Source organism: Asterias amurensis, chromosome 21, assembly GCF_032118995.1.
Source record: "Asterias amurensis chromosome 21, ASM3211899v1".
NCBI lineage: Eukaryota > Metazoa > Echinodermata > Asteroidea > Forcipulatida > Asteriidae > Asterias > Asterias amurensis.
This window is the reverse complement of record NC_092668.1, coordinates 10,484,419-10,601,959: the sequence shown is the minus strand read 5'-3', so window position 1 is coordinate 10,601,959 and position 117,541 is coordinate 10,484,419. Positions and strand designations below refer to the sequence as shown.

Sequence of the window (117,541 nt, the reverse complement as noted above, 5' to 3'; positions counted from 1 at the left end):
CTTTTGCATACGCAATGGTACCTGTATCTGTTATGTTTGTTTCTTGTTTTCATCTGACATAGTATTTAGCTCTAGTTTGGTTTGATTAGACTTTACACTGGTATAACAATGTACAAAACGACACACTAAGATACAAAGAAGCATCACACTAAATATACCAAGCCAGTGAGTGGCAAGGAGGAACATGTGACAGGGGTGGATTTGACAAAGAGTCAAGACTCTAATCCTTGAGTTTAGGACGAGTAACTCCTAACTAAGGACTAGTATTACGTTTTTAATATCTCCTAAGACCAGTCCTAAGTTTACTCTTTGTAAAATCGACCCCGCACCTCTACAAAGCCGTTCTGCCACATAATATTCAAAAATCTCAACAACAGGGTTGCTCACCCCCACCCCACCCCACCTGAACCTTAACAGGACGGGGGAACAACGTGCCCCTATGTGTGCCCGTAATGTTTTTAAAGACACTGGACATTATCAGTAATTAAAGACACTGGACACTATTGGTAATTGTCAAAGACCAGTCGTCTCACTTGGTGTATCTCAATGTATGCACAAAATAGCAAACCTGTGAACATTTGAGCTCAATCGGTCATCGAAGTTGCGAGATTATAATGATAGAAAAAACACCCTTGTCACACGAATTTGTGTGCTTTCAGATGCCTGATTTCGAGACCTCAAATTCTAAATCTGAGGTCTCGAAATCAAATTCGTGGAAAAGTACTTCTTTATCGAAAACTGCTCCACTTCAGAGGGAGCCGTTTCTCACAATGTTTTATACTACCAACCTCTCCCCATTACTCGGTACCAAGTGAGGTTTTATGCTAATAATTATCATGAAATCTTTCTTGATTACGAGTAAATGGGAGAGGTTTATAGAAAACATTGTGAGAAGCAGCTCCCTCTGAAGTTACGTAGTTTTCGAGAAAGAAGTTCTTTTCCACAAATTTGATTTCGAGACCTCAGATTTATAATTTGAGTTCTCGAAACCAAGCATAAAGCGCACACAACTATGGTGACAATGGTGTGACAAGGGTGTTTTTTTCTTTCATTATAATCTCGCAACTTCGACGACCGATTGAGCTCAAATTTTCACAGGTTTGTTATTTTATGCAGATGTTGAGATACACCAACATATGAAGACTGGTCTTAAACAATTACCAATAGTGTACATTGTCTTTAAGGCTACACCCTTACTACACACCTTCACCACTTGTTGTTGTTGTCGTCATCGTTCAGTAGTATTGACTGGTTGGTTTCACATTCCCAAATAGAAGCTTCACAGCCTTAAAGGCAGTGGACACTATTGGTAATTACTCAAAATAATTATTAGCATAAAACCTTACTTTGTAACGAGTAATGGGGAGAGGTTGGTGGTACAAAACATTGTGGGAAACATCTCCCCCTGAAGTGGAGTAGTTTTCGAGAAAGAAGTTATTTTCCACGAATTTGATTTCGAGACCTCAAGTTTAGAATTTGAGGTCTCGAAATCAGGCGTCTGAAAGCACACAAATTCGTGTGACAAGGGTGATTTTTTTTCATAGTTATCTCGCAACTCCGACGACCAATCGAGCTCAAATTGTCACAGGTTTGTTATAGTAAAAAGACTGGTCTTTGACAATTACCAATAGTGTCCACTTGCTTTAAGGAGGCTGAGTTGAGTTTTATTTTTACATCGTTAAAAAAGTAAGTTATCTCGCAATCTCAACAAATATGCTTCCTCTTTCAGAGCTCCGTAGACATACTAAACCATATGTAGTCTTGGTGCAAGACGTTTCTCGTTTTCTTATATCACGCACACCGCGGCCAATTCACTGACACCGCTAGTCTTGGTCCCAAGACCATTGGTTTTGCGCAGTCACACACAACCAACGTTCCGATTATGCACGGCCAAAACTGTCCACGCTTGTAATGAACGAACGCTAGCGGGCGCTCTGTTTCTCTGATTTAGATCTCACCATGTCCTGTGCTCACCATGGTCTTGGATATTTGCAAATTGAAGGCGTGGCCAGACTATGTAAAATACTTTTTATGTATGCAATATTCATATCACGTGACGAATTGAAGATGACTATTCAAACTAGATCGAGTCAAAGGTCAATATGATCGGCGGTCTATTTTTAATAATCTTTGCTCAAAGAGTGATTTCGTGGTCATTATAGGCCTATTAAAAGGAAAACAGTGAAATTTTAAGTATAGGTACCTATTCAGATTATGGATACGTGACGATTTGAAATCGTAAATAATGGTCAAAAATCGAACGTAAAATTAGCATTCAGAGAGTCCGTGTATCGGACGCTGTATGGCCCCACGGCGTGGAGCAATCGGAACGTGAAATAAGCCTTGTGGAATATCACGTACCGCCCATGCCGTGTCTCGTGGGGGTTGGAGGTGTTAAATCCCAGGCGCTATGAACTCCCAGCTTGCGGGTGTCGAATCCGTTGTTTCTTGTGATCGCAACGTTCCAATATGCTCCATTTTAATTCATGGCCCCTAATTTCTTTTTGTTATGAGTTTTCAGGTAATTTTGATGATGTCAAAACGTAGGAATATCGCATATTGTTATATTGACAGTGTTATTGTGTGAGTAGCTTAAAAAAGTTATGAGAATTTTTTATAAAAGGTTTAAATAAAAATAATGCTAAAACAAAATTCCCTCAAAGCATAATTTTGTCAAACAAAGTACTATTTTTTTTAATTCTGTGAATGAAGAGTTATTTTTGAGGTAATGATTAAACTGGGCAACTAGTGGAATTTAATGACCCGACTATTCGCCTCAAATAACTGGGAGTTGAATAGCAGTAGTCGCCGCTGGACAAGCAATCAAAACTCGAAATTTCTCATGAGTTATTCCAAAAGATATTGTTACGACTACATTCCAAAAAAATGTTATGTGGTTACGTTCCAAGCTACGCAGCTACTCGGCTACGTTTACGCTCCAAGATACGCTTAGGTCTACGTTCCTTCAAGTTACACTATAATATCAAAAGGTATGTTTTCAAGCCCGAGTCAAGCTACGCTTACATTCCAAGATACGCAGCTACGTTTACGTTCCAAGATACGCTTAGGTCTACGTTCCTTCAAGTTACACTATAATATCAAAAAGTACGCTTCCAAGCCCGAGTCAAGCTATGCCTACGTTCAAAGATACGCAGCTGCGTTTATGTTCCAAGATGCTACGCTTCAGTCCAATGCTTACGTTCCAAAAGATGTCAACGTTCCAAGCTACACAGCTACTCAGCTGCGCTTACAGATCTGCTTACGTTCCTTCAAGTTACGCTATAATATCAAAAGGTACGCTTTCAATCCCATGTCAAGTTACGCTTACGTTCCAAGATACGCAGCTACGAATTACGTTCCAAGATATGCTTACGCTCCACCAAAAGATACTGTTACGTTCCAAGCTACGCAGCTACTCAGCTACGCTTATACACTCCAAGATACTAATAGGTTACGCTACAATATCAAAAAGTACGCTTTCAATCCCGAGTCAAGCTACGCTTACGTTCCAAGATATGCAGCTACAGTTACGTTTCAAAGTACGTTCTCACAAAGACGCTTTTGAATCCCTCAAGATTTCCTTCCCCCAAGATTAAAAAACTTTCACTGTGAATAACACTACAGGGCCCACCAGTTAATATCTGTTTGGCAGAAAATACTGTACAAAATTTCTTTACTATCCAAAAATTTACTTGGGCACTACAAAATTTCAAATTTAATTAAAAATTGGCTGGCAACCAGTTTCTGCTAAGCAATACTATTTTGTGCTAACTATAAGCAAATTGTTTAGCCATTACAGGCTTCATCAGTGTGGGCCCTGGCACGTCGGGAGCATAACGCCACGATCGCATTTCAAGCTGCATATCATGGCAATGCAGGTGTCTGGATCTGGACATTATACATAGAAATGTTTGTGCTGGTACCACAAACCTTTCGTTATCGCATTTCCACCCTGTGTCAAAGTTTCAAATCCTACTGATCTGGACATTATTATACTCCGATAAAAACATATATACCCACACACAGAGTAAAGCAAAAGTCATGCAACGGAATTACTGCATGCATTGTACACTATATGCACAACACTGATGAATTATTCATGAGCCAACCGCAACGCAGCCTCTGATTGGCTCCACCGGAAAGTCGGGGGAGATTTGCCGAAAAACAATAAAAAAGTTAAGACCCGTCGCTGCAAATATTCAAGACATGGTGAGATCTAAATCAGAGAAACATAGCGCCCGCTAGCGTTCGTTCATTACAAGCGTGGACAGTTTTTGCCGTGCATAATCGGAACGTTGGTTGTGTGTGACCGCGCAACACCAATGGTCTTGGGACCAAGACTACGACACCGCGCGCAACGACTCACCTGACTTATAAGTCCACTCACCCGTTTCTCCGGCGGTGAGTGGACTAAAAGTCAGGTGAGTCGTTGCGCGTGCTGTCGGTGAATTGGCCGCGGTGTGCGTGAAAAGGAAACGAGAAACGTCTTGCACCAAGACTAAACCATATGCGGTGTCATGACATGCTGGTCTTCCGCTCTAATCGCATCGCATGTTATTGGGTCAGTTGCATCACGTCATAGTAACCGCTGGTTGCTATATCAACAGTTTACTTGATATGAGGTCAACTTCGTTTGGGTCACTCCGTGTGGCATGTCTATGCCTCTAACTGTGATTCTATAACTACAGGTAGTTGATGTTTGCATTGTTATACTAAGCTCCAATAACTCACAACATTACATCAAGTACATGACCAATTATAAAAGTATTGGATACTTAATCTAAAGTTGCATATTAATTTGTTTAAAATGTAAGTTTTGCGGTGGCGATTTGCAGGTTGCTTGTATCTTTCTTGTTTGCTCAATTTCAAGTTTGATTGGCTCGTGTCAAAAGGGACTTATCATTTAGGTTCATCTTGCGGTAGATTACCAGTCCCGAACAGTACAAAAAGAGCGTCTGTGTATTGTCACCATTGGCCATCGCTAGCCCTATATAGGACTCTTTCTCTGTACACAGGAACGAAAGTGTAAGGCCGCCAGGGCTAGGTCATCGCCATCTCTAAACAGACAATGGAATTCCAAAGGGCATACTTGGACGTTGGTAGGCTACCGATTGAGTGCAAATCAAGAATTTTTTTTTGTAACAATATAACAAAATTTGTTAACTTTTTTAAAAACAAAACAACTAACTATGAGAGGTATTTTATTAATTGAAAATTTGCAGAAAATGTTGAATTTGGTTAAAACATCTCTTAATACGATTGAGTGTTTTACTAACATTCGGCCGACCATGCAAACCAAGGCAATTTGTTTATCAACAAAAGAAAGGTCCGTAGACCTCTCATTGTGTTACTATAACTACAGGTAGTTGATGTGATTCATCACCAGGCAGTGTCGTCTTGTTAGTAACCAGCTTGTGGCTGGACATCGAAACGTGAACTTTCACCCAGTTTCTACACGTGCAAAATCTTTAAAGGGCGCCTTCGTGATTATCGAACGCGAGTGTGTAGTAAACTAGGTGAGAGTTCAGAAAATGATCTCTTGCCACAGATTCCCTGTGATCTTTGCGACAGTGCCTCTTTAAGGCAACTCTTTTTGCGTTTACATATTAACCGCATCTGAATGGCAGTTCATGCGCAGACACTAGCCGGCAGCGTATGTGACGTCAGAGGACCGTTTGTGGGCGAAGCACTAGTGCGACCGCCACACAAAGTTCGTTACACTTAAGCCCCTTTCACACTTCAGAGTCAATGCCCGGGTTATAACTCCCGTGAAAATCCCGGAAGTTTTTGTTTACCTCATCGCTACCCAAGCAACCGTGCTCACCATTCCAATTTGGTAACTCTTGGGAATTCTACTTCACAGGGATATATGCACGTTTTACCCCGGGTCAACTTTCTTTACCCGTACCCCTGAGCAGGGTTATTTATTTCTTGGGAATTTTTCTAGGAACTTCCCGGGAAATAACTTAAGTGTTAAACGAGCTGTATTCTAGGTACATACTTCAATCTCACTTGGAAAATTTGTTTCTTCACTGATTAACACCAAAAAATGAAAAATCAAACTAAAACCTATGACGGCATGAGGGGTAACATTGGTAATCATTTAATTCTGAAAATAACTGGAATTAACTATTAATTTTGCTTTTACCCATGCACCGGTGTGTGTTGGCATTGTACTCTCAGTACTTTCCCGATCTCTGTGAACAAAATCACAGGCATGTTACTCGGGTGGGATTCGAACCTACGACCTTTGCGATTCAAGAGTAGTGTCTTACCAACCAGACATGACTAGATTTGGTTATTTCCCCCAAAATATAAATTATTGAATTTTTTTAGTTCTCGTAATAATATGGTTCCAAGGCAACAGACTTCAACAGACGGAAAATGCATTTTCTTTATTGATTAAAGACTTTGGACACTATTGGTAATTGTCAAACACCAGTCATCCTACTGTAGTGTATCTCAACGATATGCACAAAATAACAAACCTGTGAAAGTTTGAACTAAATTGGTCGTCGAAGTTGCGAGATAATAATGGAAGAAAAAAACACCCTTATCACACGAAGTTGTGTGCTTTCAGATGCTTGAATTCGAAACCTCAAAATCAAATTGTGAGGTCTCGATATCAAAATCCAATGTTTTACATAAAAAGTACTTCTTTCTCGAAAACTACGTTACTTCAGAGGGAGCCGTTCCTCACAGTGTTTGATACCATCAAAAGCTCTCCGTTGATCGTTAACAAGTAAGTTTTTATTCTGACAGTTATTACCAAGTGTCCAGTGTCTTTAAACATACCCGTAGTTTCAAAGTTTAAAATATCAATGTGTTTATACCCAGACGATTCCCCTCTGCCAACCCTCGCCAATTTTTTTCAAGTTTTTGTATCCCATAGGTTTAGCAACAGACAACCTTGTTACCCCGCATATAGAGATAGCTCCACAAAAGGGCAAGAGGTTATCATGCTTTTCATCTGTTAGGTCAATGGTTAACAAGCAAACTTACGGTGGGACATTTTATCTTCGTGTAATGCATCGATATCTCAGCCACATACTCCAACCACTTCATGTAATGTTGTCCAAAGTTTAATTAATGTGCAAACTGAAGAATAGTTTGAATGATCTTCAGTTCCCGAAATCATGTACGGACCTGTTGACAAACTGAGTTCCTTATTCACTGTTCACTTGGTACACTCTGGACAATGGTGAACCTATGAAACCTCCTGCTCCGTACAAACAGGTGATGTTTAGTTATAGACCTTATGCACATGACGTCATTTCAGTAGGGCGCCCTCACCTAGAGGTCAAAAGGAGGTTGTTCATGGGTCAATCCTCAACGTTTAATACATGACTTAAAGTAACGAATATAAAGATTTTGTTACTTATTTGAAGTCTGATTTATCGATGATACAATTTCCATTTGGTGTGAACAAATATTGTTAACGTCAGTGATAAAGCCATTGGACACTTTCGGTAAACAGTCCAAAGGCCCACACTTCGTGTATCACAACTTATATATAAAATAACAGACCTGTGAAAATTTAGGCTTAATCGGTCATCGGAGTCGGGAGAAAATAACGGGAAAACCCACCCTTGTTACCGCACGTTTCGCCGTGTCATGACATGTGTTTTAAACAAATCCGTAATTCTCGCTATCGAGAATTGATAATTGTTTTAATGTTTTCTCAAAAAGTAAAGCATTTCATGGAATAATATTTCAAGAGAAGACTTTCACCATTACCTTCTGTAAACCCTGTAAGTTATTTGTAAATCTGTTAACTTTTTTGTTTGTTTTCTGTTCCGAAAGTGTAAAATGGCTTTAAGGAAGTGCCACCAACTTAGTTTTGATTTGTTGATAATAGAATAATGGGCTCGGGAATAACCCCTGACGAAATAAAACCCAATGAACAAAATTACTCATTCACTTTATATATGAATGTAAAATATATTTGGAAGATTGTCTTCAATGTTTCCTGACTGGATACTTCAAACTTAATTTTGATAAGGCTGCATATAGTGTTGTTTTGACAATTTGCTATTTTTCACAGTGCTGCGGCTTAAAGGCAGTGGACACTCTTGGTAATTACTCAAAATAATTATTAGCATAAAACGACGAGTAATGGGGAGAGGTTGATGGTACAAAACATTGTGTAAAACAGCTCCCTCTGAAGTGTCATAGTTTCCGAGAAAGAAGTAATTTTCCACGAATTTGATTTCGAGACCTCAGATTTAGAACTTGAGGTCTCGAAATCAACCTTCTAAACGCACACAACTTCGTGTTGGAAGGGCTATTTTTCTTTCATTATTATTTCGCAAGTTCGATGACCGATTGAGCTCAAATTTTCACAGGTGCGTTATTTTATGCATATGTTGAGATACACCAACTGTGAAGGCTAGTCTTTGACAATTACCAATAGTGTCCACTGCCTTTAATTTTGATAGGGTTGCCTATATAGTGTTGTTTTGACAATTTGCTTTTTTTTCACAGTGCTGCGGCTTGAGAAAAAGCCCCAATTTTGAACCATTTCCGCCACCTTTTCTGCTTGTTTACAAAGTCATCTTTCAAACTTTAGATAAGCGTTGGAACCAATTGTGACAAGTCTTTTGTGTGTTTTATCGCTCCGCAATCTGAGTGAAGAGCCCACTTCGATATATTCTGAAAAATGGTGGCACTAGCTTTTACTTTGAGTGATAACTTTTGGACTTTTATACAACTCCTCCTGTTTGGAAATGCCCCCCCCCCAAAAAAAAAAAAAAAAAAAAAAAAAAAACCCATTGTGCCTCCTTTAAATGCAAATATGAAAGAAAGCAAATTATTTCCTTCGGTGTACTTGTTTGACTATAATGAATAAATATGAAAAGTACCGGTGGTTAAAATTGATTTGAGAACAAAACAACTTGAATGACATAATTTAGTCATAAACAAAATGTTTGGTTATAAATATAGTTCGTTGAAACAGTATTCTAAATAGAATATGCCTCTAGCTACCGGGCCACCTCGGTGGTTTAGTTGACCATGGACAATGCTCTAGTACGGCATGGGTCGTGGGTTTGAATCCCGTCGAGTAATATTTCTGTTATTTTGTTTTCAAAGAATTCTGAAAGGTACTGAGTAGTGCTAACAGACACATAAGTGTAAGGGTAAACTCTTAATTAATTCGTTATCCCAGGTGCAAATTTGACATATTTTATTGAGTATTGTTAATAGTTTACGATGTGTACAACGGTTTGGTAATGTTCATTAAACTCGTCACATGTGACGGAACTTTACTCCAAACTCCCTTCACCGAAATATGTCAGTAACGCATTGGGTGAATGGGAGAACTCAAAACTCATGTCAAATACAGTCTATTGATTCAATTTCAATTCAATTCAATTCATTAAGGTTTATTAAAAATATCACAGAATACACGACAGAGGTTAAAAAGACTTAAATTGGCGTGTTTACATTCATTATCGTTAAAAATTACAAAAAAAACAACAAACTCTGACCTAAAGGAAGAGAGGAAAAGCTCCAGGCATGAATGCACAAACAAATATAAAAATTTGATTAAATTTGAAAACAATTTGATAAAACTGATAATTCATTATTATTAAAAATTACAAAAGACAACAAACTCTGACTTAACAAGGAGAAGAAACTGTAGGCATGAATGCAAAAAAAAAAAAAAGAAATTGATCAAATTTGATAAAAATTTGATAAAACTTAACCCAACTGTTAGAGATACTTGTTGATGAAGCCACAAACTTGATAAACATTTGGTAAAACTTAACCCAACTGTTTAGAGATACTTGTTGATGAAATCACCGATTATTATACAGTCTCACTAATGCTGGAACACTAGACATTTTATATCTCTGGGTTCTCTTTAGGGGCAAGTGAATGTTGTGTGAGTTTCTCAGTCCAGTGCGGGAGAGTGTTTGGCGTTCAGGGGGGAACAAATCTCGGTGTCGTGTTGAGATTGTGATAGATTTGGCAAAGTCTGTAAGTTTTTCAGTTCTTCTTGATGCAAGGGAGGGAATACCAATATCTATCAGGAGATCCTCATAATGATGCCGGTCAGGAAACATGATGATTCAAAGAGCTCTTCGTTGTACCCTTTCAATACTAACAGACTGGTGACTTGTTAGATTACTGCTCCACACAGGAGCGCAAAACTCAAGTAGAGGACGGATGTACGCAGTATATATGTAGATAAGATCACTAAGAGGGGATACCATTCCGCTTCAATTTGCTTAAGATGCACAATCGGCGAGATGCACGCGCGATCACTTGTTGCACTTGAAGACCCCACTTAAGATCAGATTGGACTATAACACCAAGCAGCCGCAGTGAAGACACAGATTCTAAAACTTGATTATCCATTGTTATCACAGGAGTAGGGATGTCACTGTGTAAGAAGCTAACTTGAATGACTTTACATTTTTCAGCCTTGAGTTTCATAGAGTTAGTATGGCTCCACTCTGACACAGCATCCACATGGGTTTGTGAATCACTGGTACGTGACTTGTGGGTGATGTAGTCTGGGTCAACTGACAAGCAAACGGCCCGGTGTCCTTACACGTGGTCTGGATTGCTCAAAGTACACTTGTTTTCTAACTCCACCAGGTTTTCGTGCAGCGACATGACTGATGTTATTTTGGTGTGAACTTATCAACGAAATACAAACAATGGGTGGCAGTTATTCTTGGAACAATTTGGGCTTTTGATCGATGCCGAAGCCACTGAACTTGTGATAGATAGTTGTTGCGATGATGGCGTCCGGAACGACCGGAACGAAGCTGATCTGTGTCGCCGTGTGTTTGGGGTTGTGGTGTACTACCAGGCAGGTAGCTTCATCGTTGAGCGGAACGTCCGCTATTGTTGTCAATGAGAATGGATACGATAACGTAGCTGTAGCAATTAAGCCAGGAGTTACTCCAAACAATGAACTCATCGAAAAAATAAAGGTAATGTATATTTTGGTTGGTTCAAACTTTATTTCTCTGAAAAAAAAAAAAAAAACCTTAGGTAGGCTTTGTTAATTAAAGGCACTTCAGCCGATTTCACGAGACGCTAGGATTAACCCATCCTTACTTTTATAAAAGTTAGGATGAGTTACTCCTATAGGATGGGTTCAATGCATCCAAATGTATATGGTTACTGAACAACTTAATTAAGTCGTCCTAAGTCGTAAGATTAATCGTTAGGTAAAGTCGACGGCTGGACACCTTTTGTAATAGTCAAAGATGAGTATTCTCACTTGGTGTATCCCAACATATGTATTAAATAACAAATCGGTGAAAAATTTGGACCCAATTGGTCATCGAAGTTGCAAGAGAATAATGAAAGAAAAACGCACTGGTTGCACACATTTGTGTGATGTCAGATGCCCAAGAAAATGCTTCAGCTGAAGACTTTTAGAATTTGACTGAGAAGTTACCTCTTTCTAAAAAAAAAACATACGTCACTTCAAAGGGATCTGTTTCTCACAATGTTTTATATCAACAACAGCACCCCATTTGCTCATTCCAAAGTAAGTTTTTGTGCTAACAATATTTGGAGAAATTACCCGTAGTGTCTAGTGCCTTTAAGGAGAAAGTACAGAATGTTGCGAGGACAATTCTCTATGACCATAATATGGCATATTATTCGATGACAATTTGAGCCCAATTTTTCACAGATTTTTGTGTGTGTACATAGTGGGATACACCAGGTAGGAATACTGGTTTTTGACAATATTATCAAAGGTGTCCAGTGGTGGATTTCACAAAGAAATAGGACTAGTCTTATCTCGAGTTAGGACCAGTTACTCGTCCTAACTTAGGACTATCCATGCAATTTGTATATCTCCTAGGACTAGTCCTAAGTTAGGACTAGTCCTAACTCTTTGTGAAATCCACCCCAGTGCCTTTATTTTCGAAAACGTCTGAGTAATGGAGACAATTTTCAGGATATTGAATTTTAAATTATGTCAATTTAAAGTAATAATGTTCGCAATAAATTAAACCCAAGGTCACTGATAGTATTACTGACGGGAATGATGGCGTACACACGAATCTTTGCCGTTCGCGTGTGACTGCAATGCCATACTCCTCGTGGGGTAGGGCGACCTTGCATGCAATAAACTGTCATCACCCATCGGTCCATTAAAGACACTGGATACCATTGGTAATTGTCAAAGACCAGTATTCTCACTTGATGTATCTCAACATACGCATACAATAACAAACCTGTGAAAATTTGAACTCAATTGGTCGTCGAAGTTGCGAGGTAGAAATGGAAGAACACCCTTGTCACACGAAATTGTGTGTTTACAGATGCGTGAATTCGAGACCCCAAAATCAAATTATGAGGTCTCCAAATCAAATTCAAATGTATTAGTGAGAAATTACTTCTTTCTCAAAAGCTATACGTTACTTCATAGGGAGGCGTTTCTCACAATGTTTTATACTATCAACCTCTCCCCATTACTCGTAACCAAGAAAGTTTGTATGCTAACATTTTTTTTAAAGCATTTACCAATAATGTCCAGTGCCTTTAATTCACGTGTAGGTGGAGCAGGTCGTCAATTTGTAACTTCATATCCCTTGTGACTTTTATAATCTTCAAAACATGCGGCTTACATTAGATCAAGTTCGAATACACCGTAATTTATACATTTATGACACTATAATGTAGTTTTAAAGCTATAATTTGGGAAATGTTTATAAAATACCAGGGGATTGGTCCCGCAGAACTAGATGTTAGATTAACGTTATATAGTTCGACACGGCAATCGAATCAGCTGTTGCAGGCTGCTTACCAACCAAAAGGACATATGGTACAAATGCAACAAGTAGTTAATGGCCCGACATTTCGGCCCAAAGTCTTTTTTTGTGAGTAAACTTCGTTAGTTTTCTAGAAAGAACAGTGATTTATATATTCGCTTTGTCAGATACCATTAAAATCTGCTTTTCAATAAAACGGAAAAAAAAAAAATGTTTTTGAGAAAAGTAAACTGGTGTCCATCGTCTAAGAGATTTCACATGGTGTAAGGAAAAGAAGAGAGGGGGGGGGGGGGGCAACCTTGAGAAGATCTTTATACAAGGATGTGTTGCAGGTAGTCCCCGACGTGGTCGTCAAAAACTTCGTTGGACAGACGGAATCAAAGAACTCACGGGCTTATCAATAAACGTTGCTTATCGATCTGCACTGGATAGACAGAAGTGGAACTACATCATAAACAGGGTCACAAAGGGTTAGCCATGACTCATAGGACGACGACGACGACGAAGGAAAAGAGGGGCGCCATAAACTGTTATAATTATATTCTTTTGAGAATGTGTCTTGCTTTATACTCTACTATGTACCGCGGAGTAAATTTTCGAAATTCTAGAGACTGTTCAGTTCTGAGAACTACTACAGGGGCGGAACTTAGGAAATCGGCCGGTATATCATAGTGGATCGAGGGGGGGGGGACTTTATTACTCGTTATTAAAAAGCCAATAAAGGATGATCTCATTATTTCAACTATTACTTTTTTTTATGGCCAAATAGACATCGTAGATACTGGTTAATAACCATTGTACTCTCGAAATTTGCGTTTAGTAATAAATTACTCGAGTCAAAAATGCACCTGGCCGTGTGGCTTTTTCAGCCGAGAGTCAAAACGGCTTATCTATTATAATAACCCCTTGACGCCAATGACGATATTCCCCTTATTGAATTTGAACACAGTTCTTCAGCTTTGGCAAACTGTGGGCAATATTTTCCACATCAAATAGCCGCCACTGACGTCACGTTTCCTTTGTCGCGCGGGTTTGTTTGACCCTGCGTTTTTCAGAAATTTGGCTAGTAGCGTTCTGGAGAAAAACAGTTTTTACCATGTTTTAACGTGAGGTAAGAGATTCGTTATGTTTTTTTGTATGTTTCCTATGGACTCAAGCTACAAGAAAACTGTAATATCTATATATTTGAGATCATCCTTTATTGGCTGTTTAACATCACTGGTCTGTTTGTTTGCTTGGAAGCCATTATACCCAGCAGCACGTCGTTGGTCGTTCCTATATTATGGAAAGGGTTCTTGTCATTGTTTTGAAACGGCATTTATTGGTTCTCGTTTCATTGTACAAACGATAGAAAAGGGTATAATGTTCTATAATTGGTAACCTGTACACACTCTTATCAATAACGGTTTGCTGGAAATGAGCGTGTATTTACTTTATCGTGTCATTAAGGACATCATTATAATAAAAAAAACATGTTGACGAGATGAGATAAAGCATGATAAACAAAACTCTTCATATTTTAACTACAACTTGAAAAATGGTAAAAACTGAAGTAAACTCGTGCAAACTCGTGCAATACCGCAGAGTCAGTTCTTAAATTGGTATCAACGTTTCGACTAGCTTGCTGTAGTTATCGTCAGGAGACTAGTCATTGCGTTTCTTATTATCAACACCATTAAAAGTTTCAGGCTCCTGTCTCAATTACCCAAGCGTTTTCAAGTTAAAGGCACTCAACACTATTGGTTAATACTCACAATAACTGTTAGCGTAAGAAGGTACTTTGGTAACTAGCAACGGAGAGCTGTTGATAGTGTAACACATTGTGATATACATCTGTGATGTATCTCAACATATACATAAAATAACAAACCTGTGAAAATTTGAGCTCAATTGGTCGTTGAAGTTATGAGGTAATAATGAACGAAAAAACACCCTTGTCACACGAAGTTGTGTGCGTTTAGATAGTTGATTTCGAGACCTCAAGTTCTAAATCTGAGGTCTCGAAATCAAATTCGTGGAAAATTACTTCTTTCTCAAAACCTTTGTCACTTCAGAGGGAGCCGTGTCTCACAGTGTTTTATACTATCAACCTCTTCCCACTATTTGTCACCAATTAAGGTATTATGCTAATAATTAGTTTGAGTGATTACTTATAGGGTCCACTCCTTTAAAGACTTCAGGCCTGAAGCCTTTTATTAGGCATTATGCACACAAATATGTGTAATTATTAAAGGTGTCCAGTGCCTTTAAGCCCAGGTTGCATAGACCTTGACGAACTTCATGATTGCTCAAACAGTAGTGTTTGAACACCCTCAACTGGATGGGTTCAAACATCCACATTAATCAAAATTATAACAACAACCATTTTCATGAGGCGCCTGACACTATAAAGTATCAAAGTCGGCCCAGTTTCCTGGCAGACACATTTTGCTGATATTAACCCTAGTTTTTTCACTCAACAAAATGGCGTACCTTATATTCCACTCATTGTATTTCACTTAAGTCGCTATTCATTAACTACATAATTTCTTTTAAAATTCTATTGCATGAAAAGGTGTTTCAAAAGGATAAGTGGCAATTGAATAGAAACTGCCAAATTTTGCGATATTTGAAGCATAATAACTTACTTGGTAACAAGCGATGGAGATCTGTTGATAGTATAAAACATTGTGAGAAACGGCTCCCACTAAAGTAACTTTCCACTAAAATATTTGAGTTCAAGAACCTCAGATTTAGATTTTGAGGTCCCGATATCAAGCATCTGAAAGCAGAAAACTTCGTGTGACAAGGGTGGTTTTCTTCCATTATTATCTCGCAACTTCGACGACCAATTGAATTCAAATTTTCACATTTTTTTTTAGTGCGTATGCATTCAATCACCAATGGTGTCCAGTGTCTTCAACCAACCTGAGATCTGAACTGAAACAACTTTATATGAAAATATTTGTTTTTCATGCATCAGGTGATGTTTAGTGAGGCCTCCGTCCTTCTTTACCGAGCAACCCACCACCGTCTGTTCTTTCGCAGTGTCACCATCTTCGTACCCAAGACCTGGCCACACCACTCCAGCTACCATTCCCAAAGCAAGTTGGTCTACGCAAACTCAGACGTCGTCATCGAATCATCAAGCGGTCGCAGTGCATCGCCACCCTACACCAGGCAGCACAGAGGATGTGGCAAAGAGGGATCCAATGTAAACTTCATGGATTCGTTTCTACTGGATCCTAACCTCAGAAATAATTATGCATCGCTTGGTAACGATTTTATTTGATCACAGTGCTTTAATAAGTTCTATCGAAGTATGTTGTTGTTCCCTAAATATATTTAATAAGTTAACAAAATAGTGTTGGGTATAATTATTTCGTTTCCATGAAACAATAATATTTCGTCAACTTCAAACAATGTTTTGCTCCCAACCAAAAGGACATATGGTACAAATGCAACAAGTAGTTAATGGCCCGACATTTCGGCCCATCAAAGTCTTTTTTCGTAAGTAAACTTCGTTAGTTTTCTAGAAAGAACAGTGATTTATATATTCGCTTTGTCAGATACCATTAAAATCTGCTTTTCAATAAAACGGAAAAAAAAAATGTTTTTGAGAAAAGTAAACTGGTGTCCATCCTCTAAGAGATTTTACATGGTGTAAGGAAAAGAAGAGAGGGGGGGGGGGGGCAACCTTGATAACATCTTTATGCAAGGATGTGTTGCAGGTATCCCCGACGTGGCCGTCAAAAACTTCGTTGGACAGACGGAATCAAAGAACTCACGGGCTTATCAATAAACGTTGCTTATCGATCTGCACTGGATAGACAGAAGTGGAACTACATCATAAACAGGGTCACAAAGGGTCAGCCATGACTCATAGGACGACGACGACGACGAAGGAAAAGAGGGGCGCCATAAACTGTTATAATTATATTCTTTTGAGAATGTGTCTTGCTTTATACTCTACTATGTACCGCGGAGTAAATTTTCGAAATTCTAGAGACTGTTCAGTTCTGAGAACTACTACAGGGGCGGAACTTAGGAAATCGGCCGGTATATCATAGTGGATCGAGGGGGGGGGGGGGGGGGGGTCTTTATTACTCGTTATTAAAAAGCCAATAAAGGATGATCTCAATATTTCAACTATTACTTTTTTTATGGCCAAATAGACATCGTAGATACTGGTTAATAACCATTGTACTCTCAAAATTTGCGTTTAGTAATGAATTACTCGAGTCACCTGGCCGTGAGGCTTTTTCAGCCGAGAGTCAAAACGGCTTATCTATTATAATAACCCCTTGACGCCAGTGACGATATTCCCCTTATTGAATTTGAACACAGTTCTTCAGCTTTGGCAAACTGTGGGCGCTATTTTCCACATCAAATAGCCACCACTGACGTCACGATTCCTTTGTCGCGCGGGTTTGTTTGACCCTGCGTTTTTCAGAAATTTGGCTAGTAGCGTTCTGGAGAAAAACAATTTTTACCATGTTTTAACGTGAGGTAAGAGATTCGTTATGTTTTTTTGTATGTTTCCTATGGACTCAAGCTACAAGAAAACTGTAATATCTATATATTTGAGATCATCCTTTATTGGCTGTTTAACATCACTGGTCTGTTTGTTTGCTTGGAAGCCATTATACCCAGCAGCACGTCTTTGGTCGTTCCTATATTATGGAAAGGGTTCTTGTCATTGTTTTGAAACGGCATTTATTGGTTCTCGTTTCATTGTACAAACGATAGAAAAGGGTATAATGTTCTATAATTGGTAACCTGTACACACTCTTATCAATAACGGTTTGCTGGAAATGAGCGTGTATTTACTTTATCGTGTCATTAAGGACATCATTATAATAAAAAAAACATGTTGACGAGATGAGATAAAGCATGATAAACAAAACTCTTCATATTTTAACTACAACTTGAAAAATGGTAAAAACTGAAGTAAACTCGTGCAAACTCGTGCAATACCGCAGAGTCAGTTCTTAAATTGGTATTGTTTTTTTTTTTTTGTTTTTTTTTGTGTGTTTTGTTTGTTGTTGGTTTTACTGCGCCTTGAACACCCAGCAGGTTGGATACGTGCGCATTACAAGTCTTATTATTATTATTGAACAACATGATTTCCAGTAAATGAAATACCATTTTGGTAGATTTAGTTTTACCTTCTGTTAGTTCACTTTGCTGTTGGGTCTTCTATATTCATGGTGTCGTTTCTTCTGAAGGAAATGTCATTTGCCTCCGTTAGACATATCACGGAGTGTTCATTGTTTATTTTGGTTAGTTTGGGTGTTTTCTTTTGGCGGGTGGGGTTTAAAATTCAACAGTATAGTATTTCAAACATTGAAAACTTCTTGATTTTGTTAATAGGTCACATTTTGCTGCACGAATGGGGCCATTACCGATGGGGTCTATTCGACGAGATCCCAACAGATGTAAATGACCACTTCTTCTTCTCCAGTCTCACCAAGCAATTTGAAGGTTCAAGGTAACCAGCATCTTAGAAATAGTCAAAGCATTTAAAGGCAGTGAACACTATTGGTAATTACCCAAAACAATTATTAGCATACAACCTTACTTGGTAACGAGTAATGGGTAGAGGTTGATAGCATAAAACTATTTGAGAAACGGCTCCCTATGAAGTGAGGTAGTTTTCGAGAAGAAAAAAAAAGTAATTTTCGTCGAATTTAAATTTAGAGACCCCAGACTTTGGTCTCAAAATCAAGCATCTGAAAGCACACGACTTCGTGTGACAATGTTTTTCCTTCTTTCATTATTATCTCGCAACTTCGACGACCGATTGAGCTCAAATTTTCCCAGGTTTTATTTGTTATTTGATGCATATGTTGAGATACACCAAATGAGAAGACTGGGCTTTGAGAATTATCAATAGTGTTCAGCGTTTTTTATTGTACAACTTATAAGGCTGGTTGAAAGCAGAAATAAATTCAGTACAGTATCGTTATCTGCGGTGCAAAGCTCCAATAAGTTAATCAGATATAACCTATGAGTTATGCATAATGAATAATTGCATACAAACTAGAGGAACTATAGCATACCTTTGATTTCGAAAAAAACCGTTTCGAACGCTTAAATCCTCCACAAATGTATAGTACAAATAACATTTGGACATTTCACTTCAAAGTGGTTGCATTTGTTGAGATATCGCCGAAATCCATAGCGGTTAAAGCAATCGCACAACATCAATAAACATTACAGTCCAAGGCCCACACTTCGTGTATCACAACTTATATATAAAATAACAAACCTGTGAAAATTTAGGCTCAATCGGTCTTCGGAGTCGGGAGAAAATAACGGGAAAACCTACCCTTGTTTCAGCACGTTTCGCCGTGTCATGACATGTCTCTAAAAATAAATCTTTTATTCTCGATATCGAGAATTGATATTGTTGTAATGTTTTCTTAACAAGTAAAGCATTTCATGGAATAATTTTTTTCAAGGGTAGTCTTTTACCAATACCTTCTGTAAACCCTGTAAGTAAATCTGTGAGCTTTAAATTTGTGTTTTGTTCAGAAAGTGTCCAATGGCTTTAAGTCCACGCAGAAAGAAAAATCCTGCAGTAACGCGTCTCAGATTCAAATGTTGGGACATACAAACTTATATATATTTTAAATAATAACCAAATTACTTCGAAGTGAAATGTGTTATACTGGAAAGCTGATGTTAGCTTCCTATAACCAAATGTTTTTATTGCCATTTGTTTTAAGAGTGATTACACAACGTTTACTTTCTTCAGCAAGGAACTGGCCAAAAGCATGAACATGTTTTAAACAAATAGGATTTGAAACTTTGCATGCTGGAAAAACGATATGGAAAGGTTTGCGGTAACACCATGTATTGACTATCTCTCAACGAGTTCTGAAAAGAACCACTTCTATCAAGTGGTTCTGAAAAGAACCGTTGGTTTCAAGTCGTTCTGAAAAGAACCGTTTCAACTCGACGTTTAGATCAAAATGCTCTGATCCTCTCTTGGAGAAAGCTGTTTTGAATAAAAAGTGCACTCTTCAAATTCCGTGTTTATTATGGATTGTTTTGTTTTTGTCACGAACTTATCGTTTACCTATCCAGATGCTCTGCTAACATCACAGGCAAACCTATGAAGTTAGATGATGACGGAATATCACAACGGGAGTGTTACGGTAACTCTAGTGTTGGGTTCGAGGTTGACTGTCGCTTCGTCCCCACAGAAAGTCAGCACAAAGCCACGTCATCCGTCATGTACGGACTGGGAAAATATGACACTGTAAGTAAGGGAAGGGGCCTGCGATACATTTAGCTGAGAGGTAAAAGCACTGGACACTGTTGGTAATTACTCAAAATAATTGCTAGCAAAACAACTTACCTGGTAACGAGCAATGGGGAGATATGATTGTATAAAACATTGTGAGCTATAAACGCCTCCCTCTGAAGGAACGTAGTATTTGAGAAAGAAGTAATTTATCAGTAAAATTTTTGAATTGATTTCGAGACCTCACGCGTGAGGTCTCTAAATCAAGCATCTTAAAGCACACAACCTCGTGTGAAATGTCAATCATTTTTCTAAGCAATAATTATTGATACACATTTAATGATCATTTTATAATATCTTTTGTGAAATCGAGCCCATATTTTTGTCATTAAATAGGTCACAGATTTCTGCGATTCAGACCCGACAAATGTGTCAACATTACACAATCACGAGGCATCCAACCAGCATAATCGACTCTGCGACCGGCAAAGCAACTGGGATGTGATGAAGAAACACACCGATCTTAAGGGTAAAGTAAACTAAACAATTTGCGGTCATTTCGTAATGAGGTATTTCCATGGGTATTATACGGAATTTCAGAGGGTGAAAAAGATAATCGTTTTACTTTAAGACACTGGAAACTATTGGTAGTATTGTCAAAAACCAATCGTCTTGGTGTATCTCAACAAATGCATAAAATAACAAACAAAAATAAAATAACAAACCTGTGAAAATTTAACCATCGCTATTGGTAATTACCAATAGTGTCCACTGCCTATAATAGTCCGAGGGCCTTCTTCTGACGAAGTTCTCTATGGTAAAAAAAAGGAAAACAGAAACAAAAAACCGTTATATTTGTCACAGATGAAGTTATATTTCAAAAAAAAGTCTATACGAAGCTTAAAACAATGAATGGAAACATATCGAAACATACGAATTTCAGCTTTCAAATCAAATAACTGAAAATAAAACAATTTTTTGAGGACAAACTCACTGCAGTCATGTCTGTAAAATCTCCCGTTTTGTTATTGGTGTTGTAAAAAACTTTTCAAAAACTCACGTCTTTATATCGTTTATACTTACATACGATGCGAATATTGACGACATAACTTTGCAACGAATTATTCGTTGAGCTGTGTTTTTCTACTTTTTATTCATTTTAGATGGCAGCAACCCCCCGCGTGAGTTTAGAGATGAAAGTGAATTGCTGCCCATATTTAACATCGTACAGCAAAACGACAGCAAGTTGGTCCTCTTGTTGGAAACATCTCGGAAGATGCTGGTATAACTTTACTTTATTTAACCTTTAAAGACAATTGCAATATTGATTTGATTTGTGTCTTGGCCCAGCGTGTAACCGCACCGGATCCAAACTATGGTGTTTCTGATCAGCAGAGTATGGGGTTCGAATCTCCAAGTCTTGACATAATATGTGTTTTTCAGTAAGACACTTAACCATTACTTCATCTTTCGGATGGGATGTACAACCGTTGGTCAAGTGTGTTGTGTAACGCGTTGAAAAGAACAAAGTGCACACATCGAAAAGAGAACGGGATCGCCCCGGTGTTCCTGACTGTGGCTGCTGTATGCGCCATAGCAACTTGTAAACCCTTATAGACCTTATGCATTGACGTCATCCAGCGGCATCGCCAGCGGCAACGCCATCTTAGTGGAAAAACGGTGACGAAACAATCGAAACGCACAGATTTGTACGCGCGGCGCACAGGATTGGCCAATGAACAACCTCCTTTTGACCTCTAGGTGAGGGCGCCCTACTGAAATGACGTCATGTGCATAAGGGTTATTTAAGGTGTTACATAAAGTAGGTCTCAGAATTAATCACATCAATAACCCATTTTTCTGAAAGTTTGTATATACTCAGCGCCTTGAGTACTTTGTTTGGTAGATACGTGCGCTATATAAGACTTCAATATTACTATCTTTAGTATTGAAGGTGGTGTCACTAATTGGTAAATACTCCAAATACCGATTACCAAAAAAAAACTTACTTGGTGAGACGCCCTGCAGTTGCTGATAGTTTAAACTATTTTGAGTTGGGATTCCTTTCGAAGAAGTTTGCATGGATAATTTATTGCGGTATATGTTTGTTTAGTATCGAGTAATAAACGACAACTGAGCACAAGGAAAAAATGACTGGGTATTAGTTATTTGGGATTGAACGTAGACAGATTTGCTTAAGCGGGACTAGAACTAACGACCTCCGGATATTGCGTGTCGTGGTCGAGCGGATATGAGCACCGAACTCAGGTTCTGGTGTTTATGTTCAGCAGAGTGTATTATTCTTGGTGAATATTTTTTTTCAGGGAGAGCCATTGGAGAGAATGATGAGTGCAGTGACTGCTTTCATCTTGCAGGAGGCCCCTATCGGTGCCTCAATCGCTCTCATGCGCTACCACAACGTGGCTGATCGTCTTATTGATGGCTTCACAAAAATACAGTCCGACGAAGACCGTCAGACTCTAGTCAGTGTACTACCAACCAATCCGTATGGACACACGTCTGTAGGGGACGCGCTATACAAAGCAACTGTGGTAAGACTTGGTTCTTTTAGACTGGTGCCTTTCCTTATCCGCAAGACAGGGACTTGCTTTTCATAACCAGTGATTTCATTGGATACAGTGATGTCATTGGATAGACGAGCAGTGACGTAAAACTTTACGTATTATCTGTGTTTTGATTGGTCCGAGGTGATGTTGGTGCAGCTTACAAACATCACCTCGGACCAATCAAAACGCAGAAGCTTACTTTCGGTCGTCTGCATGCAGTGTCCACATGTGTATTATGTACAGTATACTTGCATTAAAATGGGTGCGTTCGATAAGCTTCCCTGGGTCGACCCCACAGTGCTCACTCGGGGGAGCCCCTGACAAGAGCTAATCGAACGATCACACGCGCCATCTCGTGGTGACGGCATGCACCTCGGGTCACCCCCAAGTGACCCACTCCACAAGCAGGGCACTGGGGGCTGACCCGGGTGAGTCCTGTCAAAGCTATTCGGACGTACCGGGGCAGACTGGGGTCGACCCAGGGAAGCTAAACGAACGCACCCAATGTTGTAATTTAGGATTCGGACTGGTTGTGCAATAAATGTAGGTGAAAGGTGATTATGGATGGGGATTGAACTAGGCTACAGGCCACTCTCGGGCGTTATACCCGAGCCTCGCAGTGTGACGTCAGATGTATAGGCTAAAGTTTTTATGCTGTGGTCAAAATCTGAGACAAATGTCATGTGGTGACGCACTTTGGCCTTTTGCTTCGTTTGGATCCGATTTTGATGTTATTTTGAAACTTATAGAAGGGATTCTTACAACAAATACCTAATTTTATAAAATGCGAATGTAACAGAACTTTATAGTTATTTTAACTATTATGGCGTCAAATGTACCACTTAGGACACAAATCGTGAAATTTTTGGTAATGTTCAAGCAATATAGCAAAGACTGTGTGGTCACAAATTTGGGAGACTTTGGAACGCTATAGGTGGCTGCAAGCTTACAAGGTAAACTTCCATTGTTTACGTATCGTAGGAGGTCCTGTTTTCGAGGTGTCCCTAATATCGTGGCAAATCTTTTACCTCTCTGTGCGTGATGTAAACAGTCCCAAGATAAAAATTGTGTGGTTTTATTCGCCAAGCAAAGAGTCTCCTCTTCTTTGACCAAAACTTAGAAACACGTAAGGCTCCACTGGTCATTTGCACTTGTAAATGGAAAAAGTTTGGTATTTTAGGCATTTCTACAAGGTACACAAATATGTCATAATGTTGGGGCCATATAAAAATATTTGCCCATTGAAAAAGTTTCATCAAACGCTATTTCAGTTCACAAGTTATGATGATCAAAATCATGTGACTGAATGTTTTGCTGAGCATTCTTGAAAAAAAATACCGAGGCTTAAAGAAGCCTGTGCCTTATATCATTTTCTAATATTTTTGGAGATTTTTATTTTGTAACCCTCGTTTCAATACTATTATTTATATTAAAATTTAAACATCAGCTTGTTGATTCAATTATCACTGTTTATTTATACGCTTTATTATAAATATTAAGAAAAAAAATAGAAAAAAAATAAATAGAAATCAGATTTTGAAGCCAGTAATTATTCACACTTTTATATTTTTTTATTTTTTTTTATTTTGTGCAAGTTACCATGGTAATTTTAAAAATTTAATAAAAAAATATTTTGAATAAAATGAAGGCAACTGCTGGCTATACAGTCATACACAGAGTCTCAAAGAACACTTGTAGTCACTGCAGATGTTTCTTCCATGTATGGCCTCACCGGGAAACCATACTTTCTCGTTTGCCGTGAAAACAGGAAAAACTCAAAACAAATGGGGCCAGTTGAAGTCATCCAAGATCGGTGTGTGGTGTGAACATTTCAATGTCCATCAAGTTTTAATACATGTTTGCATACTTCGTATTAACAAATGAAGATAATAAGGGCATCGGTTGATATATGGCATCATTATTTTTTTCCCAATTCAAAGAAAAAGGCATAATAGCATGATAACTGGTAAGCAGAGGAGGTCTGAGCATGTGCACATGACCGGGAACAATGGAATTTACCTTGTAATAAGTCTGCTGCCACCAATCGTCGTAAAAGTCGCCCATTGACGTAATTATTTAAGTTCAATTACCACTAAGGGCCACCATACTTTTAAATAAATATCTGAACTAAAATTTAAAATGTTGTCCATTATGTTTTATTTTACAGATGTTGGAAGATTATAGCGTCGATACGACCGGTGACCGCATTCTTATTATAAATGCTAACGCAGGGAATCAATTCCCGGATATTGATTATACCAAATCTCGTGTCTTGTCAGCCAATGTCATTGTGGACGCAGTGGTCATAACGCAGAACGCTGAACCTGAGCTGTTTACAATAACCGAACTAACAGGTGAGTTTCACAAATTAAAGGCAGTGGCAGTATTGGTAATTGTCAAAGACCAGTCTTCTCACTTGGTGGTTCTCAACATATGCATAACTTAACAAACCTGTGAAAATTTGAGCTCAATTGGTCGTTGGGGTTGCGAGATAACTATGAAAGAAAAAACACCCTTGTCACAAGAAGTTGTGTGCTTCTTATATGCTTGATTTCGAGACATCAAACTTTTAACTTGAGGTCTCGAAATCAAATTCGTGAAAAATTACTTCTTTCTCGAAAACTACATCACTTCAGAGGGAGCCGTTTCTCACAATGTTTTATACTACCAACCTCTCCCCATTACTCATTACCAAGTGAGGTTTTTTTGGATAAATATTTTGAGTAATTACCAATAGTGTCCACTGCCTTTAAGGATGGTCTACGGTGTAGTGACTCCTGTTTCTCATTGTGTTTGATGGCACTACCAGAGCTCCGTAGAAAACAAACATAATCGTGTTGATACAAGTTCTGATCACATTTTCGTGCATGACATGAATTCCTACTCATAGTGAATTAAGATGTATGTAGTATAACTTACATGTTAACGTTTCAGCTATATTAGTGGTCATGTTTTTAAGAAATAAGTTGAAATCACAGAGCAATGTTTTCAGGAGAGTTGCGTAAATCCATTTCTCATGCTTAAATAATTTGGGTGACATTGTTTCACTCAGTTATCACTATAAACTATAGCACCTCATCAAGTACTATTTGAAGAGAAGCGCTCTACCATTATTATATCCAAACCGTGTAAGCTTAAAGGCAGTGGACACTATTGGTAATTACTCAAAATAATTATTAGCATGAAACCTTACTTGGCAACGAGTGGGGAGAGGTTGGTGGTATAAACGATTGTGAGAAACGGCTTCCTCTGAAGTAACATAGTTTCGAAGAAGTAATTTCCACGAATTTGATTTCGAGACCTCAGAATTAGATTTTGAGGTCTCGAAATCAAGCATCTGAAAGCACACAAATTCGTGTGACAATGGTGTTTTTTTCTTTCAGTGTTATCTTGCAACTTCGACGACCAATATTGAGTTCAAATTATTACAGGTTTGTTATTTTATGCATTTGTTGAGATACACAAAGTGAGAACACTGGTCTTTGACAATTACCATTAGTGTCCAGTGTCTTTAACGTAAATCTCTAGTTGTTTGTAGTTTTTATCGTACAATACCTTTAAAACCTTTTACTATTTGGAAAGGAGGAACTGTTTACTACGACACACCTGACTCGGGCTCAGTCGGCTCCATGGTGGAGGCAATGAAAAGATCTCTCGACCGGTATGACGTCATTGACGACGAGAAACGGTTCCAGGTAAAGAGTTGCGTGTTTCATTTTTTTTTTTCTTGAAGAGGTTTAAAAACTTGCTGAGAACTCATTTATTTTAATCCTCATACACTAGCTTGTTACATGTCTTGACTTAGATTATTCATTGTTTAATTTTCTATTTGATTCTATATTTCTTTGTTGTTGTATCGGCCTATGTTTTGTTTTTGTTCTGCGCCTCGGAATGCGGTCTTGTTCACTAGATAGATGGCGCATTTTATAAATGCATTATTATTATTATAATAATTAAAAGGTTTCTCTTTAAATCACAAAGCAAATACAAACATGTGGGAAGGTCGTGAGTTACTTGCTCCTCGATAAGCAAAAAAAGGTTAATTGGCAGGGAGGGGTGTAGGAAGCCTTACAACCTGCCGGCAAACCACCCGGAAGCTACTACCATCTACAACGAACAGATGCCGCAGTGGCAGGAGATTCTGTCTCCCGGATAGTCTGTCCCCCATCATGGCGAACTGGGCGCAAACTTTTTCTGATAGCGCCCTCTTGTGAATTCTCCTCCTCCAGCCCATATTTTTTCTGATACGGGGGACAATAATTTTTTGTTTTGTACCACATGTGATGACCACGGGGTCAACAGTGAAGGGATCCGGGAAAGCGCCCATAATATGCGTGTCTGGAATGGCAAACGTGTAGTACGAAAAAAAATAAGTTCACACGGGGGGACAGAATCTCCGTTGGCATAATTTCCTGGGACACCGCCACTTTACTGAGAAGGGTTTACTGTATGTAACATTTTGTGCCTCAAGTAAATTTATATTAAAATATATGCCAGCACCTTAAAGACACTGGACACTATTGGTAATTGTCAAAGACTAGTCTTCTCACTTGGTGTATCTCAACATTATGCACATTCAAAATAACAAACCTGTGAAAATTTGAGCTCAATCGGTCGTCGAAGTTTCGAGATAATAATCAAATAAAAAAACACTCCTGTAACACGAAATTGTGTGTTTTGAGATGCTTGATTTCGAACTCATTTCAAACATTTATTTCGGTGAGAAATTATTTCTTTCTCAAAAACTACGTTACTTCAGAGGGAGCCGTTTCTCACGATGTTTTGTACTATTGACAGCTCTCCAATGCTCGGTACCAAGTTGTTATGCTAATAATTATTTTGAGTAATAACCAGTAGTTTCCACTGCCTTTAAAACATAATTAATACTCTGGGACACAACCCGTTCCCCTTCTTAGATAATTTGGACTGATCCAGTCTAGGATATCAATGTGAAATTGAAGAAATGACAAGAATGTGCCATGAATTGGTGTTACCAGCCGTCATTCAAGGGTTTTAAACATTAAACAATTCTGCAATTGTCGATTCTTAGGTTTTGGGAGCTTCTCTGAGGGTGCCACCTGAGGGGTCTGAAGAGAAACTTGTTTACATCGATTCTACGATTGGGAGAGACACACAGTTTGCAGTGTCATGGGTTCTTGATTCATCGGGTAAGCAGATCGCTATTGCCCCCGCAGAGTAGCAGGGGCCAACTTTCATAGAGCTGCTTAAGCACACAAGGAACCTAAGCACAACTAAATTCTGCTTACCAGAATAAGGTTACCAGTCAAACTGCTTTTTCACATGTACAATTTATGACTGGTATCCTGCTCATTTGTGCTTAGCAGAACATTCTTAAGCAATACCGTCTGCTTAAGCAGCTCTATGAAATTGGGCCCAGATGTTTTTCGTAAGAGTGTGTTAATTTGTTTTGACGGTTAAATGTACGCATTATAAACATTGCCACTTGAGGCTCAACAAAATAAATCACTGAAGAAGGAGTTTCGCCGCATTGAATGGTACTTTTAATTAAAGTGCAATTAAGTCTTTTTTTGTGGTTTCAAAGGTTAAACCCTTGCTAGAAAGACTTTGTAGTATAGCCTGATGGTAGATTAATAACATTATCTTGGCTGCAGACGTTATCTCTAAACAAAATTAAATTTTCAAATTGCATAGGCGAAAGACTTACTATGTAAATTTCCATTGTTCACGTAGTTCTGGGCATGCGCACGTTACCTCTAATAATGGATGTCTGCTGCCACCTTGCGTCCCAAAAGTCTCAAAATTGAAGACACAAACAAGGCTCGTCTTATGTCATCTCATTCAGTCGCTGTTTGATTCAAAAGAAGATTAAAACAATTCAGATGTCCTGCTTCTTAAAACAACTACTGTTTACTTTTTTTATGTCATAAACAGTCGTTGCTCCCGTCGTTACGTTGATCGACCCCAGTGGAAGTAGTTTGACCGACTCCTACCCAGGGCATTCTAATAATACCGAGCTAGGACTGTCTTCGTATCACGTTCAGGGACATGCATTGGTGAGATACAATTAAAAAATTATATGAATTAATGAAATATAATTGTAATTTTATGAATAATAATGAAGTACAAGTCGAAGAGGGTCCCGCCCGCTGCTGGGTTTTGAACCCTCCCAATACTGTTTGGTCAAAAAACTGTATGACCTCAGAAAAGATGGCTCAGGACTTGTGCCCGGGCCTTTATATACAGGCATCGCCCCATGGACTTATTTGAATAACAATACAACCTTTGAATGTATTGTGTGATCCGCATGCCATCACGTAGGAAGTAATGCAATCCCTCTGAAGACTTGTACGAATGTTATGAAATAGAATACACGTTTGCCATTATGATGTATAGACGATGTGACCTGTGGCTTACAAAGGAGCCACAGAACCTGGACTTTCTACAGGCACGATTTGTACACAGCCTAACGGAAGAAAACATAAACTCTTATATTTTATGGATATTGCACTGTCAAATTCTTATCAACTTTTGATATAGTGAAAGGGGGCACATCTCAAAACTTGTCCAGCTTTTACTTTCATAACTCTTGGATTTATGTGGAAAATATGACACAAAATTCAAACGTTCCCATATGACCAGTGCAGTATCTTGCCTGCCTGAAATGCCAAAGAGTGTACAAGGTCACACTTATTGTAAACAACGGTCACATGTTCTATAGCTTATAACGTTGTCGGTGCATTGAAAAGCAATCCGTAAATACTAACTTTAATGTCCTTGTTAAAAAATATTATTAGAGGCATTTTGCATGGTGAGGTATCAATATTGTGTTTGCGGTAACACCATGTGTATATCTACTTGCCAGGTAGAGTTTGTTCTTAAGAGAACTGTCTTTCTATATTATATATTGATAGGTATAGAAAACTGGCTTATAAGCTTGTAGGATCTTTACTGCAATACCACGGAGTGAGTTCTTAAATTGGTCTCAACGTTTCGACTAGCTTGCTCCAGTCATCGCCAGTAGACTGGAGAGATAGAGAGAAGAGGGCCTACTTATGCTTAAATAAATTAGTTCTGCTATTGGTTATCCTTCATACGGATGAGAAAATGGTCGCAAGGGAAACAAGTTTGTTTTCGCTTTTTGGTGGCGTTTGACCATAAGAATAGACACATACCTACACCATCGTACTGTTTCCAGCAGACCGTTTTGTTTTGTATTGTGTCATTGTTTGTTCACAATCACTTGACAACAGAGAAGTTTCGTGAATAGACTTTTGTGCAAGTAAGAAACTTGAAGTCTTAACCACTCACATACCCTTGTATTCCAATATCGAATACTATGGGTTCGTTCGATAGCTTTCCTGGGTCGGCCCCGGTCTGTTCCCGGTGCGTTCGAATAGCTTCGACGTCATTCCTTTTAACTTTTACTTCTCGTTTGTTTTCATCTCAAAGCGCATATAGGGACTTCTCTGTGATTGTGATATGCGCTCTACAAAAATGGTTCATTATTCCCTTACTCTATGATTATTCTAGGGGCTCACCTGGGTCAGCCCCCAGTGCCCTGTTTGTGGAGTGGGTCACTTGGGGTGACCCGAGGTGCATGACGTCACCACGAGAGGGCGAGTGTGATCGTTCGATTAACCCATTGCAAGGGGCTCACCGAGTGAGCACAGCGGGGTAGACACAGGGAAGCTAATCGAACGCACCCCATAACGGCCATTTAGTGGGAGATACTGTCAGAAAATGCAACATGAACTGAGATTGCCAGAGCGCGCTCTGTGTGTGAGTAACTTTAGTGACGCCTTGAAAATACTTGACCATAATATACCCACAACTACTTCATCTCTATCAGAACCTAACTATTTTTTTCTTCATCTACCTGACAGGAAGGTCCATGGAAGGTTGTTATTGGGAACTCGGACGCCTCCCGGTCTGTCGAAATTCACCTTTCGGTGACGTCAGCCACAAGAAATCCTGACGTGCCGCCTATAACCGTGACGTCAGCTATGAATGAGCTTAGCAACAACTTTCAAGCCACCAATGAATCGTTGACGATTTATGCAGAGGTCAAGCAAGGTTACCGGGCAGTGGTTAACGCTGACGTTACGGCATTGGTATCGATACCGGAATTACTCGATCCAGTCGAAGTTCGGTTACTCGACAATGGAGCGGGTAAGTTTTCAAGATGTAGTGTCAACACAATTTCTCCAGTTGATCGCTTTGTAGTGTTTGTGTTTCGCATTGGTTTAATGATTTAGATATTATATTTGGTTTGGATGATTCCTTTACTGTCATGGAATAGAAAGAGCATGGGTACTAACATCTAAGTATTCCTGTTAAATAAATCAGGAAACAAAAACGTGATAATAACACGGACTTTCCTCGCCAGTCGGCATCCCTATTAAAAGTAGATCAAGTTCACCAGATTTTGTGAAAACAAATTGTAACCAAATATTTTGTGTATAGTCTTTCATTATATAAACGAAAACAAACAAAGCAAACAGGTCATTTGTTTGAAAAATCCTTCAGCTGTGTACAATATTTCAGCTGCGTAAACACTTCACACGTCAATTTGGTTGGGTTTTTATGGGTTTTTTTGGTACAAATTCCCTGTGTCAAAATATACTAATAATAAATAAGCAAATAAATGTTTTAAGGATTTGTTTTGAAAAAAGTAGCGGCAGACCATCAGGAGACAAAAATAATTTCAAACAGATGTGAAAAGTTTTGCGAACCGTGTTTCATCCTTTGATTTTTTTGTCTATACCTCCTTGACAACCAGGTGCGGATATAACAAAGCATGACGGTATTTATTCCGGTTGTTTCACCAACTACACGGTGGATGGTTTGTATGGCGTGGGGTTAAAGGTCGAGAATGACGGTGCGGCTGAACTTACTGACTTTGCGGCATCGCTGTCACCACCACGCACTGTCGGTTCTAACAGCAACAGTGGTGAGTCTACGGCTAAAGCACCTTGATGTTATCCCACACATTTCTGTTTTTGCTGGTCAAACTGAAAACACGTCAAAGTATAGTGGTCACTAATAATAGGTTCTTAGTGCTTTATCACATCCATAAAGGGGCGTATGAAAGTATCATGATCTTTTCCTGCAAGGTTGAGCCAAGTTTGAAAGTATGCGACCTTTTCTTTTTAAGCACCATGTATTGGTTTACAAGGTGTTGTGCCACAATATGCTGCCGATCAAACAAGAACACCAGGTCGAACCCTATAATCTTTTTTCGATGAGTGCACTGGGTTCTTTTACATGCGTTACACAGCACACTGGACCAACGGCTTTACGTACCATCCGAAGGACGAAGCATTATACTTGCTTAAGGACACAGGTATCACAACTGGGACTCGAACCCACACTCCTGATAAAAAAACATCAGAGCTTGAGTCCGGTTCTCCTTAATCGATAGGCCACGACATGGCCAGTCATTCTTCGTTCTCCTACTCGCCAGTTTCGTATACATTTCGAAAACAATGCTGTTTTTCAAAACTTTTTACACTGTAAAACTGCAGTATTTTGTGCACATAAACCTATGCATAAATGGTTTTCTTACTGGAGATTCCGAGTTCATGAGTCATACTGCCTCAAGGGTCAAAGGTCATGTCGATTGGGCCATTCTGAAGACAGAACTCGAAAGAAAACAAATGAACTATTTTAAAACCTTTTAAAAATAATGTGGTTTTGGTCTACTGGCTGCAGATTAGCCAAGTCGCACGCGGCACACCCGGACGACACCACGTACCCGTAATGTATTACACAAAGTAGAAAAAAAGCGCGAGGGGTAGCTAGTCTTTTTCGTGCGTCAAATTTGGGGGTCGCCACTGCGTGCGCCTTGGCTGAAGGCTAGCTGCAGACCGACAGGGCAGCGGAGATATTAGCGTTATACCCATCACAAACACTCCCTTTTAATTATTGTATTTCAGCTCAATCTGATGGTACGTTTCAAAGACTCAGGGCTCGTGCCGTTGGCAATCCAGCGCCAATTTTCAAGCGTTTGGTTTCAGCTGGTGCCATTAGGATGACCGGTGTTCCACCCACCGGCACAGACGAACTACCCCCTGGAAAAATAACAGATCTTAGAGTTGTCGGTACATCGTATGAAGATAAGACTGTTGAACTTGAATGGACTGCGACTGGGGATGACTTTGATAGTGGGAAAGGTTTGTAGTTTTTAATTTTTTTTTTGCAAGTCGCCAGACACACAAGGCCAGGAGGCCACTACAAGGTGTGAGCTACAACCTATTTTATGGTAGCGTTGCCGCCTACTCCTGGGCCGAAGTAGGGTTCTTGACCAACTTTACAATCCCTATACGGATATAGGCTTTGGTATAAAAGGACAACCTCCCCAACTCATCGAAGCTATCATAGGGTGCGTTCGTTTAGCTCCCCTGGGTCGACCCCGGTGTGTGGCGTTTTTTTTTTCTAGGACGAACGTGGGTAATTATCTGCACACATTCGTCCTGGGGAAGAAAAAAAACGCCACACACCGGGGTCGACACAGGGAAGCTAAACGAACGCACCCATGGTTTAAGGACACAATTGCTTTCACGACTGGGACTCCAACCAACACTTTACTGATCAAACACCAGAGCTTGAATCCATTGCTCTTATTAAACCGCTAGGCCATGACACGCTAGTAGAGGCCCTTTTCGAAACCATGGCTAGGGTTTGGGCTTTTCGAAACCATGGCTAGGGTTTGGGCTTTGCTTAGGCTCAGCCAATTATTTAGAAGACGTGCGCTTTCCCAACGGGGCTTCAATCACAAGCTAAAGCTCAAAGCCTTGGTTTTTGAAAAGGGCCATAGCTTGTTTGACCAATAGATGGGATTGCACATGACGTCTTTGACCACCATCTGTAACAAAACGGACACGCATGCAAGGCTATCATTGGATAAGAGTCATCCATTTTTACTCTGTGCTCACTTGCTATCATGGACCAATTTCATAGAGCTGAAATAGATTGTGCTTTACCAGAGAAGGTTACCAATCAAATTGCTTTGTCACATGTACAATTTGTGACTGGTATCCTGCTCATTCCTTCCTGCTAAGCAGAACACTCTCAAGCAATATATTTTGCTTAAGCAGCTCTATGAAATTAGGCCCGAGCGAAATCAAATTGTTCAGTCAAGATGACGTCAGTTCGCTTTTATAGCGCGTCAGCCCGTTCAATTCAATGGGAGACCTGAGGCCCTCGGTGGCAGCAGACTTGCCAGGTAAATTTCCATTGTTTACGCAGTTCTATAACATGCGCATACTTCTGAGAACAATGACTTAACCTGGTAGGTCTGCTGCCACCAAGCGTCCCATAAAGCCTCCTGATAATATTTATAAATCATTGCCTTGATTTTTCTCTCCCTGCAGCCAAGCTGTACGAACTAACCCGTGGGGCTAATGTAGATGCATTCCTCGCAGGCACGGGGACAATTCCTATCCTGCAATCAGACATTAAATATGGTAACCTCATCGACCCTAAACCGTCGGGTTCGACGGAAACATTTACCGTCCTCGTACCCATCGACGCTGGAGTATCGTCATTTGCGTTTTCCGTCGCTGCTCAAGATGACGTCGGCCTGAAATCTCCCCCGTCTAACGTTGTGTTCGTCACAGTCCGAGAATACATTCCCACAGCTCCGTTCCCAACTACGCCTGCGCAAGACGCCTCGAGCCCGATGACGACCGAGCCAACAGTCACAATATCGATACCGTATACAACAGTCAAACCGATACTCACTCGAACCGAAGTAATTGTTATAGGTGTAATCAGTAGTGCCGGGATTCTAACAGCAATAATCATCTCAGCGGTATCGATTACCAAATATTTGTTGAATTCAAAAGTTGTTCCTTCACGACCGGTATCGAAGGCTTCAACTGACAGTACTCGTGAATTTCTTGGTAAAAAGGATTGGGAGGGTGGTTCAATGAAGATGGTTGATTTAGAGTTGCAGGGTATGGAGTCAGAAATCTGATTTATTTTTTGTTTTGTTTTCTTTATTTTATTGAAAAATGTTTGTGTGTGCAATGAATACAAAAAACTTAAACAGAAGAAGACAAGTTTGAAGTGAAAATGTTTTGTGTTTGATAGTCTTTTGTAAACTTCCACGATGTGGCAATTACCAAAACGTTGCCATTAAAATGTTTTGTTTTACTAAAAGGCAATTTGGTGTTTTTTCGTGTCAGTGTTTGAAATTTCATTAATTTTGACTTTGTGGCGATTGTTGTTTATCTAGCTGCATTAGTAATTAGACTATAGAACGCCCTCAATGGTGCTGTAAAAAAAGTTATCAATTATTAATAAATTAGAATACATTAACTGAAATCGTTCCATATTGTGACTGCAACAAAGCTTAATATTGTATTTATTTTACTAATAATTTTATCGAAATGTACATTTTGTAGTATACAAATTATCTCTATTAAGTTATAGATGTGCTTGCCGATTACTGCGCGCTGCGGTCAGTGGTCAAATTTGAAAACTTGTCTACGTTAAAGGAACACGTTGCCTTGGATCGGTCGAGTTGGTCTTTGAAAAGCGTTTGTAACCGTTTTTTATAAAATGCATATGGGTAGAAAGATGTTGTAAAAGTAGAATACAATGATCCACACAAACATGCCTCGAAATTGCGTGGTTTTCCTTTTACCTCGTCGACTAACACGTCGGCCATTTATGGGGGTCAAAATTTTGACCCCCATAAATGGCCGACCATGTTAGTCCGCACAGTAGAAGGAAAACCACGCAATTTCGAGGCAAACTTGTGTAGATCATTGTATTCTACTTTTAAAACATCTTTCCAACCATATGCATTTTATAAAAAACGGTTACAAACGCTTTTGTTTTGACCAACTCGTCCGATCCAAGGCAACGTGTTCCTTTAATATTAATAACAATGGAAAATTCAGCAAATTTTGAGTGTACGAAGTGACCTATAAGTAACAGTAGAAATGCGGAATAAATTTCAGTGTTCATGTGAATAGGGGACTTTCGGGACGCTTGGTGGCAGCAGACTTACCCGGTAAAATCCATTGTTCTCGGTAATGTGCGCGTGCTCAGAAACTACGTAAACAATGGACATTTACCGAGTAAGTCTGCTACCACCTAGCGTACCAAAGTCTCCTATTACAATGTATTATAGATATTTCCTCTGTTACTATAGTCTTAAATGGTTAAATAAAAGTAATAATACTGTCCATTATGTCGCGCTTTGTGTAGTGACATCGTTTGTAAGTGTCCTGCAAGGCAGACGGAGCCAGGTTTTGAATGATGAGACCTATTCCTTTTACATAGTTTCATGGATGTTTAAAGACACTGGACACTAGTGGTAATTGTCAAAGACCAGTCTTCTCACTTGGTGTATCTCAACAAATCCATAAAATAACAAACCTGTGAAAATTTGAGCTCAATCGGTCGTCGAAGTTGCGAGATCATAATGAGAGAAGAAAAAAACCTTGTCACACAAAGTTGTGTGCTTTCAGATGCTTGATTACGAGACCTCAAATTCAAAATGTGAGGTCTCGAAATCAAATTCGGGGAAAAATACTAAGTTACTTCGAATGGAGCCATTTCTCACAATGTTTTATTTTATCAAGCTCTCCCCATTACTCGTCACAAGTAAGGTTTTATGCTTCCTAATAATTATTTTGAGTTATTACCAACAGTGTCCAGTGCAAATAGCTGTGGTGCATCTGGTTTCAGGCAATGAAACCAGGAACACCGGGGCGAACCCGTTCTCGTTACGATAAGGAATCTGGGTTCTTGTACGTGCATTATATACAACGCACGGGACCTACGGAGCCACGTCCCATTTGAAGGACGCTTTGCAGCTATACTGGTTTAGTGTATGCGGACACAAGTGCCACGACCGGGGCTAGAGCCCACAATTTACAATACCTTACCATTTGTTATAATTACACGACCCACAGTAGGCTACCACCTAGCCCTATATAGGACTCTTTCTCTGTACACAGGAACAGTACAAAACGAAAGTGTAAGGCCGCCAGGGCTAGGCTACCACCCACAAGCTATCACAAATAGAGGGCGCTATATCAAGACAAACAGCTGGGTGGCTGAATTGATGGATGTCGCTACAGTTACGGCTGAAGCTCCGCGTCATCATGCGTTTAACCATAGTACGTCCTTAGCATTACCTTAGCAACAGTCGTAGCCGTAGCTGTAGCCGCCATAGACTGGGCCCCTGTCAAGTCCCTGCCGCTAGATCCATAAACGTGCAGTGACATAGATGCACAAACAGTCACCGCTGTCACGTCTGCAATAGAATTTGACTGCGTATCTCTGGGTGCGTTCGTTTAGCTTGCCTTCCTAGGGTCGACCCCGGTCTGCCCCGGTACGTTCGAATAGCTTTTTCCAGGACGAACGTGTGCAGATAATTACCCACGTTAGTCCTGGAAAAAAAACCACCACACACCGGGGTCGACCCAGGGAAGCTAAACGAACGCACCCAATATGTGAAATGAGGGTGGGTCAAAGGTGAATATACACGCCGGTTCTTGATGCAAGTCTATGGAGTTATTCACGAGCCTCGAATGTGACGTCAGATGTTCAGACTATAGCCGCCAAAATTACGATAAACGTCAATGGCCGCCATCTTTGATGAATTTTGAGCGTGTGAAGAGCTATCATTGCCTGAGAGTCTTGCGCAGCGAAACGGGCCTGCACTTTTCTGCCGTTTTACATCAAAGATGGCGGTCAATAATACGCGTATTGCAATCCATCTATTGATATAAACATACTTTTTACTTAGTATAGTGACTGGATAATCAAAGTATGCCGTGTATGGAATTCATTCGAATGTACATAACAAATAATTAAATGAATTTTTTATTACACATGAACATTTTGCACATGAATGCATTATTGTGCACATAATTAAAATAATGAACAAAATACTTCAAAATTCACCTAGGGTGACTGCATAATTGTACAAGATAAGCGTCTTTTGTTTAGTATTTAACTTAAATATACTTTTTATTCAGGAAACTAATTCCATTGGGTTCAATGTAAATCTACCAAAGAAAGCACCTTTATTTTGACAAGTGGCTAATCCCAGAAAAGGTCTCTCTCAAAGTAAATTCACTTTTAATATGACTTTGAGAATTTCGATAAACTGTAGTATGAATTTCATATATAAATAATTGTACGCAGTATGGAACTTAATCAGACAAATTGTTAATTGTGTGTCCTATCTCGAATATGTACAGTGTTCAATTAAAGACAGTGGACACTATTGGTAATTGACTCAAAATAATTATTAGCATAAAACCTTTCTTGGTTACGAGTAAATGCATTATTATCTCGCAAGTTCGATGACCGATTGAGCTCAAATTTTCACAGGTTTGTTAAGTTATGCATATGTTGAGATACCCCAACTGTGAAGGCTAGTCTTTGACAATTACCAAAAGTGTTCGCTGCCTTTAAAGACACTGGACACCATTGGTTATTGAAAGACCAGTCTTCTCACTTGGTGTATCTCAACATATGCAAAAAATAAAATCCTGTACAAATTTGAACTCAATTGGTCGTCGAAGTTGCGAGATAGTAAAAGAAGAAAATACAACTTTGTCACACGAAATTGTGTGCTTTCAGATGCTTGATTTCGGGACCTCAAAATCCGAGGTCTCGATACCAAGTTCGAGGGAATTACGTCTTTCTCGAAAACTACAGTACTTCGGTGGAGCTGTTTCTCACAGTGTTTTATACATTCAACAGCTCCGCATTGCTTGTTACCAAGTAAGTTTGTTTTCTTACAATTATTTAGAGTTGAGTAACAAATAGTGTCCACTGCCTTTAGAAAACGGCCTTTTAGTTATAAATTTTAACAGTTCATTCGCTGGCAACTCTTACGAACAACGTGTAGAGCTCTAAAATAGAAATCACTTTAATGCATGATATCTGACTAAATGATTTGATAAATGCATGAAATAAAAAGTAAAATTGTATTCCCATACTCATGTGTATTTGTTACGCTGAGAAAAATATACACACAAAAACCCAAACAGTTCATTATTCGAATTGATGCATTAATCGTTATTTTCACAAGTACAGAAGCACAGAGCTTGATTAAATCTTCACAAGTCAACAGCTGTGTAGACTTGTGGACAAGTCGTTAAAATTCTGTCGCGGTGATAGCGTTCCGACTCTATTCCGAACCTCCCCGCGATATTCTCGCGAGACTGCTGGCCCGCGAGACTACGTCTCTCACGACAACACGTCGGCAAACAACAGGGCCCAATTTCATGGCTCTGCTTACCGTAAGCACAGAATCGGCGCTTACGGAAGCAGGGAATTCTGTGCTTACGGCAAGCGTATTTCACCGGTTAGCAGCGAATTTTGGCTTCTGCGCTTGCGTGCTCCACGTTACTAGGCATTCTGCGCTTACAAGGCTAGCGCAGAAATTCGGCGCTTGCACGTAATCATGATCGTAAGCGCAGAATTCGGCGGTAAGCAGAGGCATGAAATTGGGCCCAGTTCGTGCTAGAGCAGTGATCTCGCGAGAGCAGTATTCGATCGAATTGACAGCTGTGTGGTAGGTTTTGGAAACAAGAGGGTATACATTAAACTGTTTATTGTGTATTCTTTCAAGGACACTGGACGCTATTGGTAATTGTCAAAGACCAGTCTTCTCACATGGTGTATCCCAACATAAGCATACAGTAATGAGCCTGTGAAAATCTGGGCCCAATTGGTCTTCGAAGTTGCGAGAAAATTATGAAAGAAAAAACGAACGTTGAACGAAATTGTGTGCTTTCAGATAGGAATAAAAGACTTATGGTTAGAAGTCTTTTATTATCTGAGTGAGAAATTACCTCTTTCTCAAAACCTAAGCTACTTCAGAGGGAGCCGTTTCTCACAATGTTTTGTACTATCAACAGCTCTCCATTACTCGTCCAAGTAAGTTTTGTTATGATATTATTTGTTTCGAGTAATTACCAAACGTGTACCTTCCCTTTAAAGGCAGTGGACACTATTGGTAATTACTCAAAGCAATTATTAGCATAAAATCTTTCTTGGTGACGAGTAATGGGAAGAGGTTGATGGTATAAAACATTGTGAGAAACGGCTCCCTCTGAAGTGCCATAGTTTTCGAGAAAGAAGTATTTTCCACGAATCTAAACGCACACAACTTCGTGTGACAAGGGTGTTTTTTTCTTTCATTACTATCTTGCAAGTTCGATGACCGATTGAGCTCAAATTTTCACAGGTTTGTTATTTTATGCATAATGTTGAGATACACCAACTGTGAAGGCTAGTCTTTGACAATTACCAATAGTGTCCACTGCCTTCCAAGTTCCTTTAAAAAAAGCCATTTTCCCAGGACGAACGTGTGCAGATAATTACCCACGTTCGTCCTGGAAAAAAACCCACCACACACCGGGGTCGACCCAGGGAAGCTAAACGAACGCACCCATTGACTCGGGGCCGGGTCTACCAGTAAGATTTGACGCATTCGATATCATTAATGAGTGCCTTAGTGAGGCAGATGACCAGACATTCCAATACGATCAGTATACCTCCAGCTATACCAAGCGCAATGGCGTTGGTAATGAACCAACTCTTCATTCCTTCCACACACCCAGTGGTAAACACTTGCTGCCGGATGACGTCAGCCGAGGCATCCAGGGAAAGCGCCTGAAACCCACACTGGTAGTTGACCACTCCATCATCGTCTGGCATACAACACGAGTAAGGCACGCTACAACGTGAGATAGCCGGAGAATCACAACTGAAATATCTGGGTAGAATGAAAATCAAAGCTAATATAATTATGTAAATTTTTACAGAAGATATTGATTAATTTGTGACATCAATAATCATTAAGTTGCACAGGCCCTTTTCGAAACCACGGCCTAGGCTTCAGATTCGGCTCAGTCTAGCTTGGCCCCGCGGTTGTTTTGACAAATTATTGCGCTTGCTTTGCGTACGTGCTCAGGGCTCCAGACGAGAGGAGAACGGAGCCTGAAGCCGAATCCAAAGCCAAAGCCGTGGGTTCAAAAAGCGCCATATAGTGACTTCTTAGCGTGCGCTTAAATTCGTCATTCGGTGACGCTCATGCACTCAATCGTACATTATTAATTTTAATTTCAAGTAATAACTTGTAGCTTCTAGACGGTTTTCCTTATAGCACCACCGGCCAACCAAACCATCAGGGCCCAATTTCAAAGCGCTGCTTAGCGGCCGATTTTGTGCTTACTGTGCAATTTATATTTCATAGCACTGCTAACCGTAAGCACACGAAAAGGCATGCTCAAAAAACCTTCCGGTGCTTACCGCACGAAAACAAATGACGTCACAATGCAAATTCACGGTAAACACGCAATATGGCCGCCCAATTTTGTCTGCTAACCTGTGAAATACGCAAAGGCTTTAAGCAATTTTTCTGCTACAGTAAGCACGCAAATTTGCTTACCGTTAAGCAGCGCTATGAAATTGGGCCCAGGAACGTCGGGGCGAATCCCTTCTCTTTACACAATTAAGTGCAGTGATTTTTTTTCAAAGTGCATTACACAATCCACTGGACATGTCACCTGGAAGTGGTATTTTTTCAAAATAAAGCTTTTGTCACTAATATATGTGTTTTGATGAGTGGAATGTGATAAAAACAGTTAACTAAGGTTTTACAAAATCAGTTCTTATGTTATTTACAAATTTAAGAGTAGACCCCGACCCGAGAGGGCGCTGTTCGTGACGTCAATTTTTTTTTTTTTTTTTTTTTTTTTTTTTCCGGCAATGCCGAAATGTATTGCTGCTGAATGCAGAAAAAACACTTTTTGAAATGTACCAACTCACGACTTGGACGTACATGTACTTTGCACGTGTGTTTGCTATACGCATTGCAGTCAAAGTCTGCCTCGATTGACGTCACAAAAGGGGTAGGCGGAGTCAGCCCCCCCAAACAACTTATATATTTTTTAAACATATAAATCGTGACAAACAATTACTAAAAAATTGTGTTATTGTTCGTAAGCATATACTCTTATGTTTGAAAGAAAAAAATTATATTTCCAGGTGACTTTAAAAGGTCTCTCCAAAGGTCTGTACCGACAGGGAATCGAACCCACAGGCTCGAGTAGTAGTGTCAACCACACGAGTAGAGAGTTGAGTTCTATTGTTGTGCTACTCACATGTTTTGCTCCCAGTCTTCCGGTCCCTTTGCCGACCCACAGCATTGAAGACTTTCTTGTAGGGAATCCATAATAAACTGCGTGTCGGGATCATCTGAATTGAACAACAAATGAATATAAGTAGGATTTGAAACTTTGCGTGGTGGAAATATGATATAGAAGAGTTTGCGGTAACACCATGTAATGACTATCTCTAATTGAGTTGGGGTGGTTCTGAAAAGAACCGTTGGGGTAACACCATGTAATGACTATCTCTAATTGAGTTGGGGTGGTTCTGAAAAGAACCGTTGGGTCCAACGGTTCTTTTCAGAACCACCCCAACTCAATTAGAGATAGTCATTACATGGTGTTACCGCAAACTCTTCTATAACAAATGAATATAATTAAGCACAGTCAAAGATTATAGAGCGCCGCAAGGCCTAAGATGCGGAACTGAAGCTCTATCTACTGTTAGAATGTGAAATGCGAATTGGCGGTTACAGCTACTGTAAATGTCCAAGTCTTGGTGCGAGACGTCTTGGTGTATAATAGCGCCCACATCGACCGCCCCTGTCACTCACCTGACTCGCCCCGAGAAACGTATCTCGCGGGGCGGTTAGTGGGCCAAGGAAAACGAGAAACATCTTGCACCAAGACTACCTAAAACCGCGTGTTTCGTGAATTCTCACCGTCTCTCTTTTTGCAAGACAAATAAGTAATTTGAAGTTAAAAACCAGAGGAACACTGTACCATAATATTCCTCTATCGATTTATCCAGCCACTTTTCCAAGATTTGAAACACTGCGTCCTGGTAGAAGTACGCCAAGACACCGAGTGTGATCTCAGCCAGGAAGATGAGGATGAGGGAGTAGACGAAGAACTTGAGCATGCATGTATTCTCTCTCAGTGCACCGATACAACCACTGGTCGCTAGAATGAAGATGATGGCACCCACGATGATAAACCCGTACATGGGATCGAAACCAACACCTGCAACCTGTGGTCATAATATAGAGTAGAAGGGACATTTTCAAATGGTAGTCTAGACCAGATTTTAAAAGGGGCTCTATTTAAGGGGGTGGACGGCATTTTTGAGTATTAGTCAGGTTAAGTCAAGTCAAGGTTCTTTTAAAGTTAAAGGGGCTATGTCGTCATGACCAAATCAGGCATGTGACTGTATGGAACTTTCTATATGGAGAGCGCCCGCACACGTGCAGCAACTACGTGAGAGTTCATAATTCCATACAGCAACAGGCATTTTTAAAAAAAATTTATGCAAGTCGCCCAAAACAAGGCTAAAGGCCACTCTAGGTTTAGGGCTACAAGGAAGAAAACATAGAAATGCAGAAACTCAGTGGAGCTGAAGGTAGGAATTGACATTCCTCTTAAAAGATGGAAGATCATAGGATGAAGGAAAACATGCACCAGGCAAGGGGTTCCAAAGAGATGCAGTACGAGGGAAAAAGCTACTGGAGTGGCTCTGTTCTACATCTCGGCACAGCCACAGTATAAGGATGAGAACAAGCAGAAAGCCTGGTCTCGCACTCAAACACCCTGACAGGAGGAACAAGGTTGGATAGACTGGTGGAACATTTACCATGGAAATATCTTTAAAACAGGCAAAGGCTGGCTATAGACCTTCGGTGAGAAGGCATAATTTGATCAAGACGACACAGCCCTTTAATAAATTAAGTTTGCTACGTACCTCAGCTATGACCTCGATACTGGCTAACGCTTTCGAGACCACTCCCCATATTCCGAAGCCCAGCAAAAAAACACCCAACAACCAGAAGATAAAATTTAGAAAGAAGATGGTGTATTTGATGCAATGGCTGACTTCGACGCCGGGAGGGGCGCGTCGAAAACGCCGGAAGGACTGCTTCCTGGGCTGGCTTCTCTGCTGTTGTCCTTGTTTGCCAGCTGGCTGTTTGGATCTCTGTTGCTGTTGTTGTTGTTGTTGTTTTGGTTGTTGGGCGTTCTTTTGTTTCTGTTGCTTTGGTTGTTGACCTTGTTTAGGCTGTTGACGTTGTTGTTGTTGTTGTTGTTGTTGTTTCGGCTGTACTCTTTGTTGTTGTTGCTGCTGTTGTTTTGGCTGTACTCTTTGTTGTTGCTGTTGCCGTTGCTGGGCGTGCTGCTGATTTGCATAGTGTTGTTGCGCATGTTGTTGTTGTGCATACTGCTGATTTGCATAATGCTGTTCCATTCGTTGTTGATTAGCATGCTGCGCTTGTGGCTGTTGGGTGAAAAACAAGTAATTAAGATCTTATCTAAATTAAAGGCAGTGGACACTATTGGTAAATACTCAAAATAATTATTGGCATAAAACCTATATTGGTGACGAGTAATGGGGAGAGGTTGATGGTATAAAACATTGTGAGAAACGGCTCCCTCTGAAGTGCCATCGTTTTCGAGAACTTGAGGTCTCGAAATCAACCATCTAAACGCACACAACTTCGTGTGACTAGGTTGTTTTCTTCTTTCATTATTATCTCGCAACTTTGATGACCGATTGAGCTCCAATTTTCACAGGTTTGTTATTTTATGCATATATTGAGACACACCAACTGTGGAGGCTAGTCTTTGACAATTACCAATAGTGTCCACTGCCTTTAAGGGTATTTTTTTTATCCCCTCTTTGCCAAAGTCTTGTCGTTGCTTGTATGCCACCTTGATGTATGTCTATAACAATTTTGTACACCATAGTTAGCTGTGCTGATAATCTCACCTTGGTTAACAATGGTTTTAAACAAATCAACATTATTCACATAGCCTAATAATTTCACAAGTTGCCTTATTTAAATATTCACATTATCTCATTCAAATTTTAAACCCGTTGTTTAAAAGGTTATTTCAAAGGACTAGCGGTTAAGAGGACCATTCAAGCTATGGTGATTCTGAACAGCAGAGTGTGGGTTCGAGTCCAGGTCGTGACACCTATATCCTTAAGCAAGACACTTAGCCATGATTGCTTCGTAAAGTTTGGGAGGCAGTGCTTTCTGCTCTACCAGCCAGGCTTCTGATGGATGATACCCAAGCTTACATCTGTATATGGACTGTAAATGGGGAACCTTGTTTCAGCCCATTGAGAGGGTGGCAACGGACCCGGACAAATATTTGATTTGTAGCCCACACTATGAAGTGGCCTTCAGGCCTTGCGACTTGCATATCAACATGGGAGACGTTTGAACGCTAGGTGGCAGCAGATTTACCAGGTAACTTTCCATTGTTAACGTAGTTCTGAGCATGCGCACATTACCGAGAACAGTGGATTTACCAGGTAAGCTTGCTGCCACCTAGCGTCCCAAAAGTCCCCCATTATTAAAGTCACCTGGAAGTGGTATTTTGTGAAAATAAAGCTTTTGTCACTAAAATGTGTGTTTTAATGAGTGGAATATGAACAAATAATTAACTAAGGTATAAAAACATTAGTTTCCATGTTATTTACAAATTTGAAAACAAGCCCGACCGAGAGGGCGCTGTTCGTGACGTCAATTGAGGCGCGATGAATCACATGCAGTGCCAACACAAGATAGTGATGCTTGGCGCAAGCTAAAAACATGCCCTCAAATTTGAAACAATACCGGATTTTTGTTTCACGTTAGGCAAATGCTCCTTTAGGTTCGTTACGTCTTTCATGTACCTTCTTCGACTTCCCCACTAGCTGGAAAAATTGTTGGGATGGCGTCATGTTTTAGAAAAGAACTTTTCTCTTCATGTCAAAATGTGTAGCGTATTCCGGATTCTCGAAGCACGACGGCTCGAAGTGTTTGCTGCACAGTGCTGGAAAAGACTTGCAAACTGACCCCATCTTTAGTTGTTTTGCTTTATCCAGCAGCAATATACCTGGTCGACATTGCCGGAAAATGCAAGAACAAACCTTTTTCGAAACGTACAAACTCACGACTAGGACTTGAAAGTACTTGCACGTACGTGTTCGATGTTCGATCGAGGCGAAGTGTTCCTTGATTGACGTCACAAAAGGTGTAGGCAGAGTCACGCCCACACAACTTTTTTTTTTAATTTTTAATTTTTTTTTTATTATTTATAAATCGTTAAAAACAATTATAAAAAAAAATTATTTTATTGTTCAGAAACATACACTCTAATGTTTGAAGAAAAAAATTTATATTTCCAGGTGACTTTAAAATAAAATAAAAACAGAAACGGGAGTACCAACCGAGGGTTGAGACTGCTGAGGTGGACTCTGTAGATAGTATCCTTGCTGCTGCATTTCAGGGTATCGCATCTGTTGTTGTACGGTGAATGGAGGCAAGGCCCCATCATCATTACCCCTCGAAGGTTGAACAGAGTGTTTCATGTTGGGCCAAACTCCCTGTATACATTCAACAAAAAAATATCAAGTAATAAAGAGTTGTAATGACATGATGCCACAATGACTTTTGTTAAAAGACCATTGTGAACTTCAGGATCGCTAAGTGTTAGCATACTTACCAGGTAAGACCATTATAGACCTTTTCGCAAATACCGGGGCGCGCGCGTAAAGCTTGGAATTTGGTGCATTGTGGTCTTGCTGGTATCCAAATTTGATCCATATATATCCCACAATGCACCTCATTCAACAATCTGCGCTTGCGCATTGGTATTTGCGATAAGGTCTATTCTTGGTTATGTGCGCGTGCTTTGAACAACGTAAACATAGAGCGTTTTCGCAAACACTCGATACGCGTATGGAATAAGGTGCATGCTGGTCTAGGTAGCGATCATGTTTAATCGCTAGCTACACCAGGGCCCAATTTCATGGCTAAGCTTACCGCCGAATTCTGCTTACGATCACGATTCCTCGCTTACGTGCAAGCACCGAATTTCTGCGCTAGCCTTGTAAGCGTAGAATGCCTAGTAACGTGTAGTACGCACGCTCAGAAGCCAAAACTCGCCTCTAACCCGTGAAACACGCTTGCCGTTAGCACTGAATTCCCTGCTTCCGTAAGCGCAGATTCTGTGCTAACGGTAAGCAGAGCCATGGAACTGGGCCCTGCATGCACCTCATTCAACAGTAAGCGCTAACTTGCGCAATGGGTATTTGTGAACAGATCTGTTGTGAATTCAACTTGTGAGTCTGCCGCCACCTTGCGTTACAAAGTATCCCACTGCAAGAATAATGATTATTTAAACCGCCAAAAAAGCTGAGAAATCTCAGAAATGTGTAGTCCCTTCTGGGTTGATTCTTCGACTTAACAAAGTTCCAATATAACCACGCCTATATAGAATTCCCGTGCACATGAATCATATACATATCTTTTCCTCAAGGATGTAACGATGTTTTGTTAAAGGCAGTGGACACTATTGGTAATTACTCAAAATATTTATCATCATAAAACCTTTCTTGATTACGAGTAATGGGGAGACATGGATGGTACAAAACATTGTGAGAAACAGCTCCCTCTGAAGTGACGTAGTTTTTGAGAAAGAAGTAATTTTTCACGAATTTGATTTCGAGACCTCAAGTTTAGAATGTTAGGTCTCGAAATCAAGCATCAGAGAGCACACAACTTCGTGTGACAAGGGTGTTTTTTTCTTTCACTATTATCTCGCAAATTCGACGACCGATTGAGCTTAAGTTTTCACAGGTTTGTTATTTTATGCATATGTCGAGATACACCTACTGTGAAGACTAGTCTTTGACAATTACCATTAGTGTCCACTGCCTTTAACATGATTTTCAGTTCAAAACAACTTTCTAAGCCATTTTTTATTTCACACAATAGGCTATCAAATGATTTGTAACACGACGATATCCGGTATCCAACGCGGCGTATTACTGCATGTTTTAAGCATTTAAAGGGACACGTTGTCATGGACTAACACGGCACGCCATTTTGAGTAAAATTGTTGATGCCACAAAATAGCCGACCTTGTTAGTTCGCAAAGTAAAACAAAACAACGTGAAATTTAGAAGCATATTAATTGTGTGGATCACTGTATTCTACTTTTCAATCAACTTTCTAACCATCATGCATTTCCCAACAAACGGTTACAAACACTTTTGTACAGACCAACTCGCCCTATCCAAGGCAACATGTCCCTTTAAATGCCTGATATGAAGTAATGTGTCGTGTGTGCTCAAAAGCTGTCATTTGCAGGTTTCGACCCGGATATGACGTATCTCGTATTTCACTGTATGCGCTGTGGGCGTATCATGTTTACCCATTATGAAAAGGTATGCACTGTAAAAAAAAAACCTTTGTGTAGAATTTCAAGTCTAAGCATAAGTTTCGTAAGCCTACTCATTTTTTCCATATATATATATATAACCTTAGGCCTAAACATGTTCAGGATCTTGTATATGTTTTAGATGCTATAAACTATCTGTTTAGCAGGGTTACATGATAAGCATGCTAATCATTTCAACATGTTGAACAAGTTGGTACAACATTCACTTGTGTTTAAAGGAACACGTTGCCTTGGAACGGTCGAGTTGGTCTTTAAAAAGCGTTTGAAACCGTTTGTTATAAAACGCATTTGGTTGGAAAGATTTTTTTTAAAGTAGAGTGTGATATAAGCCTTGAAGTTGCGTGGTTTTCCATGTACCTCGTCAACTAACACGGTCAGCCATTTATGGGAGTCAAACTTTTGACTCTCTAAATGGCCGACCGTGTTATTCCAAAAAGCAAAAGGAAAACAATGCATTTTTTAGGCATGTTTGTGTGGATCATTGTATTCTACTTTTGCAACATCTTTCCAACCATATGCATTTTATAAAAAAACAGTTACGAACGCTTTTCAAAGACCAACTCGTCCGATCCAAAGCAACGTGTTCCTAAAAGGGAAGGTACGCGTTTGGCAAATCAAATATTAACTTAAAAACTGACTTGGTAACTACCTTTGGAGAGCTGTTGAAAGTATAAAACATCGGAAACGACTTCATCTAAAGTAACCTTAATTTTTGAAATAGAGGTAATTTCTCACTAAAATAATTAAAGACTTCTAGCTCGAAGTCTTTTAATCCCATCTGAAGCACACAAATTCGTCCAACAAGGATGTTTTTCTGTCATCATTTTCTCCCAACTCCGATCATCAATTGAGTTCAAAATTTCTCAGGTTTGTTATTTTATGCATATGTTGAGATACACCAAGTGAGAACACTGGTCTTTGACAATTACCAATAGTCAGTGTATCTTCCCTTTAAGCTCCAAACAGAGTTTCAGTGCAGTGTAGTGACCGGCTTTGGTAAAGCCCAATTTGCATTCGGATAGGGCATTTTGGGCTAAAAAAAAACATGAATATGGTTTGAAAGATGTTAAAAAAGTAGAATATATTGATTCACTGCACAAACATCCCTCGAACAGATTTTCCTCTTACTTTATTTACGAACGTTTTAATTCATGAAGTAAATGGAAAACCGAATGATCTCGAGGCGCATGTTTGGTTCAGGGAACACCTTTTTCTGCCTATTGAATCGACACTTTAAAGGCAGTGGACACTATTGGTAATTACTCAAAATAATTATTAGCACAAAACCTCACTTGGTGATGAGTAATGGGGAGAGGTTGATGGTACAAAACATTGTGAGAAACGGCAACCTCGGAAGTGCCATAGTTTTCGAGACAGAAATAATTTTCCTAGAATTTGATTTCGAGACCTCAGATTTAGAATTTGAGGTCTCGAAATCAACCATCTAAACGCACACAACTTCGTGTGACAAGTTTTTTTTCTTGCATTATTATCTCGCAAGTTCGATGACCGATTGAGCTCAAATTTTCACAGGTTTGTTATTTTATGCGTATGTTGAGATATACCAACTGTGAAGGCTAGTCTGTGACAATTACTAATTCGGTGTACTGCCTTTAAATCAAGTCACGTGATCAGTACTGATTGCACTACTCAGATCATTTGACGACTTCACAATTCGAGGTCATTTTTTTTGGTTGGGCGTATCCAAATCAACAAATAAACCATAAACTGTTATCGCTGGTTGTTATTTATTCCGTGAACCACCAGTGAGACAAACAAACGGTATCAGCTTGTTGACTGGTAAAACGTAGTCCACTCATCCAGGATGTTGAAACAGGAACAAACTTTTAAATAGTGTCACGTTTCTATAAGGTATAGCTTGGAAACAACTTGATAACAAAAGTAGAAACATTATTAGATGTTAAGAATATTCCTCTTAGAAAGGCGAGTTGATCCGGTGAAGACGTAATTGAATGTTTAACACCATGGATTGAAGTGAATTTCAGGATATGTATAATACCGGAAGACCTTTACCATATCTCATTTTACAAATAATGATATAAGTATGACAATGTCATAATATATCTCTTAGTGGGTCAATCTAAATGGGCCTTAATTTGAAAAAAAAAAAATCCCTTTAAAGGCAAGAACAAATTATACAAAAACAAAAGTGAAAGTATAACAACGTGGAAATAATGACACAAATCAACTTTTCAAGGGATGTAAACAAAGAAAGTGAAATGTACATATAATTACAACATAAATTATCATGGAGGTTTCCAGGTACAAAAACAACCTACATTGACAATCTTATCTTAGGATGACACACCATATTATGGTGACATGTTTTAAACATGTTGATTTTGTCATCCATTAATTATGCATGATAACTCAATATGAAACTAACTGCATAATGATCTCATTGTCAACATGTCAAAGCTTTTGAACAGATTGATTTGTCTTTTCCTTCCAGTATGGGAAAGTGATTAATCCCGAATGACGACACCCGATCAAACAGTCAATAAAGTGGCCGGTCAGTGGCACTGTGCATGGAAAAAAAATGAACTCTTACCCAGTTACCGGAACTGCGTATAGATAGAGTTTTCAACACAAAGGAACCGGAGGTCCGTTTCACAAAGAGCTATAGACATCTTATAAACTTAAAATGACACATGGACACCTTTGTCAAAGACCCCAGTCTTCTTAGTTGGTGTATCTCAACATATGCACAAAATAACAAACCTGTGAAAAATTGAACTCAATTGGTCGTCTAAGTTGCGAGATAGTAACGGAAGAAACATACACCATTGTCACACGGAGTTGTGTGCTTTCAGATGCTTGATTTCGAGACGTCACGCGTGAGGTCACGAAATCAAATTCAAATATTTAGTGGAAAATTACTACTTTCTCGAAAACTACGTTACTTCAGAGAGTACTGTAGTCTTAACTCTCTCTTTTTTTTTTTACACAAAAAAGGCTTCTTCTTTAATTGTCACAAATCTTTCAAAATACGCCTCTTCCATTTGGAGCCCTCCCTCTGTATGAGCGCGCGCATGCGTATGTTGTCCTTGAAGGTGAGTCCATTTTTGTCATGTAGGCGTACTCTGTACACTGCTCATGACCAAATACACCCTTTAAATATTTGGTTCTAAAATCGCAATGAAGTCGGGGATAAGTCTCCTATTTTATTGGTGCGATCCCAAACAAGTCAAATTTATAGTAACAGGTGTGAAAAAAACTATTTAGTTCCGATCTCTAATAAAGAAACATGAAAGGTGGACTATTTTAATATTGATCATTTCAATTGTTAACCTTCTAATGAAAGCCCGGAGTGTGAGTATCATTATGTTGATGAACGTATGGTTGACTGGCCTTGTTTATTTCTTTGAGGATATTTATTCCTAACATCTACAATGTTTTATAATGAGTTTAACTCATTATAAAAATAGTACCTGTCATTTGTTGTCATGCTAGTGATTGTTGGAGTGTCGGGTATGTGTTTGTTTATACTTTTGGTTTGTTTGTTTGTTTGTTTATTTGTTTATTTATTTATTTACTATCTCAGTTCGTTTTATTAGTTCATTTACATTTTCTTTTCAAACTCTACTTATATACCCAGTGGTAGATGTTTCTTTCAAGTCAAATATAAAACGACTTAATGTCCAAAACCAATGTCGTCATACACAACAACACCATGATTGAACACATGGTACGAAAACGTCCCCAAAAATATGTCTGCGTTTAAAAACACTATTTTTTTTGAGAACAAGAAATGAGTAATACAATTCGTTTGTGTACAAACCCTGATGTTTGACAACAGTGAAAACATGAAAGGGGATAGTCCTTTTTCCTCTAGCGTTTCCTGTGACTGATTGACCTTAAACTTTCACCCATTTTGTCATTTCTTGTATTAGGTCAGATAAAGTGCAGAAACTGGGCCCAATTTAAAGGAACGTTACAGAATCGGTAAGAAACAGAAATCGTGAAGATCACAGATTTACATGAAACTTACACGGTCTAATGATGGTGATAGTAGAAAACATCCCTTGAAATACTTCTGTCAGAAATTTCATATTTGATGAGAAATAAGTAATCTAATTTCGCGTTTGGAGTTTATCGCTCAGTGAGCGTTTTATTCATTTTTGTTTTGGCATCGATGCAATGCAAAATTTGTGATCGTTTTTTCACTATTCTTTCGTGACCCAGATGGTCGATTGATCTAAAACTTCTACAGGTTTGTCAGTGTATGTGTATGGTGGATTACATAAAGTGCTTACACTGCCAGCAACTTTTTTGTTAGCAAAACCAATTCTGTAATGTTCCTTTAATTGAGCTGCTTATAAGGCACTGGACACTATTGGTAATTACTCAAAATAATTAGCATAAAATCTTAATGGTAACAAGCAATGGAGAGCTGTTAAATGGTTTGAAACATTATGGAAAAAGGCTCCCTCTGTAGTTTTCGAGAAAGAAGTAATTTTTTACTAAAATATTTCAAATTTGATTTTGAGACCTCAGAATTAGAGTTTGAGTTCCCGAAATCAAGCATCTGAAAGCACACAACTTTGTGTGATAAGGGTGGTTTTTCTTCCATTTTCTCGCAACTTCGTAGACCAATTGAGTCCAAGTTTTCACAGGTTTGCTATTTTGTGCATAGATACACCAAGTGAGAAGGTGTCCAGTGGATTTAAAGACCCTGGACACTATTGGTAATTGTCAAAGACCTGACTTTTCACTCGGTGTATCTCAACATATGCATAAAATAACAAACATGTGAAAATTTGAGCTCAATCAGTCGTCGATGTTGCGAGATAATAATGAGAGAAATAAACACCCTTGTCACACAAAGTTGTGCGCTTTCAGATGCTTGATTTCGAGACCTCAAACTCTAAATCTGAGGTCTTGAAATCAAATTCGTTTAAAATTACTTCTTTCTCGAAAAGTACATTACTTCAGCCGTTTCTCACAATGTTTTATACTATCAACCTCTCCCCATTATACTTGTAATTAAGAGAGGTTTTATGATAATAATTATTTTGAGTAATTATCAATAGTGTCCACTGCTTTTAAGTACTGCGCGAATAATTATTTTGATATGGTTTAACATCCTCACTTCCTGGAGTCATATCCTTCCAGATATCATGTTCTGAGAAACAAAAAACCTAAACAATAACAAGATTCGAACAACTTTACGTTTGTGAACACTGGTGAACACATTGAGAAATCACCCAACGTGTACGTGGATAATTTGGCTGATGTGCTCAAGTGAAAACTGTATTAATTATTTGAAGAATTTTTGATTCAACAAAATGGCCGACCGTGTTAGTTCGCAAAATAAAAGTAAAAACCACACAATTTCGAGGCAACGTGTCCCTTTAAGCAGAGTTCAGGATTCTTGATCAGTTTTGATCCAGGAATTTGTTGAGTGTGCTGAGTCAAAACACTCTCGTCACATAAACGTAAGCACCTGACGCATTTACCAATGGTTGTTTTGTAAAAGATATGCATGACATTTGGTGTAAAAAAAAACCCATTGAATGAAATTGTCCAAATGCAGTGAAGGTTAACGTTATGCCGTTCAAACAATATGCTTCGGCAAAATACGGAATTTCTACTACATAGTGTATGCTTCAAAGAATTAATTTCTAATGTTGACCTTTTATTAAACAAATTGCTCAGATGTCAACAATATTGTTCAACATTTTAGTTGAAGCCCCCCACCCCCTCCCACCCAAGTAGTCATTTGCTTCTCTACCACTAAGCAACAATGGTCCCTACCGGTTATACGGACCAGCGTTCATCACAATAATAAACCCCTTTGTTTTTATGTGTACACTCAGGCATACATTTGATTATATAATTATGGAAAACAGCAGAACAAGTATGTTAGAGTGTCAATTACTAGAAATATGTTGCATTGTCTGTTTTCATGTTAATATAATTATCCATTGTGTTTTATCTAACAAAACGAACTGAACTGAAAGTATGATAAAAGCTTACCTTGTGTGAACAGTGTAGCACCCAGCACCACCACCGACGAGGAAGTCTCTTCGTGAAATAAAACTCCAGACAACAGGAAAAAATAACCTGGTAACTGTAAACCGCTTACAGTACTGTTGTATAGGATACAAGGAACTGTTTGATTTGTAATAAGGCCACAGGTAATAAGGTTACATGTAGTACAGCACCGTTCCTACTATGTAACAGTGTACCACTCTACATGTGTTTAACACCGTTGTTCTTACTGCTTGATGCCAGGGGTCAGTTTATTGCTCCATGGTTCAACATCGTTCCCATTCTACTTCACGCATCAGTTTGACCATAAAGCAAAAATGGTAGAATTATAACAAATGTCACGATGTACTCCTTGTGTACACGGATCATCATATTATTATAACAGTCCACTGTAATCAAATCGATGTTGGGTTGAACAAACATAACGGGCAAAGTACAACACTACTACCACGCAATACCAAGCCCCGCTGTAAATACGAATATCTTGATGGGTTAATAATTAACAATGGATGCCCGCAGAGGTGTGTGGTATTGCTATGCGTTGCCATGGCTACAGAGCTACGTTAGTATGCGTCTCGTGGAGACATCATTGGCGGTAGTTGGTAGAGTGTATGCGACGCTCATCGTCTAGCTTACAATACACACGCCATTAAACCTACTTAAAAAAAGCAAATCTAAAACGGTTCATGTGTTGAGGGGCCTTCTACACACTTGTTTTTTTATGCTGGAACGGCGACAAAGGAGCCAGGGAAAGAGCTATATCGTGTTGGTTTCTTAAAGTCACCTGGAAGTGGTATTTTTTTCAAAATAAAGCTTTTGTTACTAATATATGTGTTTTGATGAGTGGAATGTGAATAAACAGTTAACTAAGGTTTTAAAAAATCAGTTCTTATGTTATTTACAAATTTAAGGGTAGACCCCGTCCCGAGAGGGCGCTGTTCGTGACGTCAATCGAGGCAGACTTTGCCTGTAATGCGTAGAGTAAAACACAATTGCAAAGTACATGTACGGACCAAGTCGTGAGTTTGTACGTTTCAAATTTTTTTTCTTCCGGCAAAGCCGACCAGGTGTATTGCTGCTGAATGCAGAAAAACACTTTTTGAAATGTACCAACTCACGACTTGGACGTACATGTACTTTGCACGTGTGTTTACTATACGCATTGCAGGCAAAGTCTGCCTCGATTGACGTCACAAAAGGGGTAGGCGAAGTCAGCCCCCCAAACAGCTTTATATATTTTTTAAACATATAAATCGTGACAAACAATTACTAAAAAAATTGTTTTATTGTTCTTAAGCATATACTCTTATGTTTTAAAGAAAAAAATCTATATCCAGGTGACTTTAAGTGCTACTAAACAGCAAAAAAAGCTTCTCTTTTGACTGAGATTGTGTCGTGAACTTGACAATAGGCAAGATGTGTTTAAACTTGTCAACTTAGTATTCATTACTTAAACCATCCATGTATAATATCTCTAAACACCAACGGTTGTCTTATTATCTAAAGGAATACAAGTATGAATTTGCGGTCAGTGAATATACATCTAATTAAAACAGATATGAACGGGACAAATTATTTAAGTTATTTAAGCAACTTATTGTTCAATATTATACCATCCATGTATAATGTCTTTAAACACCCAAGGTTGTCTTATTCTCTTATAGGAATACAAACATGAATTTGCGGTCAGTGAATATACATCTAATTAAAACAGATATGAACGGGACAAATTATTTAAGTTATTTAAGCAACTTATTGTTCAATATTATACCATCCATGTATAATGTCTTTAAACACCCAAGGTTGTCTTATTCTCTTATAGGAATACAAATATGAATTTGCGGTCAATGAATTCACCTTTTAAAACAGATACAGCTAAACTTTGAACGAGACAAATTATTTAAGTTAAAACAATTGTTTAAAAAAAAAAAAAGTAAATCAAGACTTTCCCAGTACATTATTAGCGCATACCCATGTCCAAATGCGCATGATTGGCTTACAAAGGCTATGATGAAAGCAAAGACCATGCAACACTGGTGAGCGATTTTTGTTCGTACCACACGCTAGCCATCGCATACACGCATAAGGTATGGGCGTTTTTCCGGACCCCTTCACTGTTAACCCCGCAGCCAGCATGTGATACAAAAACAAATAAAAAATTGCGACCGGTGTGATGGCCTAGGATGTGTTTCCTGCGGATTTTCATTTTATGAAAATAACATGGGCTGAAAAAAAGTTGATTCAAAAGAGGGCGCTAGTCACAGAGGAAATTGTCTTCACAGCCGTATGAATTATGTTCAAGCGGTTTCCAAGATGCATCGTGGTAATTTTGTTCCGATGGCTGTTGTGGATGCCCTATTCAATCTAGCAAAGAACTGTCACTATGCTGTGTTTCCCGCGGATTTTCATTTGATGCAAGGAGTAACATGGGATGAAATAGGTTGACTCAAAAGAGGGCGCTAATCACAGAGGAACTTTTGTTCACAGCCGTTTGTATTATGTTCTAGTGGTTTCCATGATATTAATAATAGACCGTTCTAATAATATAGCGATTTTCACGCCCGAGGGGTGTCTCAAAGCGCTTCTTACATTCTTACCCCAGGGCCCAATTGCATAGAGCTGCTTAAGCACAAAATTTTGCTTAAGCAAAAAAATCCTTGCTTTGTAAAATCAGATTTTTTGCCAAGACCCCATTCAATTGTTACGCTAAGTAAACAACAGCCAAATACCACTCACAAGCAATGTATGTGGCATGAATTTTTGGCCAGTAACATGTGTAAAATAAGCGTGCTATTTTCGTGCTTAAGCAGATTCTTTGCTTAAGCAGCTCAATGAAATTGGCCCCTGGTCACTGGGCCCCTTAAACCATTCCAGCTCCCTGGTGGGGAGTATACAGCCTGTGCGCAATATATGCGCTACTCGGCTTAATCAATCACAAGAACCATCTCTGCCCTCACAGGTACCAATTTAACCCTGGGTGGAGAGAAGCAATTAACGTGAAGTGTCTTGCTCAGGGACACAAGTGTCACGACCGGGATTCGAACCCACACTCCGCTGAACAGAAGCATCAGAACTTGAGTTCGGTGCTCTTATCCACACGGCCACGACACCCCATCGCAGTAATTTGGTTTCGATGTTTTTGTGCATGGCCTATTTCATTGCAAAGAACTGTCATTATAATAAACCCACTCTAACATTATAATAATCAAAGAGTATTAATTGACGTCACTCCTCGAAAACGATCTTTCTTTTCTGTGTGAGTCACTTACTTGTGCTTGTATGGTAACGTAATCGAAAACACATCCAGTGCTGAGGATAGTCTTAAAATCAAGTCGCTGCGAGGTGTAACTACGGGGACGGTACACACATCCTCGAACCCAGTATGTGTGTGAGTCAGTGGCAGCTACGGCTAAAAACGTACCTTACCATGCGCCACCTACTACCGTTTCATTATGGAGGTATTATCGCACTGTGGGTGTTTCATGTATGTTTGTAACAGGCAGAATGTGTGTTTGTAACAGGCAGCCCTAACGACTTGTCATCGAGTCTATACTGAGGATGAATTCTTGAGTATCCTCACATTTTCTCTCCACATAAAACGGGCCGCAATATACAATACTAGATCTAGTCAATCGATGACGTCTTTATTTTGTGTGCTAAACATGGTGGAAATACGCTCGGTTAAAATCTGGATAATACAACTTCAAGGTTTTCGCTTCATAATAGGTAGCGAGCTTCCACAAATCAGAGAGCTGCATTCCAGTGCGTCACAGGTTGCTGTATTAACCTGATTGGCTTAAAATTACGTCACCTTCCTAGAAAACGGGGTAGTGGCATTTTTGCCGTAGGTCTGTCTAAAATCCAGCAAAGGGTGTCAGTTCATTGCGTTTTTGAGAATGGACGGAGCAGTGCGTTTCATTTATCTGGCAGCTACAGTATCAGGTAAGATCTTTATTATTTATAAGAATGTTTAGAGATACACTTACAGACACTGGACACCTTTGGTATTTGTCAATTTGTCAATTTGCTCACTTGGTGAGCAAATTATTGAGGGTTTTCCGAGACAGATTAATTCAGTTTTAATTATAAGTTTTTTAAATTAACTTATCAATAATTTAAGATTTTAACTGAGTTTTAAACACTGACACAGACGCGCTGATATAGCCGTAGAGCTTGACTGTGCGATAACTTTACATTATTTAAAGATGCTATGTCAGATTTTTGGCCGATTTGACATACAAATTTTGATTTAAAATTCAATAGGTATTTTGATGGGGGTCGAGAAAATTACAAATTTTCATTTGAGCCATTGCTCGAAAAAGTCCGCCAATTATTAGTAGCAGTGAAATAAAGTGCTCAAAATTAGTTTTCGTCGGGATCCCGACAATATAGCACGTGACCAATTCTTATGTGTTTTATAGAAACGTTTTCAATTTGTGTCATGGTTCCTGACCATTGAAAGTAAAAATTAAACTTTTTTTCGTTAGAGCGGGTGATACTCTTTGAAATACCATTCACTCAAAAAATGTATTTTTTAATGTTTGGGGCCAAAAATTTGACATAGCATCTTTAATTCATTTGAAAAACAATCCTATGAACAATGATTATTTAATATTAGTATTCATGAGTCTGTTACATGTTTATTGTGCAGTGTTGCAATTGATAAAATAAAAGGCATACTATTATGTCAGACTGCCATAGTGTTACGATGCTGTTGAATGTCAGTTGATTCTCCCTTCAATCCTTGGTAGCAATGATTGTGAAGGTTTGAACATATATGTAGTGATCTTTGTAAAGGAACACGTTGCCTTGGATCGGTCGAGTTGCTCTTTGAAAGGCGTTTGTAACCGTTTTTATGAAATACATATAGAAAAGTAGAATACAATGATCAAATTTTTGACTCCCAAAATGGCCGACCGTGTTAGTTCGCAAAGTAAAAGGAAAACCGAGCAATTTTGAGGCAAACTTGTGTGGATCATTGTGTTCTACTTTTACATCTTTCCAACCATTATGCATTTTATAAAAAAAAACGGTTGCAAAGGCTTTTTATAGACCAACTCGTCCAAACCAAGTCAACGTGTTCCTTTAAAGGGTATATGTACCTTTTCCAAACAAAAAAACACAATGTCCACAGATTTACATTAAACTAACACAGTTTGAAGATTATGATAGTAGAAAGCTTCCCTTGAAATTTTACTTACTGGGGTGCCGTAGTGTTTGAGAAATGAGTAAAAGTAATAATTTACGTCTCAGTTTTAGAATGTATAAAACGTATTAACCAGTTATGCTATGGTTTTGGTATAATATCATAACTGGTTAAGGGGATTTTACATGCTAAAATAATTTTGGTCTCATGAGACCAAAATTATTTTGTGACTTGTTTTACTCATTTCTCAAAAACTACACGACCATAGTTAGTAATATTTTAAGGGAAGCTTTCCAATATCATTATCTTCAAACCCTGTAAGTTTAATGTAAATCTGCACTGTAAAAAAATTGGGTAAAAAAATGCCCAACTTTTTACCCATTTAAGGGCGAATAGTGAACTCCTCCAACTTTTGGGCAAAGTATTACCCATCAAAGTTGGGCGCTCTGATTGCCAAATAATTGGGTAATATTTCATCACCAATAGTTGGGCATATTTTGGTAACCAATTGGTAATCAATTACCCACTTATTGGGCGATGATTTTATTCATGATCTAGTTAAAATGTTTAACCATTTTCGGTGTTATCCAACAAATGGTGAATGTATTTAACTCTTTGATTTACAGTTTCTCCTGTGATACGTCATACAACCAGGCGTATAAAATATATTTTCCACGATTGCAAACGGTGGTGAGTTGTGACCTTGGCATCTCTCTCAAAATCGTGAGGGTGCTCAGTGGTTTGTAGATGCTTTGGAAGGTTAGTTTTTAACTAAATAAAGTGTGTTTCCTGTTCAGTTGTTGTACACAGTCGTGACAGTTGCAGCGCAAGCAATGCAGTGATAGTTCCATGCATGTATTTCATACACAAAGCAACACAACAACCACGCATACATGCCACAACCGGCGTTGCACATAATGGCATGATAAAACTGAAACTATCACAGTAGTGTCAATGTGTTGCTCGCTCTGCAACTGTCACGACTATATGTACGACTGAATAGAAAACACAACTTCATATTTAGTTAAAAACTCACCTTCAAATTGGATCTATATCCAAGAGACAACCCCGCTCGTCACAGCCACTCCTCCACTCGCCATGTTGGAAAATATCTTTGTTCTACTGTTTAATGCCCAACTTTTTGGCAACTCTTTAATCGTAGTGCGCATGATCGGACGATTTTGAACAACTAATGTGCATAATTTTAACCAACAATCGAGATTAATTAAAATTACCAAAAAGTTACCCAATAAATAAGCAAAAGTGTAACCAACAGTTATGATGAATTCAGATTACGAAATATTTTCCCAACACTTGCCCAACTTTTGTTCCGCTTTTTAAACAAAGAATGGGCAAACAAAAGTTTGCCCAACAAGACCAATTATTTGTTTTGTAGTTGTAGTTGTTGAAGTTACTTTGCCCAAAAAATGATTTGACCAACGTTTTTGCAGTGTGTGGACATTTTGAAAAAGTACCCGAATCCTTTAAGCTACAGTGCAATAGCTGCAAGAAGAAGGGTAAGAAAAAACAAACAAAAAAACACTATATTATTTTCCCGTTTCCTAAAACTGCTTCCAACTTGTACCGCTCGACGTTAACAATTACTTAAGGATTGCGATCTTTTTTTTTTTCTTTTTTTTTTTTTTTTTTTTTTTGGGGGGGGGGGGGGGGTATGAACCATTACACAATGAAAAAGAAGAAATAGTATTTGTCCCGGAGGTCTTAACTGTTTGTAAATTAAACCAGCACCAAGCCAGAACGTGGCTTCTGCAAATGATTGCCAAGGTTGCAGATTAAAAAAAAAGACACCACAATGGAGTCTATTGTTAATCTCAACTCCATCAATTTCCTTGCAGCAAAAAAACACGTGTTTCCGATGATTCCGAGCTAACCGTTTCTTATTTGTAACTACTTTTAATAAATAAGCATACCAGTGCTAGTCGCTGATTGGTCAGATTTAATAAGAGCGTGTCCCAATTCCATGGCTCTAGTTATCGCCGAATTCTGCGCTATTGTGCCTAATGTGCCTGTTGTAAGGCCAATCTTCTAACGGTGAATGCGCATTATCGTCGCGCAAAAGATTTTGGAAAAATCAGAGCACTTAAAGGGGCACACCGGCTCACCGTTTACGCAATTTATGGCCTACTGAAGCATAATTGCGCTCAGTACACAGCATTAAATGCAAAATACATTTGGTTTCTGTAGTCTTTAAAGGCAGTGAACACTTTTGGTAATTTCTCAAAATAATTATTAGCATAAAACCTAACTTGGTGACGAGTAATGGGGAGAGGTTGATGGTATAAAACATTGTGAGAAACGGCTCCCTCTGAAGTGACACAGTTTTCGAGAAAGACGTAATTTTCCACGAATTTGATTTCGAGACCTCAGATTAAGAACTTGAGGTCTCGAAATCAACCATCTAAACGCACACAACTTCGTGCGACAAGGGTGTTTTTTTTTTTACTTTCATTATTATCTCGCAAGTTCGATGACCGATTGAGCTCAAATTTTCACAGGTTTGTTATTTTATGTATATGTTGAGATACATCAAGTGAGAAGACTGGTCTTTTACAATTACCAATAGTGTCCAGTGTCTTTAAACATAAGGTTTGTGTTGCCATTAATTTTAAGAGTGATATCAAACGTATACATTCCCTTTAAATTAAGACCGGGACTGTAGTTACATGGAAACTACCGCATGGCACCCGTCTTCGCAGCTTTATTTTGTTATAGTTACTTTTATCGAATGCAATGAGGTATATTAAAAAAAAAACAACAATAACTCAACCGCTTTAAAAAAGTCAGCGGCATTATGGTATAAGGATTTGGGTACTTTTTCAAAATGTCCACAGATTTACATTAAACTTACAGAGTTTGAAGATAATGATAGTGGAAAGCTTCCCTTCAAATATTACTAACTAAGGTTGTGTAGTTGTTGAGAAATGAGTAAAACAATTCACAAAATAAGTTTGGTCTCATGAGACCAAAATTATTTTTGCATGTAAATCCCCTTACCAGTTATGATATTATACAAAACCATAGCATAACTGGTTAGTACGTTTTTACATGCTAAAACTGAGACGAAAATTATTACTTTTACTCATTTCTCAAAAACTACTGCACCTCAGTAAGTAAAATTTCGAGGGAAGCTTTCTACTATCAGAATCTTCAAACTGTGTAAGTTTAATGTAAATATGTGGACATTGTGTTTTTTGTTAGGAAAAAGTACATATACCCTTTAAAGTAACTGCAATGCTATAAATATCACCAACATCTAACTCACGACAATGTTTCATTTCAGGTGTTACTCTAGTCTCGTCTCATCAAGCTTGCTACAACGGATTGAAATATGATGTCAACTCTAACAATCCACACCGATGGGTCTTACCTTACGAAGATCCATGCGAGTATGCTGCTGTACTCGGCGGACTGACTGCTCAAAATGCGTCATACCAACAGGGGGCGCCCTACTACCTGGATAAGATCGCAGTAAGACTGCTTGAATTCTTCGGATGTCAAGATGATCAAAAAGGTAAGACACTGAAAAAATAAGCACACATGATAAAACATAATTAGTTATTGCTGACTCTATACCAACATTAAAATAAACTGCAAAATTAAGCAAAAAAAAGAAAAAAATTGTGAAAAGGACCATACTCGATGGTGGCTGGGCTGAGATTGATGAAAATACTAATTTTCGCGCTGCATTCTGTTTGAATCATTGCGTTCCAACCATATTTAGTGACCATTCAAGGAGCGTTCTGACTGCCTTCGAGGTGAATTCGAACGGCATTCTTATAAAGCTTGATCAATTTGGAAGAATTCAGGGAACAAAATTAAATGTGTTCGTCACTTGTAGCCTCGGGCGCCGTACTCATGCGTGAAATGCGTCTCAATGCATAACAATTTTATACCATTTATTATTTTAAATCCCAGGTATCGAGTGTTCTACTTCAGAGCCTTTGGGTCTTGAAGATGGAACCATTCCTGATGAGAGCATCAGTGCATCGAGTTCGTATTTTGCCGGGAATGGGCGTCTGAACGGAGTGGCTTGGCATACAAAGTATGTATTACTCGACGACATTTGTGTATTACCATACACAAATTCCGGTCACAACTTCCTTAAAAAAACCTGCCAATGATATAAACATAATTAAGTTAAAGCTTAACTAAATAGAACAACCCCCCAAAATACAACAATACACTTTTCTTTTCTTTAATTAAAACATGTAATTGCATAATCTGTTGCACCAACAAACTAAACAATTTTACAATTATTGTTGCTGTGACGGGGTCCATGGCGTTTTGTACACCCGACGGGGAAAATGGCACCCAAGGCGAAGCCGAGCGTGCCATTTCCACTCGAGGGCGTACAATACCCATGGACCCCAGTCACAGCGTGCATCAATTGTTTTGTTATACCTTTGTATAATTGTTATTCCTCTTCTCGAAGTTCTGTTGTCATCTACAAATATTATTACGACGGACAATTCATTGTTTAATAGGCAGACGAACAAGAAACAATTCCCTCGAACCCGCGGTTGTTTCGTACACAGCGCTGGAAATCGACCAACGCTGGAAACGATAAAGGTGATGTACACCGGTGTACGACACTTTTCATGTTACCCGGCCCGTCGAGCCATGTAACATGCGTTTTTGTTGCACGTCACATGATTTGTTCTCGACCAATCAAACTTCACAGTTTGTTACCGAGGTATAACAATGTTGTTTGTTTAAATTCTTTGAGAATCAAAAGCACTTGTATATTTTTATAAACAAGTCTGCCAAAAATAACCGAAGATATTGTTATAAACGGAGCTTTGTTTTTTATTTTGTGTGTGTTATGCTTTATAAGCTATAATAATAACCACTTTGTGCTATTTTAAAGGCACTGTACACGTTTGGTAATCGTCAAAGACCAGTGTCACATAACAAGCCTGTGAAAATTTGGGCTCAATCGGTCATCGAAGTTGCGAGAAAATGATGAAAGAAAAACACCCTTGTTGGACGAATTTGTGTGCTTTCAGATGTGAATAAAAGACTTCTAGCTAGAAGTCTTTTATTATTTTAGTTAGAAATTACTTCTTTCTCAAAAACTACGTTACTTCAGAGGGAGTCGTTTCCCACAATGTTTTAGTCTATCAACAGCTCTCCAATGCTCATTACCAAGTCAGTTTTTAAGTTAATATTTGTTTTGAGTAATTACCAAACGTGTACCTTCCCTTTAAGTAACAATGAAGCTTTTAGTAACGATAAATGAATAATAATTCTGTTGTACTTTATGGCAAACTTTGTTAAAGTTGTTGTATACTCTTTGTTGTGTTTTGAACAAAGGCTTGACGGTCTTAATGCCTGGTTTGAGGTTGACCTTGGTGAGAGTACAGTGGTGTCTGGTCTCATCACGCAGGGACACGACGACCCCTTCTGGAATTGGCGTGTGACTAAATACAAAGTGAAGTACAAGAAGATATCGTCCTCTGACTATGAACACGTCAAAGATAACAACGGAGCCATTCAGGTACATACACATTTACTAACAGCTTACTGGTTTCTGAGCTCGAGTTCACAAAGAGATTAGACTGATCTTAAGATATGCGTCCGTGTTGATTGCAAAGAATGATAGCTTTCTTCTTGTTATTTATTCATCAAACCATTTCTAGTAGCACTTATGTGCAAAAGTTTAACAGATTAAAATGCAACAATAATAAAATGACTCATCGGAAATAAACTTGATAACTGATTTTTGTCTTTCACTTACGAAGTTCAATTTTAAATTAACTCATAAAAGGCAGTCGACACAATTGGTAATTACTCAACGTAATTATTTATGGGTGCGTTCGTTTAGCTTCCCTGGGTCGACCCCGGTGTATGGCGGGTTTTTTTCCAGGACGATTGTGGGTAATTATCTGCACACGTTCGTCCTGGAAAAAAAAAACACGCCTCACACCGGGGTCGACCCGGGGAAGCTAAACGAACGCACCCAGTACAAAACCTTACTTGGTAACGAGTAATGGGGAGCTGTTGATAGTATAAAACATTGTGAGACGTCAGATTAAGACTTTGAGGTCTCGAAATCCAAACATCTGAAAGCACCCAATTTTGTGTGACAATGGTGTTTTTCATTAATTCCTCGCAACCTCGACGACCAATTGAGCTCAATTTTTCATAAGTTTTGTTGTTGTTGTTGAGATACACCAAGTGAGAAAACTGGCCATGGCCGTTGTCGTTGCCGTTGCCGTTGCCGTTTCCGTTGCCGTTGCCGTTGCCGTTGCCCTTGCCGTTGCGGTTGCCGTTGCCGTTACCGTTGCCGTTGCCGTTGCCGTTGCCGTTGCGGTTGCCGTTGCGGTTGCCGTTGCCGTTGCCGGTGCCGTTGCCGCTGCGGTTGCCGTTGCGGTTGCCGTTGCCGTTACCGTTACCGTTGCGGTTGCCGTTGCGGTTGCCGTTGCGGTTGCCGTTGCGGTTGCCGTTGCCGTTGCCGTTGCCGTTGCGGTTGCGGTTGCCGTTGCCGTTACCGTTGCCGTTACCGTTGCCGTTGCCGTTGCCGTTGCCGTTGCCGTTGCCGTTGCCGTTGCGCTTGCCGTTGCGGTTACCGTTGCCGTTACCGTTGCCGTTGCGGTTGCCGTTGCGGTTGCGGTTGCCGTTGCGGTTGCCGTTACCGTTGCCGTTGCCGTTGCGGTTGCCGTTGCGGTTGCCGTTGCGGTTGCCGTTGCCGTTGCCGTTGCGGTTGCGGTTGCCGTTGCGGTTGCCGTTACCGTTGCCGTTGCCGTTGCGGTTGCCGTTGCGGTTGCCGTTGTCGTTACCGTTGCCGGTGCCGTTGCCGTTGCCGTTGCGGTTGCGCTTGCCGTCTTTTCTTTGATGAACATGGATGTTGATGCTCATTTGCTCCGAACAGAAGCAATTTTTAATAGTTTTGAATCGAAAGTGCACAACACTCCACTTCTCAAAACGTTTTTCTCAAAATGTGTGACATAATGTACTCATTCATTACTTGCAGGTATTCGAAGGTAACATTGAAGAGGCTTCGACAGTCACCAATATGTTTGATCAGAGCATCGTGGCTACCACGGTGCGCATTGAACCTGTAGCATTTATTGACAGATTTGCTCTACGGTTGGAGTTGCTTGGATGTCACATCAACTGAAATCAAATCAGTTCTATAATAACTAAAAATACTCATTTTATTGTAGACTATCGTTTTGATGTTTATCGTGCTAAATTTAAAAGGTAATTCAAAAAACAGTATTTTTTTATGGTCTTAAAAAACAGCGAGTTGGTTTGATGGCGTCGATCGGGGTAACCGTGGATTGTACGTCACTTTCACTTTTGAGGTAACTTTGAAACAGATTCCTGGCGATATTGACCCAGAAATGGCTCATGCCTCGTGTGAATCAGATTCGGGTAAATTTTACGCAAGTTTGGCATGATTTCAGTGATCAAGTTCGACAAAATTTAAATCATTTTACAAAGTTGGTGTAAGTGTACCGGAGCGAAATTTAGTATTAAAAAGGGATGTTTACATTTGATGTTTTAGCCACGTTTCAATACTTTAAAGCCATTGAACCCTTTCGGTACAGAAAAAAAAAGTTCACAGATTTACAAATAATTTACAGGGTTTACAGAAGGTAATGGTGAAAGACTTCTCTTGAAATATTAGTCCATGAAATGCTTTACTTTTTGAGAAAACAGTAAAACAATATAAATTCTCGTAGCGAGAATTACGGATTTATTTTAAACACACGTCATGACACGGCGAAACGCGCGGAAACAAGAGTGGGTTTTCCCGTTATTTTCTCCCGACTCCGATGACCGATTGAGCCTAAATTTTCACAGGTTTGTTGTTTTATATATAAGTTGTGATACACGAAGTGTGGGACTTGGACAATACTGTTTACCAAAAGTGTATAATGGCTTTAACAAGTGTTTATTTTTTAGAATTATTCACTTTGCTAATATTTTTGATAAAGTGGTTAAAACGCTACTTATTTTTGAACACGTTCTGACTTTTTGCCGTTCCATGTTTGAGGGGTTCACAACCTGTTTTGTGATTTTGTATGTAATCGTCAATAGTTTGGTATTTTCAAGAGGATCGGTACAGTAAAAAAAATAAAAGTTCACAGATTTACAAGTAATTTACAGGGTTTACAGAAGGTTATGGTGAAAGACTTCTCTTGAAATATTATTCCATGAAATGCTTTACTTTTTGAGAAAACATTAAAACAATATCAATTATCGATATTGAGAATTACAGATTTATTGTTCACACATGTTATGACGCGGCGAAACGTGCGGAAACAATGATGGTTTCACTGTTATTTTCTCCCGACTCCGATGACCGATTGAGCCTAAATTTTCACAGAATTGTTATTTGATATAGAAGTGGTGATACTCGAAGTGTGGCCCTTGGGCAATACTGGTTACCGAAAGTCCAATGGCTTTTATTTTGAAATGGATAGAGTCCTTATGCGAGTGTGGAAAGGTAACACGTCCCTTATCTAACGATAACAGTTGTGTAAATTGGCCTTGCATTTAATACCATTTTAGTGTAACCATTTTTAACATCCAAAACATCCAATGAAATCATTCTGAGAAAATGTTGTCTTTAATTTTTTGGAGGGGATGTCTTGGATCATTCCTTACTTTCAAATAATCAAGAAGAACTTGATGTTTACTTTTTAACGAAAAGTTTCACTTCAGAAATTTAATGTTCAGGTAGTTGTTGAAACCCAATGAAGTCATACTTTACGTTTTGCTCCAAAAAGTCAGTTTTGAACCAGACATCCCCGTACAAAAATGTAGAGACCCATTTCTCTAAGAATGATGTCATCAGATGATTTGGATCTTGACAAATCGTGTACTCTTAAAGGGTATCGAGAAAAAAAAGACAATCTTCACAATAATAACGTTTATTCCGACCCACAGCAGGACTCTATTGGAAAATGAATACATCACAAAAAGTGATTGTTCATTTCTCTTCCTCTTTCATTGTTTTAGTTGCAATTATTTATGCTCTTAAAATCACACAACCGGGGAAAAAACGATATTTGTTCTCCCCTAGCAAAAGTTTATTTTCTAGAATACAGTTTGTTTAGCCATTCTCCGGGTCAGTAAAACTGGATGGGTCAGGCCCGATGGGATCCATAACCTCGGTCTGTTTTCTAGAGTTTTTTAGAGAGTAATATCAAGTTGTTCATACTTCTCTTTGTGCACGACACTTTTAAGCAGCTTTAAATATTTATCCTCTAGCAATATTCTTAAAGTTATGAGTGCACTTTAGCGTGGGACTGTTTACCTATTGCCGCTGTTTAAAAAAATAATACTTATTCATAAATACCCCAGAGAGTTTCTCTACTCCTATTGGTGGAGAGCGCGTCACGTGGGGGTGTTTAAACGGTTGATAATGACCAGTGTTTATAACCTGCTGGCTTCCGCGTGTCATGCGCGCAAGATTATCACGCGGAACGCAATTCATAGCTATTAGTATCAGCGCGTAATCTACTTCAAAGAGCGCGCGCGTAATCTATTTCTAAGCCTGCGTGCGTACACACAACCCACGCGCAACAGACTCGTCACAAAATTTGCAACTGTCAAAGTGTCTGTGATTGTATTTTTTTACGTTTTTTAACAAAAGGACATTTATGAATGGGAATAAAAGAGTATTGACTCGTTCTTAAGTCCGTTTAAAACCTTGCAGGGTCGTTGCCGTGCGCTAAAGGCACTCGCCTTCAGCTAGGGCCTTTATCACACGGCAATTTCACCCTGCCGGTTTTAAACGGCCGTGTAAGAACTCGTCGCCACCCTTTCATTCCCCTATTGCCAAGTTTGTTTCACTTTAACATTGCGATGTCCCACCCATGACACTTCACGGCTGCCTCCGGTTTCTGCAGGGTGACGTGTTTTTGGAAAACGTGTAAAACACATTTGCAATATTGATTTCATACTTTAACAAAGCTTGTAACCTTTCAAGACGTGTAAAGACAGTAAATACAAACCTGTCAATTGTTTTTGTTAACTCTTTTATGGTTCACAAGCGTACATCAACAGTACTTTCTAACCGGAGATTCCGAGTGTGAGTAATACGAAGGGTCATACACCATGTCAATCTGGCATGCCTAGGGATAGATGTTAAAGGGTTTCATTGTTTATACAAAACTAATTAACGATTGTGTTTTCTGTCTACTGGCTGCAGTATCGGTGGGCCATCGGAAGAATAAGCAGAATCATTACAAGTATACTACTCTTTTGCCGCTGTTTGCTTTTTACTGAGTGTTGCTGTAAAATTAAAAGATTCATGTTCATTAAGAAGGCTTAAAAAGTGTGTTATTTTATGTTTGTTGGCATACGGATGCTTTATTTTAATCCCAAAACAGTTAGAGCTTTGCCTCTGGACCCTACCAGGGGAAGAAAGGCCGGAGATTATTTCTCCAATACGGCAAACTGTGTACAAACTACTTCTGATAACGCTCTATTTTGAAACATCTTCTTTCAGCCCACGTTGATTCTGCTGATGTGTCAGACTGGGCCCCTGTCTTTATCCGCAAGGATAAAGAAAGGTCCCAGCTTCTCAGATCCAGTGATTCCATTGGATACAATGATATTGGATAAACGTGCACATTGCATAGTGATGAGCTTCACATAGATACCCTAACAGTTCACGCCTGTCACGTCCGCAAAATAATTGGACTGGGTATCTCTATCTGAAATGTATGGGGTCAAAGGTCAAAACACACGCCGGTTTGCGCCGGTTTTGAGCCATTGCAATGCATAGACTGTAAGCATATAGGCTGGTCTAGTTATATTAATAATTTATGAATAATACGAGTTTCACAGAGTTGGTGGCAAATATAAATAAGTGATCTAATATCAAGTTCTGATGTTGTGTGGAGTTGATCAATACCGAGTGTTCAGTAGTCATTACAATGTGTTGTTTATACACTGTTGAGTTATTATATCGGATCACAGTTACGGAGACTTATGGAAGCCATTGTTTTGCTGTAAAAACATCTTTCATCTGGAGACGACATTGTGCTCCGTTGGTGCCAGCTCGGTATGATAAAGCTACCGAAGCTAGGCAGACGTGCTGAATTACAATGTTAAATCGTGTGTGAGCGTTCTATATTGGATTCAGTCGGCTGTGATCATTCAAAAGAAATTGTTTAGTGAGCAACAAGGTTATCGGTATTAGCTGGCTGCGCACTTCCGGAAACTTTCTGTAGAAGAAAACCTCTCGTTATTGGCAATAATGATACCAACGTATAGCCTATTCTGTTTATAGGAAATATATTGACCAATGAAAATCCACTGCGTCACACTCCCGAAGATGTTGTCCGTTCCTGATTGGTTCCTCTGACAATGCGCTCTCCTGAGCAATAGTTACCGGCAGTTGTCCGTCTACCTTGAAGCATACACCAGGCCCAGAAGCTGAGCTGGTGTTGGGGGTTCGAGAATGGATGAAAAAACGCTTGCTATTCTGATGGTGTGTGCATTGTCAGGTATGTATTCAAACTAGGTCTGTTTTCCACGCATAGCGTGTCTTGACAAACATTAAACCAAAATTATCCTAATTATAATAGTTTTCACAATTTTACACCAAAATTGAGTTGAGCCTGCCGAACTTGCTGTAGAGTTGAGCCTGCCGAACTTGCTGCTGGGCTAGTTTAATCAACTGATTTTTACATTTTCAGTACTTTAACTCATTACATTGTATTACATCCTTTTTGTCATTCTCTGATATTTAGTATACCCCACGTACATTTACAATGCAAATGACATTCTTATTGTCTGCGTGCCATTGCACACATGGCCCTTCAGGCTGCTCCATGTGGAACTTTTCCCACTTACTGTGCCCAGGGTTAAAAACCAGAGATAAAACTCATTGAGCTAAAAGACTCTGGAAAACCTTGTGGCCTACTATCTGTCACAAATTTAGCAAAATAAATAAATCTACACTTCACGTTATTTTGCAATAGCTTAAAACTTACGCTTAATTTTGTTACAAATTTAGCAAAATGGAAACTTAATACACTTCTCAAATTATTTTAATGCAAATAATTCTAGAAGTAATTAAATATACCCTGTTAAAGTAATTTTAATTGCATTATGGTAATTACATTCAGATCCTTTGTCTTTTTTCTCTTGCCACCGAATATAAACGTTTACGTCTTTCGACTTTAAGGGCCATGAATAATTTTGTCCCCTAAAATTAAGCTATAAAATAACTTAGATTTACGCTTTGTAATAACTTATGAAACCGTTCCAATCTTTGTCTGGATTGTATCCCATTATTAAATTCCTTATAATACAAACATGTATTCCCTCAATTTTAAAATTAACCCGTCCCAGCAGAACGCTGTTCGCGGGCTAGAATGATCCCAAACCCATTCTCTTTGTTGTGGCGCCTTTAGGAATGCGCCACACCTTGGGCTACTTTCTTAGCCCAACTTGGGCTTTGCATACCAAATTCTTTGCAAGCGTACGCGCTTGCTAGTGACCAACAGACAATATTTTCCTGCTATACGCTGTAACGCAGGAAAATACATTTCTTACGGATAACTGTATGAATAAGAATGCAATCCATAAGGATTTGCTTTAGATTGGTTGAAGAAAATGGTAGGAAGAGACTCAGCATTATGTCATTCTTAATGACAGTTGACTTTACTTCTGAGTACTGATCAATGTATACTTATTTCTTCTCCAATTTAAATTTCAGAAATTTAGTCTTATCACTGTTACATTGTTATCACATACAAATACCAATTATATTCAATTTAAAAGACAAGTTTTGTGCGGTATGCAAGCTACATATTTTTGTTATTTTTATTTTTTTCTTGGAGAAAGAGAGAGTTTCAACAAATTGTTTAGTCTACCCGCAGGTCACTAAATCTCCTTACTTTTTATCTGCAAATTATTCATCGTTTTTCATGCGTGACCCCTGTGTGAATATTTAATTAGTCAAAAGGGCTTCTGGAATGCTGTCATTTTCGGCCTTTTCTGAAAAGTCTCATCCAAAATAATGTACCGGTAACTCAAATTTTCAAAAGAGAAAAGTGTACGTAAAAATTGTTTTCAAAAAGAAAGAAAAAAAGTCACAAAAACACGGTAAGTTTTCCCGTTATGAATGTCGGCAACAGTCCCCAATTAGTATAATTATATGGATCGATTATTTCATATTCTTCCCGGAAATGTTGAAAGCGACCGAGTCGTAACTAGTCCAGACAGGATACAGCGATTTCCACCGGTTGTCAAAAAAAAAACCGTTACGAAAAAATCAACATTTGGACACCATGGTTTTCCTGCACGGTGATTGGCTGACGATTACCTCATCGAGTGATAAGGCAGCTTGCTGTTTTGCGTGGGTATGGTGCCCCGACCGCAATGCCTGCTTATGGTGCCCCGACCGCAACAGCTCTTTTGTTGTTTTGCCAACGCTATTTGCGGCCAGGGCTCTTCGTTTCAATTTACTGGTACATTATTTTGGTTGAGACTTTTCCGAGGCCGAAAATGACCGAATTCCAGAGGCCCTTTGAACTGATTATTGTATATTCAAACCGAGGTCACGCATAAAAACACACAAAATGTTATAGATAAGACCCGGTAACTATGATTATTAACGCATGGGCTGCGGATAGACTGTGTTGTTTATCGTCTTCTGGGATTTACGAAACAAGTATGAAAACAGGCATTTTCGTTCGGACAGTCAACGTGTTCGGAAGTGTTTTACGGCGCTGCTCCTGTGGCGACGTTAGCTCGCCCAGTTTGTTGTTTCATTTCTTCCCGTTGATGTCTTTTCGTCGTAGTTTTTATTGGTTTCAAGTGTCATTGCCGTGTGTGGTTTTGTTTGCACTCATCACTTCTTTCATACGTGGACTTCGTGGAGTTGTACGTTAGCTGTGTTTCATGTGCTATGGACCAGAAATGAAACGTGTCTGCTACTCACCTAACGAATTACGCGCCATAAGAAACGCAACCAATCCATCAACCACACAGAAACTTACTGAACGATAAGGGTATTACATGAAGGATAAGGGGTAAGGCTGGATGAGTTAAGAAAGTCGTAACCATTCCCTAATTCTGGGAGTTGTGCAATCTCCAACAAATTGGACGAATTGCGAGCTAATGTTGAATACATGCATGGATTTCGCACGGTTTGCATGATGTCCTTTACAGAAACCTGGCTTGGCGACATCACAGTAACACACATTTTCATACTGATGAATTCATGCTGACTGTAGGACTGTAATTTTAGGGAAAAGAAGGGAGTGCTCTTCGAAAAGCCAACCACAGTAAAAACTACTTTCTTGATAATAAAACAAGTCGTAAGTGTGACCCCCTTAGGAGTGGAATATGCCACTGCTGCTATGTCATCGTAGCACCATGACCGAACCTGGGATGGGGGCACAATGGCCCCTACAATAATTTTGTTCGTAACAAACAATTTAAAGGTACATATGATAAAGTTCAATTTTTTGATTTGAAAACATTCAAAACAGCAAAGACTTAAAATGCATTTGGACAAAAACCATTATGAACATATAAAAAGACTATTTAATGTTAAAATATTGAATGTTTTAACGTCATCATTTAAAAGTCGTTGAAAAAAACATCTGTGGCAAGATTCATGGAATTTGCTTTAAAACTTTTTAAAATACGGAGGAGCCACAATGTCCCCGCGTTTTATTTTTCAGTGCCCGTTATGTTTCGATCATAAAATAAGGGCCCCTAAAGAGACAAGTGAAATTAGTTTGTTCCTCGAAATAGTATTTCCTCCATTTGAAATACCATTTACCAAGGTAATTTCGTTCCCCTGAAATTATTTCGTAACCTCAAAATAATTTTGATTTCGATGTTTCGAGAGAACAAAACAATATTTTGTTGGAACAAAATAGTTTTTTTTTCGTGTGAACAGAATTTGATTTCTGGGGAACCATATAACGTTTTGAGTGAACAAGTAAATTCCAGTATTTTGTTGACCTTTTCTCAAAAAACGTGTTTACCTCCCCCTTCGGGGCCTTCTAAAAAATGTGCCTTCACTGAGAAAGGCCTGCGTTTTCTGATTGTTTTTCGTGCCTTTCCTCGGACAAATTGTAAAGGCCAGTTGGAAGCTGGGAAATCTATCCTCATACGAAATAGCAAGACTCAGTCAGGTATGATGTTGTCCCAATGAAACAATGCATTTTATGTTTGGATAGACAATGAGGGAACGAAATATATTTTTGATGGAACGCAAAACGCATTTATTTCACCAGCCTGAACCAAGAGTGGATTACAACTTCGATTTCACGACACTGTTACTTTTCAGGTGTTACTCTAGTCTCGTCTCATCAAGCTTGCTACAACGGATTGAAGTATGATGTCACCTCTAACAATCCACACCGATGGGTCTTACCTTACGAAGATCCATGCGAGTATGCTGCTGTACTCGGCGGACTGACTGCTCCAAATGCGTCATACCAACAGGGGGCGCCCTACTACCTGGATAAGATCGCAGTAAGACTGCTTGAATTCTTCGGATGTCAAGATGATCGAAAAGGTAAGAAACATGATTGATAACATGAAAAAATAACCCCACATGTTAAACATAATTAGTTATTGCTAACATTATACCAACATTGAAATATACTGCAAAATGAAGCCCCCCCCCCAAAAAAAAAAAAAAAAAAAAAAAAAAAAAGTGAAAAGGGCCACACTCGATGGTGGCTGGGCTTAGACTGATGAAAAGTCGGCAGCATGTTATACCCTACCTACCGGGGAGCAATTTCAGCAGCTTCTTAATAAGAATTTTCGCGCTGCATTCTGTTTGAATCATTGCGTTCCAACCATATTCAGTGACCATTCAAGGAGCGTTCTGACTGCCTTCGAGGTGAAATCGAATGGCATTCTCACAAGGTTGGGTCAATTTGGAAGAGCATTGAGCATTTATCAAGCCACTGTTCCAGAGTCATTAAAAATTGCTCACATCCATCCTCTCCTGAAGAAGCCATCCCTTGATCCCGAAGTTCTCAACAATTATCGACCGGTGTCAAATCTACCATACTTGTCTAAAATAATTGAGCGGGTTGTTTTTCTAGAGTTTCTGAATATCTTCTTGGTAATGACCTTTTCGATAACCGTCAGTCTGCCTACCGTCCACTACACAGCGTTGAGACTTCGCTGGTTAACGTCTCTGATCATATTTTATACTCAATAAAATGGATGGTGGAAATGTTACTGATTTGCTTCCTCTGGACCTTTCTTCCGCTTTCGATATGGTGAACCATAAGATCTTACTTCATACTCTTCAATCACTTGGTATTACTGGACAGGCATATATAAGTAGTCGTTCTCAGATTGTATGTATTAATGATTGTAAATCTGATTCTATGCCTCTAACTTGTGGTGTTCCGCAAGGATCTGTCGGTGGTCCTACATTGTTTTCCATAAATCTCAGCGGTCTAAAGAGCATTTTTCATTGTCACTCTGTCAAATATCACTGTTACGCAGATGACATTCAGTTATACGTTTCTTTTTCCCCCAAGTCAAAGTCAGGCACTTTTTTCCATTCACAATCTTGAATCTTGTGTGGAGGATATTTGTAGCTGGTTGAGTGTGTACTCTTAAATTGAACTGTGCTAAGTCTGAGTTTCTATTATTTGATTCTAAGGTTCAATTAGATAAGATCGATGTTACTTCTTTCAAGATTGCTGATTCTGTGATTCCTCTCTCTCATTCTTGCAGAAATCTTGGCATACCTTTCGATTGCACAATGTCTTTGTCAGGTCATATATCCAATGTGTGTAAATCTGTTCGTTACCAGTTGAGAAATGTTGGCCGGATCCGCAAATACCTGACCCGTCCTAAACGCGCAGCAACAATAAATTTTACGGGCTGTTTGCCTACCCAAAGTGACGACAGAAAAACTCACACGGTAGAATTGTAAGTACAATTAAATAAATTTAATAAATAAACAATGCAAAATAATAAACATATACATGATCAATTCTGTTTCATCCCTCACAACCCCCATAAATCAAGGCTACATTACTGATGTTGGACCCCGTAGTATTTGTTACGGCCAAGTATATTAATAACACAATGCTTTAACAAAACAATTGGTCACACAATAAAAAGGAAATGCGCTTGCCTTTGTTCTTGTTATAACCAAAACACAATAATAAAAGTATTAGCTCGGCAGACCCGTTAATTGTTGGTTATACCAAGTATATTAAGGATACAAGGCTTAACCAAAACCTCGGTCCCATAACAAATAATGTAAGCACAATAATAATTACAAATTACTGAAATACCATCACCACAGTATCTTAGTTATAGTTCATTTCGGTATTCAGTTCGTCTTGATCCAAAAGATACTTGCGAGGTTCGCTGTCTGTCCTCAAATTATCACACAACACATATGTAGCACACATCCACAGTTCAGAGGGTGGTGGTAGCCCGACTACTCGGTAGCATCTAGCGCCCTCAACGGTAGTGGCTCCAAGGGGTGTCCTCTGTCTCAGGCAACCCGATTACCAGTCCCCACTTAAAAGCCGTCTAAGAAAAGAGAACACGAATATACCATACCCAGTTACTTAGCCCTAGCTTTATAAACACCTACAATCTTGTGAAACACACTATGTTCATCCTCAGAAAATAAATGCAGCATAACTTATACTCAAAATGCCAAATCCATTGGTCTACCTCGGGCGTTGCCCCTCCGTTTTATAATACATGCAATTATATTAAATCACAACCTTACGTACATAATAACACAATGAAATAAATCAACTTACGGTTTCTCATCCGTAGACGATCGCAGAAGCAAAACCGGCACAAAACTTGGGCAAAATCAAACCCACATCACGCAGCAATACTAAATGCTGACCGGCTTCTCAGTCGACTGTCACAAGGCTTCGGTCCCCTTGCAAAACACACATTTCCACACTCCACTCTTACACCCTACTAGTACCCCCATATTACATAATACAAGAAAAGAGGGGTTAATGACCTGTGAAACCACGGCTAAAGAACCAAATAAAAGCAACAGATTACAAGGAGTAGTGAACAATCGATCCACTAGTGTAGACACTCTGATCTAAGAGAGGAGTATAAGAAACTATATCGATAATTAGTATACGAATAGGAGGTCATTGCCACACACTCTTACCAGGAAACACACTCACATTACACCGGTTTTGAAGTCACTACACTGGCTACTATACCAGTCGAATCTCGTATTACTTTCAAACTTCTGTTGCTTATCTTTTAATGCCTTAATGGTTCTGCTCCTATATATAACATTTCTTTGGTTAAAGCTTATCCTGTGCGATCTCTCCGATATTCCAATACATGCATGCTTCAAGTTACTAAGAGTAGAAAGTCATGGGGCGATAGGTCTTTTTCCCATGCTGGACCCACACTCTGGAATGACTTGCCTCTACAAATCCGCAATATTTCTAACATCAATACTTTCAAGGTTAAGTTGAAAACCACTTTGTTTAATCTCGCCTATGTTTAACTGGTATATTTGTCTTATTTTCCTAGCTGTGTGTGGTTTAATAATTATTATTATTATTATTATTATTATTATTATTATTATTATTAATTTAGGGAACAAAATTAAGTTATTTTGTTCGTCACTTGTAGCCCCGGGCGCCGTCTTCATGCGTGATATGCATATGCGTAACATGTTCTATAATTATAATTATGTTATATCCCAGGTATCGAGTGTGGGCCTTTGGGTCTTGAAGATGGAACCATTCCTGATGAGAGCATCAGTACATCGAGTTCGCTAGCCGGGAGAGGGCGTCTGAACGGACGGGCTTGGGTTCCACAGTATGTATCAGTCGACATATTTTTTTACCAAAAACACTCTCAGGTCAACAAATACTTAGAAAAATCATGCCATTGATATACACACAATTTTATGATAGAACTGCTATATAGCTGAAATAATAAATCAACTTAAAAATAGCAACGACAGCTGGAAGGATTGAACTGCTTTAGTCTTCAATACACTTAAAGCAATTGTACACTTTCGGTAAACAGTGTTGTCCAAAGGCCCACACTTCGTGTATCACAACTGATATAACAAATAACAAACCTGTGAAAATTTAGGCTCAATCGGTCATCGGAGTCGAGAGAAAATAACGGAGAAAACCCACCCTTGTTTCCGCACGTTTCGCCGTGTCATGACATGTGTTTAAAACAAATCCGTAATTCTCGACAACGAGAATTGATAATTGTTTTAATGTTTTTTCGCAAAGTAAAGCATTTCATGGAATAATATTTCAAGAGAAGTCTTTTAACATTACCTTCTGTAAACCCTGTAATTTATTTGTAAATCTGTGAAATTGTATTTGTTTTATGTGCCGAAAGTGTTTAATGGCTTTAAAGGCAGTGTGGACACTATCGGTAATTACTCAATCAGCATAAAACCATCACTTGGTAAGCAGTAATGGGGAAAGGTTGATAGCATAAAACATTGTGAGAAACGGCTCCCTCTGAAGTAACGCAGTTTTCGAAAAAGAAGTATTTTCCACGAATTTGATTTCGAGACCTCAAGTTGAGAATTTTACCAATAGTGTCCACTGTCTTTAATCCTCTATAATATTCTTTGAGGATGAAAAGCACCTGCATTCACGCCATAACTTGTTCAAGTAGGTTTTAAAAAGGCAACATTTGGAAACTTTCTCTTGTTTTCGGTTTTAAAGGCAGTGGATACTATTGGTAATTGTCAAAAACTAGCCTTCACAGTTGGTGTATCTCAACATAGGCATAAAATAACTAACCTGTGAAAATTTGAGCTCAATCGGTCATCGAAGTTGCGAGATAATAATGAAAGAAGAAAACACCCTTGTCACACGAAGTTGTGTGCGTTTAGATGCTTGATTTCGAGACCGCAAATTCTAAACTGGAGGTCTCGAAATCAAATTCGTGGAAAATTACTTCTTTCTCGAAAAACTACGTCACTTCAGAGGGAGCCGTTTCTCACAATGTTTTATACCCTCAACCTCTCCCCATTACTCGTCACCAGGAAAGGTTTTATGCTAAAAATTATTTTGAGTAATTACCAATAGTGTCCACTGCCTTTAAGATAATGAAGATTATTTTTATTTTGATAATATACTTTTTCCATAAAAACTCCGTAGTATATGTTTTGAAAGATTGATAAATAACCAGTAAGAGCTATTTTTATTTAAAATTTAGTTTTAAGTAACAATAATTGCATAATCATTTGGTGTACTTTATTGACATCCTTTGTTACAGTGGTTGTATTTTCTTTGTTGCGTTTTGAACAAAGGTCTAATGCTATTGGACCCTGGTTTGAGGTTGACCTTGGTGAGAGTACAGTGGTGTCTGGTCTCATCACGCAGGGACACGAGAGTTTGAATTGGCGTGTGACTGGATATAAGGTGAAGTACAAGAAGATGTCGTCCTCTGACTATGAACACGTCAAAGATAACAATGGAGCCATTCAGGTACTTACACATTTATTAGCAACTTAGTGGTTTCTGAGTTAGATTTTTAAAAGAGACTAGATTGATGTTAAGATGTGCGACGGTATAAAGTGGACAAATTGGTGGCTTCCCAGTGTACAGCGAAATGAGACGGTTATTGTGAAATGGCTATAAAACTAATAAGAAATTGTTATAATTATTATGGTTACTATTGTTTTCCCCCTGTTTATTAACTTAATTAAATTTATCAAAATAAAAAGCCTCTATTATAATTATTTTCTTACACTTTATACAACGTGAACTTAAGAAAACCACATTAATTCTAGCAATAAAACATTATTTGTTTTACTCCTTTAAAAATTCAAGCACTCGAGACTAGCGAAACTTCGCATGAAAGTACACTTGAAACTACTTCTTGATGGCCAGTTAATAAATAAATAAATAACTAATAGATAAATATCTTGAAACATTGCGCTTTGTTGTTGATTTCTTTAAATTTTATCTGATTTCTGTTTCGTTTGATAAACATGGAAATGGATGCTAAATTGGTCTGAACAGATTATTTTTATTTTTATATAATTTCGAGTCGAAAGTGTAACACTCCATAAAGTCTAAACACAAATATTACAAACAGTAATACAAAAAACTAAACATACGTGGTGTAAAGTTATACTTCAATGTTTTCTAGAAATCCCGTCTATGTATCACTACATGTACATATTCATTACTTGCAGGAATTTGAAGGTAACATTGAAGATACTGAGACCCCAGTCATCAATATGTTTGATCAGAACATCATGGCAGCCGTAGTGCGTATCGAACCTGCAGCGGTTATTAACGAAGTTGCTCTTCGGCTGGAGTTGCTTGGGTGTCACATCAACTGAAATCAAATCAGTTCTTAAAATTACTAAAAATACTCATTTTTATTTAAAAAATTAATGCATAAAACAGCGTTTTGAACTAACCATGCTGGTGTCGATTCGGTTTAACGTGGATTGTGCGTAATTTGGACTGATTTGGGGGTTATCATGATATTATTATATAATTTAAAGTAATGTTAAAAAAGCATGTTCTCACCATAGCAAATTAGCTCATGCAGGGCAATCGTGGATTGGCATAAAGCTGAATAAGTTTGAGGTTATTTTGACACAGATTCCTGTTCATACTGACTCAGAACTGGATCATGCACCACTTGACTCGGATCCGGGTTACATGTGAAGTTTAATACAACACGGTACCATACTCATAGACATCTGGGATTCGTGTTAAAATTGCTTTGCCTTGGATCGGTCGAGTTGGTCAATGAAAAACGTTTGAAACCGGCTGTCACGAAATTAATACGGTTAAACATATATTTTAAAAGTAGAATATAACGGTCCACACAAACATGCCTCGAAATTGCATGGTTTTCCTTATACGTTACGTCATGAATTAACACGGTCGGCCATTTTGTGGAGTCAAGTTTTTACCTCCATAAAATGGCCGACCGTGTTAGTTAGCAAACTAAAAGGAAAACTATGCAATGTGGATCCTTATATATTTTTCTTTTAAAACATCTTTTCAGCCATATGCATTTTATAACGGACGGTTTTCAAACGCCTTTCAGAGACCAACTCGCCCTACCCCTTTAGTCAATGGCATTATTTCAGTAAACAAAGTCGACATTAATCGAAACATTTGCACAGTTGTTGTAAGATTAACGGAGTGAGATTTACTTTAAGGGTATTTTTAAAATTTATATTTTAATCATTTTTCAATGTTTAAACATGTATTTGTTTCAGGAATTATTCGCTTTTCTTAAATTGTGAGCGAAGTATTTAAAGCGCTGCTTAATTTTGATCATCTTCTTTTTGGATTGTCGTTTCATGTTTGAGTGGTTCGTAATCTATAATCTAAGTATAGTATTTCGTCGTGATTGGTTCGGGAGTTTTCAACTTGAAACCAAATACCAATTCCATTATGTGACAACAGATTAAGTCCATGTGTGAGTTACGAAAAAATTAAAAGTCTTTAACATCACGTTTAAAACTTAAAAATTTTCCTTTGTGTTCATGCGGTGAACAAATTTTCAACTCTCGAAGCATTTTTTGATATCATGTTGAGAAAAATTGGTCTGTATCCTTTTTGATGGGGTTGTTTTGGATCATTCCTTACTTTTCATTATTATTTAATCATAAGGACCTTAAAATTGACATTGTGTCTAGTGTAGTTTCGCCTATAGTAGAATGGACAAATGTTTTGGTTGTTGAAATCGAAAGACGTCTTTTTCAAATGTTGCTTTGAAAAGAAAAATTGGTTCAAAACATTCAGGTAAAAAGAAACCCATTTTTCTCAGAATGATGCCATCAGATGTTTTAGATTTTGACAATCTTTGCAGTGGAATCAAATTAAAACAATGACAACTATAGACAATTTTAAGGTTTCCCCCACTTTGGTCAGGACTCTGTTGCAATTCATTATGTTCTCATAATAACACAAAAATGAAAACCAGTAAAAGTTTCTTTGCTCACTGGCACCCAAAATCAGGGTCAATTCTTACGAGGGATTTCGTTTAGAGTGTAATAGAAAGTTGTTCATTATCGCGTTTAATGTTATTGCACGGCACTTTCAAGCGGCCTTGGATTTTCAACACCAAAGTATCTTTTTCCAAAACAAAATTGTGCTGTATCTTAGGTACCAACAACCGTTGCTTTATTTTGGTTTGATTATAATAATGATTGTTTACCTCTTTTAGACCCTGTGCACAAAACAGAGGGACACAACACTTCACGAATGATGTTGGTAGCGTGCAGTAAGTTGGAAAGAAAAAAAATCATAACATCTCTGACAATCTAATAATGAGTTCATACTTTTTCAAAACTAATAACCCTTGTCATACATTGTAGAGACAGTAGATAATAACCTTTTTAATTGTGTGTGTTAATATGTATACCATTTATACTGCGACAGTGTTTTAAAATTTGAAGATTCCGAGTCTGAGTCACACTGTGATTCACCTGAGGATAGAAATGAAGAGTTTCAACTCTTCTAGAACGAGTCATTAAGAAACTACTGGCTGCAGTATCGGTGGGCCATCGGACGGTTAAGAAGAATTCTTACAAACACTCCTTTTTTCGCTGATTGTTACGTATTGTTGATGTGAAATAAAAATTTTATTGGATAAGAGATGTTTACAAATGTGGGTTTGTACCGTATGATCACAGAAGCCTGTTTTTCAACCTCTAAAATCCAAAATGCTTTTGAGTCTCGCCCCTGGAATCCATCATGGGCTGTGTAAGTCTGATGTCGCAAATATCTTCGCAAATGTCTTTGCAAACATCTTTGCAGATTATTATTTGCGATATCGCAAATATCTTTGCAGATATTTGCGATGTCGCAAATATCTTTGCAGATTATTATTTGCGATGTCGCAAATATCTTTGCAAATATTTGTGATGTCGAACATTTTAACGCATACCTCGTCGCATACTTTGTCGCATAGTTTCCATATTTGTGGCGAGAAATTTTTCAAGAGCCTAAAGGGTTGTTTGGGTTCCAGGCTTCATGACGTCAGATTCGTGATGATAAAACTTGTTCTTGCGCCAGCCATTAAAATCCTCGGTTACCGTTCAATAAAATTGACAGACTTCGCTCTTTTGAGGGCGTTTTACTATTAATAACAACAGTCTTCACCTGATATATCACCCATGAGAAGGCGAACAATTTGCATCAATGACATTAAGGTAAGTTTTGATATAAAATGTATTTTATGATAATTTGTTTCGCGTTAAAAATGACGGATACAAGTACGTGTGGCCGATACACTTAGTGCTGCATCTAATTCGTGAAAATTGTCTTTTGGTTTTATTCTCAACATTTACTAATGAAGATAAGCTACATTCAGGGAATTATTTGACAGGATAATATTTGTGAAAGTAGGGCCTGTCTTCTTAACTTGTTTATGGTTTTATTTCTCGTTTGCAGACATCAAATTCCTTGTCTGCTGATTAAAAACGAAAGTTGTTTATTATTTAAATATAATCCCCAGGCCGAGAGCTGGATAGTGATATATATTAGTTAAAAAGATTGCGGTTTCGTTTAAGCTGAACCGTTTTTTTGTTATATAAACATTACATTGCACACTGTTGTTACTTATAAATATTTCGCTTTGTTCCCTTTTTCAAGAAATGTTTTGTTGTAATGTATAGGCCTACTTTTTTAATAATAATATTTCATATTGTTTACTTCTGAGTGATGTACCGGGTATTTAGTAATTAATTTGAGTTTTCTGAAGGGAAATACATTTCTTGGCAACTTAAAAAAGGTTACATGATTACATAAATTTAAATATTAGCCATGAATGAATGAATGATGATACATGTACACCTGCATCAACTTATCAAGCAGGGGCTATATGGGTTGGGTGTTGGGGTGGGGGGACTTTGCTAGAAGAATACCTTTTGCTTGTGGATTAAGGATTCCAACTTTTTTGTAGAAGAGGACTGGCATTCATCAACATTCTTACTTGTATCAACTTTCAATGTTTTATTTTATCATGTAGGCCTACAAGTACATAGTAGACTTTCCAACGCTAGGTGGCAGCAGACTTACCGGGTAAACTTCCATTGTTTACGTAGTTTTGAGCTTGCGCATAATTCTGAGAACAATGGCTTTACCAGGTAAGTCTGCTGCCACCTATCGTCCTAGAAAGTCTCCTGTTGGTTCACCAAGCAGTTGTCGTGACTGTTTTTGTAGTGGTAGCACATCGACTATCTGAGTGGTTGATAAATGGTATTTGTAACTCGACAAGGCAATCAATAGTCTCCACTTCGACACTTGTCACACTAGTCGCTTAGGCTTAGTCATCGGTAGAGGAAATATCACCTGTGATTCAGCAGAAGAAACTTCACCAGTGTCGATAAAGATATAAAGCTCAATTCTAACTCTGTAAAGTAACATAAAGCAAACTGACCTGTCCTTATTTGCTAATTTTTATTAGCAACTATTCTACAGCTGAAAAATACAGTTAGAAAAAGCTTGACAATTCCGAAATACTAACCTAACAGTTGACGAAATAATCCTGTTTCTTGACTTTAAAGTGGAGATCATCATAATTGCAATGAAATTAAAAGTTGCTAAGTCACCTAACATTTTCCCAGCCTAATGGGAGAACACAAACAATTATTTATTAGCACCGTCTTTGTAATCTTAAAAAAGTTATTTAAAAAATCAGTTGCTGTAAATTGATACTTCTTTTGTTTAAAAGTAACTCAATTTATGATAAAATAAAGTTTTCATTGTAGTGCAGTATAGCTTATATGCAGTTTGTTACTTGATAATCAGCAGAGTATGTTATTTTTAATCTAAAAGAATGTTCTAGTTTTCAAATAACAACTTACATTTCGAAATTTCCCTGCTTTCCAGTTTCAATGCAAGGCATGTTGTTGACATATATTACAACAAAATAAAGCTATGTTTTCAGAACATTTTTGGTCCGTTTTGTTATTGATGAAAACAACCATCATTCGTTGGCTTTCTCTAAAATAAGTCATTTTTCAATCAAGTGAAGCTAAAAAGTGGGCTGCTTTAATTATTACAAGTTATTGAGGTGTTTTTACAATATTAAACCATCAGAAAGCGAATATGCGTTTGTTACAATACAAATGGTATGATTATGTGTTTTGTGGTGGTGTTTTTTTGAAGTTTTCTTTTACAAAATCATTAAATAAATGCCTCACACACAAAGCAGACGACGCACGTTTGTTCTCGTGCATTATTATTTCCCCCATGATCCACCACGCGAGCCACATGAAGCCTATTAGCCAGTGAAGCCGAAGTGTTCGAAACAATTTCGTCGCCATGTTGTTTATTGTGAAGCCTGAGCCTCACTGAGCCGGAGCCTGAAAATCCCAAGCCTGAAGCGTCAAGCCTGAGCCTTCGATTCGTAAACGCTCTATGTACACAGCAAGTTGCCCTATCGAGTTGGTAAAGGCGCTTCGCGTTTTTTTTTTCGTGCGTTACATGTTTGGGGCTGTCCGTGCTATCTGGTGTGCCGCGTGCGCCTTGACTAAAGGTTAGTGCAAGTTGTAATGGCATAAAAAAACACACGCGCGGACTGTATCCGACTATCCACCCGTGTGTACATGTTAATGGAATGAAGGCTGGAACCCAAACAACCGTTTACGCTCTTGAAAACGTTCTCGCCACAAATATGCAAACTATGCGACAAGGTATGCGATAAAATGTTCGACATCACAAATATTTGCAAAGATATTTGCGACATCGCAAATATTTGCAAAGATATTTGCAAAGATATTTGCGACATCGCAAATATTTGCAAAGATATTTGCGATGTGCGATGTCCCTTCAGGGCCACCATACGTATCGGACGCTGGACCCCCATTTTCTTATTTACTTTCTTTGAGAATACCCCCCCCCCCGCCCCGATTTAATTACTCTGAGTGCACTTTTGCAAAGAAAAAAATATATATAATTCACCAATTTAAGAAAATGTAAAAATCTCCAAATGTTTTGTTTCTCAAAAACAAACACAAATAACTCATTCCGTGGAAGTGAAGTTAAAAACGTTCCACTGCAAGCTAAAGTAGTAGTCCCGATCGATTTTCTACCTTCCGCCCAGGTAGTTATGAAGCAGGACAGTTCTTTTCAGAACTGAAAAGTCTCTCCAAAAATTCACTCCGCGGTAATAGAATATAAAAAAAAAGACATTTAAAGACTTGTCAAGAACAAACTCTACCTGGTAAGTAGATACACACATGCCGTTATCGCAAACCAAATAATATTAATATCTCACATGCAATGCCCCATATCCCATATATCTATGTTATGCTTGGCCTAGTTACTGAATCAGAAATGACGACACCAGGGCCCACTTTCATGGCTCTGGAATCGGCGCTTACGGAAGCAGGGAATTATGTGCTTACGACAAACGTATTTCACGTGTTTTTTTGCGGCGTATTTTTGTTTCTGCGCGTGCGTACTCCACTTTACTAGGCATTCTACGCTTACAAGGCTAACGCAGAAATTCGGCGCTTGCACGTAAGCGGGGAATCGTGATCGTAAGCGCAGAATTTGGCAGTAAGCAGAGCCATGAAATTGGGCCCAGATCTGAGAGTGTCTATTGCTGATCAAAATACCGAATGCTCAGTACAATGTGAAGGTTTTACCCTGTCAAATAATGGCTCTTATTTATCAAGATCTATTGATACCATTGTTACGATGTAAAATCGATATTAAGCTACCGCAGTTCAGTCGCTCTGATCTTTCAAAACATTGTTCGATGACACAACAAGGTTGCCTGTCTTTCAGCTGACTGCGCTACTTCCGGAAACTTGTTGTTGAAGAAAACCTCCCGTCTATGGCAATAAGATACCAACGTATAGCCTGCTCTGTTTATAGCAAATATATTGACCAATGAAAATCCACTGCGTCACACTGCCGAAGATGTTGTCCGTTCCTGATTGGCTTACTCCGCTCTTCTGAGCAGGTAGGTGCCGGCGGTTATCCGTCTACCTCGAAGCATCAACCAGGCCCAGAAGCTGAGCTGGTGTTGGGGGTTCGAGAATGGATGAAACAACGCTGGCTATTCTGATGGTGTGTGCATTGTCAGGTATGTAATCAAACTATTTCATACGTATGAGTCTAAAAGAGGATGCATTGATTTTAAACTATTGGTAGGAAGAGGTTGATCGCGCTTAACGAGACAGTCGCAGCATTGTGTCAATCTGTATGACACTTCCCGCTAGTCTTATTAATTTTATTTTTTGACTGGAATTGTTTTCAATTGTTATGCGCTCTCGAACAGGCTGGTCCTGGAGAGAGCGCAACAATAAGTTCAATAAATTATTAAATTATTATTATAATGTCAGTTGATAGAAATTTCTCCCTTCAATCCTTGGTAGCAATGATTGTGAAGGTTTGAACATAATGTAGTGATCTTTGTAAAGGAACACGTTGCCTTGAATCGGTCGAGTTGGTCTTTGAAAGGCGTTTGTAACCGTTTTTAAAGATGTTGTAAAAGTAGAATGCATGATCCACACAAACATGCCTTGAAATTGCACGGTTTTCCTTTTACCTCGTCGACTAACAAGGTCGGCCATAAATGGTGTTAGTTCGCACAGTAAAACGAAAACCACGCAATCTCGAGGTAAACTTGTGTGGATCATTGTATTCTACTTTTAAAACATCTTTCCAACCATTTACATTTTTTAAAACGGTTATAGACCAACTCGTCCAAACCAAGGCAACATGTTCCTTTAAGCTACAGTCCAATAGCTGAAAGAAGAAGAGGTAAGAAAAAAGGAGAAAAACACTATATTTTTTCCGTTTCCTTCTAATAGGAGGGTTTTATTATAAGCTATTTAGTGTAAACTGCTTCCTACTTGTACCGCTCGACGTAAACAATTATTTAAGGATTGCGATCTTTTTTTTTTTCCTTTTTTTTTTTTTTGGGGGGGGGGGGGGGTATGAACAATTACACAGTGAAAAAAGGAATAATATTTGTCCTGGAGGTCTTAAATGTTTGTAAATTAAACCAGCACCAAGCCAGAACGTGGCTTCTGCAAATGATTGCCAAGGTTGCTGATTAAAAAAAAAGACACCACAATGGAGTATTTTGTTAATCTCAACTCCATCAATTTCCTTGCAGCATAAAAAACGTGTTTCTGATGATTCCGAGCTAACCGTTTTTTATTTGTAACTACTTTTAATAAATAAGCATACCAGTGCTAGTCGCTGATTGGTCAGATTTAATAAGAGCGTGTCCCAATTCCATGGCTCTAGTTATCGCCGAATTCTGCGCTGTTGTGCCTAGACACAATAGCACAGAAACGCATCGTGTAAGTCTGTTGTAAGGATACTCCAACGATGAATGCACATAAAGGCGCGCAAAAGAATTTGGAAAAATCAGAGAGCACTTAGAGGGGCACACCGGCTTACCGTTTACGCAATTTATGGCCTACTGAAGCATTGCGCTCAGTACACAGCATTAAATGCAAAATACATTTGGTTTCTGTAGTCTTTACAAGCAGTGGACACTATTGGTAATTTCTCAAAATAATTATTAGCATAAAACCTAACTTGGTGACGAGTAATGGGGAGAGGTTGATGGTATACAACATTGTGAGAAACGGCTCCCTCTGAAGTGACAGTTTTCGAGAAAGAAGTAATTTTCCACCAATTTGATTTCGAGACCTCAGATTTAGAACTTGAGGTCTCGAAATTAACCATCTAAACGCACACAACTTCGTGCGACAAGGGTGTTTTTTTTTACTTTCATTATTATCTCGCAAGTTCGATGACCGATTGAGCTCAAATTTTCACAGGTTTGTTATTTTATGTATATGTTGAGATACACCAAGTGAGAAGACTGGTCTTTTACAATTACCAATAGTGTCCAGTGTCTTTAAACATAAGGTTTGTGTTGCCATTAATTTTAAGAGTGATATCAAACGTATACATTCCCTTTATATTAAGACCGGGACTGTAGTTACATGGAAACTACCGCATGGCACCCGTCTTCGCAGCTTTATTTTGATATAGTTACTTTGATCGAATGCAATGCGGTATATTAAAAAAAAAAATAATAATAACTCAACCGCTTTAAAAAAGTCAGCTGCATTATGGTATAAGGATTTGGGTACTTTTTCAAAATGTCCACAGATTTACATTAAACTTACAGAGTTTGAAGATAATGATAGTGGAAAGCTTCCCTTCAAATATTACTAACTAAGGTTGTGTAGTTGTTGAGAAATGAGTAAAACAATTCACAAAATAAGTTTGGTCTCATGAGACCAAAATTAGTTTTGCAAGTAAATCCCCTTAACCAGTTATGATATTATACAAAAACCATAGCATAACTGGTTAATACGTTTTTACATGCTAAAACTGAGACGAAAAGTATTACTTTAATAACTCATTTCTCAAAAACTACAGCACCTCAGTAAGTAAAATTTCGAGGGAAGCTTTCTACTATCAGAATCTTCAAACTGTGTAAGTTTAATGCAAATCTGTGGACATTGTGTTTTTTGTTAGGAAAAAGTACATATACCCTTTAAAGTAACTGCAATGCTATATATCACCAACATCTAACTCACGACAATGTTTCATTTCAGGTGTTACTCTAGTCTCGTCTCATCAAGCTTGCTACAACGGATTGAAGTATGATGTCACCTCTAACAATCCACACCAATGGGTCTTACCTTACGAAGATCCATGCAAGTATGCTGCTGTACTCGGCGGACTGACTGCTCAAAATGCGTCATACCAACAGGGGGCGCCCTACTACCTGGATAAGATCGCAGTAAGACTGCTTGAATTCTTCGGATGTCAAGATGATCAAAAAGGTAAGACACTGAAAAAATAAGCACACATGATAAAACATAATTAGTTATTGCTGACATTATACCAACATTAAAATAAACTGCAAAATTAAGCAAAAAAAAGAAAAAAATTGTGAAAAGGACCATACTCGATGGTGGCTGGGCTGAGATTGATGAAAATACTAATTTTCGCGCTGCATTCTGTTTGAATCATTGCGTTCCAACCATATTTAGTGACCATTCAAGGAGCGTTCTGACTGCCTTCGAGGTGAATTCGAACGGCATTCTTATAAAGCTTGTTCAATTTGGAAGAATTCAGGGAACAAAATTAAATGTGTTCGTCACTTGTAGCCTCGGGCGCCGTACTCATGCGTGAAATGCGTCTCAATGCATAACAATTTTCTACCATTTATAATTTTAAATCCCAGGTATCGAGTGTTCTACTTCAGAGCCTTTGGGTCTTGAAGATAGAACCATTCCTGATGAGAGCATCAGTGCATCGAGTTCGTATTTTGCCGGGAATGGGCGTCTGAACGGAGTGGCTTGGCATACAAAGTATGTATTACTCGACGACATTTGTGTATTACCATACACAAATTCCGGTCACAACTTCCTTAAAAAAACCTGCCAATGATATAAACATAATTAAGTTAAAGCTTAACTAAATAGAACAACCCCCAAAATTACAACAATACACTTTTCTTTTCTTTAATTAAAACATGTAATTGCATAATCTGTTGCACCAACAAACTAAACAATTTTACAATTATTGTTGCTGTGACGGGGTCCATGGCGTTTTGTACACCCGACGGGGAAAATGGCACCCAAGGCGAAGCCGAGCGTGCCATTTCCACTCGAGGGCGTACAATACCCATGGACCCCAGTCACAGCGTGCATCAATTGTTTTGTTATACCTTTGTATAATTGTTATTCCTCTTCTCGAAGTTCTGTTGTCATCTTCAAAAATTATTACGACGGACAATTCATTGTTTAATAGGCAGACGAACAAGAAACAATTCCCTCGAACCCGCGGTTGTTTCGTACACAGCGCTGGAAATCGACCAACGCTGTGAACGATAAAGGTAATGTACACCGGTGTACGACACTTTTCATGTTACCCGGCCCGTCGAGCCATGTAACATGCGTTTTTGTTGCACGTCACATGATTTGTTCTCGACCAATCAAACTTCACAGTTTGTTACCGAGGTATAACAATGTTGTTTGTTTAAATTCTTTGAGAATCAAAAGCACTTGTATATTTTTATAAACAAGTCTGCCAAAAATAACCGAAGATATTGTTATAAACGGAGCTTTGTTTTTTATTTTGTGTGTGTTATGCTTTATAAGCTATAATAATAACCACTTTGTGCTATTTTAAAGGCACTGTACACGTTTGGTAATCGTCAAAGACCAGTGTCACATAACAAGCCTGTGAAAATTTGGGCTCAATCGGTCATCGAAGTTGCGAGAAAATGATGAAAGAAAAACACCCTTGTTGGACGAATTTGTGTGCTTTCAGATGTGAATAAAAGACTTCTAGCTAGAAGTCTTTTATTATTTTAGTGAGAAATTACTTCTTTCTTAAAAACTACGTTACTTCAGAGGGAGTCGTTTCCCACAATGTTTTAATCTATCAACAGCTCTCCAATGCTCATTACCAAGTCAGTTTTTAAGTTAATATTTGTTTTGAGTAATTACCAAACGTGTACCTTCCCTTTAAGTAACAATGAAGCTTTTAGTAACAATAAACGAATAATAATTCTGTCGAACTTTATGGCAAACTTTGTTAAAGTTGTTGTATACTCTTTGTTGTGTTTTGAACAAAGGCTTGACGGTCTTAATGCCTGGTTTGAGGTTGACCTTGGTGAGAGTACAGTGGTGTCTGGTCTCATCACGCAGGGACACGACGACCCCTTCTGGAATTGGCGTGTGACTGAATACAAAGTGAAGTACAAGAAGATATCGTCCTCTGACTATGAACACGTCAAAGATAACAACGGAGCCATTCAGGTACATACACATTTACTAACAGCTTACTGGTTTCTGAGCTCGAGTTCACAAAGAGATTAGACTGATCTTAAGATATGCGTCCGTGTTGATTGCAAAGAATGATAGCTTTCTTCTTGTTATTTATTCATCAAACCATTTCTAGTAGCACTTATGTGCAAAAGTTTAACAGATTAAAATGCAACAATAATAAAATGACTCATCGGAAATAAACTTGATAACTGATTTTTGTCTTTCACTTACGAAGTTCAATTTTAAATTAACTCATAAAAGGCAGTCGACACAATTGGTAATTACTCAACGTAATTAGTTATGGGTGCGTTCGTTTAGCTTCCCTGGGTCGACCCCGGTGTATGGCGGGTTTTTTTCCAGGACGATTGTGGGTAATTATCTGCACACGTTCGTCCTGGAAAAAAAAACACGCCTCACACCGGGGTCGACCCGGGGAAGCTAAACGAACGCACCCAGTACAAAACCTTACTTGGTAACGAGTAATGGGGAGCTGTTGATAGTATAAAACATTGTGAGACGTCAGATTAAGACTTTGAGGTCTCGAAATCCAAACATCTGAAAGCACCCAATTTTGTGTGACAATGGTGTTTTTCATTAATTCCTCGCAACCTCGACGACCAATTTAGCTCAATTTTTCATAAGTTTTGTTGTTGTTGTTGAGATACACCAAGTGAGAAAACTGGCCATGGCCGTTGTCGTTGCCGTTGCCGTTGCCGTTTCCGTTGCCGTTGCCGTTGCCGTTGCCCTTGCCGTTGCGGTTGCCGTTGCCGTTACCGTCGCCGTTGCCGTTGCCGTTGCCGTTGCGGTTGCCGTTGCGGTTGCCGTTGCGGTTGCCGTTGCCGTTGCCGGTGCCGTTGCGGTTGCCGTTGCCGTTACCGTTGTCGTTGCCGTTGCCGTTGCCGTTGCGGTTGCCGTTGCGGTTGCCGTTGCGGTTGCCGTTGCCGTTGCCCAATTTTGTGTGACAATGGTGTTTTTCATTAATTCCTCGCAACCTCGACGACCAATTGAGCTCAATTTTTCATAAGTTTTGTTGTTGTTGTTGAGATACACCAAGTGAGAAAACTGGCCATGGCCGTTGTCGTTGCCGTTGCCGTTGCCGTTTCCGTTGCCGTTGCCGTTGCCGTTGCCCTTGCCGTTGCGGTTGCCGTTGCCGTTACCGTTGCCGTTGCCGTTGCCGTTGCCGTTGCGGTTGCCGTTGCGGTTGCCGTTGCGGTTGCCGTTGCCGTTGCCGGTGCTGTTGCCGTTGCGGTTGCCGTTGCGGTTGCCGTTGCCGTTACCGTTACCGTTACCGTTGCGGTTGCCGTTGCGGTTGCGGTTGCGGTTGCCGTTGCGGTTGCCGTTGCCGTTGCCGTTGCGGGTTGCGGTTGCCGTTGCCGTTATCGTTGCCGTTACCGTTGCCGTTGCCGTTGCCGTTGCCGTTGCCGTTGCCGTTGCGCTTGCCGTTGCCGTTGCCGTTGCCGTTACCGTTGCCGTTGCGGTTGCCGTTGCGGTTGCGGTTGCCGTTGCGGTTGCCGTTACCGTTGCCGTTGCCGTTGCGGTTGCCGTTGCGGTTGCCGTTGCGGTTGCCGTTGTCGTTACCGTTGCCGGTGCCGTTGCCGTTGCCGTTGCCGTCTTTTCTTTGATGAACATGGATGTTGATGCTCAATTGCTCCGAACAGAAGCAATTTTTAATAGTTTTGAATCGAAAGTGCACAACACTCCACTTCTCAAAACGTTTTTTCAAAATGTGTGACATAATGTACTCATTCATTACTTGCAGGTATTCGAAGGTAACATTGAAGAGGCTTCGACAGTCACCGATATGTTTGATCAGAGCATCGTGGCTACCACGGTGCGCATTGAACCTGTAGCATTTATTGACAGATTTGCTCTACGGTTGGAGTTGCTTGGATGTCACATCAACTGAAATCAAATCAGTTCTATAATAACTAAAAATACTCATTTTATTGTAGACTATCGTTTTGATGTTTGTCGTGCTAATTTAAAAGGTAATGCAGAAAACAGTATTTTTTATGGTCTTAAAAAACAGCGAGTTAGTTTGATGGCGTCGATCGGGGTAACCGTGGATTGCACGTCACTTTCACTTTTGAGGTTACTTTCAAACAGATTCCTGGCGATATTGACCCAGAAATGGCTCATGCCTCACGTAAATCAGATTCGGGTAAATTTGTTACGCAAGTTTGGCATGATTTCAGTGATCAAGTTCGACAAAATTTAAATCCTTTTAAAAAGTTGGTGTAAGAGTACCGGAGCGAAATTTACTAAAAAGGGATGTTTACATTTGATGTTTTAGCCACATTTCAATACCTTAAAGCCATTGGACCCTTTCGGTACAGAAAAATAAATAAAAGTTCACAGATTTACAAATAATTTACAGGGTTTACAGAAGGTAATGGTGAAAGACTTCTCTTTAAATATTAGTCCATGAAATGCTTTACTTTTTGAGAAAACAGTAAAACAATATAAATTGTCGATAGCGAGAATTACGGATTTATTTTAAACACACGTCATGACACGGCGAAACGCGCGGAAACAAGAGTGGGTTTTCCCGTTATTTTCTCCCGACTCCGATGACCGATTTAGCCTAAATTTTTACAGGTTTGTTGTTTTATATATAAGTTGTGATACACGAAGTGTGGGACTTGGACAATACTGTTTACCGAAAGTGTATAATGGCTTTAACAAGTGTTTACTTTTTAGAATTATTCACTTTGCTAATATTTTTGATAAAGTGGTTAAAACGCTACTTATTTTTGAACACGTTCTGACTTTTTGCCGTTCCATGTTTGAGGGGTTCACAACCTGTTTTGTGATTTTCTATGTAATCGTCAATAGTTTCGTATTTTCAAGAGGATCGGTACAGTAAAAAAAATAAAAGTTCACAGATTTACAAATAATTTACAGGGTTTACAGAAGGTTATGGTGAAAGACTTCTCCTGAAAAATTATTCCATGAAATGCTTTACTTTTTGAGAAAATGTTAAAACAATATCAATTATCGATATCGAGAATTACAGATTTATTGTTCACACATGTTATGACGCGGCGAAATGTGCGGAAACAAGCGTGGGTTTTCCTGTTATTTTCTCCCAACTCCGATGACGGATTGAGCCTAAATTTTCACAGGTTTGTAATTTATATAGACGTGGTGATACTCGAAGTGTGGCCCTTGGGCAATACTGGTCACCGAAAGTGTCCAATGGCTTTAATTTTGAAATGGATAGAGTCCTTATGCGAGTGTGGAAAGGTAACACGTCCCTTATCTAACGATAATAGTTGTGTAAATTGGCCTTGTATTTAATACCATTTCAGTGTAACCATTTTAAACATCCAAAACATCGAATGAAATCATTCTGAGAAAATGTTGTCTTTAATTTTGTTTAAGGGGATGTCTTGGATCATTCCTTACTTTCAAATAATCAAGAAGACCTTGAAGTTTACTTTTTAACGAAAAGTTTCACTTCAGAAATGTTCAGGTAGTTGTTGAAACCCAATGAAGTCATACTTTACGTTTTGCTCCAAAAAGTCAGTTTTGAACCAGACATCCCCGTACAAAAATGTAGATACCCATTTCTCTGGGAATGATGTCATCAGATGTTTTGGATCTTGACAAATCGTGTACTCTGAAAGGGTATCGAGACTAAAAAGACAATCTTCACAATAATAACGTTTATTCCGACCCACAGCAGGACTCTATTGGAAAATGAATACATCACAACAAGTGATTGTTCATTTATCTTCCTCTTTCATTGTTTTAGTTGCAATTATGTATGCTCTTAAAATCACACAACCGGGGAAAAACGATCTTTGTTCTCCCCTAGCTAAAGTTTATTTTTTAGAATACAGTTTGTTTAGCCACTCTCCGGGTCAGTAAGACTGGATGGGTCAGGCCCGATGGGATCCATAACCTCGGTCTGTTTTCTAGAGTTTTTTAGAGAGTAATATCAAGTTGTTCATACTTCTCGTTGTGCACGACACTTTTAAGCAGCTTTAAATATTTATCCTCTAGCAATATTCTTAAAGTTATGAGTGCACTTTATTGTGTTTACCTATTGCCGCTGTTTAAAAAAAATAATACTTATTCATAAATACCCAAGACAGTTTCTCTACTCCTATTGGTGGAGAGCGCGTCACGTGGGGGTGTTTAAACGGTTGATAATGACCAGTGTTTGTAACCGGCTGGCTTCCGCGTGTCATGCGCGCAAGATTATCACGCGGAACGCAATTCATAGCTATTAGTAACAGCGCGTAATCTACTTCAAAGAGCGCGCGCGTAATCTATTTCTAAGCCTGCGTGCGTACACACAACCCACGCGCAACAGACTCGTCACAAAATTTTCAACTGTCAAAGTGTCTGTGATTGTATTTTTTTACGTTTTTTAACAAAAGGGCATTTATGAATGGGAATAAAAGAGTATTGACTCGTTCTTAAGTCCGTTTAAAACCTTGCAGGGTCGTTGCCGTGCGCTAAAGGCCCTCGCCTTCAGCTCGGGCCTTTATCACACGGCAATTCGACCCTGCCGGTTTTAAACGGCCGTGTAAGAACTCGTCGCCACCCTTTCATTCCCCTATTGCCAAGTTTGTTTCACTTTAACCTTGCGATGTCCCACCCATGACACTTCACGGCTGCCTCCGGTTTCTGCAGCGTGAAGTACTTTTGGAAAACGTGTAAAACACATTTGCAATATTGATTTCATACTTTAACAAAGCTTTTAACCTTTCAAGACGTGTAAAGACAGTAAATACAAACCTGTCAATTGTTTTTGTTAACTCTTTTATGGTTCACAAGCGTACATCAACAGTACTTTCTAACCGGAGATTCCGAGTATGAGTAATACAAAGGGTCATACACCATGTCAATCTGGCATGCATAGGGATAGATGTTAAAGGGTTTCATTGTTTATACAAAACTAATTAACGATTGTGTTTTCTGTCTACTGGCTGCAGTATCGGTGGGCCATCGGAAGAATAAGCAGAATCATTACAAGTATATTACTCTTTTGCCGCTGTTTGCTTTTTACTGAGTGTTGCTGTAAAATTAAAAGATTCATGTTCATTAAGAAGGCTTAAATAGTGTGTTATTTTATGTTTGTTGGCATACGGATGCTTTATTTTAATCCCATAACAGTTAGAGCTTTGGCTCTGGACCCTACCAGGGGAAGAAAGGCCGGAGATTATTTCTCCAATACGGCAAACTGTGTACAAACTACTTCTGATAACGCTCTATTTTGAAACATCTTCTTTCAGCCCACGTTGATTCTGCTGATGTGTCAGACTGGGCCCCTGTCTTTATCCGCAAGGATAAAGAAAGGTCCCAGCTTCTCAGATCCAGTGATTCCATTGGATACAATGATATTGGATAAACGTGCACATTGCACAGTGATGAGCTTCACATAGATAACAGTTCACGCCTGTCACGTCCGCAAAATAATTGGACTGGGTATCTCTATCTGAAATGTATGGGGTCAAAGGTCAAAACACACGCCGGTTTGCGCCGGTTTTACGAGTTTCACAGAGTTGGTGGCAAATATAAATAAGTGATCTAATATCAAGTTCTGATGGTGTGTGGAGTTGATCAATACCGAGTGTTCAGTAGTCATTACAATGTGTTGTTTATACACTGTTGAGTTATTATATCGGATCACAGTTACGGAGACTTATGGAAGCCATTGTTTTGCTGTAAAAACATCTTTCATCTGGAGACGACATTGTGCTCCGTTGGTGCCAGCTCGGTATGATAAAGCTACCGAAGCTAGGCAGACGTGCTGAATTACAATGTTAAATCGTGTGTGAGCGTTCTATATTGGATTCAGTCGGCTGTGATCATTCAAAAGAAATTGTTTAGTGAGCAACAAGGTTATCGGTATTAGCTGGCTGCGCACTTCCGGAAACTTTCTGTAGAAGAAAACCTCTCGTTATTGGCAATAATGATACCAACGTATAGCCTATTCTGTTTATAGGAAATATATTGACCAATGAAAATCCACTGCGTCACACTCCCGAAGATGTTGTCCGTTCCTGATTGGTTCCTCTGACAATGCGCTCTCCTGAGCAATAGTTACCGGCAGTTGTCCGTCTACCTTGAAGCATACACCAGGCCCAGAAGCTGAGCTGGTGTTGGGGGTTCGAGAATGGATGAAAAAACGCTTGCTATTCTGATGGTGTGTGCATTGTCAGGTATGTATTCAAACTAGTTCTTACGGATAACTGTATGAATAAGAATGCAATCCATAAGGATTTGTTTTAGATTGATTGAAGAAAATGGTAGGAAGAGACTCAGCATTATGTCATTCTTAATGACACTTGACTTTACTTCTGAGTACTGATCAATGTATACTTATTTCTTCTCCAATTTAAATTTCAGAAATTTAGTCTTTAATCAGGACGACAGTGCCCCTTTTCGTCATGTTTTTGTGACGATACTGACGTTAAAACTAACACTGTTACATTGTTATCACATACAAATACCAATTATATTCAATTTAAAAGACTGTTTTTTGCGGTATGCAAGCTACCTATTTTTTTTATTTTTATTTTTTCTTGGAGAAAGAGAGAGTTTCAACAAATTGTTTAGTCTACCCGCAGGTCACTAAATCTCCTTACTTTTTATCTACAAATTATTCATCGTTTTTCGTGCGTGACCTCTGTGTTAACATTTAATTAGTCAAAAGGGCTTCTGGAATTCTGTCATTTTCGGCCTTTTCTGAAAAGTCTCAACCTAAATAATGTATCGGTAACTCAAATTTTCAAAAGAGGAAAGTGTACGTAAAAATGGTTTTCAAAAAGAAAGAAAAAAAGTCACAAAAACACGGTAAATTTTCCCGTTATGAATGTCGGCAACAGTCCCCAATTAGTATAATTATATGGATCGATTATTTCATATTCTTCCCGGAAATTTTTAAAGCGACCGAGTCATAACTAGTCCAGACAGGATACAGCGATTTCCACCGGTTGTCCAAAAAAAAAACCGTTACGAAAAATCAACCATTGGACACCATGGTTTTCCTGCAGGGTGATTGGCTGACGATTACCTCATCGAGTGATATGGCAGCTTGCTGTTTTTCGTGGGTATGGTGCCCCGATCGCAATGCCTGCGTTAGTCAATAACAATAGAGCCTGTCTGGCATGAGCTGACCCCCATGATTTAGCTCACAAAAGGCTCTGTTGTTGTTTTGCCAACGCTTTTGGCGGCCAGGGCTCTTCGTTTCAATTTACTGGTACATTATTTTGGTTGAGACTTTTCTGAGGCCGAAAATGACCGAATTCCAGCGGCCTTTTGAACTGATTATTATTTATTCAAACCGAGGTCACGCATAAAAACACACAAAATGTTATAGATAAAACCCGGTAACTATGCTTATTAACGCATGGGCTGCGGATAGACTGTGTTGTTTATCGTCTTCTGGGATTTACGAAACAAGTATGAAAACAGGCACTTTCTCGGACAGTCAACGTGTTCGGAAGTGTTTTACGGCGCTGCTCCTGTGGCGACGTTAGCTCACTCAGTTTGTTGTTTCATTTCTTCCCGTTGATGTCTTTTCGTCGTAGTTTTTATTGGTTTCCTGTGTCATTGCCGTGTGTGGTTTTGTTTGCCCTCATCACTTCTTTAATACGTGGACTTCGTGGAGTTGTACGTTAGCTGTGTTTCATGTGCTATGGACCAGAAATGAAACGTGTCTGCTACTCACCTGACGAATTACGCGCCATAAGAAACGCAACCAATCCATCAACCACACAGAAACTTACTGAACGATATTCCCATTGAAATACTTAAGGGTATTACATGAAGGATAAGGGGTAAGGCTGGATGAGTTAAGAAAGTCGTAACCATTCCCTGATTCTGGGAGTTGTGCAATCTCCAACAAATTGGACGAATTGCGAGGTAATGTTGAATACATGCATGGATTTCGGACGGTTTGCATGATGTCCTTTACAGAAACCTGGCTTGGCGACATCACAGTAACACACATTTTCATATTGATGAATTCATGCTAACTGTAGGACTGTATTTTTTAAAATTACCTTAGGGAAAAGAAGGGAGTGCTCTTCGAAAAGCCAACCACAGTAAAAACTACTTTCTTGATAATAAAACAAGTCATAAAAGTGTGACCCCCTTAGGAGTGGAATATGCCACTGCTGCCATGTCATCGTAGCACCATGACCGAACCTGGGATGGGGGCACAATGGCCCCTACAATAATTTTGTTCGTAACAAACAATTTAAAGGTACATATGATAAAGTTCAATTTTTTGATTTGAAAACATTCAAAACAGCAAAGACTTAAAATGCATTTGGACAAAAACCATTATGAACATATAAAAAGACTATTTAATGTTAAAATATGGAATGTTTTAACGTCATCATTTAAAAGTCGTTGAAAAAAACATCTGTGGCAAGATTCATGGAAATTGCTTTAAAACTTTTTAAAATACGGAGGAGCCACAATGTCCCCGCGTTTTATTTTTCAGTGCCCGTTATGTTTCGATCATAAAATAAGGGCCCCTAAAGAGACAAGTGAAATTAGTTTGTTCCTCGAAATAGTATTTCCTCCATTTGAAATACCATTTACCAAGGAAATTTTGTTCCCCTGAGATTATTTCGTAACCTCAAAATAGTTATGATTTCGATGTTTCGAGAGAACAAAACAATATTTTGTTGGAACAAAATAGTTTTTTTTCGTGTGAACAGAATTTGATTTCTGGGGAACCATATAACGTTTTGAGTGAACAAGTAAATTCCAGTATTTTGTTGACCTTTTTTCAAAAAACGTGTTTACCTCCCCCTTCGGGGCCTTCTAAAGAATGTGCCTTGACTGAGAAAGGCCTGCGTTTTCTGATTGTTTTTCGTGCCTTTCCTCGGACAAATTTGAATGGCCAGTTGGAAGCTGGGAAAGCTATCCTCATACGAAATAGCAAGACTCGGTCAGGTATAATCTTGTTCCAATGAAACAATGCATTTTATGTTTGGATAGACAATGAGGAAACGATATATATATTTTTGATGGAACGCAAAACGCATTTATTTCACCAGCCTGAATCCAGAGTGGATTACAACTTTCTCACGACACTGTTACATTTCAGGTGTTACTCTAGTCTCGTCTCATCAAGCTTGCTACAACGGATTGAAGTATGATGTCACCTCTAACAATCCACACCGATGGGTCTTACCGTACGAAGATCCATGCGAGTATGCTGCCGTACTCGGCGGACTGACTGCTCCAAATGCGTCATACCAACAGGGGGCGCCCTACTACCTGGATAAGATCGCAGTAAGACTGCTTGAATTCTTCGGATGTCAAAATTATCGAAAAGGTAAGAAACATGTTTAATAACATGAACAAATAATCCCACATGATAAAACATTATTAGTTAATGCTACTATTATACCAACATTGAAATAAACTGCAAAATGAAGCAAAAAAAAAAAAAAAAAAAACATTAGTGAAAAGGGCCATACTCGATGGTGGCTGGGCTTAGACTGATGAAAATACTAGAGTCGGCAGCATGTTATACCCTACCTACCGGGGAGCAATTTCAGCAGCTTCTTAATAAGAATTTTTGCGCTGCATTCTGTTTGAATCATTGCGTTCCAACCATATTCAGTGACCATTCAAGGAGCGTTCTGACTGCCTTCGAGGTGAAATCGAGCGGCATTATTACAAGGCTGGGTCAATTTGGAAGAATTTAGGGAACAAAATTAAACTATTGTGTTCGTCACTTGTAGCCTTGGGCGCCGTACTCATGCGTGAAATGCGTCTCAATGCATAACAATTTTCTACCATTTATTATTTTAAATCCCAGGTATCGAGTGTTCTAAATCTGAGCCTTTGGGTCTTGAAGATGGAAGCATTCCTGATGAGAGCATCAGTGCATCGAGTATTGTTGCCGGGGAAGGGCGTCTGAACGGAGAGGCTTGGTGTGCATGGTATGTATTACTCGACGACATTTGTGTAATACCATATACAAATTCCGGTCACAACTTCCTTAAAAAAGCCTGCCAATGATATAAACATAATTATGTTAAAGCTTAACTAAATAGAACAACCCCCAAAATTACAACAATACACTTTTCTTTTCTTTAATTAAAACATGGAATTGCATAATCTGTTTCACCAACAAACTAAAATCTCCAAAAACTTAAGTTTACAATTATTGTTGCTGTGACGGGGTCCATGGCGTTTTGTACACCCGACGGGGAAAATGGCACCCAAGGCGAAGCCGAGCGTGCCATTTCCACTCGAGGGCGTACAATACCCATGGACCCCAGTCACAGCGTGCATCAATTGTTTTGTTATACCTTTGTATAATTGTTATTCCTCTTCTCGAAGTTCTGTTGTCATCTTCAAATATTATTACGACGGACAATTCATTGTTTAATAGGCAGACGAACAAGAAACAATTCCCTCGAACCCGCGGTTGTTTCGTACACAGCGCTGGAAATCGACCAACGCTGGGAACGATAAAGGTGATGTACAACGGTGTACGACACTTTTCATGTTACCCGGCCCGTCGAGCCATGTAACATGCGTTTTTGTTGCACGTCACATGATTTGTTCTCGACCAATCAAACTTCACAGTTTGTTACCGAGGTATAACAATGTTGTTTGTTTAAATTCTTTGAGAATCAAAAGCACTTGTATATTTTTATAAACAAGTCTGCCAAAAATAACCGAAGATATTGTTATAAACGGAGCTTTGTTTTTTATTTTGTGTGTTTTATGCTTTATAAGCTATAATAATAACCACTTTGTGCTATTTTAAAGGCACTGTACACGTTTGGTAATCGTCAAAGACCAGTGTCCTTACTTTGTGTATCCCATCATAAGCATAAAATAACAAGCCTGTGAAAATTTGGACTCAATCGGTCATTGAAGTTGCGAGAAAATGATGAAAGAAAAACACCCTTGTTGGACGAATTTGTGTGCTTTCAGATGTGAATAAAAGTCTTCTAGCTAGAAGTCTTTTATTATTTTAGTGAGAAATTACTTCTTTCTCAAAAACTACGTTACTTCAGAGGGAGTCGTTTCCCACAATGTTTTAATCTATCAACAGCTCTCCAATGCTCATTACCAAGTCAGTTTTTAAGTTAATATTTGTTTTGAGTAATTACCAAACGTGCACCTTCCCTTTAAGTAACAATGAAGCTTTTAGTAACAATAAATGAATAATAATTCTGTTGTACTTTATCCTTTGTTAAAGTTGTTGTATTATCTTTGTTGTGTTTTGAACAAATAAAAGGTCTGACGGTCTTAATGCCTGGTTTGAGGTTGACCTTGGTGAGAGTACAGTGGTGTCTGGTCTCATCACGCAGGGATACGACAAATCATGGCATTGGCGTGTGACTGAATACAAAGTGAAGTACAAGAAGATATCGTCCTCTGACTATGAACACGTCAAAGATAACAACGGAGCCATTCAGGTACATACACATTTATTAACAGCTTACTGGTTTCTGAGCTCGAGTTCACAAAGAGATTAGACTGATCTTAAGATATGCGTCCGTGTTGATTGCAAAGAATGATAGCTTTCTTCTTGTTATTCATTCATCAAACCATTTCAGGTAGCACTTATGTGCAAAAGTTCAACAGATTAAAAGGCAACAATAATAAAATGACTCATCGGAAATAAACTTGATAACTGTTTGTTTTCTTTCACTTACGAAGTTCAATTTTAAATAAACTCATTAAAGGCAGTGGACACTATTGGTAATTACTCAACATAATTATGATGATAAAACCTTACTTGGTAACGAGTAATGGGGACTGTTGATAGTATAAAACATTGTGAGACGTCAGAATAAGATTTCGAGGTCTCGAAATCAAAACATCTGAAAGCTCACAATTTCGTGTGACAAGAGTGTTTTTCTTCCATTAATTTCAAAGACCAATTGAGCTCAATTTTAATAGGTTTTTATTTTTTGTTGAGATACACAAAGTGAAAAGACTGGCCGTTGCCGTTGCCGTTGAGATACGCCAAGTTTTAAGACTGACCCGGTGGCCGTTGCCTTTGCCGTTGCCGTGGCCGTGGCCGTGGCCGTGGCCGTGACCGTGACCGTGGTCGTGGCCGTGGCCGTGTCCGATGTCGTTGCCGTTGCCGTTGTTGTTGTCGTTGCCGTTGCCGGTCTCGTTTTTGTTGCCGTTGCCGTTGCCGTGGCCGTGGCCGTGGCCGTGGCCGTGGCCGTGACCGTGGTCGTGGCCGTGGCCGTGTCCGATGTCGTTGCCGTTGTTGTTGTCGTTGTCGTTGCCGTTGTCGTTGCCGTTGTTGGTTTTTAAAAGGTTATTCTTGGTCTTTTCTTTGATGAACATGGATTTTGATGCTAAATTGCTCCGAACAGAAGTTTTGAATCGAAAGTGTACAACACTCCATAATGTCTAAACACGATTGTTTATTTCAATGTTTTCTCAAAATGTTTTTTTCAAAAATGTGTGACTTAATGTACTTATTCATTACTTGCAGGTATTCGAAGGTAACATTGATGATTCTACGACCCGAGTCACCAATATGTTTGATCAGAGCATCGTGGCTACCACGGTGCGCATTGAACCTGTAGCATTTATTGAAATATTTGCTCTACGGTTGGAGTTGCTTGGATGTCACATCAACTGAAATCAAATCAGTTCTATAATAACCAAAAATACTCATTTTATTGTAGACTATCGTTTTGATGTTTGTCGTGCTAATTTAAAAGTTAATGCAGAAAACAGTATTTTTTATGGTCTTAAAAAACAGCGAGTTAGTTTGATGGCGTCGATCGGGGTAACCGTGGATTGTACGTCACTTTCACTTTTGAGGTTACTTTGAAACAGATTCCTGGCGATATTGACCCAGAAATGGCTCATGCCTCACGTGAATCAGATTCGGGTAAATTGTAGATACAAAAATGTAGATACCCATTTCTCTGAGAATGATGTCATCAGATGTTTTGGATCTTGACAAATCGTGTACTCTTAAAGGGTAACGAGAAAAAAAAGACAATCTTCACAATAACAACGTTTATTCCGACCCACAGCAGGACTCTATTGGAAAATGAATACATCACAAAAAGTGATTGTTCATTTTCCTTCCTCTTTTCATTGTTTTAGTTGCAATTATTTATGCTCTTAAAATCACACAACCGGGGAAAAAACGATATTTGTTCTCCCCTAGCAAAAGTTTATTTTTTAGAATACAGTTTGTTTAGCCACTCTCCGGGACAGTAGGACTGGATGGGTCAGGCCCGATGGGATCCATAACCTCGGTCTGTTTTCTAGAGTTTTTTAGAGAGTAATATCAAGTTGTTCATACTTCTCGTTGTGCACAACACTTTTAAGCAGCTTTAAATATTCCTCTAGCAATATTCTTAAAGTTATGAGTGCACTTTAGCGTGTTTACCTATTGCCGCTGTTAAAAAAATAATACTTATTCATAAATACCCCAGACAGTTTCTCTACTCCTATTGGTGGAGAGCGCGTCACGTGGGGGTGTTTAACGGTTGATAATCACCAGTGTTTATAACCGGCTGGCTTCCACTTGTCATGCGCGCAAGATAATCACGCGGAACGCAATTCATAGGTATTAGTAACAGCGCGTAATCTACTTCAAAGAGCGCGCACGTAATCTATTTCTAAGCCCGCGCGCGTACACACAACCCACGCGCAACAGACTCTTCACAAAGTTTTTGAAAAAACCTCGAATTTTCAACTGTCAAAGTGTCTGTACTTGTATTTTTTTACGTTTTTTAACAAAAGGGCATTTATGAATGAGAACAAAAGAGTAGTGACTCGTTCTTAAGTCCGTTTAAAACCTTGCAGGGTCGTTGCCGTGCGCTAAAGGCCGTGCGCTTTATCACACGGCAATTCGACCCTGCCGGTTTTAAACGGCCGTGTAAGAACTCGTCGCTACCCTTTTATTCCCTATTGGCAAGTTTGTTTCACTTTAACCTTGCGATGTCCCACCCATGACACTTCACGGCTGCCATCGGTTTCTGCAGCGTGAAGTACTTTTGGAAAACGTGTAAAACACATTTGCAATATTGATTTCATACTTTAACAAAGCTTTTAACCTTTCAAGACGTGTACAGACAGGAAATACAAACCTGTCAATTGTTTTTGTTAACTCTTTTATGGTTCACAAGCGTACATCAACAGTACTTTCTAACCGGAGATTCCGAGTATATAAGTAATACAAAGGGTCATACACCATGCCAATCTAGCATGCATAGGGATAGATGTTAAAGGGTCTCATTGTTTATACAAAACTTATTAACGATTGTGTTTTCTGTCTACTGGCTGCAGTATCGGTGGGCCATCGGAAGAATAAGGAGAATCATTACAAGTATACTACTCTTTTGCCGCTGTTTGCTTTTTACTGAGTGTTGCTGTAAAATTAAAAGATTCATGTTCATTAAGAAGGCTTAAATAGTGTGTTATTTTATGTTTGTTGGCATACGGATGCTTTATTTTAATCCCAAAACAGTTAGAGCTTTGCCTCTGGACCCTACCAGGGGAAGAAAGGCCGGAGATTATTGCTCCAATACGGCAAACTGTGTACAAACTACTTCTGATAACGCTCTATTTTGAAACATCTTCTTTCAGCCCACGTTGATTCTGCTGATGTGTCAGACTGGGCCCCTGTCTTTATCCGTAAGGATAAAGAAAGGTCCCAGCTTCTCAGATCCAGTGATTCCATTGGATACAATGATATTGGATAAACGTGCACATTGCACAGTGATGAGCTTCACATAGATACCCTAACAGTTCACGCCTGTCACGTCCGCAAAATAATTGGACTGGGTATCTCTATCTGAAATGTATGGGGTCAAAGGTCAAAACACACGCCGGTTTGCGCCGGTTTTGAGCCATTGCAATGCATAGACTGTAAGCATATAGGCTGGCCTAGTTATATTAATAATTTATGAATAATACGAGTTTCACAGAGTTGGTGGCAAATTTAAATAAGTGATCTAATATCAAGTTCTGATGGTGTGTGGAGTTGATCAATACCGAGTGTTCAGTAGTCATTACAATGTAGTTAAATACACTGTTGAGTTATTATATCGGATCACAGTTACGGAGACTTATGGAAGCCATTGTTTTGCTGTAAAAACATCTTTCATCTGGAGACGACATTGTGCTCCGTTGGTGCCAGCTCGGTATGATAAAGCTACCGAAGCTAGGCAGACGTGCTGAATTACAATGTTAAATCGTGTGTGAGCGTTCTATATTGGATTCAGTCGGCTGTGATCATTCAAAAGAAATTGTTTAGTGAGCAACAAGGTTATCGGTATTAGCTGGCTGCGCACTTCCGGAAACTTTCTGTAGAAGAAAACCTCTCGTTATTGGCAATAATGATACCAACGTATAGCCTATTCTGTTTATAGGAAATATATTGACCAATGAAAATCCACTGCGTCACACTCCCGAAGATGTTGTCCGTTCCTGATTGGTTCCTCTGACAATGCGCTCTCCTGAGCAATAGTTACCGGCAGTTGTCCGTCTACCTTGAAGCATACACCAGGCCCAGAAGCTGAGCTGGTGTTGGGGGTTCGAGAATGGATGAAAAAACGCTTGCTATTCTGATGGTGTGTGCATTGTCAGGTATGTATTCAAACTAGTTCTTACGGATAACTGTATGAATAAGAATGCAATCCATAAGGATTTGTTTTAGATTGATTGAAGAAAATGGTAGGAAGAGACTCAGCATTATGTCATTCTTAATGACACTTGACTTTACTTCTGAGTACTGATCAATGTATACTTATTTCTTCTCCAATTTAAATTTCAGAAATTTAGTCTTTAATCAGGACGACAGTGCCCCTTTTCGTCATGTTTTTGTGACGATACTGACGTTAAAACTAACACTGTTACATTGTTATCACATACAAATACCAATTATATTCAATTTAAAAAGACTGTTTTTTGCGGTATGCAAGCTACCTATTTTTTTTATTTTTTTTTTTCTTGGAGAAAGAGAGAGTTTCAACAAATTGTTTAGTCTACCCGCAGGTCACTAAATCTCCTTACTTTTTATCTACAAATTATTCATCGTTTTTCGTGCGTGACCTTTGTGTGAACATTTAATTAGTCAAAAGGGCTTCTGGAATTCTGTCATTTTCGGCCTTTTCTGAAAAGTCTCAACCTAAATAATGTATCGGTAACTCAAATTTTCAAAAGAGGAAAGTGTACGTAAAAATGGTTTTCAAAAAGAAAGAAAAAAAGTCACAAAAACACGGTAAATTTTCCCGTTATGAATGTCGGCAACAGTCCCCAATTAGTATAATTATATGGATCGATTATTTCATATTCTTCCCGGAAATTTTAAAAGCGACCGAGTCATAACTAGTGCAGACAGGATACAGCGATTTCCACCGGTTGTCAAAAAAAAAAACCGTTACGAAAAATCAACCATTGGACACCATGGTTTTCCTGCAGGGTGATTGGCTGACGATTACCTCATCGAGTGATATGGCAGCTTGCTGTTTTTCGTGGGTATGGTGCCCCGATCGCAATGCCTGCGTTAGTCAATAACAATACAGCCTGTCTGGCATGAGCTGACCCCCATGATTTAGCTCACAAAAGGCTCTGTTGTTGTTTTGCCAACGCTTTTGGCGGCCAGGGCTCTTCGTTTCAATTTACTGGTACATTATTTTGGTTGAGACTTTTCTGAGGCCGAAAATGACCGAATTCCAGCGGCCCTTTGAACTGATTATTATTTATTCAAACCGAGGTCACGCATAAAAACACACAAAATGTTATAGATAAAACCCGGTAACTATGCTTATTAACGCATGGGCTGCGGATAGACTGTATTGTTTATCGTCTTCTGGGATTTACGAAACAGGTATGAAAACAGGCACTTTCTCGGACAGTCAACGTGTTCGGAAGTGTTTTACGGCGCTGCTCCTGTGGCGACGTTAGCTCACCCAGTTTGTTGTTTCATTTCTTCCCGTTGATGTCTTTTCGTCGTAGTTTTTATTGGTTTCCTGTGTCATTGCCGTGTGTGGTTTTGTTTGCCCTCATCACTTCTTTAATACGTGGACTTCGTGGAGTTGTACGTTAGCTGTGTTTCATGTGCTATGGACCAGAAATGAAACGTGTCTGCTACTCACCTGACGAATTACGCGCCATAAGAAACGCAACCAATCCATCAACCACACAGAAACTTACTGAACGATATTCCCATTGAAATACTTAAGGGTATTACATGAAGGATAAGGGGTAAGGCTGGATGAGTTAAGAAAGTCGTAACCATTCCCTGATTCTGGGAGTTGTGCAATCTCCAACAAATTGGACGAATTGCGAGCTAATGTTGAATACATGCATGGATTTCGCACGGTTTGCATGATGTCCTTTACAGAAACCTGGCTTGGCGACATCACAGTAACACACATTTTCATATTGATGAATTTATGCTAACTGTAGGACTGTATTTTTTAAAATTACCTTAGGGAAAAGAAGGGAGTGCTCTTCGAAAAGCCAACCACAGTAAAAACTACTTTCTTGATAATAAAACATGTCATAAAAGTGTGACCCCCTTAGGAGTGGAATATGCCACTGCTGCCATGTCATCGTAGCACCATGACCGAACCTGGGATGGGGGCACAATGGCCCCTACAATAATTTTGTTCGTAACAAACAATTTAAAGGTACATATGATAAAGTTCAATTTTTTGATTTGAAAACATTCAAAACAGCAAAGACTTAAAATGCATTTGGACAAAAACCATTATGAACATATAAAAAGACTATTTAATGTTAAAATATGGAATGTTTTAACGTCATCATTTAAAAGTCGTTGAAAAAAACATCTGTGGCAAGATTCATGGAAATTGCTTTAACACTTTTTAAAATACGGAGGAGCCACAATGTCCCCGCGTTTTATTTTTCAGTGCCCGTTATGTTTCGATCATAAAATAAGGGCCCCTAAAGAGACAAGTGAAATTAGTTTGTTCCTCGAAATAGTATTTCCTCCATTTGAAATACCATTTACCAAGGAAATTTCGTTCCCCTGAGATTATTTCGTAACCTCAAAATAGTTATGATTTCGATGTTTCGAGAGAACAAAACAATATTTTGTTGGAACAAAATAGTTTTTTTTCGTGTGAACAGAATTTGATTTCTGGGGAACCATATAACGTTTTGAGTGAACAAGTAAATTCCAGTATTTTGTTGACCTTTTTCAAAAAAACGTGTTTACCTCCCCCTTCGGGGCCTTCTAAAGAATGTGCCTTGACTGAGAAAGGCCTGCGTTTTCTGATTGTTTTTCGTGCCTTTCCTCGGACAAATTTGAATGGCCAGTTGGAAGCTGGGAAAGCTATCCTCATACGAAATAGCAAGACTCGGTCAGGTATAAACTTGTTCCAATGAAACAATGCATTTTATGTTTGGATAGACAATGAGGAAACGATATATATATTTTTGATGGAACGCAAAACGCATTTATTTCACCAGCCTGAATCCCGAGTGGATTACAACTTTCTCACGACACTGTTACATTTCAGGTGTTACTCTAGTCTCGTCTCATCAAGCTTGCTACAACGGATTGAAGTATGATGTCACCTCTAACAATCCACACCGATGGGTCTTACCTTACGAAGATCCATGCGAGTATGCTGCTGTACTCGGCGGACTGACTGCTCCAAATGCGTCATACCAACAGGGGGCGCCCTACTACCTGAATAAGATCGCAGTTAGAATGCTTGAATTCTTCGGATGTCAAGATGATCGAAAAAGTAAGAAACGTTGTCGATTATGAGGGTAAATTTAGCCCACAATATCATCTATCTGTAAAGGTTTATTGGCATGAAGTATTTAATAGTCAATGCCTAATAAACCTTTACAGAAACATAATGCAAAATGAGGAAATTACCGACACTGGACACTATTGGTAATATTGTCAAAGACCAGTCTTCTCACTTTGTGTATCTCAACATATGGATGAAAATGCGAGAGAGCTGTTTCTCACAATGTTTTGTACTAACAGAAGCTCTTCATTACTCGTTACCAAGTAAGTTTTAAAGCCAATAATTATTTTGAGTAATTACCAATAGTGTCCGCTGCCTTCGTGCCTCAATTTTTACTTTGAAACTCGAGTACACCCAGATACGAAAACTCGAGACTTTCGTTCCGTTTAAGGTTTGGCACCCTCGGCTATTAAATAAGGTCGTTCCTGCCAATATTGATTGACGTTTGTCCCTTCAAGCCATTATACACTTACGGTAAACAGTATTGTCAAAGTCCCACACTTCGTGTATCACAACTTATAAATAAAATGACAAACCTGTGAAGTACCCAGTCAATTAACGTTATTTACTCATGTAACGCATTCCTTTCTTTAATAAGTTCCCAACCCTCAATCGGGCCCGTCTAGGGATATATGTTGAAGCCATTGGAAACTTTCGGTTAACAGTATTGTCCAAATGCCCACACTTCGTGTATCACAACTAATAATTAAATAACAAACCTGTTAAAGTTAGGTTAATCGGTTATCGGAGTCGGGAGAAAATAACGGGAAACCCACTCTTGTTTCCGCATGTTTCGCCGTGTCATGACGTGTGTTTAAAATAAATCCGTAATTCTCGCTATCGAGAATTGATATTGTTTTAATGTTTTCTCAAAAAGTAAAGCATTTCATGGAATAATATTTCAAGAGAAGTCTTTCACCATTACCTTCTGTAAACCCTGTAAATTATTTGTAAATCTGTGACTTTCTTTTTTTTTCTTTCTTTTTTTAAGGACCGAAAGTGTATAACGGCTTTAAAATAAAACCTTTCTATGTTTCGTCTTTGCAAATAGTTTTTGAAAGAATTGAGGGAAACAACGTCACTTGCTTATGCGTCATGAAAATGTCTATAATTCAGGAAATGTTTTATTTACATATTAATATGCCAGGTATTGAGTGTTCTACTCCAGAGCCTTTGGGTCTTGAAGATGGAACCATTCCTGATGAGAGCATCAGTGAATCGGATCATTATGAAACCACCTATGGGCGTCTGAACGGAGTGGCTTGGATTCCACAGTATGTATCAGTCGACCTATTTTATTTAACAAAAACACTCTCAGGTCAACAACTAACTTAGAAAAATCATGTCATTGATACACACTCAATTTCATGATAGAACTGCTATAAAGCTGAAATAAATAGATCAACTTAAAAATAGCAACGACAGTTGGAAGGATTGAACTGCTTAAGTCTTCAATACACTTAAAGGCAGTGGACACTATTGGTAATTACTCAAAATAATTATTAGCATAAAACCTTACTTGGTAACGATTAATGGGGAGAGGTTGACGGTATAAAACATTGTGAGAAACAGCTCCCTCTGAAGTGACCTAGTTTTGGAGAAAGAAATCATTTTCCATGAAATGATTTCGAGACCTCAAGTTTAGAACTTGAGGTCTCGAAATCAAGCATCTCAAAGCACACAACTTCGTGTGACAAGGTTTTTTTTCATAGTTATCTCGCAACTCCGACGACCGATCGAGCTTAAATTTTCACAGGTTTGTTATTTTATGCATATGTTGAGATACACCAAGTGAGAAGACTGGTCTTTGGCAATTACCAATAGTGTACACTGTCTTTAAAGGCAGTGTGGACACTATTGGTAATTACTCAAAATAATAATATCAGCATAAAACCTCACATGGTTAGGAGTAATGGGGAAAGGTTGCTGGTATAAAACATTGTGAGAGACGGCTCCCTCTGAAGTAACGTAGTTTTCGTGAAATAAGTAATTTTCCACGAATTTGACTTCGAGACCTCAAGTTTAGAATTTGAGGTCTCGAAATCAAGCATCTGAAAGCACACATGTTCGTATGACAAGCGTGTTTTTTATTTCATTCATATTTCGCAAGGTTTGTTTTTTTATGCATATGTTGAGATACACCAAGTGAGAAGACTGGCTTTTGACAATTACCAATAGTGTCCACTGTCTTTAATCCTCAATAATATTCTTTGAGGATGAAAAGCACCTACATTCACGCCACAACTTGTTCAAGTAGGTTTTAAAAAGGCAACACATTTGGATACTATCTCTTCTTTTCGGTTTTAAGATACACCAATATTTTTATGAACAAGTCTGCCAGCATTATCTGAAAATTATGTTTATTTTGATAATATACTTTTTCATGTAACAAATCGGAGCTTTATTTTTGAATAAAAGTCCGTAATATACGTTTTTAAAGCTTGATTAATAACCACTAAGTGCTATTTTTATTTAAAATTTAGTTTTAAGTAACAATAATTGCATAATCATTTGGTGTACTTTATTAACATCCTTTGTTACAGTGGTTGTTATCTTTGTTGTGTTTTGAACAAAGGTCTAATGCTAATTGCTGGTATGAGGTTGACCTTGGTGAGAGTACAGTGGTGTCTGGTCTCATCACGCAGGGATACGACGCCTCATGGCATTGGCGTGTGACTGAATACAGAGTGAAGTACAAGAAGATATCGTCCTCTGATTATGAAGACGTCAAAGATAACAATGGAGCCATTCAGGTACATACACATTTATTAGCAGCTTAGTGGTTTCTGAGTTAGATTTTTAAAAGAGACTAGATTGATATTAAGATGTGCGACGGTATAATGTGGACAAATTGGTGGCTGTCCAATGTAAAGCGAAATGAGATTGTTATTGTGAAATGGCTATAAAACTAATAAGAAAATGTTATAATTTTTATGGTTATTATTGTTTCCCCCCTGTTTATTAACTTATCAAATTTATCAAAATAAAAAGCCTCTATTATAATTAAATGATAAAATGCCTCTTGTCAACTCTTTGAAAGGTGTGGATTACTGATTATTTTCTTCAACGTGAACTTAAGAAAACCCAAAAAATTCTAGCAATCAAACATTATTTGTTTTACTCCTTTAAAAATTCAATAAAGAAATACATAAATAATAGATAAATCTCATGAAACATTGCACTTTGCTGTTGATTTTTTTAAATTTCATCTGATTTATGTTTCGTTTGATAAACATGGAAATGGATGCTAAATTTGCCTGAACCGAATTTTGTTTTAAGAATTTTGAGCCGAAAGTGTAACACTCCATAATAAACGCTTAGAAACCACCTAAACACACCCTGGTGTAAATTAACACCCTGGTGTAAATTAATACTTGTGTTAGTACACTGTTTTCTAGAAATCCCGTCTATGTATCACTACATGAACACATTCATTACTTGCAGGTGTTTGAAGGTAACATTGAAGATACTGAGACCCCAGTCACCAATATGTTTGATCAGAGCATCATGGCAGCCGTAGTGCGTATCGAACCCGTAGCGTTTATTGACTTCGTTTCTCTACGGCTAGAATTGCTTGGATGTCACATCAACTGAAATCAAATTGGGTATTTATAGCATTATAATAAAAAATACAATTTTTTCGTAGAGTATTGTTTCGCTTTTCATTTAATGCTCATTATAAAAAGTAATGTTGAAAACAGCACGTTCCCACCAAAGCAAATAAGCCCATGGTGGCGTCGAGCAGGGTAAACATGGATTTTGCGTAATTTGGCACAATTTGGGGGTAATTTTGACACAAATTCCTGGTTTTATCGACCCAGAAATGGTTAAGGCACCACAGGAATCGAATCCGGGTTAATTGTGAAGTTTAATATCAGAAACAGTAGCCTCGTACACATCTGGTACTGGTGTCTTCGTACTTGACGGAAATCTTCGGGATTATTTCAGTAAACAAAGTTGACACAAAAAAACAAAAAAAAACAAAAAACGAAACATTTACACAGTTGTTGTAATTTACGTGTAAGGTATTATTTTAAATTTTTGTTTTATAACCATGTATCAATGTTTAAACATGTATTTGTTTCGGGAATTATTCGCTTGCTGGAACTGTTGGCGTAATGATTTAAACCGTTGCTTAAATTTGATCATCTTCTATTGTTGTTTCATGTCTTAGTTGTATTTCTTCGTCATTGGTTTGTGAGTCTACGTAAAGTCTACGATATGAGTTGGGAAAAAATAAACATCAAATTAAAATCTTATAAGTTCAAAATCTTTACATGCAGTGCGAAATGTTTCAACTTTCAAAGCATCTCATCATGTTGAAGAAAAATGGGTCTGTACCATTTTACATGGGGATGTTTTGGATCATCCCTTATTTTTCAATATATTATTTAGTCATAAAGACCTTGAAATTGACCTTTGAATGGACTACTGTATTTGGTTGTTGAAATCAAAAGACGTCCTTTTTAAATGTCTCGTACTTTGAAATACAAGATTGAATAAAAACATTCCGATAAAACGATGTCGAGACCACTGTTGCTTTCATTAGACGTTTTGATTTGAGACAATCTTTGCAGTGGAAAAATGACAACTAATACACAATTTAAAGGTTTCCCCCACTTTGGTAAGGACTTTGTTGCAATTTTATGTTCACATATCAACACCAAAAAAGGAAAACCAGTAAAAGTTTCTTCTTTGCTCACTGACCCCCGAAAACCGAGTCGATTCTTACAAGGGTTTTGTTATGGTATTTAGAGTGTAATAGAATTATACAGTTAGGTTTGTTCTTGCCAGGTAGAGTTTGTCCTTAGAGAACTAATTATATAGGTTTTCCCGGTCAAATTCGGCAAATGAGCAGTCAATTTCATTTCTATGCGTTCGAATTAAAGCTGTTTTGCCTCTCCAGTTGTTACTGCGTTACAAATTCAGAATTCGGCCATTCAATTTCGTTTTGGGTTGAGTCAAATTTCTTAAGCACTCTGTTCAATTTAGCGTAGCGTCATTCCTTTTCGTGACACACACGCCTCAAGAAGCGTCTGCGAATTTGAATGCTGCTTTGATGAATTGTTAAATTGAATGGTTATTTTGTTTAATCGAATGACGTAAAAGTAGATTTGACTAGTCTTAAAGTTAAATCGAATGACCCTTTTTTTTAGTAGCATTCAATTTCGTGCGAAATAGAATAGGCTGGTGGTTAAATTGGCTGCTCATTTTCCGAAATTGACCGAGAAAACCTATATTACCCGGGCGGATGGTATAGAGAGTTGTTCACTATCGCGTTTAGTGTTACTGCACATCACTTTGAAGCGACCTTGGATTTTCAAAACCAAGGTATTTTTTTCCCAAATAAGATTGAGTACCAACAGCCGTTGTTTGTTTTTGTATGATTATTATAACAATTGTTTTCCTCTCTAAGACCCAGTGCACAAAAACAGAGGGATAAAACACTTCACGAATAAGGTTGGCTACTGCAGCAGCGTGCAGTATTAAGTTGGAAAGAAATAATAACTTCTCATACAATTTTAATATTGAGGTCATACTTTTTCAAAGCTAATAACCTTTGCAGACGTTGTTAGAGACTTCCGAGTCCGAGTCACACTGTGATTTATCTGAGGATAGAAATTGAGAGTTTGAACTCTTCTAGAACGATCGGTGGGCCATCGGAAGGTTATGAAAAATTCTTACAAGCACTCCTTTTTTTAGCTGATTGTGGTGTATTGTTGCTGTGCAATAAAATAATTATCGGATAAGAAACGCTTGACGAGTGTTGATTTTTATAATTACCGTATGATCACGGAGGCCTGAATTCTTAAACCTCTTAAAGCCAAAATGCATAGAGACTCGCCCCTGAAATCCATCAAGGGCTTTAAGTCAGGTTTGGGGGCATGAGCCAACACTTCACTGTACATCGTTTAAAGGCAGTGGACACTATTGGTAATTACTCAAAATAATTATCATCATAAAACCTTTCTTGATTACGAGTAATGGGGAGAGGTTGGTAGTATAAAACATTGTGAGAAACAGCTCCCTCTGAAGTGACGTAGTTTTCGAGAAAGAAGTAATTTTCAACGAATTTGATTTCGAGACCTCAAGTTTAAAATTTGAAGTCTCGAAATCGAGCATCAGAAAGCACACAACCTCCTGTGACAAGGGTGTTTTTTCTTCGATGACCGATTGAGCTCAAATTTTTGACAGGTTTGTTATTTTATGCATATATTGAGATACACCAAATGAGAAGACTGGATTTTGACAATTACCAATAGTGTCCACTGCCTTTAATCTCCAACATTTAAAAAAAGAGGGTGCAACATAAAAATGTACGGAAGCCTCATCCATATTGTTTCTCTCTCTTATCGTGTGACAAGTGTTTTCTATTGTTTTCTATTTTAACAACTAATGTAATATTTTTAATTATGTCGAAATTCAGCGGTATGCTGCGATCAAGAAATGAACCCGAATTAATCGAGTAGAGTTCAATATTCTTTACGTATTAAGGGTGTCCCTCTACGGACGAAGTTAATAAACCCTTTCGTCAAAACAGTTAACTCGTTCGTCAACATGGTTAACGAAAAGCTAAAAACGTAAAACTTTGCCAAAGTGAACCATTTATTCCCCCGCACCTCGACAGTTTTCAAACTGCTTCCCTGTACACAAAGTTCAGCTTGTTGATCTCACCATTTATGTTTCCGTATTTAACTAGAAATGTTGCCAATTAATAAACCATATTGGTACCGTAATAAGTCAACAAACTGAATTACGTCACCACGACGTCAATATTTGAAGCCCATGTATGTTATGCAAGTAACACATTACATAGCCTACCCCTCTACAGTTTTATCCATGGCATACATTCAATTGCACAATGCATTATTTCCGGTTAGCAACAGTTCTCTTGACAAGATCGATTCTGGAATTGATCTTCTTTACGGTTGTTACAATCATATTACATAAACGAGTACCTTGACAACCTACGAAGTCGCGCAGTCTAAAGGCCGGTTTATAGTCGGTCGCGCGATGGTCGCGCGACGGAAATCTTGCGCGCAATCCTAAGA

General features: G+C 38.8%; 7 protein-coding genes across 7 annotated transcripts; 6 read left to right on the top strand and 1 right to left on the bottom strand.

Annotated features, from left to right (window-relative positions):
* Positions 1 to 9,630: 9,630 nt before the first annotated feature.
* Positions 9,631 to 35,079, top strand: LOC139952840 (calcium-activated chloride channel regulator 1-like). The gene is made up of 15 exons (XM_071952096.1): positions 9,631 to 10,946; positions 15,709 to 16,000; positions 18,099 to 18,216; positions 19,818 to 19,992; positions 20,374 to 20,506; positions 21,141 to 21,259; positions 22,302 to 22,529; positions 24,712 to 24,898; positions 26,127 to 26,239; positions 27,595 to 27,712; positions 28,458 to 28,579; positions 30,410 to 30,695; positions 31,306 to 31,476; positions 32,462 to 32,698; positions 33,899 to 35,079. Exons 1-15 carry the CDS (start codon positions 10,749 to 10,751, stop codon positions 34,501 to 34,503), a joined length of 3,102 nt encoding a protein of 1,033 aa, XP_071808197.1. The 5' UTR covers positions 9,631 to 10,748; the 3' UTR covers positions 34,504 to 35,079.
* Positions 35,080 to 35,371: 292 nt separating this feature from the next.
* Positions 35,372 to 54,260, bottom strand: LOC139953107 (tetraspanin-5-like). The gene is made up of 6 exons (XM_071952519.1): positions 53,843 to 54,260; positions 45,828 to 45,983; positions 43,356 to 43,883; positions 42,401 to 42,647; positions 41,672 to 41,765; positions 35,372 to 40,281 (listed from the first exon to the last, which is right to left on the bottom strand). The coding sequence occupies exons 2-6, from the start codon at positions 45,966 to 45,968 to the stop codon at positions 39,975 to 39,977; spliced, it is 1,317 nt and encodes a 438-aa protein (XP_071808620.1). The 5' UTR covers positions 45,969 to 45,983; positions 53,843 to 54,260; the 3' UTR covers positions 35,372 to 39,974.
* A 3,493-nt stretch (positions 54,261 to 57,753) lies between these two features.
* Positions 57,754 to 64,581, top strand: LOC139953382 (lactadherin-like). The gene is made up of 4 exons (XM_071952890.1): positions 57,754 to 57,799; positions 62,305 to 62,535; positions 62,940 to 63,066; positions 64,338 to 64,581. Exons 1-4 carry the CDS (start codon positions 57,754 to 57,756, stop codon positions 64,579 to 64,581), a joined length of 648 nt encoding a protein of 215 aa, XP_071808991.1.
* Positions 64,582 to 75,187: 10,606 nt separating this feature from the next.
* On the top strand, positions 75,188 to 80,316 carry LOC139953381 (lactadherin-like). Its single transcript, XM_071952889.1, has 4 exons — positions 75,188 to 75,287; positions 77,693 to 77,807; positions 79,276 to 79,453; positions 80,167 to 80,316. The coding sequence occupies exons 1-4, from the start codon at positions 75,188 to 75,190 to the stop codon at positions 80,314 to 80,316; spliced, it is 543 nt and encodes a 180-aa protein (XP_071808990.1).
* A 6,621-nt stretch (positions 80,317 to 86,937) lies between these two features.
* Positions 86,938 to 93,676, top strand: LOC139953380 (retinoschisin-like). The gene is made up of 5 exons (XM_071952888.1): positions 86,938 to 87,041; positions 89,545 to 89,775; positions 90,180 to 90,306; positions 91,578 to 91,761; positions 93,530 to 93,676. Exons 1-5 carry the CDS (start codon positions 86,996 to 86,998, stop codon positions 93,674 to 93,676), a joined length of 735 nt encoding a protein of 244 aa, XP_071808989.1. The 5' UTR covers positions 86,938 to 86,995.
* Positions 93,677 to 101,228: 7,552 nt separating this feature from the next.
* On the top strand, positions 101,229 to 104,374 carry LOC139953378 (lactadherin-like). The gene is made up of 4 exons (XM_071952887.1): positions 101,229 to 101,340; positions 101,570 to 101,693; positions 103,007 to 103,187; positions 104,225 to 104,374. The coding sequence occupies exons 1-4, from the start codon at positions 101,229 to 101,231 to the stop codon at positions 104,372 to 104,374; spliced, it is 567 nt and encodes a 188-aa protein (XP_071808988.1).
* Positions 104,375 to 107,297: 2,923 nt separating this feature from the next.
* LOC139953377 (lactadherin-like) lies at positions 107,298 to 114,083 on the top strand. Its single transcript, XM_071952886.1, has 5 exons — positions 107,298 to 107,343; positions 110,247 to 110,477; positions 111,637 to 111,763; positions 113,065 to 113,242; positions 113,934 to 114,083. The coding sequence occupies exons 1-5, from the start codon at positions 107,298 to 107,300 to the stop codon at positions 114,081 to 114,083; spliced, it is 732 nt and encodes a 243-aa protein (XP_071808987.1).
* The last annotated feature ends 3,458 nt before the right edge of the window (positions 114,084 to 117,541 follow it).

Bases quoted from the DNA above. Each gene is read 5' to 3' on its own strand.
- LOC139952840 (XM_071952096.1), top strand. From the start codon at position 10,749: ATGATGGCGTCCGGAACGACCGGAACGAAGCTGATCTGTGTCGCCGTG. The intron at 16,001-18,098 runs GTAACGATTTTA...TTTTGTTAATAG, and splicing joins AAATAATTATGCATCGCTTG to GTCACATTTTGCTGCACGAA. The intron at 21,260-22,301 runs GTATAACTTTAC...ATTTTTTTTCAG, and splicing joins AAACATCTCGGAAGATGCTG to GGAGAGCCATTGGAGAGAAT.
- LOC139953107 (XM_071952519.1), bottom strand. From the start codon at position 45,968: ATGAAACACTCTGTTCAACCTTCGAGGGGTAATGATGATGGGGCCTTG. The intron at 42,648-43,355 runs GTACGTAGCAAA...TTATGACCACAG, and splicing joins GTATCGAGGTCATAGCTGAG to GTTGCAGGTGTTGGTTTCGA. The intron at 41,766-42,400 runs GTACAGTGTTCC...TGTTCAATTCAG, and splicing joins ATCGATAGAGGAATATTATG to ATGATCCCGACACGCAGTTT.
- LOC139953382 (XM_071952890.1), top strand. From the start codon at position 57,754: ATGGACGGAGCAGTGCGTTTCATTTATCTGGCAGCTACAGTATCAG. The intron at 57,800-62,304 runs GTAAGATCTTTA...GTTTCATTTCAG, and splicing joins TCTGGCAGCTACAGTATCAG to GTGTTACTCTAGTCTCGTCT. The intron at 63,067-64,337 runs GTATGTATTACT...TTTTGAACAAAG, and splicing joins GGAGTGGCTTGGCATACAAA to GCTTGACGGTCTTAATGCCT.
- LOC139953381 (XM_071952889.1), top strand. From the start codon at position 75,188: ATGGATGGTGGAAATGTTACTGATTTGCTTCCTCTGGACCTTTCTTCC. The intron at 75,288-77,692 runs GTATTACTGGAC...GTTATATCCCAG, and splicing joins TCATACTCTTCAATCACTTG to GTATCGAGTGTGGGCCTTTG. The intron at 77,808-79,275 runs GTATGTATCAGT...TTTTGAACAAAG, and splicing joins GGACGGGCTTGGGTTCCACA to GTCTAATGCTATTGGACCCT.
- LOC139953380 (XM_071952888.1), top strand. From the start codon at position 86,996: ATGGATGAAACAACGCTGGCTATTCTGATGGTGTGTGCATTGTCAG. The intron at 87,042-89,544 runs GTATGTAATCAA...GTTTCATTTCAG, and splicing joins GATGGTGTGTGCATTGTCAG to GTGTTACTCTAGTCTCGTCT. The intron at 90,307-91,577 runs GTATGTATTACT...TTTTGAACAAAG, and splicing joins GGAGTGGCTTGGCATACAAA to GCTTGACGGTCTTAATGCCT.
- LOC139953378 (XM_071952887.1), top strand. From the start codon at position 101,229: ATGGTGGCTGGGCTTAGACTGATGAAAATACTAGAGTCGGCAGCATGT. The intron at 101,341-101,569 runs GTTTGAATCATT...TTTAAATCCCAG, and splicing joins GAATTTTTGCGCTGCATTCT to GTATCGAGTGTTCTAAATCT. The intron at 101,694-103,006 runs GTATGTATTACT...AACAAATAAAAG, and splicing joins GGAGAGGCTTGGTGTGCATG to GTCTGACGGTCTTAATGCCT.
- LOC139953377 (XM_071952886.1), top strand. From the start codon at position 107,298: ATGGATGAAAAAACGCTTGCTATTCTGATGGTGTGTGCATTGTCAG. The intron at 111,764-113,064 runs GTATGTATCAGT...TTTTGAACAAAG, and splicing joins GGAGTGGCTTGGATTCCACA to GTCTAATGCTAATTGCTGGT. The intron at 113,243-113,933 runs GTACATACACAT...CATTACTTGCAG, and splicing joins ATAACAATGGAGCCATTCAG to GTGTTTGAAGGTAACATTGA.